The 141,180-nt window shown below is 42.4% G+C and overlaps 11 protein-coding genes across 13 annotated transcripts in view; 5 read left to right on the top strand and 6 right to left on the bottom strand.

Moving 5' to 3' along the window:
* arsg (arylsulfatase G) overlaps positions 1–1,398 on the top strand; it is a 7,276-nt gene extending 5,878 nt beyond the window's left edge. The window contains exons 8-10 of the mRNA XM_070926640.1: positions 79–199; positions 293–383; positions 1,118–1,398. Of these exons, the coding sequence (XP_070782741.1) occupies positions 79–199; positions 293–383; positions 1,118–1,398 (493 nt within the window). The remainder of the gene's footprint in view (positions 1–78; positions 200–292; positions 384–1,117) is intronic.
* Positions 1,399–1,776: 378 nt separating this feature from the next.
* LOC139302977 (WD repeat domain phosphoinositide-interacting protein 1-like) lies at positions 1,777–9,603 on the bottom strand. Of its 3 annotated transcripts, none has more exons than XM_070926641.1 (13): positions 9,281–9,603; positions 7,961–8,043; positions 7,220–7,389; positions 7,010–7,106; positions 6,285–6,382; positions 6,062–6,154; positions 5,908–5,978; positions 5,307–5,414; positions 4,748–4,912; positions 4,543–4,650; positions 3,806–3,945; positions 2,395–3,198; positions 1,777–2,351 (listed from the first exon to the last, which is right to left on the bottom strand). In XM_070926641.1, the coding sequence occupies exons 1-12, from the start codon at positions 9,355–9,357 to the stop codon at positions 3,077–3,079; spliced, it is 1,332 nt and encodes a 443-aa protein (XP_070782742.1). In that variant the 5' UTR covers positions 9,358–9,603; the 3' UTR covers positions 1,777–2,351; positions 2,395–3,076. The 3 variants fall into 3 exon arrangements, with proteins under 3 accessions (XP_070782742.1, XP_070782745.1, XP_070782743.1); XM_070926644.1 differs by having other exon boundaries at positions 7,220–7,386; XM_070926642.1 differs by having other exon boundaries at positions 1,777–3,198.
* A 1,214-nt stretch (positions 9,604–10,817) lies between these two features.
* On the top strand, positions 10,818–18,928 carry LOC139303197 (cAMP-dependent protein kinase type I-alpha regulatory subunit-like). The gene is made up of 11 exons (XM_070926932.1): positions 10,818–10,939; positions 12,580–12,795; positions 13,745–13,915; positions 14,005–14,096; positions 14,197–14,258; positions 14,344–14,390; positions 14,529–14,687; positions 14,832–14,892; positions 15,121–15,242; positions 15,892–15,973; positions 16,320–18,928. Exons 2-11 carry the CDS (start codon positions 12,622–12,624, stop codon positions 16,490–16,492), a joined length of 1,143 nt encoding a protein of 380 aa, XP_070783033.1. The 5' UTR covers positions 10,818–10,939; positions 12,580–12,621; the 3' UTR covers positions 16,493–18,928.
* Positions 18,929–19,843: 915 nt separating this feature from the next.
* Positions 19,844–31,102, bottom strand: fam20a (FAM20A golgi associated secretory pathway pseudokinase). The gene is made up of 11 exons (XM_070926677.1): positions 30,735–31,102; positions 28,870–29,063; positions 28,367–28,417; positions 26,889–26,967; positions 26,482–26,574; positions 22,879–22,994; positions 22,123–22,303; positions 21,359–21,468; positions 21,191–21,272; positions 21,036–21,095; positions 19,844–20,931 (listed from the first exon to the last, which is right to left on the bottom strand). Exons 1-11 carry the CDS (start codon positions 31,100–31,102, stop codon positions 20,661–20,663), a joined length of 1,605 nt encoding a protein of 534 aa, XP_070782778.1. The 3' UTR covers positions 19,844–20,660.
* Positions 31,103–34,019: 2,917 nt separating this feature from the next.
* Positions 34,020–48,028, bottom strand: LOC139303818 (cilia- and flagella-associated protein 337). Its single transcript, XM_070927670.1, has 19 exons — positions 47,958–48,028; positions 46,446–46,692; positions 46,199–46,345; positions 45,693–45,815; positions 45,408–45,579; positions 45,238–45,284; positions 45,000–45,137; positions 44,700–44,888; positions 43,701–43,892; positions 43,163–43,627; positions 42,879–43,028; positions 40,564–40,748; positions 40,212–40,351; positions 39,361–39,520; positions 39,074–39,301; positions 36,859–36,992; positions 36,167–36,219; positions 35,899–36,019; positions 34,020–34,082 (listed from the first exon to the last, which is right to left on the bottom strand). Exons 1-18 carry the CDS (start codon positions 48,026–48,028, stop codon positions 35,936–35,938), a joined length of 2,925 nt encoding a protein of 974 aa, XP_070783771.1. The 3' UTR covers positions 34,020–34,082; positions 35,899–35,935.
* Positions 48,029–50,223: 2,195 nt separating this feature from the next.
* LOC139303258 (myoferlin-like) lies at positions 50,224–74,449 on the top strand. The gene is made up of 53 exons (XM_070927007.1): positions 50,224–50,373; positions 51,259–51,314; positions 51,729–51,820; positions 57,079–57,187; positions 57,294–57,387; positions 57,481–57,638; positions 58,231–58,359; positions 58,510–58,572; positions 58,662–58,712; positions 58,815–58,845; positions 59,010–59,125; positions 59,262–59,388; positions 59,593–59,696; positions 59,783–59,851; positions 59,960–60,003; positions 60,571–60,653; positions 60,845–60,883; positions 61,215–61,339; positions 61,433–61,546; positions 61,833–62,010; positions 62,107–62,231; positions 62,434–62,543; positions 62,791–62,983; positions 63,121–63,276; positions 63,452–63,583; positions 63,683–63,846; positions 64,294–64,408; positions 64,705–64,807; positions 65,086–65,228; positions 65,448–65,618; positions 65,922–66,015; positions 66,128–66,205; positions 66,362–66,543; positions 66,795–66,953; positions 67,344–67,445; positions 67,536–67,697; positions 67,787–67,952; positions 68,042–68,118; positions 69,742–69,840; positions 69,933–70,061; positions 70,238–70,393; positions 70,497–70,588; positions 70,687–70,857; positions 70,976–71,124; positions 71,617–71,756; positions 71,855–71,943; positions 72,029–72,124; positions 72,270–72,411; positions 72,549–72,648; positions 72,759–72,952; positions 73,087–73,196; positions 73,352–73,499; positions 73,721–74,449. The coding sequence occupies exons 1-53, from the start codon at positions 50,286–50,288 to the stop codon at positions 73,757–73,759; spliced, it is 6,156 nt and encodes a 2,051-aa protein (XP_070783108.1). The 5' UTR covers positions 50,224–50,285; the 3' UTR covers positions 73,760–74,449.
* Positions 74,272–78,068, bottom strand: aarsd1 (alanyl-tRNA synthetase domain containing 1). Its single transcript, XM_070927008.1, has 12 exons — positions 77,918–78,068; positions 77,263–77,391; positions 76,963–77,122; positions 76,812–76,869; positions 76,562–76,718; positions 76,274–76,390; positions 76,006–76,136; positions 75,852–75,918; positions 75,545–75,636; positions 75,319–75,373; positions 75,144–75,238; positions 74,272–75,047 (listed from the first exon to the last, which is right to left on the bottom strand). The coding sequence occupies exons 1-12, from the start codon at positions 78,050–78,052 to the stop codon at positions 74,909–74,911; spliced, it is 1,335 nt and encodes a 444-aa protein (XP_070783109.1). The 5' UTR covers positions 78,053–78,068; the 3' UTR covers positions 74,272–74,908.
* Positions 78,069–78,638: 570 nt separating this feature from the next.
* ptges3l (prostaglandin E synthase 3 like) lies at positions 78,639–80,581 on the bottom strand. Its single transcript, XM_070927010.1, has 7 exons — positions 80,458–80,581; positions 80,196–80,309; positions 79,907–79,973; positions 79,679–79,777; positions 79,402–79,491; positions 79,184–79,246; positions 78,639–78,810 (listed from the first exon to the last, which is right to left on the bottom strand). Exons 1-7 carry the CDS (start codon positions 80,490–80,492, stop codon positions 78,802–78,804), a joined length of 477 nt encoding a protein of 158 aa, XP_070783111.1. The 5' UTR covers positions 80,493–80,581; the 3' UTR covers positions 78,639–78,801.
* Positions 80,582–81,266: 685 nt separating this feature from the next.
* On the top strand, positions 81,267–87,740 carry kat7b (K(lysine) acetyltransferase 7b). Its single transcript, XM_070926895.1, has 15 exons — positions 81,267–81,289; positions 81,386–81,443; positions 82,457–82,607; positions 82,706–82,954; positions 83,045–83,127; positions 83,482–83,565; positions 83,744–83,842; positions 83,994–84,104; positions 84,403–84,594; positions 84,857–84,946; positions 85,089–85,229; positions 85,352–85,445; positions 86,015–86,161; positions 86,268–86,374; positions 86,732–87,740. The coding sequence occupies exons 1-15, from the start codon at positions 81,267–81,269 to the stop codon at positions 86,831–86,833; spliced, it is 1,731 nt and encodes a 576-aa protein (XP_070782996.1). The 3' UTR covers positions 86,834–87,740.
* LOC139303650 (uncharacterized) lies at positions 87,409–88,530 on the bottom strand. The gene is made up of 5 exons (XM_070927489.1): positions 88,417–88,530; positions 88,151–88,247; positions 87,798–87,851; positions 87,575–87,643; positions 87,409–87,443 (listed from the first exon to the last, which is right to left on the bottom strand). Exons 1-5 carry the CDS (start codon positions 88,528–88,530, stop codon positions 87,409–87,411), a joined length of 369 nt encoding a protein of 122 aa, XP_070783590.1.
* Positions 88,531–139,646: 51,116 nt separating this feature from the next.
* dlx4b (distal-less homeobox 4b) overlaps positions 139,647–141,180 on the top strand; it is a 3,776-nt gene continuing 2,242 nt past the window's right edge. Inside the window, exons 1-2 of the mRNA XM_070926796.1 lie at positions 139,647–140,160; positions 141,089–141,180. The exon at positions 141,089–141,180 is cut by the window's right edge and continues 102 nt beyond it. Of these exons, the coding sequence (XP_070782897.1) occupies positions 139,839–140,160; positions 141,089–141,180 (414 nt within the window). The 5' untranslated portion in view covers positions 139,647–139,838. The remainder of the gene's footprint in view (positions 140,161–141,088) is intronic.

Genomic DNA, 141,180 nt, shown 5'->3' with positions numbered 1-141,180 from the left:
CCATGAAATTTGATACAGACATTCAAGCCCTTCTCAGGAGTAACAGTCCTCTCCTCTGCTCTTTATGCTCTTTTGCAGTGGTATGGACATCTTCTCAACCCTTCTGTCCCTGGCAGGTGTAAGTGCCCCTTCGGACAGACGTTATGATGGCATTGACGCCACAAATATCCTCCTGCATGGTGAACAGACTGGTCATGAGGTACTAGTTTATGTTGTCAATCTTGTCCTGCATTGTCAGTGGGAGTGGTGCATTAGGGTCTTGTTGCAGACATCAGTTCTTCTCCTCTTGTAGTTTCTCTTCCACCCTAACAGCGGTGCAGCAGGGAGGTTTGGTGACCTGCAGACAGTTCGAACAGGGAAACACAAAGCCTTCTACATCACAGGTACAGGTCAAATACAGGTCACATGTGTCCACAGTGCAAATAACAGTCACACTGCATACACAGATATAATGTTATTACTGTAATTCCAAGTATTTGTTTGCAAAATGACAAAACTTTCTTCTCTAACAGTGATGATGTGTTTATTAATGTCTGCAGTGCTGCTTGTTAGGCCCTGCCACCATGGTGGATGGTATGCACGACATTATGTCAACATGGTGGTACCAGTCTAGTGACATGTCTATTTGTCTGTTCAGACGTATTTCCTGAGCATAACTCAAAAGGCTACGTGAAAGCAGCTTCATTCTCATAGTGAAACATCATGTTACATATATTATTAAAGTATTAAATGAAGTAAGTACATTTGAAAGTAGTATAAACTCAGTAGTGCTTTAGGATATTAACTTCCTGTTATAGTTTATCACAAAATGACACATTCCAAACCTTAATATTAGGTATAGCTATTGGTACTGTAATTTTGCCCTTTTTTCACACAAATTTCATATTTATTTAAACTTTTTTTTTTTGCAAAACCCAACACATATCTTCATAATCCATAGGTAACCACCATCATTTAGTACACAAAGGATAACAATTCACAGAAAAAGGAAATATACATATACTATAATATTACGTTTTTGAGCTGTATGTAATTTTGTCATGAAAAATAAAGTTTAACCAGTTTTGTGTAGGCAAGGTAAAAATGTGAAGAAATACGTATATCTGTTTCTTTGCAGGTGCAGCTGAGGCATGTGATGGTGCAACAGGGAGCCAGCAGCTCCATGACCCGCCGCTGATATTTGATCTGGAGCGTGACAAGGCTGAGGAAACACCCATGGAGGTCGATACACCTGAATACCAGGCGTTAGCGGAGAGGATCGCCCGCAGGAGGGAGGAGTTATTATGGGACATTGCCACCGACAAGTCGGTGTCCACGGCGGACTACAGCACAGACGAATCAGCAGCGCCCTGCTGTGACCCGAAACATGCTGTTTGCCGCTGCCACCAGCTGGGCTGAGGATGGGAAGTCACACACACACACACACACTCACACAACAGGCTGAAAGAGAAGCAAACAGATGTGGAGACAAATATCTGTTTTCGATGTGCTTGGCTGTTTGTTTGTAGAATGAGTTGTTTGGGAAGTTCAATGTCCAGATGGGAGTGTGCAAACAAGCAGAGAGAGCAAAGAGATGCAAGCAGCTGGACTTTGGCCTGTTGGTCTTGTGAGGTCAATAATTTAGGAAACATAAGATCAGAAGACAGAAGACAGTAAAGACATAGCTACAACTTGTGCCGGGTGATTCAACATATGAAAGTTGTTTGTTGAACAATTGAAGTTTCAGGGAACAAACCTCTAAAATGTGCAATTATTAAATCACAACTACACCATGCAGAGGTTGAATCACTTCTCAGCTTTAATGAGTTTCTGGTGTAAATGTCCAGTATCGAACAGCTCAATGCAGCGTTAAGGGTGTCCTAACAGCGCCACCTTTTGGCAAATCAAATGGTATTACCATGTTACTTATTACAACAGTACTATATATAAATGTTATATATACATTATACACAGTAAAAATCCTCAATATATATTTACGCATGGCAAGTCTATGCGTTGATGTGTAATACTTAAAACATTTTGCAAAAGAATATTTAATACAACAAAGTAAAAATGACTATGACTTACATGTTAACAGACCATATTCAGCGTCATGTAGTAAATAAAAAGGTCTTCGGGATATCACTGAAATTCAAGGACCTGTAACTTTGCCACGTTCAGCTCACCATCAAGCGTCTCACACGTAGCTGTTGACTGCTCCTCCCACGGAGCTTCCAGATATATTATCAGGTTACATTTGTGACTGTGCAGGTTTTTAGTCTCATCTATCGCTGCCATAATTAGTATGACAGCTGCATCTGCAAGTCATAGAATACTTTCCTGCATGTATCATGATTTAAATAGTGTCACACCTTCTTGACTGAACTACTGCTCCTCTTTTCTGAGGTGTAACACGTTTAATGCCCATTGATAAGCTCCCAAATTCCTGAGGCCCGATTGACAAACATTTTAAGAGATTTGACAAATGTTATCATATTATTGTCTTATTGCACTTGGCTTTAGAAGCTGCTAAAATTACCTTTCAGGTGGCTTCTTAGCATCTCTCTTATTTCTGTCATTCGTGAATCTGGCCCCTGGTTACTCTACAACGGCTGTAGGCCAGGCCCGCCTGTTGTCTCCTCTTGATACCTTGATAATGTTGTGCAACAATAATGTCACTGTGTTGTCAGGGTTTCTTGCTGTGCACAGTCATTATTTAAAAAAAAAGAAAATGGTTTAACACTGTTGTTAATGGCGTAATATGGGAGTTAACAGTGGGACTCTGAGAGAAGAGCTTAAGATGTTCTGAATGTGTTTTTTTTAATGATGAGTGAACCTTCCACTCTTTTTTAGTGTTTTTTTTGTTCCTTACAAAAAGAGAGAGGAAGAGGAAAAAGAGAGGGAAGCAGGATACAGAAACACCAGGAAGTAACATTCTGGCAAGATTTGACCCTAGGCCAGCAGGGGTACATTTGGAAGGGTGGGGGTGCCACAATGTCTCAACACAGGAATATTTTTATCCACCTTCCCTGCTTGAAACAAGCGAGTCTGATTGTTATGCAGGGATTTGATGTTTTTTAGGGGGGGGGGGGGTTGGTCAGTTACTCTGGTTGCCCACTGGAGGAAACTCATTCTCGTCATCCAGACAGACGGGGCTCTCAGCAAACTCATGCTCTGGGATGACCTCACCTTTCTGGGCTCCACCATCCTCAGAGTAACCTGGGAAGAGACGGGAAGAGGAAAAGGTTTTTGTAGCCCCTTACTGTTGATAGCGCTCCTCATCTGCGTCCACTGGGACTCCTTTATCCTTTACACTACTATAACATGTTCTGAAAATGTACTACCACTTGTATAAGTGGTTTTAATTTGTGAGATAACCAAACGTTATTGCTATTCAGACACAGCAATTATATGGTAAAACATGCTTTTTAAAAGTAACACAAGTACATTTTCCATGCATTGAAACTTATTTACATTACATCTGCCAGATATGAGCCATTTGAGTTTTTGATGAAACCATTTCAAACTAATTGTAAGAAAAAACGTAATATACATGTGTTTAGGATTTTAGTTTTTACATATTTCTGCATATGAAGTGTTTTAACTTTAAGCAAAAGAGCTCCATGTTTAAAACAGGTTTCAGGAGTTGCATAACAACAAAGGAGGCCATAATTAGAGACACACACACACACACACACACATAGTATAAAAGCTAGAATAGTGTAGTGCACAGTAGGGTTTGAGGAGTAAGTGCTCGTAACTGCTAAGTATCCAGTTAAGAAGGCCAGTGTTGAACCTTGGAAAGTTTCAGTTTATGATACTGTACCCATGAGAGTGGTGGAGGAGGGCGGGGTTGAAGAGAGAGCCACAGTGGCAGCGTATGATTGGCTGGCTGGTTGGGGAGAGACATCCTCTGGTTTCTCGTCTTCCTTCTCTTCCACCTGCTCCTCGCATGAGTCAAACAGCCTGCACGAAAAGAGCAGACAAAGCCTTAACAACAACACAACACCCAATGTTAAACCAACATTTTAAAGCTGTAGTCTGCAAGATTGTGACAAAATGGATTACCACTGAGAACTGTCTCATTCTCACTAATTAAGACAGATTTACCTTGTTGTCGTAAATTACATTCTGGTGTTGCATGTTGCCAAAGAATTGAACATTTTAAAAATAATTACATTTAAAATTACCATAAAAATGACATAGAAAACTTTGAACAATGTGTATACAATGAAGTTTGTTGAAGCTGAATGAGAATCAGTCCTCATTTCTAGTAAAATACTTCAGATTTCTGTATAACAAGGACATTTCGCCAAGTAGGTAAACACTTCAGGTACCTTAATTTTCATTTGTTAAAGCTTAAAGATGTAGCTCAATGATTTTGTTGTAGTTCCAATATTACTTCCAAATCCTAAAATCTCTTCCCAGCCCACTGTAAATGTGTTTTAAACTCAAACATTTGGATTTGGAGGCACCTAACTAAACCACTGTACCTTTTAAGTAATGGCATATTGTTTACATCCAGACATTCATGCATGATGCAGCCCATGATGACACACACACCTGTGTTTTTGGACCAGGACGCACTCGCCTCCATCCTGCGGATCCACATTATAAATGTAGAGAAACCCGTCTGAGGACGCCACCAGCAGGCGAGGGAGCTTCTGAATCCTGACAAACAAAACACACACACACAAGATGTGAATGAACTGCCGCATTAAATACACCTCTTGGAAATAACATTTCTACTCTTGCCACTCTGTCTTACGTAGCCAGGGCGCAGATGTTCTTCAGGCCGAACATGTTGAGTCGTACGGTGGCAAAGGCTCTGTCCTGGTGCATCATGTCGGACACCTGGGTGGGCAAGTAGGTGCTGGCTGCTGTGAACATCTTGCCCACATATGCTGACCATGTAGGAGACACCTCCTCTTGACTGGACGGAAACAACACCGGTCATGGTTCAATGTGCATTTTAACACTGCTAAATCATAACATGAGACATTTGAATTCTTTCAGTAAAATTGAATTTTACATTGGAAACCACTTGCTTGAAATGTATAGGAACATGATTGGATTGCTTTACATCACAAATACAGCAGAGGGTGCTGATCATTCCATGAAAACAGCACTGAGGTTCAGAAAAGGACAATAGGGAAATCCCTTCTAATACAGAGAAACGTTGTAAGTCGCTTTGGACAAAACCATCTGGCAAATGAATGTAATGTGATGTAATGTTAATCCTCAAAAGGAAAACAGAAAATAACGGTTTATTTTGATCTGGATGAAAGTACCAACAATACTACTGGTGAGGGATGCAGTGTGTTTACCTGGGGCTGTGCTGCTCCAGTTTAAAGATGTGGACTGTCTCAGTGTTGCTAGAGGCGCATAGGAACTGGGCGTCCGCACTGAAGGACAATGAACTGATGCTAACATATCTGAAACACACAGAGAACAGATGGAAAAGGACAAAACAGTCATTTGTATTAAAAAAACAAACAAACGAGCGTTTTACTCCAACACAATTGATGTTTTAGAAATAATTAGGCCAAATGTAGACTTTAGTCCATGTTTTATGATTAAACCTGGGTGTTAAAAAGTTGTGTGTGAAAACTCCAGTGTGAGTCGAATGTTTCCATTATTCAACTACTCACGTTGCTGTCCTAATCACTGATACTCGGTCATTGACACTGGAGGCTGCACAGTGCATCCACAACCGACTACCATTGGCTACTGAGCAGCTGGAGTAAAGTGTCTAAACACTAACTGTTGAGTAATAGGAGGGTCATTTGAACCGCTGACCTTCCCGTCACAAGCTCTTTTTGTTTAATCTCTTGCATACAACCACCATGAATCATCTTGTCCACCGTCTGTCCACAGCTTGCTTGTTTATACTTTCTGATTGAACTACATGAAAATACGAGTACTAACCTTTTCATCCCTCGGCGGAACTCAAACAGTCTCTGTCCTTCAGGAACGCTGAACACTCTGATAACGGTTCCCTGTAGAGGAGAAAGTGGTCAGACAGAGGCTGGTGGATGATAAAACAGAAGGGGGGATAACGAGGAGTTATCAGAGTCCTCACCTTCTCTGAAGCGCTGGCCAGTTTGGTGCCAGAGGCATTAAAGGTGAGGGCTGCCAGGGGACTGTCATGGGCTTGGATCAGCGTCAGAGTGCTCTAAAGGGGCAAACAAGTGCTTTCTAATGACATCAGCACAGACACCGGGCTGCTTGTCCTCAAGGGGGTTTTCAAGACACAAGAAACAATTTTGCCTTTGTTGCTATGTTAGAGTTTAATGCAGCCTCACCAGGTTGTTGGCATCATAGACAGTGATCTCTCCGATGGTGGCGCTGCCAGGATACGCCAGGTAGGAGTTACTGTGGTTGACAGAGAGAGCGCAAAGACCTACAAGGGAGTACAGAGGATCCTTTAAGCAGTTTCCTGTCTTTTTTTTCTTCAAAACACATTCAAAGCAATCTTGCCAGTTGCTTTACACTGGAGCTACATATGTATTATCTGTCTGGGTCTATTACTTGTCCAGTCCAGTCCTGCTGTATGGGTGGCTGTGTCACAAGACTACATTGGTACTGTGCACCCTGGCAAGTAGCTTTAAAGCAACACTGTATGTTCTGAAAGAAGAAATAACACATTCTTCATCTTTCAAATGGAAACTTGAATTCATAAGAAATCAAATGCACTCTTCCTCAATTCCGAACAACTGTAGTTTTGCTGCTACAGCCTTTCTGGGTCTGTTATATTTCTGGTGGCTAATGTTAGCAAACTTTAGATACATATTTTTCTACAACAGAGTTACTTTACTGGGTGAATTTGCTGACTGTATGACTCTTTGCTTGCGCTACTGTTTCACTATGTGTGATAGCATTTACCAGTATCCTGTAAATATTACTCTGATTGGCCTCCATTCAGCAAAAGTTACACAGTAGCGCTTTAAAGTAAAGTAATTATGATATTATCGTCTATAAGAATCAATGTACACACTGTTTATAAGGTAGATATAGATGTCTGTATAACCTGAGAGGTTGGTGGGTGTGTTGAGCAAGGTCTTGAGTAGTTTCATGTCCTTGATATTGTGGATGTAGATCGACTCCTCCAGGCACACCACCAGTCGCTGGGGTAACAGTGACACAGCAAGTGACCATAACAAAATATAAATGATAGCACAAACCAGAAGCAATGACTTTGAGGATTACAGCCACGGAAAGATCCATTCCCTGTTCTTACCTGTCTGTTGAGCCTGACGGAGAGGATGTTGTTGGAGTAGCTGTAGTTACAAATCTCTGTGCCTTTCTTGAAGTGGTAGACATTCATTCGCCGCGGCATGGACAGACTGACCACCACCACCAGACTGCTGGAGAACAGTCGCTCCACTATATACACATCTGGACACTCTACTGGGAAAAAAGAGAGGAAGACCTTGGATACGGATTGCATGCTTTCACTCAGAAAAGCAAATGGAGGCTTCAGTGTAAGCTCACATCACCGGTGCATGTACAGTATATTCATGAGGGCAAATACAGCATCTTCTTCTGTTGTCAATTAGAAATGACAATAACTTTACTGCTAACAGAGAAACTATCAAAGAGAACATTATTGAGCTCAAACTGACACTAAACTTTCTCTTTCGTTGTTGCTATTGAGGATTAGAAAATGTAGTGTTCCTTTTGTATGCAGCAGAGCAAACATGTTGCAGCCCGTCTGAGCTTAGTGTTATGACCAAGGTGAACCTGACCACAGCTCAAATAACACTGTGTAGACTTCTATCATTCTGCTCTTTCTGTATGTCACCTTAGGGAGGGGATGCTGGTCCCAGTGTACTTACTGTATGCAAATAAGCCCACAAACATGTATGTTCTGCATTGTAGATGTGGCCGTGCAGGAGAGCTGCCATGTGACATTATATACTTTCTGTAACTTGAACTCTTCAAGACTACAGCAGAGAGTAAAGTAGGGTATCCCTCTTACCTCCCTCATGGATGCAGTCCAGTTTGTCCACAGCAGTGACTGAGAAGAGCCGGTAGCCAGTCTTAGTGCCCACTGACAGAGAGCTACATGAACAACATAAACACAGACTGTCTCAACAGCCACATCCACCATTGCTGAGGTTAAAAATACCTCAATAACACTGTAATTACAGTTTTCAGTTAGAGTGATTTAAAAAATGATCCTGAAACAGTCACATAGATAACACCCACAATTACAACAAGTCAACTATTGTCGCAGTAAAATAATCCCAGAAACCCTTTTTTTTTGTTTGTTATTACTACAGATTAGTGAATGGATTTGGTTAAAAGGAATAGCTTGCTATTGAAAAGCATAAGATTATCCATGGGTGAAACAGGGTGAAATCTGCGTACTACTGATAACTGAATCATCATTGGCCAATGTATGGCTGTAACTGACAGGAGGCTGTCATCTGAGCAGGTGCTTGGTGGCCACATATGACATGATTTCTTCCAGACTATCTTGTTTAGACACAACCATCACGCAGCTTCCATTAAAATCTGTTAATTGCCCCCAAAGAAAGCTTGCCTTATCTAATCATGGCTGAAGTTTGAAAAGAACACGATGACAAAGAGATAAGGAGGCCCGGTTGACTGTTTGGCCACCTGGTTAGTTTTACAATCAGAGGCGTATGAGGTGTTTGTGTACGGGGACAACACCTGTAACTGAAGAAGTCAGTGAGTTCTGCTGGATTTGTCTGTTATAGTTTACCCTCTAATAATCCCAAAGCATGGGACAGTGGACACCTACAGCACAGGTGTGAGAGGTCAAAATGATTAGGGAGTCAAAAAAAATGGCACAGGAGGTTCTGCTTGTAAAGCTGCTATCAAAATAATACTACTTTAACCTCAGAAAATACCACATTTTCTCATGCTGTTAAATGTTACATTATTAACATGTAATATTGTGTGTTGCATACTTACAACTTGCATAAGACACTGTAGAATAGGCCTGTTTTCAATCAGTTGTATTAAGCTATGTCTTAACAGCCAGAAGTTTGGTTACTAACTGTTTAGTTTAATGTGCAACAGGCCTTGAAGATTAACACAGTGGCCTACTTCACTTTCAGCTGCTAGGGACTAATCTAGAAGTTTTAGTGAGGCACACAGAAGCTTGTAGTTTAATTTTGGACGCGCACACACAGCTGCCTGGTTGTTGCCGCTATTACTAAGTGACAGAAAACAAACCGGAGTATGTAAATGCGACTGAAAACAATTATGCAACAGTCAGGTGCATCAAGGAGATTGAGTTCATGCTGGGCCCAGCCCGCGGGTCGCTTACGTGGTGTCCTGGTTAAACGAGGCACAGATGAAGCCTCGGTGCGCTACGGGGCCGTCCGGTACCTCCTGAGACTCCATCCGATCCGCCAAATTCCCTCTTCTCTCGCCGGCCGAGGTCGGAGGCCTTGGGCTCGGGTCGATCCCCGCCGGAACCCGCTTCCCCTCCTTCGCTCCCCGACTCCAAGCGCCACGCTCACACTCTTCAGGGAGAGGAATGTCCGGGCAGACTGGCTCAGATGGTACACATCACACACCGAGTGAGCTACACCCGAATGTGAGCAGGACAAAAGATCAAAGATGACACTTCCTCAATGAGCCCTTTCACTTTAGCCTGTCGTCGCTGTTGTTATTATGTTATTAACTTCCAATATCCACACAGCAAAACAAAAACAGCTGATGGGTGGATGCGTCACTCTGAGGTGCATCACGATTGGCTGTCGGAAACATGTCAAACCCTCCGCTTCGGCGTTTCTATTGGCCGAGCTGTTTAATGCCTCCGATTGATTTGATACCGTAGTTGTCAATCAAATAATAGCCGCCTATTTAGGTGAAAAACGGTTGATTGGCCAATTACACTTTCTGTCTTGTCACGAGGAATTGTTTTGATGATTTCATTGGATAAAAGACGTATCAAGCTTTTTTTTTACTGCCAGTCCGTGCAGCGACACATCTACGACCGTGGAAGAGATGTTATTTTGATATTATTTGACAATATTTTTAGATAAGAATATTATTATTTTTTTGTTTTTTTAGCTTATGTTTTTTAAATGTTGTTCAGGCAGTGTTGCTTGGATTATCCAAATGCAGACTGTGAAACATTTTCCCTAAAATGTACTACTACAAACAATAAACATTCTTGGGACAACTTGTGTGTATGTCTTTCAGTTATGTTACATTAAGGCATCAGTAATACTATTATATGTAATCATATGTATCTCACAGGGGCCATATTCATATATCTCTATTTTTTATTGGCTATATTTTACTGATAATACTTTGATGTAAAACGTTTTGAATGTCGGATTAGGAGTATGCAGTCGTATTTTTATATTGTGATAATACTTTTACTCAAGTAAAGGACCTAAATACATACACTTACATCATTTATATAAGTAAATGTTTACCGTTTTGTTCCTCACATTAATTAATGATATTGTGATCACTTTAACACATTATTTAAATGCACTATTTTATAATAAATTGATTTATCTGTGGAGCCCAGTTCTGACTTTTCTGTTCCCTCCGAAAATACCCTCATGCTGGAAATCGAAAGAGGTCCATGCACACTGCAGTGAACCAGGATTTTTCACGCATCACTAAATAAAGACACGCAGAGAAAACCCAGAGAGATTCCAGTTATCAGGGTAATTTCAATGAGATATCAATCGATTTTTTTTTCATTTCTAAACTATTTCCTTGACGTCACGGTTTCCGTGCGGTCTCCTTTAAGGTTGCCAGGGGTTACTGGCTCACATGTCAGAACGAGGAGAATTGACGTCAGTGACGGCTGTTGATTGGTTCTCAGCCGTATCCGGTGGGGCAGCGGTCCAGGGCTCGGGAAAAAAATCGAAGCGAGGAGGATCTGGTAACGGTACGCTTTGAGAAATATCACCCATCCCGAGTCGCTATCGAAGGGCTCGGCAGGAATTTACAGTTTCTTGTGAGTATCTGCGTTTTTTCAGTTCACAGATCATATGACCTCTGGACAGGTGAAATTTGTTTCCTCCGTCTCTCGTTTGTTTATGATAGAACTCAAGATGGCGTCATTGGAGGAGAGCTTTGCCTTTGCACGGAGCTAGCCAGCTAGGCATCAAACTAGACACACTCTCGAACATAACATAGGCCAAAGACAGTCAGGCAAAGGTATAACACATTTATTATTAACTTGTATTTGGTGGTTACTGGTTATTATAATTCAGGGTATGTAGTATTTCAACATTAGCCTGCTTGCTGTAAGTTACTCGGCTGCAGCCGTCAGCCTCCTCATGAAGCCTTCCTGACCTAGATGGTGTTACAGACAGGGTATTTGCTTCACACTGTCTCTAAAGGCGGTAGCATTTACTCAATTTGTAGACCATTAGATGCGTTATTATCATGTATCCTCCAGCATACCCCGTTGTCACTTGTTCAGCAAGGTCATTTGTGCATCGCAGTGTTTTCTCTAATTTAATTGACAGCCCGCTTCTTAGTAGACAGCAGAGGTGCTGCTGCAGCTCAGTAACTGAATTAGAGAATTAACATGTTATTTGTATACTTTCACTAGCTCAGGTATTTCAAACTAAATAGGACTTACTAATAATATAAGACGTAAGAGCCTTGTTGTTTGGTCTTGTCTGTAGTCTTAGCTCTTAATTTATACCACCTGGTCCGAAAACAGTATCATTTATCACTTAGTTATTCCTGTGGCTGGTTTAGATTAAAGCAAGCCTGCCAAGTTTCCACCATGACTGTAGTTAGTTGCATAAAGGCTGTGCCAGCCTCATCTTTGATAACATGGCTAGTAATCTCACGTGGCCTTGTCAGATTAGAAATGATCTGAATCCTATTATACTGATGCACATGCATGATACACTTGCAGGGACAGGATGGATCGGCCTGCCTGCTCCACAGGACTTGTTCGCTCATTTACTTTTCTAAAACGCACATGTTGGTTACAGCAGGGCTTTAGAGGCCTTCCTGTTTTAGACTACACAGCGAGATCAAGCTCAGAGCTATCTGAAGAAGCTTATATCACAGAGGCTGATCACATGATCTGGGATCTGTCAGGCTATTTTGCTCAGCAGCAGTATTGTGACCTGAAATGTTGAAACCCCAAAGCAAGTACACTTGCTTTTATGGTTTGGTCTGTTTCACAGTGGATTGATTCACTGGCCTTCATCTCACCATTAGTCTAAAAGTAGGCCTTGTGTGTGACACTGTCTCTCTCTGATAAAGGGCTTCATTCAGGCTGGTGAAAAAGTTAAATTGTTTTGAGTAAATAACCCAGGACAGACCGTGTGCCTGCCCTGGTTTGTTGTCTGTCGTCAGATATGTGTGATCACATCATATGACCAGTTTTAACTCCTGACACTTAGAAGCACTCAGGCTCCATAGTGCAAAAACAACACCCCATCTCTCTCAGTGCCTTCTCACTCTGGTTCTATTTTTCTCACATTCTCACGTTTTCTGTCTGTCCATTTCTCATCACGACACACAGACACTCCTGTGCTGCTCTCTGGTCAACCAGTAAATCCATGTTATACAGTGATGATCTGAAATCATGCCCCCTTTCCCCCCCTGTTAACTGTCCATTCTCTCCAGTACAAAGGTTAGAGGTCACAAAGCAGGGTTGCGGTTGTCGTCATGGCATCTGGAAGTACGAGCAGCGAGGAGGAGCGGAGCCTGAGGGAGTGTGAGCAGTACGTGCAAAAACACAACATTCAACAGCTGCTGAAGGACTGCATTGTCCAGCTGTGCACCTCCAGGCCAGACAGGCCCATGGCCTTCCTCAGGGAGTACTTCGAGAGGCTGGAGAAGGTTTGTGTGTGTGTGCTTTTTGGTTGTCCTTATTGGTCAGTGGACAGCAAGAAAATCATTACACAGTGAAAGCTGAGCATTATATACTCTTACAATACACCAGGCTGTTACTGTCTCATAAGCCAGCTAATATTTGCCATCATAAGCCGTATTTATTTACACCTGGTAAGGCTATATTTCCTTTTTATCTCTCAGGCAAAAAAAAACACATAGATGAAGCAATTTTCAGTCCTTTAGCCAGAAGCATTTTGTGTTTCTATGATGTTATCAATAAGTTTACTAATTATGTTTTGGATTAAAGCTGCTATAACCTTTTAACTTTAATTCTTTTCATCATTGTGTTGGAGAAGTTTGGCTAAGAAACACACAGCAATAGTTAGACATTGTTTGTAACATTAAAAGCAAGCTAATTAGCTTTCTAACAAGCATGCTGACAGTTTTATTACCTTCTCTTTTCAGTTGTTTCTGTGTTTTGTTTCGCTCACTCCGCAACTGTGCATAGTGGACAAAACAGTACGTGCAGGATATGTGTGTACAGTGTACACATGCTTTGGAAAAGATTTTGGACTTCTATAGCGTATATGTATAGTTGGGAATCAGGCTTGTGTAAGCCATGTTTAAAACTGGATGCTACATTTGCTATAAACATAAGTAAAAAAACTAGTTAAGCAAAGTTAGTGAAGCTTGATTCAAACGACTCATTGGAACAACCTGCCAGGCAGTCAAACGGCTGCAAAAACATTTCTTTAGTTGCTTTTATTTTATCACTTGATTGAATGTAGTTTTCATTGGAAGCCTTTATCTGTTGGTTTGCTTTTATTGTAGGTTGTGTTTTTATATGTCTGTAGATGTTGTGAAGAACTTTGTGTAGCACTTTTGTGCACAAAAAGTGCTTCATAAACAACCTAACCCGGTCGGTTGACTCCATTCCCCCCTCCCTCCCTTCCAGGAGGAGGCCAAGCAGATTCAGAACCAGCAGAAGGCCAGCAGTTCCCGTTCAGACTCGCGTGACGAGGAGGTGTCCCCACCCATGAACCCTGTGGTAAAGGGTCGCCGGCGGAGAGGAGCCTTTAGCGCAGAAGTCTACACAGAGGAGGATGCAGCCTCATATGTCAGAAAGGTAGACAAGCCTACAAGAGTGTTGCAACACTACAATCTGATACTATCAGACGTCTTAACACGTATCATGTCTGTGTGTTGTTTTCTAAGGTCATTCCAAAAGACTACAAGACGATGGCAGCCTTGGCCAAAGCTATTGAAAAGAATGTGCTCTTCTCACACCTGGATGACAATGAGAGGAGGTACGCGTCTTTAAACAGTGTTTGTTTTTCAAAAAAATTAAGTTTTGATAATTGTGTAACTGTGTTCAGCTGATCACCTCACAAATCTCTTCCTTTGCAGTGACATATTTGATGCAATGTTTCCTGTCACCTACATCGCAGGGGAAACAGTTATTCTGCAGGGTAGGCTTACATCTTTTCAACTAACTTTTATCCAAATCGTAGCATGTCTTTGTGCGATGCTAACGGTGTTGTCGTATGCACCCAGGTGACGAAGGTGACAATTTCTATGTTATCGACCAAGGGGAGATGGATGTGAGTATCTGATCCTCGTCATGGAGTTTTAGAAAGTTAAACTACTAACAAAAATATCATAACATCTTTCCTTATACAGAATATTTTTTTTGGTCTCTGCAATTGAACACCTTGGTTTCTACTCTGCTAATCTGACAGGTGTATGTGAACATTGAATGGGTGACCAGCATCGGGGAAGGAGGCAGCTTCGGAGAGCTGGCCCTGATATACGGCACCCCAAGGGCGGCCACAGTTAGAGCCAAGACCAATGTGAAGCTGTGGGGCATCGACAGAGACAGCTACAGGAGAATACTCATGGTGAGGAGACGCATTATAGCACCTGTGGGCCTGTAATGCAAAGAAAGACCACTGTTTCTAAAGCATAGCTGTGAAATGTTTGTCTTTTTTTTTTTTTTTTTTTTTTTTACACAATTACACTAATATAAATATTTTTCTCTTTAGGGAAGCACTTTGAGAAAGAGGAAGATGTACGAGGAATTCCTCAGGAAAGTGTCCATTTTAGGTGGGTTCATGTTTTTAAATCAGCCTCATCCCAAACCTTAAAAATAGAAGAAGAGAAGCACGTTACTTGTATTTGGTGCTGAGATTAAAAATAACCTGAAAGAGGATATAAAAATAACTCGCCTAAAAACAAAGCCAATAACAGGTTCAACCTTTCAAATTAGATTTTTTTCAGGGTTGTCTCGTTATTTCCGCTGAATCCTCTCATCTGTGTCCCCCCCCCCCCCAGAGTCTCTTGACAAATGGGAGCGTCTGACAGTCGCTGATGCCTTGGAGCCTGTCCAGTTTGAGGACGGACAGAAGATCGTAGTGCAGGGAGAGCCTGGAGATGAGTTCTTCATCATCTTAGAGGTACACACTAACCTTCTCTCACATACACACATGCCTTCATACACGCTAGTTTTGAACTTTGAAATGTCACAGAAAATACTGGAAGATGTCGTAATAAGTTACTTGTTTCAGTTTTTCATGTTGTGGTCCATCGTTGCTGGTTGTATTCCGAATGTTGGCCATAGGAGGTGTTGGATCCACTTGTGACTTAATTCTGTTTCATATTTTCTGCTGTTGGACTCCAGTGGATCTTTTAAACTATTACAACCAATTTGTTATCCACACATACACGCCCTCTTGTGGTGATGTGCAAATCTTGCCTCACCCTAAACATGTATTTAATCCAGAGCTGAAACGATTAATCAGCAGAACATTTATTAGCAACTATTTCGATCATCAAAATAGTGAAATTGTTTTTATGGTTTTATGGTTTCTCAGATGTGATCATCTAGGTCTGAGGCAGTTGGTAAGACAAATGAAACAATTTGAAGAAGTCACACTTTAACTTTGATTATGATGGACATTTAAAAAAAAAAAATCTGGCATTTTATAGACAAAAGAATTCATAAATGAATCAAGACAGTAATCTGCAGATTATTTGCAGTCCTAATATGCAAATGCAGATGATGACTAAAGTCGAGAGATGTGTGTACTTGTGTGTGTGTTCCAGGGCTCTGCAGCTGTGTTGCAGCGTCGCTCAGAGAACGAGGAGTTTGTGGAAGTGGGGAGGTTAGGACCATCTGACTACTTTGGTAAGAACTCACTTATTATCACAGCAGTCTTTTTATTTCATTTAATTAATTATTATTATTTTGTGGCGCTGAAACATGCACTGACCACATGACGAAAAGGGGATTTTTATAACAATGACCCGAGTATACTGTGTTTATGCTCGACTGCAAAAAGTGATTACGTCGAGTTTGTGAAAGACTTCCTTTTTCAACGAATTGTGCTCAGAATAACTTCAGATTTGCGATAACAAGTTGCTCTGCATGTATTCTGTTTCCATATTATTGAAGTTATTTATGTTTTTTGAGGTTTTAAACTGTGTGTGTGTGTGTGTGTGTGTGTGTGTGTGTGTGTGTGTATGTTCTCCAGGTGAGATTGCTCTGCTGATGAACCGTCCCCGCGCTGCCACTGTGGTTGCCCGCGGCCCTCTGAAGTGCGTCAAGCTGGACCGGCCTCGCTTTGAGCGCGTCCTGGGTCCCTGTTCAGACATTCTCAAACGCAACATCCAACAGTACAACAGCTTCGTCTCGCTGTCTGTCTGAAGGGGGGCGTCTCTCCCCACCCTCCCTCTCCCTCCACCCTTTCCCTCTTTTTTTTTTTTTTTCTCCTCCTTTTAGACCCAGGGTCCACCAATGCAATTTGCTTTTTTGTCACTTTCTTCTTCTTCCGTTTGCTTTTCTCCCGTTTCTGTTTTACACACAGAGAGATCATTTTGTTGTTACCACCCGGTCACGCAGAGGTGACTTTCAGCCATTCACCAGCGCTTGTACCAGCTGCTGTACGCTACCTTGTAGGCACAGTTACATCACATTACCTATGTTATATATGTATTTGCTGGTTACGCTTTCTTTTTTTAGACTTAAACACAAAGCAGGATTGTAAGGAGATCTGAAAGACATGAGGGTCTCAGACTGATGAGACAGGACAATCAACCTTTACATGGCGCTTTTGGTGAATTTGTTACAGACTTATGTTGTAGATTGAAGTGAAGAGAGGACTGCTTCTTCCCCCGTTAAAGAGTTTCCTTTTCGACATCAGTTAGCCTGATTAGATATACATCGTAGAGCAGAACATAGAAGCTGTAGGAGGCAGGAAGAATATGATTGCATCAAACTTTTTTAGGTTTCAGCTATGATGGTTGTGCTCCATTTGTTGTTTTTGGTTATCTTCGACTGGTATGATGAGACGACGGCGAGTCTGTTTTGCTTCGTTCGAGAGAGCTTGTACAACTTAAGGTTTTTATTTTATTGTGCAGCTACCAGGCTAGTGCCAAATGTTTAATTATTGTCACAACGCAAAGATGCATAGCCGTGGAAATGCAGTACGCGTTCTGTTCCCTGATTATTTGGAGCTCCAAACAGGAAGTAGTTGTTACCCTTATTGTCCTCTTAATCGGTAGAACGACCATACAAGAACTGCCTTGACTACTCTGAGGGGAAAAAAAACAAAAAAAAAAACAAAGGAAAAAAATAAAAAACAAGAGTATTAAGTGTATTTCAGTATTCAATTTTTTTAGTATATACCAAATAACTTGGTCACTCTTCTGCTATGGTTTGTAATCAAAATGTTATCATAGTATAGTTAAAATGATCATAGTTATATTATTATCATTGACGAAATGATAAACTTATGGTTTGGAGTGATGGTGATCTTAAAAAAAAATATGTTTAACTGTCTTTTGTAAACACTTATTTTTCCATAAATTCTATTTTAGGTGTCCGGTGCCACAAAGTAAATAAATGCTTCTTCTTGTCAACTGACAAAAACAGTATGTAATTGTATTGTGTAAAACGTCATGGGTTAATCCTTTTTAAAAATAGATCAAATGGGTAATTACAGGTTTATTGAAGTGAAGTCTTGAAAAAAAAACAACAAAAAAAACAAGATGGTTCATGGAATTCAGGACATCTGAAGTATTTATGTATCAAAGCATCGCAGGTGAGCTGACAGGCAGCGTGAGCAGATATTTATTTAAAACTAGTGTCATTGCTTATTGCCTATTGAAAAGGTGGCCGTCTTTTCATCAGAGTAGCTTGTGATCTGTTCTCTATGCTTACTTGGCATGATGTTTTAGGCATCCAGTGATCCGGTGTGAATGGAAGCGTGTATTAAAAAGCGTGCCCCTGCGGCTGCGTGCAGCTAGCAGGAACTTTTTGTCAAATATTTTGGTTTGTTACTCCCTAGCTTAACTGCTACATGACTATTTAGATGGCATAAAATGTTACGTATGTTTTTTTTTTTTTTTTTTAAAGATCTTTACCAAATCACACAATGTTGACTTCTGGATTATAGGCTCAACTCTTCATTCCTGCCTCACTGTCTGTTACCAGAAATGACATAGAACCAGTCGTGTGTCTGTTTCTTTTGTGTCTCGTTCAGAGTGCGTGCTCGGAATCGAGACGTATGTTTGTACGTCCAAAAAGATTTGATTTTTGGTGCCGATTGCAGGGTAGTCAGGTTAGCGAGAAGAGTTTTTGTTAATGGACATGTGTATTTTTTTCTTTACTGTTTGAATTGATCATCTTCATCTGTTTCCCCCCTAACCCTGAGGTTATCCTCGTGGATTTGGTTACATGTGGATTTGTGTCCATTGGCAACACATCCTGTTTATCCTGATCCACAGGAAATGACTCCCGTTAGGGGCGAGGGTTTGACTCGCCTTCGTCGAAAAATATTGTTTTCATGTAAATAGCAGCATCATTGGTTTTAGTCCAAAATGTTTTTAACCACACTGCAATCGTCCCGGTTTGCCTTAGCTTACCTAACCTGGGCTTACAGTAGTAGTCAGTCACTCCTGCTAGCCCGACCTTCAGTGAGTTTGTTAGGCCTGCAGCGCCGAGAGCTGCAGGCGACCAGAGGACCATTCTTTTTCTATTCTACCCTGTATTCAGTTTGACCTCCTGTATGTGCAAAGATGTTTATCCTTTTGGTATAGATTGTTCCAGATGGCAGTTTAAGCAATAAAAAAGTAAAAATGATTCAGCTTCGTCTCAGGTTTCGTCCTTTGTGTTGCAAATTTGACTGTGTTACTGTTCTTGTCATGGTGGTTCAGGCTCCAAGTTAAGTCCCTCCCTCCTTTTCCTGTAGCTGGGCTTTTGATTTAACTAGTTCACATGATGTGGAATGTATATGAAGACAGTCTCACTAACATTGGCTACAGAAAGTGGCTCTGAAAACAGATGTAGCACGACATCTGTCCACCAGGGGGAGACATGTCGCTGCTCTGAGTGCAGAAAAGCCTTATGATAATTTGTATTCAGTCCTGCACCAAGACTTATATAAATGGTCTATTATATTTTAATCTGTGAATGTTAACCTTTTCTCATTCCTCTTTTGTGAGCTCTCATTGTTTTTAAACATGCTTTGTTTGATCAATAATACACTATATCAAATGTTTTCCCTTCTTAAGAGGATTTTTATGACTTCAGACAACTTAGGTCATTTTTCCATGCAGTGATATTTTCAAATAATGAGCAAAAACTTAATTATTAACAATTGTACTTGGCTCTGGGAAGTACACCAATATTTGCTGCTTTAAAGTTGTTGCTATTAGTTATTTGGAGTTGGGAAAAGTTCAGTCTGTTCCTTCATTTCCTCATCTGTCATTTTTGACCATGGTTTCAAATGTTTATTCCTGTTGCTGGGTTTTAATGAAGATACACTGTATAAATACTGTGGTATGAAGGTATTTACCTGCAGCAGAGAGCACATTTTATGATGTTTCTGCTTATCAGCCTCCCTGCCTGATGTCTGACTTTATTTGGCATGACTCGCAAATCTCTTAAAAATAGTTGTGGTTATTCATCTGACTTTACATCACACGGAGACCTGGAACATAAACAGGTTTGTCGGACAAGAACAAAGAAAATAACAAAGACCAAAGCTCAGACATGTTCACAGAGGAAAACACATTCGCAGATTTATAGAAGAAAGAAGAAAAGTTGGCTTTTTTAAAAGAATTATTACAGTGGTATGATATAACACGTTTCTCAGTTACTTCAGGTCAGCTGTTGCTCTGTCTCAGCCTGTTTTAGTTGACAGTGCCGTCGTAAAGCTGTTTAAACACTCTGATGAGACAGAAGAATTACAAGTCTGGAAAACGGGTGGAGTAAACTAAATGGCTGTTTAATAGGTAGCACTTTTCTCTCTCTCTCACACACACATACACACACACACACACACTTATGTTACTTGCAGGTGATAAATCATCTTCAAAGCTTGCACCATGCCCTCACATAAAATAACTTTATTTTATAATTATAACATCACATGGACACAAAAATCTTTCTATAATCACAATATTCATCACCAGCATTAATTTGACTGATCCAGTGCATCACAGCTTTGTTTTTACTCTCCCAGCTAATTTTCCAGGTGAAATTGTTCCTTTAAAAGGACTTAATTTAGATGTGTTAACCCCCCTGAGGGTGTAAGTGCACATGAAAAGTGAGAGCCCTGTCATAAAACGCACCCTTAGGGGGAATTTATGACCTAGAGAGAAACAAAAGGTAATAAAAAGGTATAGCTCCCTCTGTGAAAGGAATTTGAGGCCTGCAGATTTCTTCTGTCTCTGACAAGCCCCTTTCACAGCGTCTTCCATTTATGGCTTGTTCCTTAAATCGAAACCATCTGAGCCTTGTTTGCTCAAGAGGTGTCCAAAGTCCAAAGAGCAGCTACGAGGAGGAGGAGCGATGACCCTTTCGTCCTCTGTTACGTGACCTTTTTGGTGTTTGTGGCAGTCTGAGGTCTCGCTGAGGATTTGACAAAGTCCTTGGTGATAACCTCGTCCTCACCCAGCCGCCGGACACAGCGCTGGACCACTCGGAGGACCTTCTGTAACCTGCGGTCCAGCGCTAAGAGGTGGGGGGCCGTCAGGATCGGCTGTAAAGGGTCTCCCTCCAGGGACTCCCTCATCACATCGCTGAGCCTGAACTCCGGTCGGGCCAGGAGCTGGAGCCGCAGCAGTGTGGAGCGCTTTATCCTGAGGAACGGGAGAAGAGAAATTCATTTTCCTCCCAAAACCTCTTCGCTTCTTTAAAAAGATCTCCATTATAAACCCACAAACAAATGTGGAGACAAGCTTACATGCAGCACTGAGATAGTGGAGCCAGGATAGACATCTCATCTTGAGAGTGCTTCCCAAACCTGAGCACAAGACGTGATAAGGAAATGACACCACAAAGCATCATTTCACAATAATACTAATTATAATTATGTTCTGTGACGTTCTGTCGTCTCACCCTCTGGCGTTGTCCAAGTGAAGAAGGAATCCTTCGTCCCCAAATTTGGTAAAAATCTCATAGTGGTGCCTGTCCATGTTGCCTGTAAGGTTACAGAAATGTATTGAAAAATTGTAGACAGTAAGTGCTTACAGTATGTGAATAGTAGTAGAAAGTCGAATAAAATACTTGTGAGGAAGTCGAAGATGGACATGTCTATGATGTTGAGGAGCCGGTTGCCGGAGTTATAGGGATACAGCTGCTTTATGGTGTCACAGAAGAAGGGATTCACTTCCCACCTTTAAAAACAGACATGAACGACATAATTCAAAAGTTCTGATCCAGGAGCTGTTGACTGCATTTGGATATTATTTTTGACCAGACACAATTGGAGAAAACTGTCTAAAATGAGCCCTTACGACCTCTTTGTTTTAAGATAAGTATATCACTGCCATGTTGATTTTTAGAGACATTATCACAATGATGTAACCCGGCATCATTGAGTATATGGGCAGCCTCTCTAAGCCTCTATACTGCATTTTATATTGTGTGTCACTGGGGTGGATTTCATGAAAAAACCCGCTCAGCAGATTTATGGCACAAAACAGGAAGTCTGGTGCAAACTGACTTCGTAGTTTACAAAAATAGTGGGTGGTGTAGCAAAGAAAGAAAGGGTAGAATTAAAAAAAGCACACCTCTTTTATCCTCAGTTGAAAAGCCTTTGACCAAAGAGATAAACATCCAATTTGATTCAGCATCAATAGGATTTATGGGAAATCTAGTCTTTTATTTTGAAAACACTAGAATTTACAATCTGACTGGAGGCCACCAACAATCTCAACTGCAGTTGGATTATAGTCAGTAAAAGATACGACGGCAAGTGTCACTGTATTATAGTGCAACTCAAGACAACAGTTTATCAAGTACTGAGTGCACAGAGGCTGAGGTCTTACTCTTCTCGTCCTGTGAAGGTGTAGGAGCGTATCCAGGGGTTAGGGATGGAGATGCGGGGGGCGATGCTGAGGCCGGGCAGGTAGGCAGACAGGGACCCCTCCAGCAGGTCGGGGTCGCCGCACACCGCGTACTCCGTCTTGCACACGTACAGGCACTTGGCGAAAAAACATGTGTTGTTCGCTGTGGGGAAGCAGAGCAAAATGATGGAATACAAAATGAGTTTCCTGCTCACATACGATTACATGCTTTTTTGATCAGCTCTGCACCCTCTCCCCCCGACTGTGTGCTGTGTCACCAGCCAGAAAAACAAACCAGAAGCAAAATAACTCACAGACAGGCTCGGGTTTATACTGATGTGTGTTATTTGCAAAGATATGGGGACATACTGTAGATATCAAAGTGTTACTAAAAGTCTGATATTGGCACGATATAGAATAAACATGTCACCTTGCTGCTGAACACTGTTTCACCCTTATCAGGAATAAAAACAGTTTGGCATAAAAGTTTAAAATGGAACCAAAAAGAAATTGAAAAGGGGCACTTCATGTTAGAGCACAGACTTTTTAAAGATTATTTCTGGGCATTTTGCCTTTAATTGATAGAGAGAGACAGGAAGGGTATGAGATAAAGAGGGGATGATGTGCAGCAAAGGGCCCAGGACGGCACCCTCTTCTCATGTAAATCAAAAGTTAATTAGCGTGTTTCAACCAAAATGTCAAACTATTCCTTAAAAAGAGGCCCTGCTGGTTCTTTACCTGGTGAGGTAAAGAAGACGGCTCGTAGGTCTTCGTTGTGGGTGACTTGGAGGACTTCTCCTGTGACGTTCACCAGCCTGCCAGCCACCGGCGGGACCCTCCGGAAGTCCAGGATCCTAACAAATAGGTTGATGAGATTCAGAAGAAAACCTCAATAGAAACAAGTCGTCTCAGTTTCTTGTGCAAGAAAGAGTTCACACAGTTCATGCATATATAATTTTATTGTAAATGTAATGTGAGCCCTCTGAAGATGATGGTATTTTTTTTAACTCACTCTCCTTACCCCATTTCACAGATGCCCACAGTTCATTTTTACTGATTCTTATCAATGAATATACCCTTTTGACAGTCTCCACGCTGTATAATGTAGCTGGCTGCGTTCATCTACACTATCAAGAGATTACACCTCCCCGGAGGGTCATATTTCAGTCATGTCCCACAAACGTTAATCAAATAACAAACTGCGTGAAGCTGAATCGTCGGCATTCCCCAACTGCTGATTACCAGCGATAATGATAAGGGCTCCTGGCAGCCAACGCAGACACAACAGAGAGAGATAACAGATTAAAAACACCCCCTCATAAATTAAAAAAAGGAGAGTGCAGAGAAATGATCTGTCTGAGTTTGGTGACACTGTTAAAGATTCTTACATGTTAAAGACTAATAGATGTTTAAAGTACGAGCACATGTACAGTATAATAATGCCTCTGCAGAATTGCAGTGATTGTCTGAGTTGTCGGTGTGGCACTCCTGTTGTTTCTGTGTTGTGAGGCGAAGTGATGACTAATCATTGTGTGTGGCTTCTTAATGATACCGTCTAGCTCAGATGACTGTGTTTGAGACTGAATAACCTCAGCTAATGTGCAATTACACAAAGAGTGTGTGTGTGTGTGTGTGTGTGTGTGTGTGTGTGTGTGTGTGTGTGTGTGTGCGTGCGTGCGTGCGTGCGTGTTCTCGTGTTTGTCTATAGTCCGTGGTTTATGCTGATCAGCTCGTTTGGAAATCCTGGGCTGGGCAAACATGTTGCAATCTTTGTGTAGGCTGGGTGGTTTATTTGTTGGCACCAGGAGACGTAGTTTTAATTTACAGTGGGGCAAAAAAGTATTTAGTCAGCCACCAATTGTGCAAGTTCTCCCACTTGAGAGAGGCCTGTAATTTTCATCATAGGTACACTTCAACTATGAGAGACAGAATGGGGGGAAAGAATCCAGGAAATCACATTGTAGGACTTTTAATGAATTAATTGGTAAATTCCTCGGTAAAATAAGTATTTGGTCACCTACAAACAAGCAAGATTTCTGGCTCTCACAGACCTGTAACTTCTTCTTTAAGAGGCTCCTCTGTCCTCCACTCGTTACCTGTATTAATGGCACCTGTTTGAACTCTTTATCAGTATAAAAGACACCTGTCCACAACCTCAAACAGTCAGACTCCAAACTCCACTATGGCCAAGACCAAAGAGCTGTCAAAGGACACCAGAAACAAAATTGTAGACGTGCACCAGGCTGGGATGACTGAATCTGCAATAGGTAAGCAGCTTGGTGTGAAGAAATCAACTATGGGAGCAATTATTAGAAAATGGAAGACATGCAAGACCACTGATAATCTCCCTCGATCTGAGGCTCCACGCAAGATCTCACCCCGTGGGGTCAAAATGATCACGAGAACGGTGAGCAAAAATCCCAGAACCACACGGGGGGACCTAGTGAATGACCTGCAGAGAGCTGGGACCAAAGTAACAAAGGCTGCCATCAGTAACACACTACGCCGCCAGGGACTCAAATCCTGCAGTGCCAGACGTGTCCCCCTGCTTACGCCAGTACATGTCCAGGCCCGTCTGAAGTTTGCTAGACAGCATTTGGATGATCCAGAAGAGGATTGGGAGAATGTCATATGGTCAGATGAAACCAAAATAGAACTTTTTGGTAAAAACTCAACTTGTCGTGTTTGGAGGAGAAAGAATGCTGAGTTGCATCCAAAGAACACCATACCTACTGTGAAGCATGGGGGTGGAAACATCATGCTTTGGGGCTGTTTTTCTGCAAAGGGACCAGGACGACTGATCCGTGTAAAGGAAAGAATGAATGGGGCCATGTATCGTGAGATTTTGAGTGAAAACCTCCTTCCATCAGCAAGGGCATTGAAGATGAAACGTGGCTGGGTCTTTCAGCATGACAATGATGCCAAACACACCGCCCGGGCAACGAAGGAGTGGCTTCGTAAGAAGCATTTCAAGGTCCTGGAGTGGCCTAGCCAGTCTCCAGATCTCAACCCCATAGAAAATCTTTGGAGGGAGTTGAAAGTCCGTGTTGCCCAGCGACAGCCCCAAAACATCACTGCTCTAGAGGGGATCTGCATGGAGGAATGGGCCAAAATACCAGCAACAGTGTGTGAAAACCTTGTGAAGACTTACAGAAAACGTTTGACCTCTGTCATTGCCAACAAAGGGTATATAACAAAGTATTGAGATGAACTTTTGTTATTGACCAAATACTTATTTTCCACCATAATTTGCAAATAAATTCTTTAAAAATCAGACAATGTGATTTTCTGGATTTTTTTTTCTCATTTTGTCTCTCATAGTTGAGGTATACCTATGATGAAAATTGGAGACCTCATCTTTTAAGTGGGAGAACTTGCACAATTGGTGGCTGACTAAATACTTTTTTGCCCCACTGTATATCTATTTGTTGGAGACCATTTAGGATTCTTTTTAGACGACTGCATTTTGTTTCTGTTCATCAGTGGTATGCTACTACAGGAATGTTGCCTCTCCTTCTTACAATCTAATTTCATCATAGCTCCTCTACGACATAATAAATTAGAATGCATTTGATAATTGCACTGATTTTTTTCCCCGTATAAATGTCAACAAGACTAAACATGAGTGATAGCTTCCTTCTCTGCTACCGTCAGCCTGCTAACATGTTCACAATAACAATGCTAACATGGTGATGCAAAGCAGGTATAATGTTTACCCTGTTCACCATCATAGTATAATTTAGAGTGTTAGTATGTGCTAATATCTGCTAATTAGCGTCATCAGTCTATCCAATAGTTGTTGAGATACTTCACTCAAAACTGCAAATGTTAGCCTCATGGTGGCCCTAGAGGAAAAGTCAGGGGATCACCAAAGTCAGCAGGATTCATCCTCTGGGGACCATGGATATCCGCACAAAATGTCATGGCGATCTATTCAGTAATTGTTGAGCTATTTCATCCTGGACCAAAGTGGAGGATCGACAGACCGGCAATGCCATTCCTAGAGTCCTGCTGCTAGCTCTACAGCATGTTACACTGCTGTTCACAATCATTAAACAGCATTGGAAACCATTACTACCTCATTTTTACTTGCTTTTTTTAGTTTCATATTTGCATCACGGATTGTGCCCAAAGAAAAACTTCTGTAGCACTTCAGCATGCACCAGAACCATAACTGGGAGCAATAAAATGACAGATGTGCAACAAAAAACAAAATTACCCCCTAGCACCACCGCCTCATAAATAAAAGAGTGTAAATATGGAGTGTAACCGAGATGATACTAAAACAGGAAAAACAAATTAAGTGATAATGAGCATTGTGAGTGGAGAGGAGGGCTGCACCTGTCCAGGTGAAACGCAGCAATCTCTGCATTGTGTCTCTGGAAATCAACAAAGTAGAAGAAGTCTTCCGGAGTCTCCTCGTCCCTCTGCTGCCTGACACACACACACACACACACACACACACACACACACACACACACACACACACACAGTGATCAAGCTGTCACTTACAGTAGTCTATAGTATATAATCAACACAGCAAATACTATCATTTTAAACACAATGTAAAATGTGACATTTAACACCGAATTTATGTTGAAAATGGATTACAGAAGCACATTTTCTCTGTATTGGTGGGATAGAAACCTTAAGTGCTATGCATCGCCTAATGGGTACTGGCATAAAATCCATTGATGGTGTTTGATATAGACCTGGGAATCATCATTAAACATGGATTCAGTCCTCACCTCATCGGTTTGAACATGGCTTTAGCGCAGTTCTGCAACTTCAGAGCCAGTTTCAGGTGATGTCCACTGGGCTTCACAACTGGAGCGGAGAGACCGAAGGGGAACACACAGACACAAGATGGTCAGTGATGTCAGGTACACACTAGTGGGGATCAACCAACTTCCTATCGCACATTTCTTTTACATCATATAGAAACTGACTCACCCTGTATCAACTTCTAGCTTGACAACACTGAACATCAGTTAGCTGAGTCAATGTTTGGTTTTCAGATTAATGCTCCTGAGGCCAGCTCAAACTGGAATATTTTCGAGATCTTCCTGTTTTGTAAGTAATTGGGGGTTTGGTCACACAGCTTGCACTCTGTTCTCTCAGCGACTTGTGTTCCTCTCTCTCTGTCTGGCTGCATATTATGTCACAGCAGTAGGCCAGACTAACCACACACGCCTTCCCCCTGCTGCGCTCTGTGAAACTCCAGGATATTAATAGTTAACAATCATATAAAGGCTTACAATCACTAGTTTTTCTGGAAATGAATGAAAAGAGGCCCAAAGTGGCATAAACAGCCTTTGTGGCCGACGAACACTGTCACTCTTCGGTTACTGAAATAATGAGAAAGTTCTCTGAGGTTAAATTTAAACTGGCGGGACGGATTGTTTTGTTGCATTTCTTCTTGGCAGTGATTGATGTTTGCGTGGTCAGCCACTTCTCTGTGCTGGTGAGGCACAGACAGGACAAAAAGTGTGAGAAGGTGGTAAAATACAAAGTATAAAACCTTCCTTTTATTAAGACTGAAAATACTGAAAAATAGAACTCTTCTTACCATCCTAATTGGCTTTAAAGTTCATATTTCTGCAGCTTTCTACAGCATTGGTATCCATTCTATGAAAGCCTTATTACTTATACTCAGCTTGCTGCATCATTACTCCATCCACCAGAAACCTGCTAGTTTCTTGCTACAATAACATCTATTAAAGTCACTTTTTATTCAATTATCCATCAATACATTAGCAGCTTTGGCTTGCGTGCTGCTCAGAGGAACAGTAGGAGATGGCAGCGTAGGTGGGGGCTGGTGTGTAGGTTGATGCCTGGAAACATTGGCTTCCCTCAGAGCATGCAGACATCAAACATTTAATTAAGAGCTCTGCTCTTTGAACACGAACGAAGTGTTTTTTTTGCCCCAGAGCGAGCGTCTTACACAGACAGACAAATCTGAATTTTGGTGCCAAACGAAAACACAATCCTCACTATCACAAAGGCAGCAGTGTGTTTGTCTGTGACGGTACCGCCAAGCACAGCAGAAAAGAGAGGAAACCAAAAAAAGAGGGAAACAAAGCGACGAGTCAGAGATCGAACAATCACTCTGTTACACGCTGTACACAAAATATAGAGCTACACAACATGAGATATGAGATAAAGAAACATCTAAACCCAAACAGATATAGCAGCCTCATGTAATTCAGTGGTGAGTTGACCATACCTTGGGTACAATCACATGCTCCTTTTAGGGCCTTCTCATCTTGAGTGTAATCTGTAAGAGATAAAGGTTTGTTAGCTCATAACATTGATCACATTAAAAGTGCTACATGTGGTATTTTGACATCAATAATTCATCACCACAAGGACCTGTACACAAGGCCAGAACATTAGTATCTCCAACAGCCTTTACAATCCAGCACTTTGTCCACTAACTCGAAAAGAAAAAGAAAAAAAGAAAAGAAAACATGTTGCTGTATGGCACAAAACAGGAAGAGGGCGCAGTTCTAGTGCAAACTGACCTTTAGAGTTTCTCATAATTTCAGAAGGTGAAAAGTTAGAGGAAAAAAACTAAAGGATATTCATATATCTTAATTTTGACTCGAGGTTCTGTGATACAAATAGTGACCAAGAGGCTACCATTTGGTTTTACTCCAAATTCCATGAAGCGATTACATTGAATTTTACACTGACATACAGATGTTTTAAATCCCATCCATCCATCACCTGCGCTGACGACCGCCATGCTCTGCATCTCCTTGAGGAGTTGTGGGATAGCGGGGTCATCCCGGGAGTACAGAGCGTAGCGGCTTATTCCCAAGTGGAACTTCAGCCAGGTGGCGTCCGGGTCAAAGGTCACGTCACGCTCGGTCACAGTTATGTTGGACACAGCCGCTGCCTCACTGTAGAGTTTCATATGCCTGAGGAGTGAGGAGCTGAATGAATACATGTGATGCTACAACTTTAACAAAAAACTGTTCAAAACGTGCAAAGTGCTATCACACATTTTTTCCTGCTGTAGAGAGGTTGTGAATGCCGTGTTACGTAAACAATAATGAGGTAGCCGACGGAAAGAGTCCAGGGCTCTTGCTGTGCTCTTGCTAAACCTGGATTGCCAAGCTTTAAAAAAAACATCCACCACTTGGGAATTATTACAGGCAGGCAAATTAGAATCACTTCTTACAACATTTTGTGTGGGCAGTATTTTATTTTGGAAAGACCACTGATTTGGAGTGGCACTTGGTGCCAGAAAACCGTGGCAAAGTGCATTCAACTGGTTTTCTACGCAGCAGGTGTTACAAGAATGTGTTTAGACTGAAAGAGGATATGAGGAACTGCATGGGGATAGAGACATTTATTGAATTCACTATACACAGTCTGTTTTATAACTTTATTTGCCCATTTCCCCCTGTAGCTCAATTTTTCATCCACATATAGCATTTTATTTGACATCTTATGGGCTCTCTATTGTTTTTAAAAGCATTTGTGACACAATTTCGACTTTCCACAGCCGCCTCTCCTCTCTGCTATACTTAAGACCAAAACAAATAAGTCTGTGGTTAGAGGGGCACCACATCGCCTGAGCCGAGTGGGACGGTCATCTCCCAACCCAAACACACTCCATCACAGGCTGGATAAAGCGCCGAGATAACAGAGTTTGTTCGTTGGCCATCAGGGGTAATCAGGACACTGGACAAGTGCAGACCACAGACAGTGTTGAGTCACACAGGAGATGGCAAAGAGGAAACGGAGAATGTTTCAGTGGTGCAACGTTTGCCAGGAAGGTCGCACACAAATTCACAGGTTGACCAGGAAATTAACTTTCAGCCTGCATATAAAACCGGTTGTTATTTGAGCAGCCCCTGTCAGAAAGCTCTCCTGGGTGCGTTGAGATGCTGTTGCAAGATTTTGCAAGTCTTAAACAAGTTGGGCTATCCATTTGTTTTTGTTTTGTTTTGGGTTTTTTTTTTTTTTTTACAAAGCAGCACAGAGGAGATCCATTGCTCATATTTCTTCTTATTTTCCACCGTAAGAGCCCAAAATCTGTATCTCTCAGAGGGAGTGCACTGTGTCGGGATAGACAGACAGCCTCACGAGCCAAGACAGCCACGGCTCCCACAGATTAAGATGGGCTTTAGCAGCTTTAAATCCCTGTTTACCTTAAAGAGAGCGTTCCAGACAAGAACGCTCAGAGTGACATGTTTGCGAGGGCTTCCTGCCTACCAGCCCACTTGACTTTTATGACGCACAGAATTGTCTACACATCCTGACGTCTGTCTGTGGGCGTACATCTGTTATCATGAGCAAAAGGCACGACTGTGTTTATGTGTGTGGATGTGTGTTTGTGTGCGTCTGCTGCGGTGGGTTTGGCCGTAATGTCAGTGAACCCTGCCCCTCGACCACAGTCAAGCCCCAACACGTGCTTTCACAGTGAGATCTTCTCCTCTTCTTTCACAACAAAGTTGAGTAACACTTGCAAAACTCACATTGAGTTACTTGTCAGCCATTGCAAAATCAACTGCACTGTGGACAAAATAAGCAACGTCTGAATGTGAGTTTTAAAATCTTCAAAAATGACACCAGAGACTGACCTTTCCCAGCGTGACACCTTCCTCCTGTAGTACTCCATCAACTGCTCCGCCTGCAGCAGCCTCTCCTCCGCTTCCAGCACCGGAGTCTGGATGTTGTACAGAGGGTGAGCAAACAGCCTCCCCAGCTTTGAGCCCCCACCAGTGGGCTCAGATGTGGTGCCATCCAGGAATGGCACAGAAGTCCAGTTGGAGAGCTGGGGGGTGGCGAGACCCCCGTGCCTGGGCAGGCTGATGTTGTTGGGACCACATGTGCAAAAGTGTCCCGACCCTCGCCCAGTGCTCCACAGCTTTGGCAAGAGGATGAAGTAGAGGTCAGCGGAGAAGACGGCTGTGAGGATCGCGGCCAAGAAGAGACGGTCTCTCCTCATCGTTGAAACAGAGAGAGGATAATGTGGGAGCTGAAGTCCTGGCTATGTGCTGCTCCAGAGAGTGTGAGGCATCACTTGTCGGCTGCCTCCAGTCTCTCACACAGTCAGCCAAGGCAGAGGGGAGAGATAAGCAGTCAGAGGTTGGTCCAAGTCTCTCTCTTTCTTTCTATGTGTGTGTTTCAGTCTGTTCCTTCCAAGCTCACTTCTCCTCCTCCTCCTCCTCCTCCTCCTCCTCCTCCTCCCTTGGCAGCGACTGAAGAGAGAGCCGAGCTGAGAGCGAGCATGTGTTTGCAACAGTCACCGGCAGTTTGGCTGCTTCCAGGGACCTGCTGCTCTGAGGACGAGAGACAGCGAGAGTGTGTTTGTGTGTGAGAGAGAAAGAGAAAGAGAGAGAGAGAGCAGAGAGGGAGTGTGTGTGTCTGTGTGTACAACGTGGGTGTGTGTGAGCAGGTATGTACACAAACATTAAATGACAGGTTAGCAGATTGAGAGTGAGTGCAATGAGGGTGTAAAAAACACACACGCCCACTCTCTCACAGATTGGCAGGAAGATTTTGGCTGCGAGTGTAGACCTACAGGTGTGTGTGTGACTTGCCTTGACATCCATTTTTTCCAAGGAGGTGTGGTGACACCGTTCCCTTCCCTCTGTCATCTTCTAGTCTCCTCCTCATTAAGTAAAGTCCACTTTCACTCCTCCTTCATCTCATCAAATCTCCTCCTCCTCCCTTCATGTCACCCCTGCTTTAAACGTTCATCCTGCTCCCCTGTCATCTTCTCTACCTCTCTCCTCCCTTCTCTTTTCCTTTCACCTCTCTTTCTCTCTTTCTTTTTTTTCCCCCCGTCACAGACCTCCAGTCTGCTTCGCTCCAGGCAAAAATTCCCAGCTGCACTTTCCTTCCTGCTGCAGTTCCCACACATGAATCCCTCACTTTCTCCCTGTCACGCTGATCCACAGAGAGAGACGCAAGTTCTGAGGAGGCAGCGCTGGAAAAAATACCAGTTCTTGCACAACTTCAAATGAGGAAACACTCAGGGGGAATGAAATGACACCTCCCCTCGTTCACAGGCCACCTTTTCTTTACTCTCTTCCTCTCTGGTTCCTGTGAAAACATACAGTGAATAAATTACGATCGCAGCTTGTTGCCTGTTTGGGCTCTAAAAGCCCTAAGCGGCTTTATACTGAAGCAATGAAGCTCTCGCAGGGCATTTCCCAGCCTGCATCTGCGCTGTTGTTACCGTGGTATTTTGGAACATCTGTCGTCTGCTTGGGTGTGTGTGTGTTGATGTGTTTGTGTGTGTGTGGAAGTCTGGCAAAATTACGCATCAATGTCTGGGAGTTGTCCTCCAGGGTGTTTTACCCTCTCTGAAGAGAAAACAGGCTGAGAGAAGTCTTTGCTGATGTTGGAAATTATTGAAAGGAAGCTTTAACCTGCCATTTAGCCAGATTGTAGAAGAGCTTCTGTTTTACACCCTCACACACACACACAAGCTAAGTAGGTGACTGCCTCCTATAGGGGTTTTTTTTTTTCCGAAGACCACAGCTCCAAAAACAAAAAGAGGCGCTTTTGTTCTTTTGACCCAACTGTATGATATAAAAAATATCAAGTGGAAGCCACATTTTTCACAACTGAATGAGCTTTCCATTTTAAGTTTCTGTCTGTTGTACGTGGTCTCTTGAAACTGTATTTTCAAACAGACTTTTAAGGCAGAAAATCCCACAGCTAAAGATCCCACTGTAGACCACCAGGGACAACAAACTGAGAAATGTATGAAGATATAATTTATTTTTTATTCCACTGCACACACACAAAAAAGGTAAAGATATGTGCTTTTGGTTGAAATTTGAAATATCAAACCATCTGTGCTCATCAGTAGACAGAAGACATTTCTGACAACACAATACATTTAGCAGAATTCAGTAATGCGGTGTGGTCGTACAGATGCCTGAGGGGGCAAAAGTGCAGTCGAGATGACTTGCCCTGTTTGTCCCAGCTGTGTCTGTTTGTATTTATCCCTGAGACACAAACTCCAGAGAGCTCTCTGGGTTTGCTTCCTCCCCCGCTAAAACATCCAGACCGGTGCTTAAAATAACCCGGTTTTTAGGGATGAGCGGGCAAGCACATGCAAAGAAGTGCAAAATCGAATATGGAAAGAAAACAAGCACAAATAGGGGATTGAGTCTTGCATCACCGATTTGTGCAATTCAGCAGACTCATGATGATAAGTACAGGGTGGGTGGTGTTGAGATAAATGGGTGAGATGGCTCAGATGTCTGTCTGTCTGGATGTTTGTATGAATGACCCAGAAGTCTCAAATATCCGGAAATTTCACACTGATAAAAGAACTACAACAATCAGGGTGTTGTGAAGCAGCTGTTTCCCAACTACAAGGAGAGCTAAAAATGAAGCAGTTGTTCACTATTTTTGGGAAATACCCTCAGCTTAGCTCAGTTTAGCGTTAAGACTGGAAACAGGGGGCTAGCGTGGCACTCAGATTTTGTGTACATGCATGTGAGTGGTTTCAATCTTCTCATCTAACTCTCTCAGCTTATTTCCCAAAATGTCAGAAGTATTCCTTTAAAGAAGAGATGAGTATGAGATGGAGCAAACATCAGGAAATGTGAACAGAGTTTGGAATGAATGAAAAAGAATGAGAAAAAAGCTAAATGCAAGAGAAAAAGAAGGTGGTTTTCCAGTGCAGTGTATATCACAGGCTGTTTTGAAATGGAAATATTGCCAGCACAGTGTTCATATGACATATTTAAACAGACATATTCAGTTTACAGTTTCAAGACGACTTCATAAAATAAGAGGAAGGCAGAAAAAGAGCATTCATGTCTGCACCTTCGTCTATATGTGACTGGACAGGTAGGAAGCTCACTTTTCCTTCCAGATGCTGTGAGATGAGCCTTTTGCTGCCAGTGAAAAACTCTGATACCACGCCCAGGGGATTGTGGGTAAATCCTCAGCGGAGGCTTCTCCTGGAAAAGGAATATGAGTAAAAAATGAGGAAAATGAAGAACAGACTTTTCAGCTTCAGGTTCAGGAAACAATTTTCATAAATATGGAGCAGGAGTTTACAGAGCAGCACCATCAAGGCATTTCTGACATTCTTCCCTCAACGAACATCTAAAGCAGTGAGATGAATCGATGGAAGTCTTTTTAACTTCCTGTCTGACCTCTCAGCGGTCAGTCCACGTGAATTGGCAGCTACGGGAAAAAGCCTCCTCCATATCTAGGCCACAAATGCACACTGTGGCAGCAAAACACACAATATAAAGGGATGAGAGACGGAGACAGAGAGAGGATGAAGAAGCTCAGCAGAGGGAGAGATCAAGAGAAAGATTTAGAGCAGTTAAGACAAAGGAAGAAAAGGGGGAGCTGGGAAAGACATGCATGCAAACACTCAAATGAAAGAAATCAGGTTTTTCCCATCAGATGTATCTAAAATAGAATAGCACTATTCCTCTCTCCCTTTTTTTTTTATCCCTCTTTCATTATCCCTTCCCCTCAATCACGTCTTCAGGCTGACCGTGGAGCGCTACAGCCACAGTGGCGGGACCAAAGGAGGTGGAACTGCGCCCTCACATTCCTCCAGAATTGATCGAGCCTTTTATAGTTGCGTGTGCTGACCAGGACTTTTATGCTGGTCAATAGTGGATGTCAACAAACCCAGACTACCACTGACAACAACAAACACTACCACTATAGAGTATTTACATAAAATGGCACTGTTCACAACTAAGTAGAGCACACTAGCTGATGAAGTTTATTGATCATTCAGGGGGAAATCAGTCATTGCAGCAGCAGAGACCAGAGCATTTTGAAAATTAAAGTGAGATTGTGTAACTTTTGCTGGACAGCAGCCACTTCACGTCACAAGTCCCAATAACAGGGTAATGGTATGCTAAAATGGAAATGCTAAAATGTAGCTTTATAGTTGCACAAGTAGCAAAAAGTCATAATATCAGCAAACTGATTTGTTAATATCAGTTACAACAATATCTATGTAAAATTAGCTAACATTAGCCACCACAAGCTACTGGTCAGTTACACGCTGTTGCTTTGAACATCCCTCATGCTGGTAGAAAATGTTATTTTACATAGGCAAGCTACTTGTGACAGGTTCAGTTTTAAATTTGATAGTCAATTTCCACAATTTTTGCATTAGCATAAAGACTGGAAAACGTATAGCCTGGCTCGGTCCAAAAAACAACAAAAGTCACCTGCCAGCACCTGTGGAGTCTTCGCTGTTTGCACAGTGATGACAAGACGGGAGGAAGTCACTGCGTCTTGCCATAAAAATATAGTAGTCTGGCACATAACCACCTGTAAAACCGCAAATTGTCATTTTTACATATTTTTGTACAGATTAAGTGTTTATTAGTGAGCTTTAGAGGTTCTAGTAGGTGGATGTTGTTAGCTTTGGACAGAGCCAGGCTAGCTGTTTCCTCCTGTTTCCAGTCTTTGTGCTAAGCTAAGCTAATTGGCTACTGACTGTAGCTTCATATTTACCACAGACATGAGAGTGGCATCAATCTCCTCATCTAACTGTTGGCAAGAAAGCAAATAAGCAATTTTCCAAAATTATTTATTTAGGTTTGATTAGTTAATTTGCACAATCTTTGGTAGTCTTTTTGAACAATAGAGAAGTACAATGAAAAATGATGAAATAGTTAGTTAAATCATTTGTTTTTGCAGTCACTGGGGAACAACAGAACATAAAGATTAGGTATTAATCAAGCCAGTAGGAGGAGGAGAGAAAGGAAAGGATCCAGTAATCAGTATCAAATTCACCTGCAGGACCAGAGTGCGATGGGGCGAAAACAGCCAATCAACAGCTGTGGCGGATGTCACCAAACAGACGTCTCCTCTCGTGACACGAAGCTACCGTCTGGCAAAAGTCCTCACACAGATACTGAAACAATGATGGTTGGATGTGCGTGCAGGGAGGGAGGGAGGGAAGGAAGACGATAGAGATGAGAATGACAAGTGCGTGTGTGAGTGGTTTAACCGTCCACAGTGTTTACACTCATCAGCTGCTGATTGTGTGTTTGCAGGTTACCATGGGTTGCTGAGGTCGCTCGTGGTCATTCTCTGCTGGGCTTGTGGATGAAGCTAAAGAGGATGACAGGAGACGGCGTTAGTTAATGTGTGTCCACGCATGTGTGTGTGTGTGTGTACATAACTGTGTCTGTCTGGGCGTGGTTGCTGAGAAAGCACATCTAATCGCTTGTTTTGGCAAGATCTGAGTAATGGGCAGACAGTGAAAGGAAAGTGTAGGAAATGTCTTGCAAATACACACACACAAACCTTGAGCATTTGTGCACTTAATTTGTTTTGTTTTTTTAATCTGGCTTGCGTCTCTGGAGCAGAACATTGCCCAAATGTTCCCGAGCCGAGCTCCAGACTTCAGAGAAGGAGAATGTGAAGAATGCTCCGACTCTTCTCTTCATAACGTGGTGAAATTGGACATGATTTAATCAGAGTATCAGGTTTAATTAGATTGGAAGGCCATCCTGACCTGGACGTCCAACCCCTTTTCATGAATATCTGCAGCAGCAGCAACACACACACCCACACACGCACATGTGTAGAAGGACTCTGACGAAAGTGGTAATTACTGGATGGGACATTCCCAGTGCACAGCCAAATGTGACTGGAGATGGGCTGGGTCAGGGAGAGGCCATGTGTGTGTGTGTGTGTGTGTGTGTGTGTGTGTGTACCTCAAAACACCTGTTTGCACTAAATGATTACCTTTAGAACATTCCTCCTGTGAAGTTTGACCCCTGTTGGTGGGGTCAGGTACTTGACTTCTGATCTTGCTGATCCCCGTTTCATCACTTTCAGTCCTCTCCTCCGTGTCTTCTGTCAGTTCCTTTTGTATCTTCCTGTGGATGTCAGAACCAAAAGATATCACTCTCTGCTGAAGGGCATTCACTTGTGCAAACACAAAGCTGTTTACTTTAGATTAGACAGGTTTCCCAATTTTGTTTCATGTCACTGAACCAGACAGGACTCAGATCAGTGATCTCTGCTGGATGGTATTTTGTCAGAGTCCGATATCTGTGTGAGTGTTTGTTGTTAGATTTAATTTAAACCAGAACTGTAGCTGTTCTCCATTTCTGTGGTGTAGTTGGCCTGCACTTGAGTACTCTGTGTGCTCCTTCTGTGTGTGTGTGTGTGTGTGTGTGTGTGTGTGTGTGTGTGTGTGTGTGTGTGTGTGTGAGTGTGCATTTTAGGACTGCTTTATTGGGTAAATTAAAACTGACTGATTAAAACGTCAATATGCAAGAGCTCAACTTCATGAATGTACAAGCTAATAAGAGCCCACAGAGCAATTTTACACTGATTAACTGTTAGAGACCACAGGGTGTTTGAAGGTGAATGTTTGTTGACAACATCTTTGAGAAGTTTACACTTGTTTATGCATTATTAAAACATGTGACAGTATACAGTATTTACTGCTTGGTTAAAAACTGGGCAATCCAAAGCTAAAACAAACCCTTCTAGTGGCTCTGCGAGGCTGTACGTAGGCACAGTGCTTTGAGATTACTGCTAATGTCAGCATGCTAACATGCTCACAATGACAATGCTGACATGCTGTTAAGTTAAGTAGGTATAAGGTTCACAATGTTCACCATCTTAGTTTAGCGTGTTAGCATGCAAGTATTGGGCTGGTTAACACTACACACAAAGTACAGCTGAGGCTGATGGGAATGTCATTAGTTCTGACCTGATGATGGCGCTAGATGAAAAGTTAAGGGATCAACAAACCTATTATAATTTATTCTGAGGGGGGCATGAATGTCAATACCAAATGTCATGCTCATCCATCCAATAGTTGTTGAGATATTTGATTCTAGACTGATGCGATGGGCCACCCGTCCGACATTGCCATCCGTAGAGCCACACCGCTAGCATGGCTAAAATAATCTGAATCACACAACACTTTTGTGAGAGCTACAGCAGAGACATTGAAATGTTGTCTTATGCTCTGCGGAAGACACAGAGGCAGTGACAGACAAAGAGTAAGAAGAGTAGGGCAAATACATTGAAGCAAACAATATAGTACTAACTTTTCTCTCTCTCACTCCCTTCCTTAAATGCACACGTGCACTAAATCACCATAACCAATCATTTAAATTTCAGTACAATCCTCCATGTGGTACCTCTTCATTTAGAGACCACAGGAAGCCATTCAGCAGCATGTCTTAACAAGAGTTAAGCCATGAGTTTAAACTACGTAATGCTTTTGCTCCTCAGTGAGCTTCATATATGCAGACGTCTATTTATGGATCTATTTGCTGACTCTGTCTCTCACTTTTTTGTTCCCTCCTTTATGGTCCATGTTACCCAACATGTGACAGAAATGCAGTCAAAGGCCTGGGCCAAGCCAGAGTTTGTGACCTTTAACCAAACTGAAGTTTCTATTAAAGACTCTAACGTCTGAGGAAACAACGAGGGAAGTTTCTTTTGGAGGAAGCTCTCAACCATGACGAATTCCTCTGCACAACATTCTCTATAGATAGATTTGGGACAAACCACTTAGGGGCTCACTGTTGACAACATGACTTGTTTGGACGTGTCCTGTATGCTCTACTCTGTGTTGGCAGAGTTGAATGATAGAATCCCAAAATTTGGACTGTATAGTCCTATATGTTTCACAGGCAGCATGTGTGCAGTCATTTTTAGTATTCATGGCCTCCAATGCACCAATCATGGAAGAGTTAGCACACCACTGAGCGACACAGAGAGACGATCTCTTAAGTCTCAGTGGATTCAGCAAATTTGTCAACTAAGAAAATACTAGGAACATTTTTTGTTCAGATTTTGGCATTTTTTGTTTCCCTACTCATGTCATTGTATTTAAATATAATTTAGTTAATTCCAAGCTCCCTCTAACACTGTTTTTTAAGTTTCCTATTATTTGAGATGTACAAGTGTTCAGTTACGGGCTCATGAACCTCACCTCTGGTAAGTAGCTGGCTCAGTGATATTCCACATCACTTCCTGCCCGAAAGAACCCACATGATCTCCGTCCCTCGTCCACAGTCCAGTAGAGCCGTCAGCTGACGCTGTGAGGATGAGCAATCTCTCAGCCTCCTCGAGGACCTCCACACTCACTATTGCTCTCTTATGAGCCTTCCAGCACCGCAGCAGAGGAGGCCGCTCACAAACCGACTGTGTAGAAAGAGAAAACATCAGGTACATGGGGATGTGCATTCACACCAGCTCACACACACAAAGACATACGCACAGCTTCTCACCTCTTGTTGGATGTCCAGTGCAAAGTGACAAATGTCATAGATCTGAAGCCAGCCCGTCGTGTCTCCAGAGACCAGGATGGTGTTTTTAGGCTGATCTGAGCTCAGGCTCAGCACACGCTCACCTGGCTGCTCTGGCGCATAGAACTGACCTGGAATGAGGAGGAAAAAAACTGAATTATACTCTTGCAGTTTTCCAAACAAAAAGAAACCAAATAAAATCTAGATTTTCATTTTAACAATAGTTTCCTGCAGGTTTGGGTTCCTGAAGGTTTACAGGGAGAACAACTGTTTCACTCAGTTGCATGCAAGCAAATCTATTTGTAGTCAGATTTTGTTCCAATTTCAAGAATACGGTCTTGACTTAAATGACAAATGTGCTTCTGAGACAAATTGCTACCCTTTAATGTTTTCTGTTATGTCACACTCAAATTCCTCTCTGCTAGAAAAATGCATAGACACAGAGACCTACATACACACACACACAAATACATACTGTCATACACCCATGCGTGCTCGCACACATATGCAGCGGTCACAGTGCACGAATCCCACACCACTAAACACAGATGGGATCTGGAAAGAGACATAGTTGTGGGCTGCCAGGAATGGTAGAGGCGGGAGGCCAAGTCGACAGTTCAGCCTAACTGTCACAGCTCTGGCTGTTTGTAAATCCATCTTAAAACATCATCATTAAAACTGACAGCTGCTTGTCAACTGCTCGTGCAGTTTAATGCTTCCATCTCCCTCATAGTGTGAGAGTTCTGTTTTAAATTCATGTCGCATCCACTTCTTCTGAATGATACTCTCTGCATCCATCCGACCTCTCTCAGTCCCACTCACCATAAGTGTGTGTCTGTCCAGTGAGGCTCCAAAAGCAGAGACAGCCAGCCTGCGATGAGACCAGGACACCTCTGTTTCTCAACTTTCTGTTGGCGGCCCGTTGCTGCAGGAACAAGAGGCTGTCCACAGGGGGCACCGCTCTACGTGTACACAAGCAATAACAATAAATGCGACCCACTGAGCTATGCAGTACTCTGGACAGGAATCAGTTCAGTGGTGTCTATGACATCACAAGTGAGGAGGCAATCTCTGTCTTACTCCAAAACATATTATCATAACAGCAGTGCTTAACCTTTGGAGATTTTAAAATATTAGCAAGACAACACACACACACACTGCTGCGGTTTCTCACCCCGTCTGTGTTGGTCTTTGTAGGTGGAGTACTGGTCCTTGTGTCTCCAGCCTCCAAATAACGACCTCTCCATCATGGCTCGCTGTGGCAACAACCCCCAGAGCAGAGCACTGACACACAGCCAGGATGTCTGATTTGTGGACACCGCTGGACTTCCAGGACATGTCGGCTCTTACATACAAATCCTACATGTACATTATATAAACAGATGTAAATATTATTGTGATATTGATTATAAAACTTAAGGACACATTTGTATGCAGTATTCAGATTGAAAATCACAACTTTTAGCGATTTTGTGCTAAATGTTTTCCAGAAAACATACCATGCTGTCTTCGGGCTCCACTGTGTGCTTGAGCTTGTTGGTTGAAATTGTGAAACTCTTTGCACATCTCTTCCCACGTCACAGTGTGACAGTTTACAAATGGTCTGAAATCACATGTAATCGTTTGTGTTGCCTTGTGGAAAGCAGCTCTATTTCCTTCTCTGGTTTACTGATTCTGTTTACACCTCTGGGCTACAGTGTTTTGGTCAGCTCTTTAAAATGGATTAGCTGGAAGCTCAGCATGGTGGACGTCAGAGAAATACTGGTGCAGATGTCTTTGATCTCATCAGGTGCATGTATAAATGTCATTTACGACATTCGCTGATATTATTTACTCCTAAAATACAGCCCTTACATTTGTTTTTGCCTTACAATGTTTTCTCAAAAGCCTGACTCTGCTGACACAGTGGCCTTTACAATGAGAAACATTATGAGGGGGGAAAAACAGGATTGAGAATTTGCTGGAGAAGCATGAATACTGAATGTTAGTACTGTAGTTTTCAAGGGATGAATCTGACCGCAGAGCAGCTGGTAGTTAAAGGTTGAGAGGTAAAATGTAACACAAGAATTTGAGGTGTGAAAATATGCACGTCTACACACCCAGACTTTTGTCTCATGTTGCAGTTCATACTGGTATTTATACTGGCACTGGCTATACTTCAACTTCAGCGTGCATGAATGTGTAGGTGGATGTGGTGAAGATTTTTTAAACTAGCAATAAAAAGACATAAGATTGATTTAAAGATATCAGACTTAACTACGTATTTATTGGATTTAATCAGAATAGTCTTGTGCCACTATTGCAGGAAACATTTTCTGAGACTAAAAGTCTTTTTAAGCTCAAAGTGTTGTCAGCATCTTAAGAAAAACGCAGTTTTAAGCCCATACCAGATTAGTCACTATGGTGACAGCTGTTTGTGTGGAACTTATCATCCAGCATTCAACATCTGGGGAAGAACTTGTGGACGAGCAAAAGTGCGAAGGCTAACATTTCTTGGCTTTTGTCATTTGTGAATGTGTGTGCTGCACTTCTCAAAACCACCTGTCACTCCAAAGCTTTTGTAATGTATTTAATGCTGTGATTTTCTGTTTCAGTAACTGCAGTTTCTTGTCCAACAAGTAATGATCTCTGTTGATGCTCAAGTAAATTACACAGCTTTTCCAAACAAATTGGCTATTGGCTAAGACCTACCAGACATGCACAATAAAATGTAAGAATTTCCTGCATTTTTGTTTCATTTTGTTTGTGTTGTTTTCAATGCGAAAATCACACTGAATGTTCTTGACACAACATATGTAATACACACATGTAATATGTATTTATTTTTTTACGTAGGTGCCCCTTGGACGTTTTGACCACTAGCAGCACTATGGAGCAATGTTTTTAAGAGTGGGTCCCCATGATACACAGTCCAGCTGATGGTTTCATGCTATTCCACTGAAAAAACACTGGAAGAAAACTGCTAGCAAGCAATATATATAAACAATGCAAGTTTCAAATTCTTCAAATGAGCTTTGAAAATGTTTTTAAAGGAAGAAAATGCATCCAAATTGTTTATTCTGTGTTAAGGATGGACATAATGCATTTTGGTGTGAAACAGTGAATGCAAACATAATTTTGTTTGTTTACCAAAAAAAAACTTCCCAGGGCACCTTTAATGTTGTGCCTCTTGTCTTTCAATTCAAAATGAGGTGATAGAAGATCTAGAATACCAGGTTACATTATTCTTTTGTTATTAGTTATAATCAGAAAGTTAAAGAGTATATAATACCCCCTGAAAATCTTGTTTTTGCTGACCACCAGGGGTTTCATTTCTCACGTTGTTGCAGTGATGAACAGGTGTACTCTAGGACCCTGTTACATCACTGTGGTTTCAGGTGCAACAGAGCACATTTGTGACCACATCCAAACGCTGCTTTTCAGCCTGGTGTTAAATTATTCTACGTGAAGCTGCTGCAGATTATCAATTTCAAGCACCTTTAATTTTACCTTGGCAGCCGCAATGTTGTACTGAGCCATCCGCTGGCTCCACCCAACGGCCAGCAGCTGGTTGTCATGGAGACAGGTCAACCCCGTGACTTCAGAGTTGGTGACAGGCTCCAGCTTGTGCAAGTTGAGGCCGTTTAGCAGGTTCCACACCTGCTCAACGAGAGGGTCTTCTCATCAGTAAGTTCTTTTTAACTATCTCACACGTGAAATCAATGCGTACACCGATTGTATCAAATCCACAGTATTTTTGTTCACACTGACAGTCAGAAGATGTGGTGCTAAACCTTAATTGTGCCACTGCGAGCCCCAGTGATCAGTCTTCTGTGGGAGGAGTCTAGTGCCATGCAGGTGAGTTCATCTTCTCCATGAGCGTTTAGGATCTGAAGCCGCCTCCTCCCCGTCTCTACGTCCCACAGAGACACAGATGAGTCGGTGTGTCCGGTCACCACCTGTCTCAGAGAGGAGTTGTACAGAGCACAGGAGAGGGTAGGACCACTTTCAGTTTTTGGTTCCCTTCCTTCATCTGCCAACCATCCGCCCCCTCCTCTTCTCGTTTCAGCCAGACTGAGCAGTGCCAGGTAATCTTTGCATCCCACCACTAGATGAGACTGCTCAGGTAGAAGAGGAGGGCTCAGCAACAGGAAGGGGAAGCTGCCTTGTTCTGGGATTCGACCTGGTTGCTGGCAGGGGAACTGCAGGCCGACGGTTTTCAGACAGTGATGGCTGGAAATGTCCCAAACCCTCAGCTCCTGACAAAGGAACAAACATCACTTCATTAACTAGGCCAGTTTTCTGTTTTAAGCTTCATCTTTAATGACTCACAGCATCTCTGGAGTAGCTGAAGATCTGCCCAGCAGGTTGGTAGATCGCAACATCCAATACAGTGGTGCGGTGGCCCAGCAGGGTAGCTACAGGACGTGTGGTCACAAATCGAGTCCACAGTCTGACGGCTCGGTCACAACCTCCTGTGACCATCAACTGCAGAGACGCGTTGTAGTCAAAACATTTAGCTCCCTGAAATGAGACAAAGAGATCACAGAATGTGTTGCTTAGTGCAGATGGAAATGTACATGAACTGGTTTTTAATGGCTCTGTGCTTTGAAAAACAAAACAGGCCCACTTCTAATAATACAAGTCAGGTTAGCTGGTCCCAGTAGTTTGCACTGGAGAGGTTTTAAGGGTGGCTTCATTGTTAAAATTGTCCAGACAGTTAATTGGAGTACAAAAAAAAAGCCCATGAGAATGAATAACAGGAAGCATCACCACCCAGTTTAATAACATTTAGTGCACCAGCATTACTTCTTTTCTCCACAGTTGGTGGCACCGTCTGCCTCTGCATGCTGGGCGGGAGTCAACTTTAGAAACAGTAACTTGACTCACCACTCATATTTGGTCTTCTAGATAAAACTGGCGAGGGATAATTCACTGAATGAGTTATGTCATATAGTATTTGCCACGTAAAGACATTCACAATTTTTTCTACATCTACAGATTTGAATGGAGTGAATGTTGATTTTTTTTCAATCTTGACCCACCCAGTTAGGTCAGAGTCACCCAGATCTGAGTACTGTGACCTGACACGTGTCAATCTGACCTCGACAAAAATCATTACACTCCCTTCTCCCTCTTATGTTTTATTTTCTCATACTAGAAATATACTTCTGATGCATAAAAACATACTTTATATTAATGAGTATATACCTCAATAATATGCTGTTGTGCTTTGAGGCCACAATTATATTAAGTAACGAGGATACATAACACATAATAACCTCCTATTCAACATAAGATCAGGTAAACCCATAAAGTGAAGTCAGTTACCTGCTTAAATTTCCAAATATAAGGCTCCTGCTTCAGTGTCACATTCATAAAGACCACAGAGGTGGTGTCACTTTCTGATGACGTCATGATGACGTTGGTGCTGGGCTCAAACATCACTCTGTTGATTGGCTCCTTATGGACGTCGGGGACGTGACGGTAGGAAACCATGTTGCTGTGTTCACAGAGGTCCTGTTGTCACGATGGATAACAATAAATAAATGTTACTACTGGGGCCTGCATGACATGTTTATCTGCAAGAAACAGAGACTGGGCTCAACAAATTTTGCAGACCAAGCTCACCGGGAAAAAGATCCTCTGTGGGCCGTTCTCTTTCTTGGACAGATTCTTGAAAAGACCTTTAGATGGGTTCAGGAACCGCATGAGGTGGACTCCTCCTCTTTCATCCCCCAGTAGCAGCAGAGAGGGTAGCTCTGGACACTTGGAGGGAGAAGCCACATAGATTAAAGGGATGAATTTATTGCTTTCAGAGTGAATTTGTCCACCTGAAAAGAACATCTCAAAGGAACAGTGGTCCTACCTGAGCATCATGCCAGTAACAAAGAGCAGTTGGAACACTACGAAACCCTTGGGGTAAGGATGAGACAAAGCGTTAACATTTGAAAATTTCAATTTTTGAACAGTGACTGTTTTTTATTAGTGACCAGCTCAGTTTAATACAATTTAGTACATGTTAGCAATCAAGTATACCAAACAGGTGGACATCCTCAAATACACTGGCCGTGGAGACGTTGACAAAGTGCAAGTCCCTGCAGTCGGTTGCTATGGCAACCTTGTGGACGTTGCCCATGTAGACGGCATCAGTGGTCCAGCCTCTGAATCTCCTCGTGTTGGCCACTTCCTCTGTTGGGTCTCCAGCAAGCTGGATTAAACAGGATTAAATATAACAAATGTGTGTGTGTGTGTGTGTGTGTGTGTGTGTGTGTGTTTTGTACTTCCATGTGAATGTAAAAGTAGTGCCATGATGTCACTCACCCCTAGACTTTTGAGGATGTGTAGGCTGCTGTTCCAGACAGTGATCTGACCCCCTTTGCTGACACTAATATAACGGAGTGGAGGAGGATGGGAAACAGCAACCACACGCACTGTTGGCTCCCGCTGCAGAGGAATGAGTACAAGTATGATTAATAAAAAATGTTATTGCTACTACTACGTTTAGAAATAAATATACAGAGAGAGTATAGAAAAGAAAGATTCAAACACAGATGCTGCAGGCCTTCATTAGCACCTTTAACCAGGGACCAAGTATAAGAAGACATGAGTGAATTTCATACAAATAGAAGAGACACTTTGAGATTTAGCTACTACATGTTAGCTACTTTCTATCTGCAGATCCTCGGCTGGTAGTGGGTGCAACCTACATCTACTCAAAACTACAGTGGGATCTATACTCGTCTGCGCCCCCATCAGGCCTTTCAGTGCATTTGTTGTGAACATTGAAGCATCCTACAAAGACCAGATTTAGACCGGTGGGTTTCTACCTTGTTGTGGGAGCAGTGTCTGATCTGTGGCTGGGAGTCCAGGAGAGCTGCTATGGGGATGGAGGCGCGCTCTCTCTCAGTGTACTCCAAAAGCAGGTAGGAACACAACTGCTGCCACTTCACCTGCCCGGTACAGCTGATATCTACCTGGATATGGAACAGTTAAAAGACTCTCAGTGGGCCCACATCATTATCTGGAAGCAGTCCTTTTTCATCAGTACAAAGTCATCTCTTTATTTCTCCTTACCTCACTGAAGAATCTCTCAACCCATGTATCCTCGATATCGGGACCAATCACAGACCTCAGAACCTCCCGAAACTCTTCGAACTTCATACCTAGCTCTTCATGTGCTCCTCTGCTCCTTCCACTCCTTATGTTCGGCCTGTTTTCACGTGTCTGTGCTCCAGCTTTTGGACAGGTAAATGCATTTCTCAGGAGCTGCAGGTGCTCGGGGCTCAGTTTCTCTGCAGGGCTGACTCCACTGGCTGGATCACTGCATTTAAATGTTTATATTAATTTGTGGGGAAATAGACAGTTTTTCCTCTTACCCATCAAGTGAACACCAGTTAAGGATTGCATAGCTGAGGAGTCTACTGGATTCTTCCTGTCTTTTCACAGTTTTAGGATTTGGTGCTACTTCTGAAATGTTTTGTGAGTATAGGAGTCACAAGATTAGAAACAAAAAGAGTACAGTTGGATCAAAACATGCAGGACATGAACATTGAGGAATAAGTAAAGACTGTGTGAACTGAAACCAAATGAAGCCAAAGATTGATCATTAATCCCATCCTGCCCCTGACGTCTGGTCAATGAGGCTCACTGCAGCATGAAGGCAGCGCTCCCAAGTGGCAGCACTGGGACAACACACTGCTGATCCAAAGAGAAAGTTTAAAATCACATTATGAAGTCTTATAAGATGCATATTCATCTGCAACATACACTGAGTTACAGGAGTATATGTAAACTAAACGATGGGTCTTAATGTTGCGAATGGGGAATAAGTTGAGGAGAATTAAGCTTTGGGGGATGTGTTAAAAAGATCAAAGTGTCCCTCACCACCAGCAGCTCCTGTGTGGCCCTGTTGCTCAGGGAGACTACAAGCTGGAACAATAAGCCACATGTCTCAGCATTGTGAGCTCATTTCCAGGACTCTCTTGTCCATCATGACATGCATGAGTGGTCCTTTACATCATACACATCTCACAATCAACCAGTGCTGAGAGAACCGTAAAATAATTAAGTAATAAAAGTGCATTGAAAAAGGAGAGTAAAAGGCTGTTGTATCTGAAAGAGCTGGTGCCGCTCAGTATCTGAGTGGAGACAACATGTGAAACTGAACCAGAGGGGTGCAAACGTACAACTTCATAGAAGACATAACTTATTTTTTATGTTACGGAAGGATGGATGGACGCAAGATGGATGAGGGTTGGAAGGATGAAGGTTGAGACCAGCATATATATGTTTTATTTGACAGGAGGAGATTTGAGGTGGTAAAATGTAAGAAGCCATGGACTGGTGTCTAGTGGTAATGGTGAACTTCATGCTTTGTCCATGAATGTATTAAACTATGCAATCTACTATCACATACAGCAATTGTATCATATTACGACGGGATATTATGAGTTACAGCCTACATATCACATGCAAAATTGACAAACAGGCTTTTTTTTTTGCAGTAACAGGTCACACACACACAGTGAATTAACTGTGATCAGTTATCAAGATCAGATAAATAAGAACAAGCTAAAGAAAACTCACCAAAACCTGCTGTGTGGCACTTCTTTCTCATACAGCACCCATGGCTTTCTGTTGTTTCTGAAGGTATCCATATTGATAACATGGGCCTCACTGTGTAAAGTCGTCTTTAAAGTCTTCCAAACACCAGATACTGTTCCATCCTTTTTTGTTGAATTTTTAATCCAGCTAGGTCAGTGTTTCAAGTTCTTTAGATCCTGATCCTGGTGACAAACAAAGATGCAGCAACCACAAGTTCCCCTCAAAAGCTCTGAGGCCAATCTGAGATCCTCACTGTACTCTGAGTCTCAAACACGCTGGGGCCTTTGTTTCCCTCCCTCCCTCTGTCTTTTCAGCCGAACCTGATTTGCTCAAACAGACAGGGAAGGAATGTCCAGGTCCACGGATCAATAAGCCCTCCGTCACAAGTGTTTGACCACCTCGAGAGGGGGAGAGTCAACACACCACTGATGAGAAGACCGCGGAGAGATGAGAGTTTCCAAAATAACTGCAAGTCAGCTGGGGGTAACAGGGCCACAAACCCCACAGACAAGCCCTCAGTGGATTAATCATTTAAGGAGGTTAAGTTAGTCAGGACCCAGGAGAGTTAAGATTGGTTTGCACAAGGACAGTTCAGCAGTTCTAACACAATGACGACCGTGCAGAAATCCTTAATATTACATTTGAAATGAATCTATGTTCAGTTCAAATATATTCTAATGTGAATAAGAGTTAAAGCAACAAGCGGTGACTTCTATAACTCATGCAGTTTAATTATTGCCAGGCAACACACTTCAATGAGCATGAGCTATCCAGAGTGACCTCTCGCTAGGTTTAATGAAGGTACCCAAGTCCCAGTGGAGTCTGGTCTGCTGGGCATATTCCTTGCACCTGGTCTAATATTAGACCTATACACACCAGTAGCTTATACTGTAACTGGCTCAAATATAACTCATCTGCTACATGATGCAATGACCAGTAATGGACAACAAAAATACTGGCCCACGATAATGCACCTTTGTCACAGAATATTTTGGCTTGTTATGGCAAGAAAAGCACAGGTTGAACTACTAACATTAACAATGGCTCTGTTCCATTCCATGACACCTGTCAACATTTCTGCTGCAAAAAGGTCTACTCTGCTGCAGAAGCCAAAACTGTTCAGTTAAATCATCAGTCAAGTTGTGCATTGTTATTTCAGTGAAGATTTCCTCCTTGTGTTGTGTCATGCAGCTCTTTTAAAGCAGTGGGTCTTTGAACGTAACTACAGACATCTCAGACTGGTAACAAAGACAGTCAGTCACCCGCACAAGGAGGTTCTTGACGGCCTGGCTTAGATTTAGACTTAGACTTAGACTTTTAGTAATCCCACAGCGGGGAAATTTACACGTCACAGCAGCAAAGACAGAAAGGTGCAGAAACACACAGCAGACAAGCACTGTGTCAATAAGAATTAGAAGTATTATTTTTTTTAAAAGAAAAAACAATATACAAATAATAAATACAGATATAAAAAATATGGGGGACAAAAATAAATATATACATGGAAAAATATAAAGTATGTACAAAGGCTTGGCTTGAGGATCATCAGTGATATAAGCTCATATTCCAGGAGACATTCATATACATTGTGTGGGCGGGTCTATCTTTGCTTTTGGTTGAAATGTGTCCCTGCACATGCAATGCTATTGGAGTAGCAATGACCTGCCTGTTAGGCTGGGATGGCCCCTCGACCGGCTTCAGTTTTACATGTTATTACTCGGTACAGCCACGAGGTGGAGCCACAGCTAAACTAGTTGATCAGCGCCCCAACATGCAGACGTAGAAAGTCTTTTTCTTTTGTCAGACGACATTCATTTGCACTCACTAAACAGTGTGTGAACAGTGTAGTAATATATTTATTCTGGATGAATTTAATGAATCACGGCTGCCATTATTATCCTACTGGAAAGGCTCAGGCTGCATTGTCTACGGATCCACTGTAATGTTTCGATACTCGTATACATCATTTGTTCACTTCAAAATACGCATCTCTCTACTGAGCTTTTCTTCCCTTCTGTCAGTGCTGCAGTTTGCGTTCACCCATCTCCACTGCGCTCTCACACGGTGGCAGCAGCAGCAGCAGCTCACAAGCCTCCACTCAGAATAATTACACACCCGTGACCCGCCCTCATTTCCCCCCAGTCTCTCCAGCGGTGCTTGGAAATATACTTCCTCAGCCCTCCCCTGTGAGGCTTCAGTGATGGGGCGGTGAGGATGCCAAAGCACGGCTGTCCTGTGTAGACTTTTGTTTCCCATTTCTTTCCTCAACTTCACTGATTCAGTCTCTTTGATTTGAACCTGTTTGTTGCCATGTTGCGGGTTGTAGTGGAGTCAGCCAAAGGTCTGCCTAAAAAGAAAGTTGGAAGTCCTGATCCAGTCACCTCTGTGATTTTTAAGGGTAAGTCTCATTTTAAAAGTCGTATGAAGTTTTTTATAGGCTGCAGGGGGAAAAAACTTGTAGCCTAATATTTGGTCTTAAAGAAGTGAAGGAAGTGTGTCTTTGGGGCTAAATGGCGAGTTTACAGTCTCTCAATTGATTATACTTTTATCGAGTATGACGTCACTCTATGGACTTAATAGTTTGCTATATATTTATATGGTAGCTCATGCAACAAATAAACTATACAGCAGTGCTGTTCTGGAAGGCCAACATTTTTTATTTTAATTGTGTCGTCCCTCCACATGCAAAAACTTCATAATCATAAGTTGTGTTGCACCGTCGAAGACTTTCTCAACATGTCACAGCATTCCCAAATAGCAAGGGAAGCTGGGCAGGGACTGTGCTTGGACCTGTAGGATACAGTATGTGCACATGAGCTCAGACACACACAAAAAAGAAGGCTGCATGAAAGGGAAAAGACAAGGTAGAAAGCGTAGGGAAATAAGCCTTCAGCTACTGTATTAAGATTATATTGGACATAGTTCTGTATCAGGCACAGAGTGGTATTTCCTCCTGAAGAGGAAAATATCCTGGCAATCAGCCTAGTTGCTCTCAGCTGTTTTCTTTGTACCTTGTGTCATCATCATCGCCTACAGGTGTGGCAGCTTCTCTCTCTTTTTTTTTCCTTCTCCTCCTTCCCTGTAAAGGCAGAAACGGCAGCCCACTGACACCAACATCACTGTTGTCACTGTCCGTGTCCTAACCGTGTGAAATCATGCACCATACAGTATTATCTTTGCAGAGAATAAGCCGATGATTCATTTTTAAATGAGTCAAATGGCAAAGAGAAACGGCAAACAATTTTCAATGAATATTCACGCAAACAATTAATGGCACTTTCAGATGAAAAGAAGAAAACAAAATCGATTGACAGTGAGGTGAATCCTGTGTGGAATGAGGTAAATCTCCATTACACACACACACACACGCACGCACACGCACACACACACACACACGGTCAACCATGCAGCTATCTCCGCTTCACTCTTTTACTGTGACTTCTAACCGAAGATGGTTTAGATCAGCTGCTAAGGAAAGCAGGAATAATTGATTCATTACAAGATATCCCCACTTTACATACACTACTAGACATCACATGATAAATATATACTGAGACATCACATGATTGTCACAGTATGTACTGGCCATGTCAATAGGTTCTGTGACTGATGTAGATGAGTCTAGATGTGACTGTTTTGACTTGAGTGGTAAATCATTATTTATCCATGTCACATTCAATTAAAGGCTCTGCTCTCTGTACCTCTCCATATCTCATGGACTGTGTGTGTGTGTCCCTCATCTTGTTTTTGCAGGTGCTTGAGTTTGATCTGAAGGGCACTGCGCTGGACTCGAGCTCCTACATAGACGTCATTGTGAAAGACTATGAAACTATTGGGAAAGATAAGTAAGTGCAATGCAGCGGCTGAGCTCCCTGCTAGCTTTGGCTTCATACTTTGTGCAACAGACGGATCGCGGTGACGAAAGAGAAGCCATGTGCCTCACCTTATTAAATCACAGTGCAAACTTCTTCTTGTCTGAACGGAGACTTTCTAGGAAATAAGTCTGTTTATTCAGACAGCAGGTTAGCTAACAGTGGCTGAGGTGTGTGGGCGTCCCTTTGTCTTATTCAGTTGTATGGATGTCAGTTTTTTTAAAGTGAAGTTATCCAGGTACAACACAGGCAGTCCAACAGGAGCTGTCATTAAGTCAGTCTCAATCTGAAGAGCTTCTGAAGTACCATGGCTGCAAAATAGTTATTTGTACAAGCCAAAAGTCACCACCCACTGGTTAGGTTATCATTATCAACACTGACACAGTAATATACAAGGAAAGGATGTTAGATATTTTCACCCAGTGCTTGAGTTATGTAGCTGGCTGTGCCTACCCCCTCACACCCTGCTCACCATGCTGAGACTCGTTGGGCTGTGTGGGATGACTGATCCTGATTGGGCAACAATGGATGGATGAATCGCTGTTTGTCTTCTCTCTCTCTCGCTCTCTCTCTCTGGCATTTGTGTGGCACTTTGTCACAGAGGGTAGAGAAAAAAATCAAGCCGTTACTAGCCAAACTAGATTGTAGAGGTGCTGTCATGCAAAATGTGTCTAAGTTGTTCCGAAAAAACTCAAGGTTGCTACTTCCAAATAAAGCCAGCTTCACATATGGGACCAATTTAGACCAACCACAAAGAATGTTTCCTCGACATCACTAATTACTGCGATCAAAGTCTTGTCTATGGTAAGAAAACAAAGCACATGAAAGTGTATCTGCTGTACAATTTAACAAACACACCATATATGGTACATGTGTTCCCCGTTCATATACTTTATCTAGTAAAAGTTTCCCCACTGCACGGGGCAGTCATAACCGAGGGAGGAGCTTTTCAGATGTGTGTTTCCAGCACGAGTCCATGTTAAATTGAGTAAAGTTTTCCACTGGGCTGGCCCGTCTGACACACTCCCTAAAGATCTACACAGTGTGAACAGAAAAGGACTTTTCCAGCTGCTGTTATGGGTAATCCCTGTCGTCGTGGCAACAAAAGACGAAGAGCAACCGGTGTCTTCTCAACTAATTCTATTTTAGAAAGGAATCAGAAGATTGTGGGACAAAGTTTCCCTGTGTAAATAGCAGCACAGTCTTCATCATAGGATTTGAGAATCAACTTCTGCCTATAGCCAGTTACATGAGCTAAATCAGCGACATTATCTTGCTTTTTACTTTATTTGAAGAAGTAAGGCCATTTTACGTATAGTACGTGTTCTGTTTATTTTAGACGGGTCAGAATAAGACTACAGTCATGCTAGCAGCTCTGTGAGGATGTACTTAACGCAGCAGTGCTAACATGCTGAGGTTCAGCAGGTAATTGTAGTGTGTTAGCATGCTAACATTTGTTATTGTAGCACTAAAAACTACATCTACAGCCGAAGTAGATGGGAATGTCATTAGTTTTAGTCATAAACCAAAGTATTGCTCAATTTGAATGTTGACCCGATGATGGCGCTAGATTAAAAGTCGGGGAATCACCGTAGTCGGTTGGAGTCATCCTCTCGAGACCCTGAATGTCTGTACGAGGTTTCATGCCAAGTCATCCAATAGTTGTTGAGATATTTCAGCCTGAATCAAAGTGGTGGGCCGATCGGCTGACCGACATTTCCATCCCTGAAGCCACGCCGGCAGCAGAGCTAATGATTAATACAGTCAAAAGAATCTAGACGGGCAATTTAGCAAAACAAGTTAAAGGTTAAAAATGAACTGAACTGGTATCTCCTGCTTTGCACCTGCTTTCCATGCCACTTTTACAGAGCTTTTTTTATCTGACTCATTTTCACATGAAAATAAAGACTGGCCTCTACAACAGGACTGGAGACTCTAAGAAGGCATTGCATAGTTTTTTGATAACACTAACATGAAATGGACACAATATTATCATCACCATTAAATATTAACTTCTTCTGCACAAATACATTTGGAATGGTAAAATGTGGGGGTGGTGAAAACCAGGGTGAAACTCTTCATAGGATATGGCTGGAAAAATATAGTTTCATTTCCCGTCTTATGAAACACAGAGTCAGACAGCAGTGGGTTTGTCCAAATAGTTCACCTACCTTGTTTATGGAAAATATTCCGGCCTTACACTGCTGAAAACTCTGATTAACATGAGGCAACAGAAATAATCAGGGAACTGTGATGGCTGATTTTCACACCCCAGTCACAGATCTGAGATGAGCTGTATCATCACACTCACCCCTCCTAACAGATCTGTGAAAGAGAATTAATCAAGACACGGGGAGGGTGTTGGTGTTAACTCTTTGAACTGAAGCCCAGCCAAGGACACTCAGAGCTGCTTGTGTTTACAGTCACTCTCTCGCTCTCTTACGGACACAGTAAGCGATCGATAGAAAAGTGAGAACTTCATATCACGTGGAAAGGCCAAAAAGTTAAACTTGTTTGTGTATGACTACAAGTCTGGTGGCAGGAAGCACTGCTGTCTGTTGTTCCACTGGCTCATGAAGGCTTTAACATCCTGACAAAGGAAAATACTGTATCTACATCCAATAATAACTCCATACACATAATGTCACCCTGTCTGTGAGTGATTGTTTGGACGTGGGGATTTAATCAGCTGAGTTGTGATGTGACTCACCAGGGCTCGACACTGGTCACAAAGCCTGTTTTGGTCGTTCCACTGTGTGTTTACATGAACAACAATGAGAGTTCCATATTCTGTTCACAGTACATACAGTACCGGGCTGTAATAACTGTCCCATAACTTTTGGAAGTTGCTCAGGATAGTGTCACTTCTAGTCAGGGTTTACTACCATACAATCATACTGTATGACTTAATCTCTTTCATATTTGAATGCTCTTATCAGAATGCAGTCAAGCTGAATACGGAAAATTATCTGAGAATCCAGGGACAGCCCCACGTCTGAATCAGGTCGTCTAAACACAACCTTTATGAATAGCAGGAGAGAGGATGAGTCATATCCTACCTGAAGCCACTCTTTGCTCAAGTCCAAATCCGGTTAACATTATTGCTGAGTAGCCATTGGAAAGCTACGCATAAGCACTGTTGGTCACCCAGTCAGATTTGAGGCTACATACCAGCTTTATAGAGTCACAGACTCCCTGGAGAATCCCTGTCAGCCTCCTTCCTGATGGAGAGCACTGGGCGCTGCCAAAACAATGGCTCTCCATCCTTTCTCCTCCCAACAAAACTCTCTCCAGCTGTTTGTGTAGTGACCTTGTGTAGTGTTGGTAACCTGATATGCTGCTGTTAAAATAAAGAAATCCGGTCTGAGTAATTGTCTATAGTACATTGAATTATTTATTTCACTTTGCTCTATGTCAGATGCTTTGCTCAGTATTAAGACAAGATCATACAAATCTTATGATCTAATGCTAATGCTTTGAGTTTTACTTAATAAAAGTTCATGTTTAAAGAAATGCTTTCCTGATAGAATACTAGTTTAAATGACTTAATGTCACATGGTTGTGTTTTCCCTGCAATTCCATTCAGGTTAAATAAAGGTTGTTAGCTGCAGTGGTGTCATTGGATCTAGGGTCCGCAGTGAGTAACTGAGTTTCTGTCTCGGGGAAATTCCTCTGGTGAGGAATGCTGCCAAAACAATATTACTCAGTCCTCCCAAAGCTTACAAGATGTATTGCGTTAGATTCCACACTGTGTTACTTTGGACACAATACAGTGAACAGTATTTTATCCAGCTGAACATCCACTGAGTTTCCAGTTTATTAGGTACACCTAACTAAAACTAATGCAGTCTAATAGAGCTGTCCTGCAATAAATCCAACCTGTATGGAGGTTACAAAGTTTTTTTTTAGAGAGGCGTTGATTCAACTGTATGATCATTTTGGGGGCTGCAGTTTGTATTGCTGTTGAACTGCATTGCATTATACAGAGAGGCATTTCTGTTATGTAGCTTGGCCTCATTGATATAAATGGTTTGGACAAAATGACCAGAAATGGTTCAGTGGCAACATTTGAGAGGTGATAAACCATTTTGTTCTTCTCAGAGCTAACCGTATGCTGTTGCTTTCATATTCACTCATAACTGCCTGAGCATAAACAAGCCGCACAATAAGCGGAGTAGTTTTTGGCTGCATACCAAGGCAGACACAACGATCAATGACAAACAATAACAAACTGCTTCAGAGCAAGTTTCCAACTAATACCGAATGGAAAGACATGCTGAAGATACAATTGTACTTGTACATCAAACAAGTCCAGTATTAATGTTAGTGAGATCTCACACAGACAGACACGTTCCCACATTTAGTTTCTTCTAATTTTGTCCCTGAAATATCTGAACATCTTATCAGAGGAATGTGACTGTTACATTTCAAGCTATAATAGCAGCTCTAGTTCAACTTTATCTGCATCCTCACAGCCTTTTCTTGACAACAGTTTAATTCATTGGAACGTTTTTTTTCTGCTTAATCATTAAAATGTTAATGATTACTTTATGTCTGAGGAAATGTTATTAACATTCCATAAGATAAATGTTTGACTCATTCACAGAGGCAAATGACTTCCTGGGAAAAACTGCTATAATTTACTCAGTGGATGGTACGGATGGTCGGAATAATGTTTTTGTTTGCAGGAAGTTCCTGTGATTTTCAGCCAAGGCAGATGAGATGTCATCATGAACTTTTCAGGTTTACCGTATTGTTAGTTGACCACGGGAAAAATAGTAAGTGGCCTAGTTTGAATGGAAAGAAAAGGAAGAATTAGTTCTTTTCAGTTGTCTTTGCTGGAAATCTAAGATGATCTAAACACGCCGTGAATCACTGGCTGGTAGCTTCTGTGCGGACTGTATGCTGGCTCATGGGGTGCGTTTGTTTGTCTGAGCAGGCAGGGTTTGTTAGCTCTGGGTGGCGACCTTCTATATGTGACTTTTGTGAATGTGACTTAACTGAGCACACATACAGCATTTTATTTCTGTGTGGTTTGTAACTTGATTGCTGGTGTGTTGGCTGACTAGAAAGGCGACTTGAGTTTTGCCCCATCCAATCAGGAAATGAGTGCAGAATTGTCACCAATCAAATTGTCCTTAGTCCCAAAATACGGCTATAAGATTACAGTATCTGACAGTGGACATAAATCTGTGTTTAATGTTCCTCTGCTGTGTTTTTTTCCCAAACAGATTCCTTGGGTCAACCAAAATCTCTTTGAGAGACCTTTCCTCAGGTCAAGTGAGATCACTACCATCCAGAAATGTTCCTTTGGTCAATGAAAGTGGACAGAGTATTGGAGTAAGTGTCCTCCTTTGTGAATTAAAAATATATAAGCAACAGGAAGACTGTCGTCCTTTTTAAAGAAATTAATGAAATAATAGACTTGCCAACCATTTCCTTCCAGGCTACAATCAACCTTGTGATTGGCTACGATCCTCCAGCCAATGCTGCACCAAACCCCAATGACCCTCAAGCAGGAGATGCCACAGTGGATGCTGGTATGTTTATAGAACTCTTAATGATGCACTTAAGGCTGATCAGAGGCATGTCATGTGTTTGATCTCTGATCATCTTGTTTTTCTGCTGATTAGGCGGTGGTGGTGAGGAGGGTGATGAGACTCTACCAGATGGGGGCCAAAGTGGCTCTGCAGGCGTCCCCTCGTCTCCTCGTCAGTCTGGTAAACTCCGCCAGAAGGTGGCCAGGGCACAGAATCGCCACCGACTGGTCAATAAACCCCAAGACTTCCAGGTCAGTTTGATTGTGTTTTTGCTAAAGCTAAACAGCTACTGCACAGTTCTACAATTTTAATATGCATTCAGCTCCAAACCAAGCGCTTATAACCACTATGAAGAGGATTTGTTATGTGATTAAATTATTTTTTAAATTATTCTGATGGCATACATTGTTGTTTATGAAAAAACTATGCATGGATGGAGGGATTAGCCGCATGCATTGCTGTCTGCACAGTTATTCAGCTACTTATCTAATAGCAAGTAGATGAATAACCCAACAATGGATGTCTGTGGTTGAGGATAAAACGATCATAATAAAGCATGATTTCCATTCCTTTCATTGGAAAAGAACTATATACTGCAGGCTGCCTTTGATAGGCTACTTTCATTCTTTGTAATCCTCTGCTATGTTTGAAATGGTCTGTTTGAAAAGCCAGCAATAAGAAAACAATGGAAACAACAAGGATAAGGAACTATTACTTCGAAATTTAAATTGTAGGTCACAGCAGTTATTTCTAGTTAGGTTAGGTTTAGTCAGGTTATTTATCTGTAAGTCTATAGTGTATCTAAATAAACTGAGGTGCTCTTGGCATTGTCGTGTTTCTCAGATTCGTGTCCGGATCATTGAGGCCCGTCAGTTGTCTGGCAACAACGTCAAACCAGTGGTGAAGGTTAATGTGTGTGGACAGACCCACAGGACAAGAATCAAGAGGGGAAACAACCCCTTCTTTGATGAGGTACTCTCACTTAACTCCTTCACAGCGAGACGACATTGATTTGAAATGAAATAAAAAAATGAGTTCCTTTTGACTCTATCGATCGCACTTAAAAGAATTAGTAGCTCATGTTTTTCTATCGTCATTAAAACTATTTTTGCAATTTCGCAGATGTTCTTCTACAATGTCCACATGCTCCCATCGGATCTGTTTGATAAGCACATCAGCTTCCGGGTCAGTACACATATGTCGATTTTCACGTCCTGTCCTCTGTCAATATGTATAAATATATAAACTGTGAATCGTTGCGCTCTCCTCTGCAGATTTATAACTCCTATTCACTGAGGGCTGACAGTCTCATGGGAGAATTCAAGGTACCTGGTTTCATTTCTCTTCACATAATTGTTCAAATGTAAAAGAGTGCGGTTAATGTCTTAAAGTGAGTCTGGCTGACCTGGTTTTGTCCTCTCATGCAGCTGGACGTTGGTTATGTTTATGATGAACCAGGTAAGCTTGTCACCAAATTTTGTGTGTCATTTACATTTGCTCAGAGGATGTTTGTGTTGTGGACGTCAGAATGTGACGTAGTTGATTTTTTTGTTAGTGTGTATAACTCTTGAACTCTGTGTGTCCTTTATGTGGTGTATTTATATGTGTGTGTCCTTTTGCAGCCCACTGTGTCATGAGGAAGTGGCTCCTCCTGAATGATCCAGATGACTCCAGCTCTGGGGCTAAAGGCTACCTCAAAGTCAGCCTCTTCGTAGTGGGAACTGGAGATGAGCCTCCGGTACGGCGAACAGACTACAGCTCTCAGATCACTTTCACTGGCGCTGGTTGCTTCCTCTTTCCTCATGTAAATATGGTGGCTATGCCCCTCGCTCTCTCTCTCATGGACTCTTCTCTGTTCTTTCCGTCTACTGCAGGTGGAGAAGAGGGAGTCAAATGACGATCAGGATGACATCGAGAGTAATCTGCTGCTGCCAGCTGGTGTGACTCTGCGATGGGCCACCCTGTCGCTGAAGGTGTTCAGAGCTGAAGACGTTCCCCAGAGTAAGACAAGCTGCTGTAGTTATTTTAAATGGTCATGTAAACCACACAGCACATAAAAAAATACTGACATACACAAAAAACTGTAAGTTTAGCTTGTTGAAACTTAATTATTTCCCATTTTATGGCTGAACACTGATTAAAAAAAACCCATAAAGATATATAGAAAAGATTATGATTCATTCTTCCAATGTTTTCTCCTGTCAGTGGATGACGCATTCGTCCAGACCATGAAAGAACTTTTTGGAGGAGATGAAAACAAGAAGAACCTGGTGGATCCCTTCTTAGAGGCTCGCTTCGCTGGCAGAAAGGTTCCTAATCAATTGTTAAGCATGCTGGATATAACATTGTTGTGTAACAGAAGAAAAGCAGATGTGTGGTTTTTCTCTCTCTCCAGCTGTGTACTCAGATTATGGAGAAAAATGCAAACCCGGAGTGGAACCAAGTGCTGAACCTCCAAGTAAAGGTAAGAGGTCTTAAGGATGGAAAGCTGTATTCTGACCTGGCACAAAAGTAAGAAAGTAATAGACATCATGACTGATTTTTTTTCACCTGTTTCTTGTGTTTTCTGTAGTTCCCCTCTATGTGTGAACGTGTCAAACTGACCGTCTTTGACTGGTAAGTCAAACCAGATTGCACTTTATATTTATGAGATTTTAGCCTGTGTGAGTTATTTGGTATTGAGAAAGTGTGCCACAATATTTCTGTGTGGTCAGCTGTGCTGTGTGTGTGTTTCCATGCCCCATCACCAACCACATGAGAATAATGTAGCAGCCTTTGTGACGCTGTGCAGGCCCCTCCCTTCCCCTCAGTAACTTGCTCTGGGATCCTGTTGGCACCGTCTCTCAGCTAATTTCCAGTTTCATTGTGTATTTCTGAGCAAACGCACAATCCGATAACTCCGGTCCAGGAAGGCTGAAGGGAAATAAGTGCAAGAGGAAATGTTATAAAAACTGCGTGTACCTCAGAGGGTGTTGAAAACATTCTCGGACCCGAGAGCCAATAGATGCATTGTAGAGAGACATTGTTTTTCTATTCCACGTACTTCCTTCATAGAGGTAGTGAAAAAGCAGAGCATAACAAGATCCCTATTGTGAAATTTGCATGTCATTTAACAGTTAATCATGTAAGTCAGTACTTTGTGTGCATGCCGTGTGAGTCTGAAGGTGTCGTGCGTGATTGCAGGGATCGTTTGACAGGAAATGATGCTATTGGCACCACATACCTGAACCTGGCCAAGATAGCTTCCTCTGGTGGAGAGATAGAAGGTATTTCTTTTGGATTTTTTTTTTAAATAAAGAATTATATTTTAGTCTATCTTTTGTAAAAACCGCAGTTCAGTAGTTCATAGCCTTTGCATTTCACCTAGATATAAGATATTTGTTGTGTTACAGTTGAAAACCATTGTAACCCTGTTTGTATTAACATCTAAATGGTAATTAAATTGTCCTTTTTCTAGAGGAACATGCAGGATATGGGGAAATACCGTCATTCGAAGGTTCAACTGCGCCCTTTGTTGCTCTGTGTTGCATGAGATGTAACGCCTCAAGCATGTTGTGCACGCTAATTTGCTCAATAAGTCTTATTCTGTGTGTGCACATTGCTAATAAATGTTTTGACATTAGCATTAGGATTTAATTGTTTAACCGTTTTGTCGCCGTAGTGCCTGCCACTTGCTTAACCAGCATTCACTGTCTCCACTGCAATCAGTCCGTCACCACCGCCTCAAATACAGCAACACTGACTGTACTAACATTAAAGCTTGGCTTAGCTTAGCTTAGCTTGAGTCTAATCATAAAGAGGTTAAGTCTATTTCCATCTATCCACAGCTAACACAGGCTCGTCTGAGGTGGGTTTCCTGCCTGTCTTTGGGCCCTGCTATGTCAACCTGTATGGCAGCCCCAGAGAGTTCTCCGGCCTGCCAGACCCCTATGAGGATCTCAATTATGGCAAGGTAGTAGTGCAGATTTATTAAGATATTTCTCTTCACTTCTATCCCTGTCTTACATCCCCCTTTAATTGGTTTATCAACATGTTGTGTCTGCAGGGAGAAGGAGTGGCGTACAGGGGCAGGATCCTGGTCGAGCTCTCCACTAAGCTCGAGGGGAAAGCAGACAAAACAGTCGACAGTATCCACAGCGATGACATCCTGGTGGTGCAGGTATTGTGACTGTTAATCCTGGTAATACCTGATGTGTGTGGTTCAGTTTGAATGAATTGTGGTTTCACCTGTCCGACATTCGGGACGTGGTGAGACGAGAACTCAGTTAGGGAAGTGTGTGGCTGGTAATGAATATGGTCAGCTCTCTTTTTCAGCAAAGACCTTGTTTATGTTCCTTAAAAAGTCTGTGCGTGGAGTGATTCTACATTTATTATTATACATTAGTTGGTTCAAATATTTTCTACTTCTCTTTCCCGCTCCCTCTTCCGTTTTCTTCCCTCATCAGAAATACCAGAGGAGGAGGAAGTACTGTCTGTGTGCAGTCTTCCACAGCGCCTCCATGATACAGGAACCAGGAGAGCCAATCCAGTTTGAGGTCAGCATCGGTAACTATGGCAACAAATTGGACACCACCTGCAAACCACTGGCCTCCACCACTCAGTATAGCTGCGCTGTATTTGATGGTGAGTGAGGGAGCTGCTATCTGATGTGCAGTAAAGACACTTTTAAAACCTGCTTTCTTGTCAAGGAGATTCTTAATTTGTGTGTAATCTTTCTAGGCAACCACTACTATTACCTGCCCTGGGCTGACACTAAGCCAGTGGTTGTGGTTCTCTCATTCTGGGAGGACATCAGCCACCGCCTGGACTCTGTCAACATCGTTCTCTACATTACTCACCACCTGGTAATACCGCATTATCCTCTGTAATCCTCAAAAACTTAGATTGTAATTAAATCAATGAATCTGAGGCAGTGATTTATTGCCTGTAGATTTGCAGCCATTACCGCATTGTACTAATGTTTGGTACGTGTTGCTGCATCTGCCAGTGTGAGAGGCAGTAGAGGTTTTGGATCTAATCCTTGCCCCTATTTTGTTGTTGTTGCAGCAATCCAACCTGGAGGCATTTAAAACTGCCATCTTGGCAAAAGTCTCTGACAACCAACTGGTAGAGGTGTGGCTGAAGTTGCTCACTCAGCTGATTGAAGACCTGGAAAGGTAAATAGAGGATATGGTGTTGCTGAGAAATACAGCAAGCTCATGTCTGTTGTCTGTGCATCTTTTTAATGGAATAAAAAGATCAGAGGAACCCAAGAGAGTCGGACCAAAAGGACGATCCACAAAAATGTAGTAGTAAACCCATGAGGATTTAATTATTAACATTTATTTAGTATAATCTCTTATTTTTTTATTGTTGATTGTTTTTACTGTAAAGAATTGGCGTTTGGTCTCTGCTCTCCTCCAGTTTCCCAACACCTGAGCTGGAGGGCCGCTCCAACCTGACGTCTCTGGACATCCAAATCAAGAAGCTGCGAGACAGCACTCTGACCGCCATCAAGGACGGAGCCAGACGCATGAGAGAGGAGGCCAGAGAGATCCGTGACACTCTGTCCGACATAGAGTCCTGGGTGGACAAACTTAAACTGCTGGCTGAGGAGGTACAAACACAGCAAGCGTTTGAGCATTTGAAAATCAGATATCTGTCTTGGACTTGCTTTGATTTGGTACCTCAGTGCCTTATATTGATTATTTTGCCTATCCTTAATTCTGAATGTGTTCACATTACTGTGTCCAGCCCCAGAACAGCATGCCTGATGTGATCATCTGGATGTTACGGGGTGAGAAGAGGGTGGCCTACAGTCGCATCCCTGCTCACCAGATCCTCTTCTCCACATACAGTGAGCAGGCCTGTGGTCAACACTGTGGCAAGACACAGACGGTCTTTTTACAGGTACACATCTGCAGTCAATAAAAAAACAATGAATTAAGGAAGGAGGTTTGAAAATTTGACATAGTTATTAATTGCATTAGCATCTGGCTTCAGTGAGCTAAAAGGTGCTGCACTGGAATTCATTTCTCTGAAGTCATAATGTTCATGTGATTATTTTTTTTTTGGTTCCCCTCAGTACCCCATGGACAAGAACAAGGGCTTGAAGGTGCCGGTTCAGATTAGAGTCAACATGTGGCTGGGTCTGTCTGCACATGAGAAGAAGTTCAACTCCTACTCAGAGGGAACCTTCAGCGTGTTTGCTGAGATGGTATATCGCTCCCAAATATAATGGTCATAGCATATCTCTCACAATGAAGCAATAAGCAGTCAGCATCTAAAACTGAACATGTCCTCCTTTGCATTACAGTACGAGAACCAGGCCCAGGTGTTTGGGAAGTGGGGGACCACAGGACTGGTGGGACGCCACAAATACTCAGACGTAACAGGCAAGCTGAAGCTGAAACAAGAGTACTTCATGCCCCCAAGAGGGTGGGAGTGGGAAGATGACTGGTTCATTGACCCAGAGAAAGCGTGAGTATAATTGTACATGACCATTTGGCATCTTTAGAATGAGTGGAGAAGCATAACAAATGCAGATTCCTTCATTTAAGGCATGAGAGGACAATATCATGATGTTGGTTTTGAATGGTTACAACATATGAAAAGTTTGAAATTGTCTGTGTGGAACATCAAGAGAAACACACACTTTGACAGCTTGATTTGTATACAACTTTGGGTTCCTCCCACCAGTAAACACAGTCACTGTCAAAACAAGCAAACCCTTTCTTCTCTCTCATGTCACCTTACAAAATTTGCGGCATGCATTGGTGTGCCAAGATGTTTTTTGTTTTTTGTTTTTTTTTAATACTACCACTGGAGGGTGCCAGGTTTCACACACATGGCTTAAAGTAGCATGTGTAAAATGTGTGTCATATTTTCACACACAGGTGATACATGTGTTTTGACTCTGTGTTTCAGTCTGTTAACAGAGGCAGACGCAGGACACACTGAATTCATGGACGAGGTGTTCCAAAACGAGACTCGCTTCCCCGGTGGAGAGTGGAAGGCTGCCTCTGAGCCCTTCACCGATGTGGTGAGCACCAGCACCGCTGATATGCAAATAATGTGCAGGGTGGCTATAAACAAGAAAAAAGTCCTTGTTTCTGTGACACACAACACAATAACATGCATCAATATCACCCAGACCCACACACTGTCTCTTAGTTACCTAGTGACTTTGGTGGCAGTTGTTGTTCAGCATCTTTCCTCCAGATGCCTGTGATGGAAGAGTAATCTATACCCTATTCTAATATATGAGTAGGCCAAAACACATGAAGAAAATCAACAAATTTAACTTGTGCAGCTAACTGAGGTTTGTATGTTGCACAGAATGGAGAGAAGAGCCGTAACCCCGGAGAGTTTGATTGTCCTCCAGGTTGGATGTGGAAGGACGAGTGGACGGTGGATGACAACAGAGCTGTGGATGATCAAGGTAAACCAGCTCAGATCTATAGAGTAGTCTTTTTCAAGCTGTTTGTAGCCATAAGTAGTTATTCAAAAACACAGCATGTGACTGAAATGACTAAATTGTGTTGGAAATCTTACTTACAGGGGTCTGACTCACCCTAGCCTCCTAACTAGGTCATAATGGTAATAATAATAATAATGAATTCAACTCACATGGTGGAATGTAAACCATATGTTCTTGTATCCAAGCTATAACGGAACAAAGGCAAATTGTTTGCGTGCATGTGTGTGTGCACTCTACAGGCTGGGAGTATGGAGTCACCATTCCCCCAGATGACAAGCCTCGGTCCTGGGTCCCCGCGGAGAAGGTGTACCACATCCACCGCAGGAGAAGGCTGGTTCGACCTCGCAAGAGAGCTGCACCCGCTGCAGGAGCAGCTGTGGAGGTCAGCATAGGACAATAGGGCAGCACTACTGTATATGCCACAGCATCATTTGTATTTTGATGCCATATACATATTTTTAATATAGGACGCTTGTTTTGTTCTGATTATGTTACAAAGATTGATAGAGATTGATATTCAGGTGTCTCTGGATAAGTATTTCACAGTATATAATCATCCATTACTAATGATTTTATCACTGATTTCCATATTTGCTCACAGAAGCGGAACCAAGGCGACCCTGAGGGCTGGGAATTCTCTTCCCTAATTGGCTGGAAGTTCCACAGGAAGGAGCGTTCATCGGACACGTTTCGTCGAAGGCGCTGGAGGCGGAAAATGGCACCAGAGGACCGGCTCGGAGCATCCGCCATCTTCCAACTGGAGGGGGCGTTGGTGAGTAAAGAGAGGAAAATAAATGTTTTGTTCTGATTTGAAGCGTTTGTTTGGGTCAAGATCTGGTTTCATAAAGATAGTTTGACTGTGGCTTCAATAGCCAGAATGCCACAATTAAAAATAATTAGGCGGGGAGGGGCTGGCATAAAAGCATGAACCGGATCTGAGCTCACTGAGTCACTGAATATTTTCAAATATTTACTTAAGTATTAAACACGTCAACAGTGCCATGGCGTGTTTTTATTTGGCAGTGTGTGTGACGCACAAACAGGTAAAAGATGTCTGCTGTGATCTCCTCTGCAGGGTGTTGATACTGAGGAGAAAGAGAGAGGCTCCAAGGCCGATGCCACCAAGCTGTTTGGGGCCAACACGCCCACCGTGTCCTGCTCCTTTGACAGTGAGTGATGCATATAGTGACGCACATGAATGATCATGCTCATACAAACAAATATACATAAATATATATACACAAATACATGCTACTAAACAATGATTGTTCCTCTCCACAGGGTCACACATGTACCATCTCCGTGTCTACGTCTATCAGGCACGGAACTTGGCATCTATGGACAAAGATAGTTTTTCTGGTGAGATTCTACTTAATTAAATGATTAGTTTCTAATATCAAATGGAATCAAGTCTTACATGTAAAATTAAATGAGTCTCAGCACCACACTTTCATAGCTGTTAGTGATGGATGTGAAAACATGCCCATTAAACCACCTATTTCTTTTCCCTCACAGATCCGTATGCGCACATCTCCTTCCTACATGTTAGCAAGACAACAGAGAAGCTGCCAGCAACGCTGAACCCAACCTGGGACCAAACTCTGATTTTCAATGATGTGGAGATTTATGGAGACCCCCAGACCGTTGCTCACCGGCCCCCCAATGTTGTACTGGAGTTCTACGACCATGACCAAGTGGTAGGTTGTGGCAGATATACATAGAGAACACAAAGTGACTTATGTATTTCACTTGGAAACTTGAGACCCTCTACTGGAGATTCAAGTTTGACTTTCATAGTATGAACTGTCTTCAAAAAAACACTTAATGTCTTTCTTTACGTTGTTTTCTTCTTCCTACAGTATTATCTACCTTTCCTCTACACTCCTGAAGTTGAAACTGTAATGTTTTACAAATCCTCTCTAACCGTGACATGTTATCTTCTGCCCAGGGGAAGGATGAGCTGCTGGGCCGCAGTGTTTGCATGCCACTGGTGAAGTTGAAGCCAGGCATGGATGAGACACCCAAACTGCTCTGGCACCCCATCACCCAGAAAGGTCACAAGGCGGGGGAGGCACTGGTGGCTGCTGAACTCATCCTTAAAGACAAGGTCTGACCTGAAAGTAATGGAGAGTATGCTGCTTTACTGTATTTAAAATGAAAACTATGTTCTCTAGACCTGTAGGAGTGTGACTTCTTAAAGTAACAACCTCTATCATAGGCAGACTGACGTGGATACATAGTGAGAAGTAAATGGTTCACTTTGTTTTTACCTTTTTAGTTTGTTTGTAGTATAAATTATTTTCATATATTTTAATGTGTCTCATGATCCCCTCACATCATAAATCAGTACTTAGGTAAGTGGTGACTTTGAGGGGTTGAGAGGTGTAACGTCATCTTCACACACTCAGTTTGTCCTCCAGTGTGACTAAATGTAAAGTTACTGGTAAAAGCATAAAGGTAAGAAACAATCCATACTGTCCTGTCTCTGTCTTTGTAGTCGGGTGAGTCTGATCTTCCCCTGATACCCCCAAAGAGAGCAGAGAACCTCTACATGGTTCCTCAGGGCATCCGGCCTGTGGTGCAGCTCACCGCTGTGGAGGTAACAAACAACCTTAGATGATGTCCCTCTCAACTGATGTACATAGTGTCTCTAAATCCTTCCTCTGTGTGTTTGTATCTCTGTATCCAGATTCTAGCATGGGGCCTGAGGAACATGAAGCCGTTCCAGCTGGCCTCCGTGTCTTCACCCAGCCTGGTGGTGGAGTGTGGGGGTCAGAGGGTGGAGTCAGCCGTCATCAAGAACATGAAGAAGAGCCCGAACTTCCCCAGCTCTGTCCTCTTCATCAAAGTGGTAATGGCAGGGGTTGCACAAGCTAGGGGGTGTGTGTGAAGAAACAAGAGTCTTATAGCTTTTATTCAAGACATCTTCCCTCCATCCAGCTCCTTCCAAAGGATGAGATGTACACGCCTCCCATTGTGCTGAAGGTGATTGACCACCGTCCATTTGGCAGGAAGCCTGTGGTGGGTCAGTGCACCATCACTACTCTGGAGGACTTCAGATGTGACCCATATGTCATCACTGCAGAGGGAGCCATGTCCTCCAAAAGTAAGGAGGCAAAAGTGAGACTATTATGATAGAATCAACACAGAGAGACAGTAAGCCTGGTTCTAATGTTGTCCTCTCACTATTTACAGTGGCTCTGATGATGGCCTCCCCTTCCAAACATGTCTCTATTAACATGGAAGAAACAAGACCACTGCTAGAAGTTCAGGTAAACTCTACCGCCGTACCACAACATGACATTTCGCTCATGTTGTTATTCTTATTTCTAAAACGCACAATAAGTCGCCTCTTGTCACTAAGAAGTGCAGAATTTGACTCTCTAGTCAAATTTGACAAACTTTATTACTCTGGCCTACAGTTCATGTACAGCATGTCAGCTGCTGTCAACAAAATGGCTTCCCCTACCTCCTACTTTGTATGTATGGTTACTTATTATAGCTTTCTGATTCGCAAAGGCTGGGCACCAATGACACTGGATGGCTGAGATCACTTAATCCACACGGCAAGCTCGACGAAGGCCTCATAATGATGTCACAATGCCATTAATCTATGTGGGAATTGTCACAATAACTGCTAATTGGCACTAATTTAATGAGCACATTTAATTCTTTTTTTCACAGCAGGGGCGTAACATGTAAATGGGCCCTGGAGCAAATTAAGCCAGGCATCCCATTCACATGGAAGTTGATTTTGCTATCGAACCATCACTGCCATGTTGTTGCTGAAGTACAGTTTTAAATAATCAACTTAAAGCAAAAGTCAGACATTTTGGGAAATGTGCTTGTTTAATTTCCCGCCAACAGTTAGATGAGAAGATTAATACCACTCTGTCCATACACTAAATACAAAGCTACCTCCTGCAGCCGTTTAGCTTAGCATAAAGCTAAGGAAAGGAAAAATGGGGGAAACAGCTAACCTGTCTCTGTCCAAAGGTAACAAAATCCACCCACCAGCATCTTTTAGAGCTCACTAATTCACTCAATAATCGTTTGTAAAGTCCGTGCAAAAACCCAAGTGTAAAAACATCACGTTGAAGTGGTGTAGGGGGTTATTTGCTGGACTATTCCTTGGCCAGGCACACAGTCACTTCCTGAAACTTCATGCTGATGACTGAGGCTCCAGGAAGTGACTGCGCCCGGCCAAGGAATAGTCCGGCATGTACCTCGTTGTACCATTTTTGTACACCTTAAACAAAAAGATGTAATGTGTTACTTAGTCTTTATGCAGAGCTAACCAGCAACCAAATAAGCGCATTTCCCAAAATGTCAAATTCCTAAATTAAACAAAGATTGAAAACATTTTTTTGGCCAGGAATTAAACTCAAGTCGATGTTGCCATGTTGCAAGTGCAGAGAGTGTTGGTGTTAGCAGGCCCCCTAAAGACACGGGGCCTTAATGTAGCTGCACATTCTGCACCGCCCTTTGTTACGCCCTTGTCTTCCGATTTGCTGTCAATCTAGGATCTTCTTATCAACCTTTCCTTAACCATCATTCACTGTTTCACTTTCTTGTCAATATTTGTTGCCTATTCTATGTATTGTATGTGTTTTTGTATTTATGTTGCTGTTGTATGTGTTTTTGTATACATGTTACTGTTGTATGTGTTTTTGTAACTATGTTACTGTTGTATGTGTTTTTGTAACTATATTGCTGTTGTATGTGTATGTACTTGTGACTTCTTTTCTGTTTTTGTGTCACATCGCATCTTCTTTCTCCAAAGCATGTAGAGAAGGTGAGAGTAAACCAGAGAATATGACTGAGATTTCAGATTCTTATACCAAATGTAGAGAACCATGTATGTGAGGATTAAAATTGTGCCATTCCACCTTCAGGAAAAAGAGACAGTAGACTGGTGGAGTAAATTCTACGCTTCAACTGGAGACCAGGAAAAATGCGGCCCTTACCTCAAAAAAGGATACGACACCCTCAAAGTAAGTTGCCTTTATTTCTTTAATTCACTTGTGTGTTGTTGAAGCTCCTCTCCTGAGCTGCAGATGACTTGAATGTGACTTTGTATTCTCAGGTGTATGACTGCCAACTGGAGGATGTCCCAGACTTCAAAGGGCTGACTGACTTCTGCAACACCTTCAAACTGCAGCGAGGCAAGAATGAAAATGGGGACGAAGACCCCACTGTGGTCGGAGAGTTGAAGGTAGATACAAATTGTATTATTACTATTGTGTTGATTAATTTACTACTGGAGGGACTTCAGAATAGAAAGTAAAGCTGTAAAATGAGCTGAATCTCAGCTCAGGACCAAGCCCAGTTCTTAAGATTTATTAAAGAGAAAAAGTAAAACCTGATTTGTGTGTGTTCTTGTCCCTGCAGGGTTCATTCAAGGTGTACCCCCTGCCAGACGACCCGAGTGTTGCTCCTCCTCCCCGTCAGTTCAGAGAGCTGCCAGAAAGTGGACCTCAGGAGTGTCTGGTCAGGATCTATGTGGTCCGGGCCATAGACCTGCAGCCCAAAGACAACAATGGCAGAGTGAGAATGAGTCTGTTTTACCAGCAATAAAAGCAGCAGATTTAGACACATGTTGCTTCAGTGGGCACCTTCTGCTTGAACTTGTGTTCTCTCTCCTGCTCAGTGTGACCCATACATAAAGATATCACTGGGGAGGAATACGACTGATGACAGAGACCATTACTTACCCAACACCACCAGCCCTGTGTTTGGAAGGTAAGCGCTGTGAATGGACACATTTAAGCAATGGAGAATAAAATATAGACCATATTATCCAGTGCACCTTCTCAAACACTTCCCTTTGTTTTGTTTAGGATGTTTGAGATGACATGTTTCCTGCCCCAGGACAAGGACCTGAAAATCTCCGTCTATGACCATGATCTCCTGAGCCGTGATGAGAAGGTCGGCGAGACAGTGATCGACCTGGAGAACCGCTTCCTGTCTCGATATAACTCCTACTGTGGCCTGCCACAAACCTACTGCATGTAGGGCAACCTGGGCAATCTTAGGGCAGAGGGGGAAATGCATTACAATGATGGAAATAATATTCATTAAAAAAAATATGATTAATCTCTCTCCGATCTCTCTCTCTTGCCGTCTTAGTTCTGGTGTCAACCAGTGGCGGGATCAGCTGAAGCCGTCTCAGATTCTGGAGAACCTGGCTCGTCTAAAAGGCCTGTCCAAACCCAGGAGCGAAGACAACGGCACCTCAGTCACCTTCAATGGCCAAGACTACACGCTGGCTCAGTTTGGTAATGTCAATGATTCAAAATGTAATAGTGTAAATGAGTTTGAATTTGATTGGACTGTTGGTTAGTGAGAGTGAGGTACACTCCAAATGTCATGGCAATACATAGATGTGAATAGGTGTGAAAATATTTCACTGAAAACATAAAAATGTTCACCTCATGGTAGTGCTAAAGGAAAAATCAAGGGATCACCAAGGTCGTTTGGATCCATCTTCCGGGGACCATGAATGTCTGGTCCAGACTGAAATGTAGCACCATTGAATATTGTACAAAGTGACCGACCGACAGACCGACATTGTCATCCCTAGAGCCATGCCGAAGGCGTTGCTTAAATTAATATCAAAACGTCACAGCACTGGCATCACGTGCAACAAGGCATTAAAAACACACGATTGCACTTTAATGCTGTTGTTTGACTACTTGACATCATTTTTTCACATGTAATTTGACTGGTATAATAAGTCTAATTAAGGTGCAAAATGTTTTCCCATCCAGAGAACAACAAGGAAATTCATCAGCACTTGGGTCCGGCCCGAGAACGACTCTTTCTGCACGTGCTCAGAAAACAGAGACTTGTCCCTGAACATGTGGAGACCAGGACCCTTTACAGCACCTTCCAGCCCAATCTCTCTCAGGTCAGACGTCACCGCTCACACATACTGTATCCACATACATGTCCACATCCACCCAGACGCAGCTATTTTTCTAAATCCTTCATTTTGTGTTAATTTAGGGAAGCCTTCAGATGTGGGTGGACGTTTTCCCCAAAAGCATCGGCCTCCCTGGACCTCCCTTTGATATCACACCACGCAAGCCTAAGAAGTGAGTGCTGCGCAGCTCTTCAGCTCTTCATCACGGGTCACATCAGATGCCGCTGAGTTAACGCTCACTGTGTTTGAATGTTCAGGTATTTCCTGCGCGCTGTCATCTGGAACACCACAGATGTGACTTTAGATGAGACCAGCATCACAGGAGAACACATGAGCGACATCTACGTCAAAGGGTCTGGCTGATGAATCAAATTATCTTTAGCATATACTGTTTGACTTCGTTGCTGCATTCATGCCTCTATTTTGTTAGCCAAACTGTATAGTAGAAGGTTACTGTGGAACCTATTTCTCACATCTGTCCATTATTCCCTTTGCCAGCTGGATGCCAGGCATGGAGGAGGACAAGCAGAAGACTGACGTCCACTACAGGTCTCTGGACGGAGATGGCAACTTTAACTGGAGGTTCGTCTTTGACTTCGACTACCTGCCGGCTGAACAACTCTGCCTCGTGTCCAAGAAGGTGAGGCTTTGTCTGGACTATCAACCAACTGGCTTGAAAATCAAATAAGGACCATGTTGTTACTGTACAGATGATAAGGCCTGCATTGTTGGAATAGCTGATCTAAAACATGTTTTCACATGTTCTTTATTCAACAGGAGCGCTTTTGGAGTCTCGACAAAACAGAGTTCAGGATTCCCCCCAAGCTGATTGTTCAGATATGGGATAATGACAAATTCTCATTGGATGATTACCTTGGTAAGACACTGCATTTAAAGTTAAAACAAGAAGAAAGAAGAGTGTTTGATTTAACTACAGACCACCATTATAAAAACTGACTGTTGGCGTATGATACTCTGTGATCACAGGCACACTGGAGCTGGATTTGCGTAACATGGTTGCTCCTGCGAAGACCCCAGAGAAGTGTTCTCTGAAAATGATGGATGTTGTGGAAATGGGAGTCCCACTCAAGACAGAGAATGCCAAGTCTCTGTTTGCTCAACAGTCAGTCAGGGGCTGGTGGCCCTGCTCCATTGAACAGGATGGAAAGAGCGCCCTGGGCGTAAGTATGAATAGAAAGTTATCTGCAGAGGCCTGGTGAACAGATCTCTGCTACATTTGAATATTCTGAAATCGTCAGAGGTCCACATTGTTATTCTGTTGTTGTGTCTCGCTCATTATGTCTTGTGTTTACAGGGCAAAGTGGAGATGACACTGGAGATAGTAAGTGAAGCAGATGTAGATGAGAGACCTGCAGGAAAAGGCAGGGACGAACCCAACATGAACCCAAAGCTGGACCCTCCCAAGTAAGAACCCTCAGTGAAAAGACTGTGAAGTATTTTACATCCTGCAGACTTAATTTCTAAAAACGTATGCCATTAATTCTTCTTAACTGCTAGTTGGAATAAGGAAAAGCTTTGCAGGTAACACAAACAAATCTTTCATTCTCCATAACCATCAGACGCCCAGAAACATCCTTCTTCTGGTTCACCAACCCATGTAAGACCATGAAGTTCATTGTGTGGAGAAGGTTCAGGTGCCTCTTCATCGGACTCATCATCCTCACCATAGTGCTTCTCTTCGTCGCCATCCTGCTGTACTCTTTACCGGTAAGGACAGACAAGAAGGACCATCTGAGGATATTCGTCATATATTCGGAAATCATTTGGTCCAGCTAGTATAACCTAAAGTGCATGCAGTGGTTTTAATAGACACAAATGTTGACTGTTATTCGCTCTCAGTCCGCAGGTGATGATGTCAGATTGTGTGCTTTATGTGCTGAGTCCAGACTAGACAGAAGCAGTGATTTGTTCTCTTTTGCCTTTTCCAGAACTACATCTCAATGAAGATAGTGAGACCACTGAGCTAACTCTACAATGGAGGAGAGAAATGTCTTCTGGATCACACTAACTGGGCACAACTACTACCAAACCATCTCATTCCATCTTTTTTTTTTACTGCCTATAGTATTTTATAAAGGTCTGGGAAGGGGTGCTTGCACATTTGCACTATATCGTCATATTTTACATGAACACTTTGGCTATACTGCTAAACTGTGACAGTCTTGTGAGCAATACATTTCTGATTTGTTTCCAAACCACTGCTTCTACCACTATCACACACAGACACACACACACTGAGTGATGAGAAAATAAAACCCCCTGTACATTTTAATGCAATCCCAACAGTCCTGTATTCAAGTCTTACACTTATTTTTTTGTTGGTGATAATGTGTGCAAGAGTTGATTCAGCTCTTTGGGGATTTTTGAGGCTATTTAGTGTTTTTATGTTTTATTGGATAGCATATTAATGTGAGGTGTTTCTAATATTTTGGCAAACTGTACGGAAATTAGGTGATAAACAACAATTAATAACGAGAAGTTTCACCAAGGTAGTATTTATTACAGGGATGTTAAGTTGGATTGCATTACAATGTACATGGGTTACAATATACAGTCCTGCCAATAACAACTTAAGTCTTGTCAGTGTGTCTGTCTTTTGTATATTGCATTTTCACATATCTTTTAAATGAAATATATTAAAACATATTTCAACAGGCGTTTGTGTCCCTTTTAATCAGTAGGGAAAAATGTTTAATATGTCTAAAACAGCAGTGAACATATAACATATACAGCAGGACCCTACAAGGGTGATTTTCTTCATGAATTCATTGTCTGTCTAAATTGCAGATTGAGGTGCCCTTGAGCCCTCTTGTAAATATAAAACATAATGTCACTGTAAAAAAGAGACTTAATGGAAATCTGATAACAGAAAATAACGTTTAACAGATGAGGTTTTAAATGAATAAAAACAGTACGTGACATTTAACATTCAGATATGTATAGTGCGTGTTGTACATAAGTTTTCACATAAATGATCAACTTCTTGGTATGTGTGCTTTAATACATCATTTAGTGTTTACCACAAAATATGAATAGCTGAGACAGTCAGGTGATCTGTCCCTATTGGCTTATGAGTGTATATAAAAATATTTATTTGTATTGAAATATTGCTGGGTTCATTCTTCCTCTGGGGTGTGATGTTTGCAGTGCTGCTGCAAGAAAGCCTCCACCTCCCCTCTCCTTGCCAGGCTGTTGGCTTTGCCTTGGAAACGTCCGTTTTTTCCTGCCCCCTTCCCTTGGAGAATCTCTAACACCCTGGAGAACACAGAGGAGCATACATACATACATTACCAACCTACATGAACATTTTTAAAAGCAGAGGCTAAATAAATAAGTGGTGGTGTGTCTTACCGCGGTCCCATCTCAGCCACTGGTCCACTGGGTCCTGCCAGTACAAACAAACCAGGTCCCTTCTCCTCTCCAACAGTCAGGAAAACCAAAGTTTCCTAAGAGCAGACAAAACAAAGCTTAAGAAAAATATTTAACTGCTGATACCAAGAACGACGAAGTCAGGTTAACATCTTACCTCAGTGTTTATTTCATTGGCAATGATATTCATGAACTCGTTGTCACCCTCTTTTCTGTTGAAAGACAAAGACCATTTCCTTTCTGAAATACTCATGTTGATACTTGACCAGCTCTCTCTTGTGATGTCTGGGTGATTGCTGTGTTTTTTTTTAAGATGTTTAACATCAGGGCAATGTATAATGTACCCACAAACAAGCTCTTCTACGTGAAGAAGAGTCTCTTACTTGTGCAAGCTGAAGAAGTTGCCTCTCTGGGGGTCGTTCTTAAAGTTCTGAGCGATGAGGACAGCCATGTCTCGTAGCAGGCTGAGGTTAGTCTGCCCAAGACATTTTTTAGGATGGTTAGGGAGTCTATCTGCAATGTGTTATGTTGCAGCGCTAGTCAAAATCGAAGAGATTTTCATCTAAATAGGGCTCTCTGTAGTTAATGACGTCTTCTGGGAAGCAGCAGGAATTGCTTATCTACAGTTCTCGAACACAAAGCAGCTCGGAAAGTGAGTGAGCATCTAGACAAGAAATTAAATGTTCTTACCTTCTGTAGCAGCTTAACAGACTTCTGCAACTTGTCAACTGCCTCAACGTGCTCATCAGGTCCAGTTCTGTTGAACAATGACAAAGATTTGTTAACTTCAGTCTTTGTGAATGAGTTAAACTCACATCTATAGTAATTAACACTTTGCTCATACTTCAGGAGAGACACCAGTGATCGCTCTGTGCTGTAGCTTTTCTCAGCATACTTCAATACCCTGTTTCCTGCCAGGAAGATCAGATTGGTTTTGTTTTTCTTTCCTTTCTCAGTTCCCAGCAGCTTTATCACCTAAAATCAGATAGAGAGAAATGAAACACACATTGACTAATTTATTAGAATCACTTGAGGTACACCTAATCCTACAAACATGACATGTAAATATGTGTTAAGTGATTGTGTGTCTGCATGAGCGTGTGAAGTTGAACCTGTAAGTGGCTGAGGTTAGACACGTGGGTACCACAGCACGTGCTGGCATCGATGCCCTCGATATCAATGATCCGAATGGGCCCTGCATGATCCTCTGGCAGCCCTCGACTTCTCACCTGGTTCACACAAACACAACTCATTTAACATACTATACATGTAAAATCTCTTTCTTTCTTAGTCATGATGCAGTACACACAGGCAATATCTAAAACATTGAGTTTTGAGTCAATGATCGCACAGTGAGGACTGTATTATGGCACCAGTAAGTACAATATCAGTACAAGCACCTTTTCCACAGCAGGATCATCTATAGAGAGAAGTTGAACGGTGACAGGGACATGTTCTCTGATCTTTTCGTTTATGGCTTCCTCCAGCGCCTGGAGCTGGGCAGGCTTCACAGAGGGAGTGTCCAGTTCAATGGTGCTTCTCTGACGCCCCAGTTCCCTGAAAAAAAAAAAAAAACAATAAACAGAGGAGAGGTAAACCCACAGGTTTTCTATGGTTACAGGGAAAAGAATCTGTGTAGTGGTGATGTACCAGGATGTGGTCTTGTGTCCGAAAAAAGTATCTGCCAAAGCTGTGATCAAGTGTTGACCTAAGAGTCAGGAAGAAAACAAGCGAGTGTGTCACAGTCACGCATTCATAAACTAACATGTACAACAGACCCTGACCTTCTTCATTTACTCACCTGAGTGTTGCTGCATGTGGTCAAACCTCCTCTCCCAGTCCACCTTCACTTGCACCTCCTGACCCTCCTCCAGAGGTGAGCCCACAAAGTGTATGGCTTCAGGCCCCTGCCTTGTCACCCTCAAAACTGGGACATCTCCAATCAGCCCATGGTCATCTGGCTGAAGGAGCACAACATGAGACATACTGAATAATGACAGTAATATCATATAGTATGGCCTTTGGTGACTTATTGTTACTGATACAAACAATTCCTTGCAGTGATCAATAGAGAGAGTATGATTTTGAAAGACCAGCTTACTTGGCCGCCTCCTTCAGGAAACAGGATGGTGTCTTGAAGCTTGACATTGAAGCCCTTCAGAGTTTCTTTCTTTCCACTGACTTCTTGTTTGAGCTCAGCTGGGCAGCAGGATACCACAGAGGTAACAAACTGAAAGGAAAAGCATGAGATGCAAACTGATACCGTTCAGGAAGGGCGAGACAGACACGCAGCTGCAAGTGGGTGTGGGATTTCAGTTTTATAAACATAAACTTGTAAGCATTTATATGGCGGCATGTATCTTTATGCGTTTGCACAAAAAGAATAAAAGCAGCGTAAAAGCAGCTGCGTGCCTTTAAACCGCGATATACTGTGTACAGTTTAAAGTAAATATATAATAATAATAGTATTACTTTATTTCCAGTACGTTAATGACATTTGAACATCCTACATTTACTCTACTCCTACACATACTCTGCAACTGCGTTGTCACAACATTATACAACTCAACATACATCAAATGTACATTTGAAAAAATAAAGAGTAGCGTTAGGTAGTTACAGTGCGCGACTAGCTTGCTTCCTCTGTAGTTAGCAACCATGCTAATCACTTCAGCAGAAAATAAACATTACATTTCCGGTTGTCTGGTGTTTTCGCATGCTATTAAACAGTTCAGTGCTGATAAACTGTCTCATACCTCTTTCATGTAGCAGTCTCGTTGACACTGAAAAGCCATTCTGGAGTGTCTTTTTGAGGAAAAACTCCACCTGAAACACGAGTTAAAAAATTGAAAGTAACGGAGTCTGACAGCTCCGGGTACGGCTAGCAACATAGTCCAAACTACGTTTCACCGACTTTGGTTGGCTTCGACTTGTTTCTTCCTCGGGTGTCTTCTTCTTCTTGTGTTTGTTGGCATCCAGCTTGCTGGTGCATTGCCGCCCCTTCTGCTCCGGTGTGTAGATCAGAGAATAGATAACCTAATTCCAAACTAAAATAAAAAAACTTTCCCACAAACCCACACACACATCCTAACCTACATTTTATCCTTTCGACTTGTTGCTATTTCAATGACATGTCTTTTAAAACGTGATAGAAAAACACTCAAAAGGAAAATGTCAGGGATAGACAACTTTCAACTTTAACTTTTTTGTCTCTAAAAATAAATTTGTTTTGCAGGCAAAACATAAAACACACAGACTTGATCATAGGAATGGGTACCTAACACATAATAAAATGCATATGATATAAGTATGTAAAACATGTGATCGAACCTTGTTGCATATGCTCACACAAACTAGAGATACAACATACAAATCATAATGACTTTCAAACCGTGCTTGATAAAACTTGTTTTTATTCAAATTGACAATGATGTGTCAGTGTACAGTGGGCAATAATAAGTCAATAAATAGTCCCATAGAAAATATCACAACATATCACAATATATGTAAAAACAGTATTTTGGACAATAAGACATGAAATCATCTGCAGACATTACAAGCTTCAGCAAACATAGCATTGTCCTCAGCGTCCTGAGCAATAAAGTTATAGTAGCCTCCTACACAGGAGAGAGGGTGAGTCTCAGTCCGACTGTAGGGGGAGAATGAAGACATGGTCAATATCAACATTTTAAATGATCAATAAAATAATGAGGTTTTTATTTTTCCAGTGTATAGAGTCATACGTCACAGCATGCCACGCAATATTATCAGAAGGTGAGCTTAATGTCTGTAAATTAGAATGAATACACACTGTATTATAGGGGTATGGAGTTTGAAGCCATGATCATTCAAAAGGCTGTAAAAGCAGTTGGTTTACGTGATTACTATGTTACCCATTATTCTATAGCCAATAATCAATTTATTTTGTTGTTGAAGGACGGTAAAACATGGGTGATTTAACAGAAAAGGGAAATAATTCATATTACATTTTAAAAGTAACCTCCCAAACACTCTGTACTTACATCACTAAGATCACCCATATCTGGTGCTCCTCCTTTGTTTTTGTTAGACATTTCTTGGATCATCTGAAAAAAGAAAGCAGTGTTTATACACACTCACCTGAATCCAAACCCTCAGATAAACCACTGGAATATTGCAAAGTGCATGCACACTTTCCTAAACTCTTGAACATTATCAGAATTTAGTTGACCTTATTACTGGACACGTTGCATGTACTCACATCCGCATATTTATCAAACTCTTCCTTTCCCTCGTCTTCTTCATGCTCCCAGTCCCTCCAGTTATCAAAGTCGACAGAAATCCAGCTGGGCTGCAAAAAGAGTTTGTTAATGTCATAAAATTCACATGAAAACTTGAAACATTTCAAACAATTTCTAGATCTAAATGTGGGGCAATGCGACACATTTAGATACACTGATGATGTAGAAAACCTTGTGACTGATCAATTTCAACACACACACATACATACACACACACACACACACACACATACTTACCTTGGCTTCATCCTTCTGGAGACGAGGCCATGCAAAATCAGGCTTCATCTTCCGTAGCAAGACATTGATGGTGCGGTCATAGACTCTTTCTCTGGAGTCCTTTTAAAGTGTTAAAAGGATAAAAACACACTTATATTCAACATCACACTGACAGTATATTTCATCATACAACATATAAAATTAGTTATATTCCATTGGTCTCATCATGCCTGAAAAGCGGATGCTTACATTGATTTGAACTTTGTCGTAGAAGTGCAGCACATTGTAGACCACATCATCTGTGTTGTTTTTGCAGCTGTTGTAAAGACAGGACAGGGCTGTCAAGGGAACAATTTGGTGCAAGCACACAATTTGCAACATTTTATATTATAGACAACAGGCCACATTATCATTTCACTCCCTAAAAATAATGGTAAATAAAAGTTTTTCAATAAACCCTGTTGCATTTAAGACAGAGATAGAAGGCAAGAAAGAGAATTCACTAACAGAGAAACAAAATGCCACATGTTAAACTCACCATAAAATCATTTTGTTTGGCTGGATATCAACCCGGACATCTTTAGGTCTCTGAACCTGAAAGTTGATGGTGACGTATTTCTTTCTGTCAAACCACAGCGCATGTGCTGGTTGGCTGTTAAGACACAGAGAAACTATTATACTTATGAGCAAAATACATGATCATTTGTATTAGTCATTTTTCATAATCAAAAGGATTGGTAAAAAAACACGTGTTGGTCACGATTAGTAATGTTACTCAAAGAGAGACTGACAACACTTACCTCTCCTCTGGTCTGACAATTTTGGGCTTGTTCATTCTAATTCTGGCGCAAAACCCCCCCAAAAAACAGAAACTACTTTCTTATTCCTTTGACTACCAGAGGGTAAAACGCATGTGGCTTGCTAGTTCAGGCTGTGTGCTCTAATGCAGTGGCCAGGCCCTGAAGGCTATATATAGAGCAGTTGGTATCAGCTGCTGGGAGACTTGCCTGCCACAGATCCTTCCCCTGCCCGTTATAGTCTGTCAGTGGAACTCTCTAGAAAACAGATGCATCTTCTGGGTTCTCCAATACTTCATCCACCCCCGACTGGGGGCTGAGAGGGTGAAGGTGGGGGCAGGGAGACACAAAACAGAGAAGTACATGTACATCTGAAAATGTAGAAACAGCATTCGGAACCATGGAAGTCAGTAAACATGTAAATGTAAATTCTACTCAGACTATTTGTGTTGTTCTTTTCAGATTTTGTGTCTTTGTAAACTACATTAAGTGATGAGAAAACTAACTCACCACTGTAGAGGAGGCTGAACTACATTTTTATTCTACATATTTTCATCAAGGGAAGTGGAGGAACTTTTAGATCAGTCTGGAATTAAGGGTGACATTGGAGACAAAAATTTGTGTGAGTGCAGTTAATATATTGTAAAGGTGCTGCAAAATGTAGTAAACTTACTAGTGGAGAAGTTACAGTTAAACTACCCAATCAACAGGGTTATGGTATGCGGCACAGAGTCGCCCCCTGCTGGTCTGGCGGCTCACACGCCATAGATTTCTCACCGGAAATGCAATTCTCTGCTCTGTCTGTGCGTTGAATGTGGCGCGAGAGACCCAGGCAACGCTGTGTACATATAAACTTCTGCCTGTAAAAAAATCAATAAATAGTTTTCTTTCGGCTTTTTTATCTAAAGTTTAGGGTTCTTTTGCTCTGTGTGACCACAAACCCGCAGGGAGTACCGCTGATCAAGGTGAAAATGCCGCGTAGACGACAGGTAAGAACAAACCTAGGTCGCACAAGAGGGTAACGTTAGCTAAGTTAGCACCGATGCGTTCCACTCTCCGGATAAGCAGAATGTCCCACCATATTCCATTCAATAATCCGACAATTTAGCATGTGAAAACATGGAATTAGTTGTGCATACGTTCAGTCCAACATGCAGCGTTTACTATTCCATTGGGTTTCAACTGTATTAACGTCAGTTGTCATGTTTTGCTCTTATCAACATCTTCAGATAATGTTAAAATAAGTTAACTGTACCTCGGTGGGCGGTAACGAGGAGCTAAGCCAAATCGAACATTTTACCTTGGGTTTTATTGGAATGAAACGGTGCTTTGTGGGTCATATGTTTGCCGAATTTACCATAAGACCACAATAGCTGGTATTATGTGAATTATATGGTAATGTGTACTGGAAGTGAAGCTCACCAAGAACACCACATCTTAAACTGCGATATTTGTTAATGTAGTTTGGTGCCATGGTCTGTTAGCCGTATGAGAAAACGGGGGCAGCTTAGCTAATGTGACATGCTAAGCTAACAATAATAATAGGATGCTGAAGTGCTAACCGGGCTAGCTACTTTGTCGTGTAGCCACTAATATGGCTAGCAAATGTAACATTGTTTGACTAGTTGTTCTTTTAAAAGTATCAAATGCTAACTCTGATAAAATATAACAATTAGCCGCAAACGTTAGTCACAGCTGTTTGCATACTACAAACCCAGCTAACCGTGAGCTATCAGCTGTCTGTGGCCTTTCTCTCACAGAGTCAGCAGCGGCCAAACCCGCAAACAGCTCTTGTTACACAAGCATCTCGTTGTCCCGGATTTTGGGATGCTGGTTTTATGAATGCAAAATCAACAGCTATTAGCAAGCTAACCTCATTGATTGTGCTTTGTAAGACAGACTCTTATGGTTGTCAGGTCTAATTGACATAACTGACACTTGCCATGGCACTTCAGCCACGATTTGTACAAATCTGTCTCACATACGTTTTTTCCCCTGATAGAGACATATGGCCGGGAGTGGTTCAGATGGAACTGAAGACTCTGATTCCTCCGCTGAAAGAGAACAGACCAATAGCTCAGAAAGTGATGGGAACATGCACAAGAGACAGCGCCTCACCAGAGCCTCTACTCGCCTTAGCCAAAGCTCTCAGGGTTGGCCAACATATCCTGTAAATGACATATAAAGCTTTTGCAGTGTTCTTCATTTCAGCTGTTTAATCAAAGTGGTGGTTTCACTCCTGTTGCTTTAGATACTCCAGATTTGAAGCGAGCTGCGGACCATGATGAATCTCCACCATTAACGCCCACAGGAAATGCGCCCTCTTCTGAATCTGAGCTGGACATCTCTAGCCCCAATGCCTCCCATGATGAGAGCCAGGCCAAAGACCAAGCCAGCAGAGACTCGGATAAGGACCTCTCCCATCGACCCAAGCGCCGCCGCTGTCACGAGACTTACAACTTCAACATGAAATGTCCTACGCCGGGATGCAATTCACTTGGTAAAATCCCTACCCTTTTTGTATTGAGTGACATCCTGTACTATGATAATATCATTAAAATAAATGACCTAATTTTCTCAATTTGCCCAGGTCACCTCACAGGAAAACATGAACGTCATTTTGCTGTATCAGGTTGCCCTCTTTACCACAACCTTTCTGCTGATGAATGTAAGGTGGGTATCTTAAAAAACTCTTTATCTTTTAGTTGGTGGTCTGATTATATATTTCAGTTGCTTGTCTACTGGCTGTGGTGAGGCTAGCCAACACTGTTAATCTCATTGTCTTGATATTATATGGCAGCGTTAGTTGTATTTTTGTTAGCTTTGTTGTGCTCTCCTCAACACGTTTGTCCTTCTGCATATTTTCATTCATTCAGTTTAATTAATGGTTATTTAATATCATGGTCAGACACATCAGTGTAGAACTGTGTTTTTTTTAATTTAACCTTTAGCAAGGGTGGGAGCATTGAGCTGTTTTTTTTTTTTTTTAAATGCACATTACAATCCTTCCATCACTCCTCATTTTAGGTTAAAGCCATCAGCCGTGAGAAACAGGAGGAGGAGGTGAAGGGCCAGGAGGAAAGCAACTCACGCCATGCAACTCGTCACCAGGTAGTCTCTTCTTGCAATGACTGGCATCACATTAATTAGGTTTACTTTCTAACAGGAAGCATATGAATGTTGTGTAGGACCCTGCAATCAATCTGTGTGCAGACAATATACGTCAAATTACAGTTATAGTTGTTATTGTGCAGGTCTGATATTAACATGAAAGTCAATGTATTTCCAGACGCCAACATCGAAACAGAGCAGATACAAAGAGCAGGTGGCTGAGATGAGGAAGGGGCGAAACTCGAGCCTTCAGAAGGAGCAGAAAGAAAAGCACATGGTATGCCACTGGCACTCCAGCATGCAGTTATTCACTTGCTGCTGTGCACTTTGACTCTCACTCTATGTGTCACTATTGCAACTGGCACACATATTTGTATATTGGATGGTATATTGTCTTATCTCTGTTCCTCTTTCTGTGTGTTCCACAGGAGCATCGGCAGACACACGCCAACACCAGGGAGCCTCTGTTGGAGAACATCACCAGTGATTATGACCTGGAGCTCTTCAGGAAAGCCCAGGCCCGTGCATCTGAAGATCTGGTAATGGCCTGTTTCATATCGCCAACAGTGTCACTCTTGCATAAACATTTTATATACTAAAATAAGTGTTTTGGTTTGTTTGTTTGTTTTTTTTGTTTGTTTTTTAGAAAGCTGAACTTAAGTAGAAGTAATGCCTGAAGAAATCGTCCTATTTCCGCATTCATGTACTCGCTTATCAGAGTAGCCAATTGTTACCCAGTTTCCGTATGTTAGCGTTTTGCTGGATGACTTCATCACACAGGTTGATGCATTGACCAGCAGTAACACCATGTATTCCTTGTTGTCTTCCCTCCTGCAGGAGAAGCTGCGTATCCAGGGTCAGATCACTGAAGGCAGTAACATGATCAAGACCATCCTGTTTGGCCGCTACGAGCTGGACACCTGGTACCACTCACCCTATCCCGAGGAGTACGCACGTCTGGGTCGCCTCTACGTCTGCGAATTCTGCCTCAAGTACATGAAGAGCCAGACCATTCTCAGGCGACACATGGTGAGAGTCAGAGACTGAAATCTCAAAGTCTCAGCAAAAATATTGCGTGTATAAATTGAGTCCTCCAATTGAATTTTACTAGATTTCTTTTTATTCTCTTCCCCAGACATTTCCATCTAGAGTTTTGGCAAATATCTGTTATTCATACTACATATCATGCCTTTTAACTCTGCATTATGGCTTTCACGTATAACATATGTGGTCATACTCACTGAGTTCTTTGGAAATGACACTGATGTGTGTTTTTATTGTGTCTTTTCAGGCCAAGTGTGTGTGGAAGCATCCTCCAGGAGACGAGGTGTACAGAAAGGGGGCTATATCAGTGTTTGAAGTTGACGGCAAAAAGAATAAGGTAGGGGAACTTTAAATTTCTGCTTCTGGTTTATCGATTTTGGGAGATCTGTAAAGCAAGCATCACAGGCGGTGACATCGTACTTCTAAGACAAACAATTAAGCAACTATAATAAAGGGAGGAAATGCCATTTTATCCCCAGATCTACTGCCAGAACCTGTGTTTACTCGCCAAGCTCTTCTTGGACCACAAAACGCTTTACTACGACGTGGAGCCTTTTCTCTTCTACGTCATGACTGAGGCCGACAACACCGGCTGCCATTTAGTGGGATACTTTTCCAAGGTAAATGGAAAAACAAGATGATTTATTATATATGTATGTATATACAGTATATAAGAATTATATATTGTGTAAGTTATATGTTTGTATACTAGAATGTTTTTCTATTTTTTAATCACTTCAAGGAGAAGAATTCTTTCCTCAACTACAATGTTTCCTGTATCCTGACGATGCCACAGTACATGAGGCAGGGCTTTGGCAAGATGCTCATTGACTTCAGTATGTATACGTTCACTGATCTTTCTCTCGACTGTCCTAATAGTAGGATTAATCAGTAAAGCTGAATATTCAGCGTAAAATGTGTTGTTTCCATGTTTAAAATATGTAACCACTGAAAAACAAAAATCTCAAAACAAAGGATCGCGGCATCTATTCTTTAATTAATGTGATTGAAAATGATTGTGGCACTCTGGTCAGTGAACACTAGCTAAATGATCCTTGAAGTGAAGCTGTCGTATTGTCATGTAAGTCATGTAAGAACTGAACTGCAGTATATTTCTAATATAAGCTTCAATTAAGTAATATTTATCCAGAACTTTTGCATTAGATAGTATGAGACTGTACAGTTGTTTGTGACTTCATGATTACCTTCTGTACATCCACTTGTATTAGCTAGCAGTAGGTAAAGCACATTATGCAGCCACTGCCAGATTTGCCATCTCAGATTTATTCTTGATTAAATTGTCTGTTTTAATTTGAAGCACATATTTAAATATTATGGTGTGTTTGCACAGTATAGAGTGTTCTTTTGAACTGCTCCTGCTGACGGTCCTCTGTGCTTTGTTCAGGCTACCTGCTGTCCAAAGTGGAGGAGAAGGTGGGCTCACCGGAGAGGCCTCTGTCAGACCTGGGCCTCATCAGTTACCGTAGCTACTGGAAGGAAGTGTTACTCAGATACATGTGTAATTTCCAGGGCAAGGAGATCTCCATCAAAGGTGAGTGGGCTGCCCACGCGTTGTGGGAAAGTTTATTAACACATGAAAAGTACACACATGCATTTACAAAACGTATTTACTGTTGTAATATTTGCTTGATGCGCAGAGATCAGTCAGGAAACTGCTGTGAATCCGGTGGACATTGTGAGCACCCTGCAGTCTCTCCAGATGCTGAAGTATTGGAAGGGAAAGCACTTGGTGTTGAAGCGACAGGTAAGTTGCCGGTCCACTGGCCTGTGTACTCATAGTTTTATTGCAACATCATTTTCATATTAAGAAATGATGTTGCAGAATTCCCATATCTAAATGAAACGTTAAATCTTGAATACTTGAACATTTTCTTCTGGTCAAACAAATCATTTAACTAGGATGTATGTTTATATAGTAACCTTTTCTCATGTTTTGTATATTTCAGTGCATATTGGACCTTTTATTTCAAGATACTGCTGTGATAATTATCACATTTTTCATATACCCCAGTCCTAATGCATTTTTTTCCTGTTTAAAAAATGATTCAGTTAAATGTAACTGTATTTGACAGCCCAGTTTGTTACCTTCTCTTTTTCCCAGGACCTGATTGATGAGTGGAAAGCGAAGGAGATCAAGCGAGGCAATAGCAACAAAACCATCGACCCGAGCTCACTAAAATGGACCCCTCCCAAAGGGACATAAGCACTAAGATCCTCAGGCTACTGAATGAACTCACCTCCAGCCTCACCAGCCACAAGTAGCCTAGACCTACGAACTGTCAATAAAGACCAGTGTTCTTTCTTTCCATCATGTTTTTACCCTGCGCTGTGTCACAGAACTTTTTTTACTTTTATATTTTACTTTCATTTATATTTTAAGCACCATACGTTCCAAGTCCGATGATTCTTGACTTAAACATTGTCAGACAATTAACAATAGAGAATCTGTTCGTCCTCTTTGTTTTTAAAACTGCCTACTTCTACTAAGCTTTGAATGTTCAATGATAAATGGTCCATTGTGGTGGATAACATGAATGTTTTGCTTTGCAAAAAAATTACATCTCTACATTTGGCAGGCTGTTATTTTTATTTCATTCAAGAAATGTGCATTTTGAAGATGGTAGCTGTTTTTGTTTGAGAGTAATACAATAATTGTTAGCATGAATTGAACCAGTAAGCCGAGTGTATTTTGAGGAGTATGATGTATGGTAACGTCTTCTTTGGTTGGTGTAAAATTGTATAGATCATAGTAATATGTACTTCTTTTTCCTAGCTCCATCAATACAGGATTCGGATCCATTCCTCTGATGAACCTGCCAAATAGTGGAATAATGAATTCAGATATTTTTGATTTGCTGAGAATATAAAAAGTGACGACAATACCACTGTAAGAATGCACATAGAAATAAAACAACCTCAGGTTTTTATACTGATACAATCGTACCTTGCTCGTGTGGTTTCTCCGAAACATCGATCGCAGTGGTTGCAGATGGAATTATTCTGGTTAAAGCTTCTGTAACGAACATAAAACCTTTTAATGTCTTTGCTTTGTACTTTTAATCATAGTTGTTAAATGTGTATTAGCAATTTGATATTTTTTAATATCAATAAAGCTGCTTTGATATTTTGAAATGAGTTAGATTTTGTTTCTTGGTATTTGTGCTTACCACCACTGGAGACGCTTCTTCCCATCAGGCCCACAAACACTTCACCTTTATTTCCTACAAATATGAGAAAGATGATCTAATTATTTAGATTGAAAACTGCTAATTACAATATACAGTACTACAGTTTGAAAGCAACATCGAGCTACTTACGTCTATTTACTTTAAAAGGTTTGATTGTACCTGTGAGGGGGGAAAAAAAAGTGTATTTATAGTCAATGTACCAGCCTTAACATATTATTTACCACAGACATATACAGTATAATGAAGCCTAGAAAAAGAATACATTTAAAAACAAAGAAAACAATTGTTGCATGTTGTGTTTTTTTCAATGCAGAGATGAGGTTAGAGGCCACCTGAGCGTTTCCCCATGAGTCCATAGAAGCGAAGGGCTTTAGTCCTCTTCATCAGACTGGCCAGCGGGTGGGTCAGACCTGCCTCCAGGGACTCATCCTGACAGAAAAACCCATAAACCCATTTAAACATTTTTTGGTTCTATAAATATTTATTATCACTCAAGCAGAACTTTGAGAACATTTCTGCAATAAAAACAAATGTCATATTTAGCCAAAGTTGTATTCTCTCTCATTTCTGATAAGAACATTAAATTACTGATGCTCACCTGCCAGTCTTTAGATAACCCTCTCTCTTCCTCCACAGCAGAAGACAGTGCCTGATAGGTTTGCACCAAAGCACAAAAAGTCACAACAGCGAGCTGGATCTTCCAGTTATCCATTTCTTGGTCACAGGGAGATTTAGTTCTATATCTTTTCAATCAAAGACGTATTTATTTTTTTAGCTGAATAAAGCTCAAAATACATCAGAAGAAGATACTGTGCAGATGTGATTCAGTGTTAGTTTGTCTGCCCCAATTGTACCCAGGGTGCATTTATACCTCTATACCCCATGCTGTTAGACCCCTCCCCTCCAAACACGATTACGCAAGCATTTACTTCAGTGCATCTGAAAACTTCCAGATTTGCTCGATCACAATATGAAGTCTCTTTTCACCGCAGCTATTAACTATTTTGCAGCTATTACACATTAAATATCTGATTAATCACAGAGGACACTGTTTTAAATTGAACATACTGTACTTCTTCAGCTGTTCTATAGTTTGAACTCGGGTGTCATGCAAAAATACAAGCAGTGTTAAAGAAAAACCCACGTTTAAATAATGTTAAAGCTTAAAGATTTACATTTGAGATGGGCACCTTTCATCTCCATTTTTTATAGACATCTGGATTGCTATTGGTCTAAAAATATCCTCCTCTTGCTCATTTGTGACCTTGTGATGTGCACATGCTTCTTTGATATCACCGGGGAGGAGGGCGGGACATGCAGGCGCATCGGGGCTTTGAGTGATACTTTGCAAATATAACCATCTGCCTCTCAAGATAGTGCTTTATAGGTTGGCCAAGTGACTTGTTGAATTACTGCTGGTTCTGGATTTATTACACGGAGCAACTCAGATGTGATCTCTAGGGTCAAACGAGCTGGACCGGTGTGTATACATTTAACACTGATGGTCAGAAGTCAAGCAGAAGATGAAAAGAGGGCTCAATATTTATAAACGCCTGCAAATACACAGTTGACACTTCAAGTGCAATGAGATTTGTATGAAATGTGTTGAACACCACAACCTGAAATATACTCAAATAGTCAATATTTGTAACATTTGTATTACACGATATGCCAGTGGGGTCATTCATTTTCCATCTCCTGAGATAATTACACTGTTATTAAACCTTTCCATGATCTTTACTTACTTAGCCATTTAAATGCTCTGTTTTAATGAAAGGTGAGCTCTTTTTCCAACACTCTGGCCATAGACATTTCTGGAGAGGCAATTACTTGACAATCTGTTGTGCTGTAAGGACGCCCACTTGAAACAAAGCTGACACACATCAAATGCTTTGATCCACGCACAGGTGCTTCTAAAAGCAAGACAAGCCCGGGACAATTAGGCCTGAAAGGCAATTACACCTGAACAGTCCTCGTGTGCACATAGTCTAACCCACAGCTAATGTGGAGTGCCGAATCAAAAGGAATCAGAGGCACAACATCTGCATATGAAATGGTTCAGTCACAAAGAGCTCCTGTAATGACAGAACACTGCATCTCCATGTGACGCAGGGAGGCGGTTTGGAAGGTCCATTTCAGGATTTGCACTGCTCGCTGCTGGTGACTCACTGCCGGTGTTGAGTCTTATGTCAACCTCTGATCCATTTCAGCTTCAAATATGTGACTCTTCTGGTGTTTTTCTCTTAAATTATAAATCTCATGTGACATTTCAGGTGATACACAACAAGATGCGATCATGGGAACTGTAATTGTAAGAACTGCAATCTGATAAAGTTTAACAATCTCTTCATGCATCTTTGGAGCAGCCATGGTTGAAGGGGTCGACTGTGCTTCATTTTTATTCAGAGTGACTCGTCCATATAGACAACATCATGTGTTACTATGATGTGCTGTTACTGGTTTTTATTGAGGCTTTGAAATAAACAGTCGGTCTCATATCCCCTGCTGTCATACAGGTCTTCATTTAGCCAGTAACAGGTTATGAGTTGGTATGATTTTGAGATGTTGAATGGTCCTGCTCATCAAGCCGAGGTATTAAAGGCGCACTTCACACATGAAGTTCTCTTTGCTTGTCATGAGGAGTAATACTCAGCCTGTGAAATTGTTTTTACAATTCTTTTTTGGAAATGAGGGTAGTGAGATGTCAGAATAACTGCTTTCATATGGCGTTTAGTGAATGCCGCCGTAATGTCAATTTACTAGTCTCGCTGAGCTGTTACACTAATTAGTCTTAGATTGAACTAAATCATTTTCTTTTATTCCTCACCTATGAAAAGCATATACAGATAAATGACACAAGGTGGCACTACCTGACACAGCCAGTTGAGGACACCTCATTGTCAGAGCTGAGGGCCATAATCTCCTGTTGACAGATGCAGTGTTATCAGATGAGTCAAGTCCCACAGATGCTCCACTGTGGTGAGTTTAGGGCCGATATCATCACCTCTTAGCCTGACAGAGCGGCTTTAAGGTCGACTGTTAGACCTGCTATCTCCGCACAATCTGTATCCATCTTAACACTGACAAATGCAATTCATTCATGGGTCTAAGTGGGCTTTACTGGAGCTGGTCAGTCAAATAAAGAAAGGAGACAAAGGGTAGCTACTATGCTATGTAAATAAAGTATATATATAATGATAATGTAATACTTTAATACTTATAATACTCTTTGAATTATAATTTGTTTTTGAAATGACATCTACTCTACTGAAAAGTCCATTCACAGTGTATGTGCAGTGGACCTCTCAGGTTTCCACAACGCACTTGTATAAGTTGTGTTGTGGACCATTAATATCTTCCAGCCCTTTGTGATGTTGACATCTTAAACTCAGAGTTAAGGTGAGCTCAGAGAAACTTTCCCCCTTCTGCAGATGAAGGTGAAAGCAGCCTTCTAGTGTCAAACATAATTCTGCACAGCGAGGGTCAAACAATAAGGAAAACAGGTTAGTTTCCTTGCGACCTTGACATTGCAAGTTGACTAAAATAGTCACAAGGAGTTGGGTTTTAGCTCAACATTTGCTGAAATGTACTAAAACTATAAATTACCGTAAGGATTTTTATGTGTGTGATTGTAGGTTTATCTGCTGTAGCCTTGTTAAATGTTGTGTGACAGGATACACTTCATCCAGCAGGTGGCAGTGTGGTCAAACAGATGAAATCAAAGCAGTGCTCCTGCCTCAATGACCAAATGTTGCCTCCACCTCATTGGAGATACTTTAAGAAGACTTTAAAGTCCTCATGATGAATTTATGTCTTGTTTTGTCTGACGTATCCAAAAAATGAAAGAATGTGGAAGTGCTTGCCTTGGTCAGGGGCAATGCGACACATATTATGATTTGCCTTTGATTTTTATGGTTCATTTGTATTCTATTTGGGAGTTTTTAAACTGAAACATTCCAGCATACAATATTTGTTTTACCACCACAAAGAAATGTGGATACTTGCTGTTTCACACACAGCGAACTGGTGAAGTTCTCACTGTATTCAATTGTCAACAGATGAAAGTCTTGTTGCTATGATTAATGCTAGTTTCACATTAATCAGGAAAAAACTTATGTAATGACATCTGCTCAGACCACAATGTACATAACCTAAAGTTTCAGAATTGGCATCACAGGGAAATAATGCTACTCTGTGAATTAATTTTGATCTATAAACAAAACTGAAAAATGTACATTTCTTTATGAGATATAACACAATCATATATCAATTGTACTGTCTTTCCGTATCACCTCCAGTGAGGTGACGGAAATCATTTTCATGTTAAAGTATCAAACACCAGAATAGAGCAGACATTATAAAGCCTCCATCTATACAATGGTAGGCGGTACAACCTAGTTGACATGTAACTATAAATTATCATAGGAGTTTTCTCTGTTGCAGTCAGCCTGGATGCCTCCTAACTCTCTTGTTCCCCGAGTTGTTTTTCCCGTTTGGTGCCCTGTGGCACTTTAGTGTGGTTTCTCTGTAGAGGCGTACATTTGGCTCTTCAAGGCTCTCTGAAAATGAAATACCACTGTCTGCTGTTGCATGCTCAGACTGGGGGCTTCAGGCTGGTACTGTGGTGATTTTGACTTTATGTGTCTAACAGAGTGAGACAGGCTGGGGTCACGGGATTGGCTCTGCCAGTCATGGACCAAAACCAGCACGGGATGTGTATTTTGGTGCAGTTCGTGTGTTTGTATCTCCACAGCAATGCTGTATCAAGTCCAGCGTGAGCACACTGTAAAGAGCGGCTGTCATCGCTATCAGATAATAAAGGCATGCCCAGACATTGGCAGGTTGTGTGCACGTCTTATCAACAGTGGTCACGCTTTCTTGGAGGTGATGTCAGGTGGCGGAGGTTCACTGGATCTTCCTCAAACACAAAGGGCAGCAGACAGATCTGCCTTGAGAGGCCTGTGTTAGAAGCAGCTGATTCTTGGCTTTGATGTTATTCAAAACTGACTGTGAGTCAGCGTTACCTCATGACTGTGAGGAGATGTTCAGTAAAAAATTTCCTCCAGTGGAGTTACTGTTCTGGCAACATTCTTAATGTGAATTATTTCCTTGGTGATTGGCTGGAAACTGTCATGACCTTTTACAGCTCGATATTGTGCCGTCACAAACTTACATTACAGGTTATGTTAGCTCATCATTTTATCCCCGCTGGGTGTTTATGTGATTAGCTGTGGTATTTTTTTGCTGGCAAGAAACTTGCGTTGCATTAGCTGACCTTTAGATATTACGGTCAGGTTGTCGCTTGTTTTCAAATTAGTTTGCATTATTGTGCTAAGCTAAGTTAGCTGGCTGCTGGCTGTAGCTTTGTATTTAGCGTACAGACACGAGAGTGGCATCAACTGTCTCTGTCTCTATCTAAATCTCAGCAAAAAAGCAAATTAAGCATTTCCCAAAATGTCAAACCTTTCCTTTAAGTTTTAGTCCCTATCTGTTAAGTGGGTCATCAAAGTGTTGGATCCCTCGGTCTCAGTATGACTGCATGTTGTCTTTTCCCAGGCCTCGTTACACTGCTCATCTGTTGGTTCTCAGGTCAGAACCCACGGGTCCCCAGAGGCCCACAATTGGCCCTGCTGGTGATGTTCTTGTTTGCTGGGCTCTTGTGGCTTCGTCGACACTCTCAGCCTATGGCAAGGCCTCGTTCGGTCAGATGTGCTTACTTTGTCGAGGAGCCAATCACCAATTCATTCTCAAAGCCTCAAGAGGTTCAAAAGCCAAGTGCATAATTGCTCCTTAAATCAATCTGCAAATTTCGTGGTATCCGAGCTGCAAACAGTTGGCCTGGGATCGTTTATTCACAAGGAACGGCTGTCCATGGTATGTATTTAGAGTCACAGAAAATACTACAGTGTCCTGGAGAAAATTACATTTGAATGATAGAAGATACGTTCAATTATGGGCTTGTGGTTTACATACATTTTACATTAAGCCCAGTACAATTCATCCCATTTGTTCAGCCTTTATGGGTATCATTGTGTTTTTGTGGTTCTGATGGTGGGACAGCCCACACAGCTAGAGCTGTGTCCCGGCTCTGCATCCGAGAGGTTTCCCTCCCATAGTTTGAGAAATATTCCCTCAATCCCTCTTCATTAACTTCAGTCAGCTGCTGCTGTGTGCGAGACAGAGAGACATGAGAGGCAGACAGTGCGGTTGCAGCAGTGTCACTTTAAAAAATAGACAGGACCCATCTCCACCTTAATAACAGCTCCTCTCCACACACACTTTGATGCCCAGGGCTTTACGAGTCCTGCACACCGTCCTGCTCTCTGCCTCTCTCTGTGTCTCTCTTTTGAGCTTTCTGTCTCTATATCTCCTTCTTCCTCCTTCCCTCCCTCCTTCTGTCTTGCTCTCTCTGTCTCTTCCCTCCTCCTCCTCCTCCTCTCCCTGCTGTATTTGCAGGCAGCTTTAGTGCCAGACACCCTGAGGCAGCGGTAGCGCCAGCGAGTCTTCCCACCTCTGTTTTTGTGGTGGGAGATGACATGTCGAAGCTTTGAAGGGCAGGGGAAGGGAGGGAGAGGGGGAGGGAACGGGAAGGGAGGGAGGGAGCACATCACTCGGCGTGGAGGAAAAGCAAGGGACCCAGAGAGAATGTCATGTGGCCTGCAGTCCGCCCAGATATTCTCTCTCTCTCTTTCTTTCTCGGGCTGTCTATGTGGGCAGGCAGGAATGGCGACAGGAAGCAACCCCCCCCCCCCCCCCCCCCCCCCCCCTTCCTCCCTTCATCCTCTCCTACCCTCCTTCAGCTCTTCACTCACTCAGTCACTCACTCCTCATGTCCTCCCCGCTCCACCACCCCCCATTTCCCTCTTCCCCATCCCACCTTCCACCCCTCTGCTCATGCTTCTTCTCTCCCTTCTCTGGGCCCAGTTTCTGTTGTGTGAATTTGATTTCAGATCCTCAGGCATAACTCATCCTCCCATCTGAGAAAGGAAAGCAGCAGTACTTTTCCAAAAATGTAGGTTCCACATATATACTTACAGTTCTTATATTTTACATACAATGTCAGGCCCATGCCACTAAAAGAACTTGTAAATGTCTCTCACAAACACTCAACAAAGAACTGGAAATAGAGATATACAGCCTCATAAACTACGTGGAAACATGGACTGGTCTCTCAGGTATTAAACTGTTTATCTTTCCACTGGAGGAGTGGAGGGTTTGTGTACTAATTTGTGTATCAGAGCAGTGGGATTAGCACTGAGGCAGACAGGATGGGGCCACACACACAAATGATCAAACATCCTCTCAGATATGCTCTGTTGAATGTATGGGGTATAGTCTTGGCTTTGGTTGGCTCACAGAAAAAACACACCGTGATTTCTCCCAGTCAAGCAAATAAAATGATGAAAGGAAAATAGAAGCCTCCACTGGGGTATAAAAAAAAGTTTCTACTGACTTTGATATGGGCTTCTGATGGTACTTCAACCATACCTGCTTGTTCTTATGTGGCTGCCTCCTCATCTGTGTACTTTCAAAGCAATCACACATAAGTTACACACTGTAAAGCATCCTCTAAAACAGAGACAGGGACTTTTAGGTGGCTATTTTTCAAAGCAGAGACATAAGATATACCATTCAGTAAGAGAGACCAAGCCACTTTTTATGCTATCCTAAATTAGGGAGTCTTACTCTTCTACTTTCAGATCAACAAAGACAACACAGGATCAGTCGCAGGCAAATAGCTTGAAGATAAAAACAAAAGAGTAAGTTGCCTTTTCTGGCTCAGGTGAGCTCACTGGGAGCCGTGTCTATGTGTGTTTGTGCTCAAACCAGTGTGCATTTGTGTTTGTGTCACCGTATGACATACTATTTGTGTCTGCATGTGTTTGTATGGATTGTATCACTGCAGGCCAGTTTGATATTTCAAGTCATTACCAGCGTCAGAAAGGGAAGAGATTACAGGTTATTGCAGCAATAACACACACTATTAGCAAGACAAGGTGTTATTATGCCTCTGGTGTCAGGTGAGATGTCAGAGCAACTAGTCTGTGTCATGCTTACAACTGCTGGATCAGCAGGCTTACACAGTAACAAGTGAGTAATACAAACACATTAACAAAGAGGCAACTATGTAAATCTTTTCTGGATGGAAAGTCATGGATTCTCTGCTTTTGTATTTTGAAAATCCAAGACTTCACCGAAAAGGTTCTTGATTTTAAAAATAAATTTATTCTGTACAAAAATACATTGAATTTGATATGATGTGACATTTTCAAACATCTGGTTGTGTAACTTGTCATCACATTGCAACATGTAATCCCGCTATTGTTTGGACAGAGTCACAAACTACTGTTACAGTGCAGTTTTTTTCTTTCACTTTCAGATTTGAAATTTTCTCTGAGAACTCTTCCCTTTACAGTAAGTGTGTTAAAAGCATTAAGAAAATGCACACGGCCGCAAATGTGAATGAGCACATAAATTTCGCCTGCCTCTTTTTTTCCCTCCGTCTTTCTTGTTGCGTCTAAATTTTCCATGCCTGGCCTCCCTACTGCTGAGAGTGCTGTTCCTCGAAGCCGCAGTGTATTTTGAAGCAAGGTCGGGAGAGAGCCAGAGGCTCCAAAATCAGGCACAAGACTCCCAGTGTTCCACTGTTCGGCTTGCTCTTGGCACCGGCTCCTGACCAGAGAGGTCTAGCAAGCCGCAGCCACTGTGTGTGTGTATGTGTGTGTTTGTGTGTGAACATATATAGGCCCCCCAACCCCCCATCCCTCCAAACTTCTAAGCCTATATAGAAATAGCTTCGGTTGACTCATTTATGGGCTCTCCCACATAGAAACAGTACCTAGGTGTGAGTCAGAGAGGCTCGAGCACAGTTTCTGTTGGAAGAATTTTCGGTTTTTGTTTTAACCCCCAATCCTTACCCCTCTTATATACACACAATAGTAAAGTATACATGAAACTGAAGTGGAGGAGGGCCCAGATGTACTGGAGTTGGACAAATCTGAACACACAAGCAATTCAGGGGAGATCCTCTAAATTGGTTCCATACCTTGGCTGACAGCAGTGAGGTCATCCCCCATAGAAAAAGAGTATAAGCTGGTGATTCTGACAATGATCAAATTTCATACTTTCCCTGCTGCTGTCATTATAGACCATCATACAAAATGTCAAGTCCTTACAGGAGGATAGTCTGTCTTCAACCATAACCTGTTCCGAAAGATAGACCAACAGAATTTTCTTTAAAAAAAGTAAAAGAAACAAAAAGGGGGGATGGGGTGGACCACACATCAAAACCTCACACTCGATTAACACATATGGATCTGACATTAATCCTGAAGGTTCCTTTAAGTATGTCAATGGAAAGCCATCCATCTGTCTTCGTCCTCAGACAGAATATCCACCCGGGGTCTGGAAGTCTAGGACGCAACACGCAAAACCACAGCGAATATAAATAAATGGCTGTATTTCTCTCCCTGCTTTTGTCTGGTCAGGACACTCCGTGGAGAGCCTGCCAAGTTGAGCATCTACATTTGGGTTTGGCTGTTCCCCTCTCCCGACAGCTCAGTCCGGGCCAAACCACAGGAAAAGGAAGCGAAAGGTCCTCTGTGAAGGGCTCATAAAATATTGTCCCGGGTAAAAATGGCCGATGTGAATGGCAGCATTCAGTTCATCCACTACAAACAAAAGGCCTTTGAAGGAGAAACATGGGGTAGTCCCAGTTGTTTTTTTGTGTTTTACTGTTTCTCATAGTTCACTTGAGTTTCTAGTAAGTGCTTTGTGTTTTCTGGCAGAGATAATGTGCATGATATGGTGTAATGACCTCGGAGAACAGCACTTTTACTGTTTATAGGCGCAGCGTAGTTACGGCTTCAAATTACCTGGAAACATCATCTAATATAAATGTCGTCAGAGCTATCACTGCGTGTACAGCATATTTATATAAAATCCTGCACATTCAGTTCAGGTTTTAATGTACATGATAAATGGTTGTCTGTAAATTTGTTTGTATCTTTTCTCAACCAAAGACTTTAGTTATCAACTACCACAGTTTAATTTCATTTTCAACAAGATACGAGCTATCCAGCTGCTGGCTGTAACTTTATATTTACTCTCAGCAAGAAAGTGAATAAGCGTATTTCCCAAAATGTCGAACTATTACTTTAACATTACTGCAACAGTTGCGAACTAATTTGTTACGCTTGGAACTCTATTTCAGCACCACACTAAGTAGCATTATAAACCAACGGCACAGTCAGAATCTCTTGAATAAAATCAACACATTTTGATACTGAAGCCACTTCAGTTTTTAAGTGTCAGTAATCCGAACCGTAAAAACAGTTCCACGTCTGCAAATGGCTGAGCTACAACTTAACCAATGTACAGTATACCTGCAGTGTAAATGCCTGGCCGTGAAATTGAACTGATATGTGGTGGCGGTAAGGACCTCTTCCATTTCAATGTTTTTCCATCTCTCGTCCGTGGAGTTTTACCCTCCCAACAAACACACATATAAATTACAAACCAATGTCACAAATACTTAAAGTCAAGCCGAAAAGCAAACTAATCGCCTCCTACACACACAGATACAAACCAAACACACAAACACGCACCACACACATCCTCCCGTCTTCCCACCCACTGTCTCTCTCCTTGACCGTGTCTGTGACAGAATATACAGTTTGTGTTCATAGATGTGTGTAGTGCCTTTATCTCTCTGTAAGCATGAGAACACATTAGGTGTGTGTTTCCATGCACATGCACCTACACACTCATGTCGTACACATATGGACGCAGAGGTGCACTAATGCATGGCTAAATGCGCCGGTACATGCGGTATATGCGCACATGAGGTGTATGTGTGAGGGCCCAGTGTGCCAATGTGATGTGTGTGTGTGGAGGGCCATCTGGTCACCCCTGCCATGCCGTGGTCCCTGTGAAGTGCTGTCAGCGTGGCCGTTGTGGTCTCCCGTGGCGACTGAAGGCTTGCTGCACAGCACTTCCAGCCCAGGCAGCTGACCTCAGAAAAGGAAATTTGGGTCGCTCAAATGGAGGGGTTGCTCCCGAGCTATTTACAGAGTCCTCTACCGGTCCAGCGCCACCCACGATATTCCATATGAGAACCAGTGTGTGTGTGGTGCCTGTGGTGCGGTGTGTGTGAGTGTTGGGGGTGGGGGGTAAGTTTGTGTGTGCCCGTGTGCGTGTGTATTTGAATGCAAGTGCTTTTATGAGGAAATGCAAGCTTTATATTTATGTCTGCAGGCCTGTGTGGTGTGTCCTGGCATACAAACGCATGTGCACTTAGTGCTTTAAAAAATCCATTATATCCTATTATCAGAAACTATCCACTCTCCACTTTTATTATAACCTGCAGCAACGATTAGCATACAAGAGTAAACAATGCACATTGTTTATGTACACTGGCTCACTTGTCAAATGCCATAGATATGAAACACCTCTCGTTCACCTACCGCTGCACAATAAGAACATAAAACTGCAGACGCATATTCAATGAATCACAAATCATAAATCACTGTCAGACTTATGGATATTTAGATATGAAGAGTGCAAACCGGAGCCGAGATCGAGTCGATCCTTTTATAACCTTGCCTGTATAAACATCTGGGGCGTCATGGTTGCTGATCATGGAAATACGATGAGGATATGGAGAAGAGCGGAGCCTCAGATTAATGAGAAACCTGCCTGTAGGAAACTTTGGTTCAAGTGAGATCATGGGCATTTCTCTTTTGATGCCCATCAGTTGGGTTTAGTGGTTTTCTGGCTGAGCTCTGTAGACGGGGGGAATAATGCTGAAACAGGACTGCGGATCCATTCGCCAAGACGCCGAGGATCTGTTGTATATTCACAGTATTTCGGTGATGAACCTCATCACGCCTACTGAATACAAACATGACTCAGTATATTGAGAACTGGGAAAATCAGTTGACCAGATGAACATGTTTAGAGACATATCACAAGCTGCAGTAAGGTACATTTTCATGTACAGGAGCTCAAATGAGTACCGTGCCTACGTGCTCATGATGTATATAAGAGAGGTAAGCAAGTAAACAATCTCTTAAACGCCTACAGGCTGAGGACGGCCCACCGCCACCCAAGGGGAGACCTCCAGCATTTCTCAAAGTCTCCCTATGTTGTGAATATTAGGTTAAGGTTATTTTAGGCCGACCCGCTCCAGAAGCAAATTACAGTGCAAGAAAGGGGGTGAAAAACCAAGTGGGCTGTCCACCATGTAATTTTCCTGTTTCTCTTTCAAAGGATGAGGTATTCCTCGAGGAAGCCCTGTTAAATTTACAAGCCATGACCCCACATCAGCAGGAAGGAGGCTCCTCTGACAGGGAAGACGAAGCACGGATGGAGCTTTGTGACTTTATATCTTGCACTTGATGGAGCTATGTCGCCGCTTTTCAAAGGCTTGTGTGCAGTAAGCAGAAGTTGTTAAGAGGTTGGCTCAGCATTCAAAAGAAGCTAAAGCGATAAATCATTCACCTTGTGCACTTCTGTCTCCATTTAGCATTAACGCACATGCATACCAAACTTGGCTGGCATGAGATTCCCGAGATACCCTCTGGCTGCTCTAAAGAAACCTCACCCCGAATAAAGGTCTTTCCTGCCTGAACAAGAGAGCAGCCTTTAGAAGAATGAAGATGATCACTGCTTACTCCTAAAGTGTACCTCCAGACGTCTCAACCATAATTATGCCAGTCTGGGAGAATTACAGGTACCCTGGCATTACGTCTAATGCACACTAAGAAACACACACACACACACTTACCTCTTCTTTATCAAAGGGCACTATACTCTTGTTTTCTCATGCTTCAGGTTCGTAAACTCTTCAGAAAACCATTTAGCTTTGCGACTTTGATATTTGCCAAGAGCGCCTTATTGGCTATAATTACATGTTAAGTATCTCAGGCTAAATTGCAACCAAGGAATTCATGACACTTGAAAGCAAATGATTGAGAGTGTTGACACATAATGCTGTTAATACACATATATACATCATCGATACCTACTCTTCCAGAGCCTTCCAGAGCATCCTCATCTACAAGCTGCGGTGCGAGGCTGTATATTCTTCCTCTGAGTTTCCAAGGGGCCCCTGCAGTAGTGTGGGGAGGGGGAAGGGATGTGAGCTGCAGTGCGGCTTGCTGGTTAATTATGGGTCGCGAGCTGCAGCTCGGCTGGCCTGGGCGGGTGTTGGAGCCAGTGGGTCTGGCACAGGGAGGTCTGGCCACAGACCCCGGCGGTGACGGCATGAAGTCTGGGACGAGTCAGAACACCAGCCCGGGGTTTGGAGCATTCCTCGCATTCCCTCCTCCCATGGCTGCCTGCCCGTGTGTGTATGTGTGGATGTGTATGAGACAGAGAGCAAGGGAAGGAAATGTGTGAAGGATGCAATGTGTTGGCATGTTCATAAGGACATGAATGTGTACATCCTGGCTGTATGGATAGTGCATCCAGGCAGCATCAACGCAGAACCCAACAGGAGGTATCATGATATCTGAGCTGAGAGTGAGAAGGACAGCTAAGTCCTTGATGAAACTGCTGTCCCTGAATGGCACACTTATATAAGTAACTCTTAAATGATTTTGACATCCATAACCCATCTAATATCTTGCACGCTTGTTTATAGCAGAGCAGGGCTCAGTTTCCTGAAGGCAGAAGCCAGAAAAGTTGTAAAAGTGTGAAATGTGTGATTTCCTCCCATTATACAATGTAAAAAAGAGAAGCACCCTTGTGCTTTGAAACTCATCTTCATATAGTTTCACACTCACACCCTGTTTTAGCTTCTTCTCTATGGTTTACTTTAACATGACATGACAGATTAGCAGCAGGACAACACATACCGGGTATAAGTATGAATGTGAATAAAAATTCACTTATGCAAGAGTTTCAGTCATATTACTCTTTTGCAACGATATTTCAAATTGACTTATCATGAGACATGCTGTTTGCGACATAGCTGCTTAACAGTAACCAGTAACACTGAATTTTAGGGTTTTACAATTTCTAGCAATTGTGATTGAAAGTTTCCTGAAAACAACTATGTAGGTTAGTACTACTTTCAGGCAAAATTGGAAGGAGAATCATTTTAGGCTCAATAACATTTTGAAAACCATATCCTCCATATACAGCTTGTTGAATGATTTGCTTACCTGTAGACAAATTTCACATTTTCACATGTTCAACTGACCCGCTAAATAATTTTTTAAATTATTGCCAATGTATTTGTTTCCACTTTCCTTATAATTACCACTTAAACACCAAATAGTTCTTTCCAGGAAACTTCTCAGAAATCCTTAGGAAATGATGTACCTGTAAAATAAAGCGCTCCCTGCTGTCTGATCTCAATATGAACTGTACTGTTTGTGTTTTCAGAGAGGTAAGTAAGGCCTAATACATTGCTAACTCATGTCTGTAACTAATGTGAGTGAATGGCCCACCTCTTGTGAGCCCTTATGTGACAAAACAAGTATTTTATTAATACGAGTCTGGGTCCCAGTTATTGAGAAGAGGCCTTACATCATTCTGAGTGGAAGTTAAGTGATGAGTTTTAGTCTCATGCCCGGTCAGAGGCTAGTCAGCAGGTGTTTAAAGCTTTTTTTAAAGCATTTTTGTGTGTGTTCAGAGGAGACAAGGCCCGCTGTAGACACAGACAGGTGAGTGGGCCGCAAAGACAAGGAGGAAGTCTCCGCACACTGAAAACATAGATCAAAGCCGGCTGCACGTCAACAGGCTGCCGTGTGTACATAGCTCAGGCAATTCTTTACATTTAAGCCTTTTTTTTTTAACCCAGCCACACCAGCTCACCTGTGTGTTGTAATAAAGGTGCCATGTAAAACATGGTACAGTGTCAGTGTCAACATATTGACTTGTAGTAACCTTTCTCATTCAGGAAGTTTCACAACTTTAAAACTGAAGGTATTATTTTTAGCTCTCTTGATGCTTTAAAAAAAAAAGGGACTCCTCAAATTTGTCTTCATGTATCAAACTCAAATCTACGCAGCTTCACCCAAAGGTAAAGACTTAGTTTGCTCAAAAATAGCTCCAAAGTGGGGGAGAGGGCCACCAAAAAAGCCCTATTTCTCTCTCCCCACACAACCTTTATTTTGACAAGGCTGGGAGAATAGGGTATTTATATATGGGGCTGTGTGCTGTGGTTTCTCCACAATTACAGAGTGGCAGTGCTTAGACTGGGAGGCGTGCTGGAGGTTTATGGAGGGGGACATGAGGGGACCAGCCCTCCTGAGCCTCTTACAATCTGACGTATAGACTCAAATACCTCACATTCACACCTAAATACAGTCAATACAAGCACAACATGAGACTTGCAGACAAACAAACAAACTGCACAGTCAACAACGTTATTGTGAAAGTGTGTTTCATTGCATTCAAAAGTATGAACAAAATTCTTCCAGGTTGAGCCAAACCTCCGTAGCCCCAAACCTTTACATTGCAATGAGGCTCGATTTCAGTGTTTAGAAGGTGGTCAGTAATGTTTTGAGTGGTTCTGGCGTGGGCTGGGGCCTCTCTTTGTAGATCTACTGTATTATGGTTGCGATATAAACATGGATTTTCTACCAAACGTCTTGCACAACCGCTGCAAGCCACGTAGAGGAGAACAGTGGGAGTTTGTGTTTGTTTCGTGGATGCTGTGTTGAATCTGGCATCGGCCTCTGCAGGGGTGAGCAGAGGGGGGGAAGCGGGGGAGCAGGGGTTTTGCGGTTCTGCCGGGGAGCCTGGAAGTCAGTCAGGGCGGTGGCTGAACCACCTTCCCTCCACAAGCCGACATCCACCCCACTCCCCAAACACACACACACACACACACACGTACATGTGAACACAGATTTTCACAGAAGCACATATAAGTACATATACACGCAAAGTCACTGGCTCCATCTCCTCTTTTCGTAGCTTCTCAGCACAGTGCATTGAGGAAGATGGCGTGCCAGGCCGGCAACAGGAAATACAAGACAGCCTTGTTTACAAGGAGAGCACGTGACGCGGCGACTACACACACCAGAAAGACTGGAGCCACAAGAGAGTGGAATTAATTAAACACCTCTTTAACAGTCTGCAGCAAAGTAAATAGGTAGTTCTTTTGATGAGGATATAGACTTTTTATTTTCTTCCCCCCCCCCCCCCCCCCCCTCACCACTGAACTTTATATTGCTTCAGACTTGCTCATGCCTGTCTGTATGTCAGGCCAGGCTTTGAAATGTAATACATCTCCAGGGGTGTGAACGCTCTCAGCAACAGGCAGAGAGCTTGTTGTGTCTCTGTGCTAGAATGACAGATACCTGCAAGTGGAAAACAAACAAGCGGAGCTGGTGCTGATAGATACCTACGGTACTCTCAATGTACTGACATACATTTCGTAGCTTGGCACAGCGGGCACTGTATGTGTCAGCTATGTGCTATGTGGTGATAGCAGTTTTGTCCTGTCGGTTGTTTTAATAATGCCGACCTGATCATCTGAATCTCCTTCTTGTTTCCAGGCTTGTTCTTGTTTCCTCCTACGCCTGGATTTAGTCACCATGGCGGCAAAACAAATACTTGCATCAAATGCAGCATTTCAGTCACAAAACCTGCATTTTCTTCCCACATTAAAGGATATCATGGTTTCTGAGCGGAGACGACAGCACATTAAGGTGTGTTGAATGCATTGTGGGCTTGTTTGCATTTGTGGTTGGTAGTCTTAGGTGTGTATTGTTGTATTGTTGTGATGTACACAATGTGGTTTCAGGCATAGCTGAGAATAAATGGGAGAATTATGTGATGTCACAGGTACGGTGAAATGTTAAGATGCCACTGGCAGAGCCTGTGAATGACTTTCTGTAACATGAGCTGACTGTAACCGTACCCACACGTCTGGCTAACTGTTTTCAAGGAAATATGATTGTTGGATCAGTTTTTGATCTCTCTTTCCTTGCAAGTGTTTAACTTTGTTTCAATGTCATTGTTCAACCATTACAGTCGATTACTCAAACTACAATACAGATGAACATTATCTATATACGTGCATTTTAAATATAGCATACCACTGTATAAAATACTCCATTACAAATAAAGTACATATTGCACTATTACTACTGATGCATTCACATGTAAGCAGCATTTCAGTGTTGTAGGGGTTTGAGGCAGTGGTCATTTTAACAACTTTATGTGTTCTGGGGTAGTTTAATCCATAGCAATGCATCATGTTTTATAGGATCAAAATCGTAATCTGCAAAGTAAAGTATAGTATTTCACATTTAACATTTTTTTCTCTGAAATATATTGGAGTACAATTATAAAAAGCAGTATAAAATGGAAATATGTCCAAAATGTACATAAAGGTACCTCAAAATTATACTTTTATGACATATTTCCAGTAGTGAGCACAGTACTTCTGGTTTTAGTAACTTTTTACCACTGATCGCTAACATTTAGCAATATTTTACAACTCATATCAGCAGCTACTGATGTTCGACATGTTACCACCTCACAGGTTTGTAAACCGAGACGTATTTGGAGCATTTTTTATTTTCCCTGGTTCTTCCTCTTCTCTCTGCACTCAGTGGCAGATCAAATAGGAGCTGCTCCCGTCACCTGTCAGAGGAATGTGCCAGCACTCCCATCCATCAGCAGCTCGACTAGAACAGGCATAGCTGTGGCTCCCTGTAGGCCCCAAAGAGCCCCCGGGGCCAGCAGCACCTTACCTGGTGAATTGGCTGGGGGTGCATGTGTGCGTATGTGTGTGTGTGTGGTGTGCAAGAGCAGATCAACACGCAGGTTTGCACTCACGCATGTTTACGAGGCATCGACGCAGCCAGTGGTTCCATCACGTGACCCAACATGTCCTGCCCTGCTCAGCGGCCTATGTGATGTCTGCGGTTTAGACAGGGCGTTCCAGCGTGTTCACCACCAACCTGGGAGAAAGAGGGGGATTTGGCATGTGTCAACAGGCATACCTGTAACCTGGGAGATGTGCCCTGCAGGCACCTAGTGATTTTCTCATGATTGTGATGGCCAGACGCAGACGACAGGGCTTGCAAAAGTAGACTCCTCAGCAGGACTGAGGTGGCTTAGCGTGGCGTCAGACACACACACCACCACATTCCTTCAGGATGCTCTTTATGCAAAGGGAGGGGTGTTACACTAAGCAAGTGTGTGTGTGCATGTGTGCCTATGTGCCTGTTTGTGTGAGTCTGTCACAATTACTGTTTGTGTTTGTGGCCACTGAGGGCCAGTGTCATGATAGCGCTCAGGGAACAGAACTCAGGTCCAACCCTGAGAACCTGAGGAACCTGAGTAGACGTTAGGGGACTAACAGAGTCTAAGGGGCTTAGGCCTGGCCCGACACAAACACTTACCTACTGTGTCTGCTGTCTCTGTCACTGTGTACTGGAAAACAAGAGCTTTGGTGGAGACACTGGATCCGAGGGGTACCCCTGGGCTGCTACCCATGCCTTGAGCCTTTTGTTACATATCTCATGTTTGTTTTCAGTTTAGGTCATGTTGAAACGATACTGTATCACTCACAATATTCCTCTTGTATTTTTTCTCTCCCACGTCATTCTCCAGTCTTCTTCTCTGAAGTGGTTCCCAAACCCGAGCAGCAACAAGGTGGCCCTGAATGTGAGGTAAAGGTGTGTGAGGTGTATTAATCTCTTTCTGTCAGTTTGAGAACAAAAGACGGGCCTCCTGGTAAAAGACAAGCCTCGCGTGTGAGAATACAGGGGGTCTTTAAGTGATGGCTGGCGCTGCGTGACAAACAAAAGCAAATGATTGCCATCAGCTGTCATGAGGCACAAGATGAAACGCTTACTGAAGACAGAAGAGAGTCACTCCTCCTGTTGCATTTCTAGTGCCGCCACACCTAAAGACTCTCTGCTCTCTCTGCTTTCTGTTTGATCTCAGTTGTCACTATTGCCTTTGAGCTATAGCAACAGAGAGGCGCTAGCACATTTTTCTTTGTATATCATGGGGTGCCTGTGCATGTGAGGACGTGTGTACATATTTGTGTGTGTTATATCCGGTCATTTAGCATATAAAACAGCCTCACGTATTCACATGCCCATTTGCCACAAGATAGCAGCCATTATGCTGTAAATGGCCCACTTTCTCCTGTCATTAATTTACATTTGCAGTCTTTGCATATTGGCTAACTGAGGCAAGCTGATATGATAATTAAGATAAGCTACTTGTAGACCCTGAGGTGAGTCTTCCTGGTTGAGTTGTGTAATAGTAATGGCAGGGTTCCTTCCACGACCAGGGATAGTGGAGCAGGGGAATCTCTAATTGCACCAATTATCAAGGGAAGCCTACATTCCAGCAGGTGGTAGAGTGAGTAGAGTGTTATGACATTAGCGGTGCCATTAGCTGCTGATTAGATTACGACACTACAAATAACCAGAGCTCAATTTCACCCCTGTCCTTTGCATGAGTAAAAAGAGAGTGGAATGACATTTTTAACTGTTTATTTTCAGATTAAAACGGTAGCTATTTTAATAGACAAGATAGATCACAACCTTGGACAAACAAAGATTAAGTCTCATTGAACGTTCAATAAGGCGACATTGTTTTGGGTGTGGTGATTTGTTTGTTCACCTTTCAACGACAGCGTCCTCGCCACTTGCAGAGAACAGGGTGGCACGTTGGACCGACACCAACACATTGACACAATGTAATCAAATATTCACCTCAGATCAACCCAACTTAGAATTCACGGACTGCTCAAGGCAAGGTTCCAATTAGTTTCTTCTTTGTTGGACTGCCAGCTTGTAACTCCAGATAGACTCAACTGGTTTTTTACCTTTCAGAAGTAAAGCAAATCAATCAAACATGTGATTTGTGCAATGATCATAGTAATGTAGAGATTATTTCCATAGGTTTTTCTACACATGTACATAAAGAAACACACTCACTGTGTACACCTCCAAGGCCAAGGTGGTGCCAGAGCAAGCGTCAAGGCTAATGTCGTGGCTGAGCCTCAGCCATCTCGTGTCAAGAGGTTCGGATTAGTCACACTCTGAGGTGTACCCTGTGCATTATTTATCTGCAGGCTTGTCACTTCCAGCCCCCCACCACCCCCGCTGTCCCTGCCAGCTAGGGTTTATGCCTCTGGTGTGGCTGCCAGGAGAATGAAGCGCACATTAATTAAGGAAATGGAGACAAAGTGTGGCCGGACCGCACTGACACCTATTTAATGCCGCTGCCCTGCTCTCCTTCTGCCCATCAGTTTCAAATCATCATAGCTAATGAGCAACACGTGAAGCTAGTTGATCAGCAGTCAGTCAGATAGAGTTGGAGCGCATGTAAAACCGGATATTTGTCACTGTCACTGTGAGAGAGCAGTGACAGGCATTAGTGGAGGCAGCGGGGAGACACACTCTCTTGTGTTCAAGAAGTTACAAAGTAGTGTTAGGCCAGAGGTCTTAGAGGAACTAATGGACAGAGGTGAAGGGGTTTCAAAGTTGTCGTGAATTATTAAATAAGATCGGTTTCCTGTTGCTCTTGTATACGTACAAATGCTTGGGCACATGGGAGCAGGACCCTGGTTCCTCTTGCACAGTGGAAAGAAAGCTAACACCTGTAATCCCAACAAGGTGTAGAAGAGCGGAGGATCAGACTGCTGAGACCCGAGTGTTGTTCTGGGATGTTTGTACCCACACGTGCAAAGACGTGTGTATGTGGGCCTGTAGTTGGATAGGCGTAAGGCGTAAGGACTCATTAGCATAAATTAAAAATAAAATAAAATTATGTGTACTATTATAATTCACAAAGTGTTTGTTTTTATTGTTTATAGGATCCCCGTTAGCTCATGGGGTGGGGTGGGGGGGGGGGGGGGGGGCGGGGACTAAACACAAGGAAAATAAAATGCGGCAAAAATAAAAAATGGTAAAACAAATCAGTACAAAGATTACAAAGTTAGATATTTACATTAGACCATATTTCCTAAAATATATTTCACCTGCAATTCTAAGCTCTTTGTTTGTAATATAAAGTGAATGTGGTTTTCTTTGCAAACTGAAGAAGCTCTTTACAGAACAATGTTAGGTTTGGCCCTTGTTAGCATTTTTTTATTTTTATTTTTATTTATTTTTTTATTCTTATTCTTATTTTAGCCTTTATATTCTACTTATTTGTTATCAAAACAATAGCACCTTCAGACCACAGCAAATTCCTTGTAATGTATGTTACTTGGCAATAAACAGTTTCTGATTCTGATTCTGATTCTGATTTGTAGAGTAAAATGCTGCTGCTCTTGACTGGTTTATTTAAACTGAGGTTAAAATAAATATTTAAACCTGCAATAACTGATTTCTTTTGGTTACTTGAGGACACTGGAAACAAGCTGTAAACACAATACTGACATATTATGAATCTGAAGTTGATATGGTGAACAAAAATATGCTATTTATAGCAGATACGGAGCAAGATTAGCATTCATTTGGGGTTATGTTTCTGGTGACTTGACTAATGTAAGTCCAATACTCCCTTGCCTTTCAGCTCTGTTTTGCACTAATATGAGGCTCTAGAGCAGCTAAATGCTCCAATATGTTCAGCTAGGTGCGACCTGTCTTCCATTTGGAGTTTTTTTGGTGATAACATGCTGCTGCGGCTGAAAACGGTAACAGTACCGTAAAACAAACAAAAACACTATGAAGCTCTGTAGGAAGCTGCAATTCTCAGTGGGTTCATCACTATGAGTGATTCACATTACACATCGTCATTTGATCCATTGTTACTATAAAAATATTGATTATACATGTAGCAGCTTTAATTCATGACAGGCTAACTGCATAGTTGGGAATGCATTTCACTGTTTATGTAATATATATGATATACTGTTAAGTGCTTTATTTAATAATCAAACAATGTTACTGTGTTTGTGCATCGGCATGTTTACACAAGCGTGTGATTTCAACACGTGAACTTCTCAGCTGAAGTGGGAAAAACAGCAGCTTTACTGCCGTCCACTTTGAATTATTCAGCCACCTTTACCTACAGTATCTCAGATCTCCAGGAGGTGTGATGGGCCCCCTCAGCTCTTGTTTCCTCCCCACCACTAATCACATCTACACCTTGAGGCCCGCCTGTCTTCTCAGGAGAACCACTAATGAAGTGCTGTCTATTAGGATAATAGCAGAAGACGATGAACTAAAAGTTCTTTGGGGACAGAAACACTTAGTTAATGCCTCGCAAATGACTCTAACCTAGTTTACTTGTCTGTCCAAAGGTGAAGACAGCCATTGACGCAACTTCTATTATTATCTTCCTGTTTCAGTAACCTTATGTCTGTACATTTTGGTGCAATGATTACCTTTAATCAAGGCCATTGTGATTTAATGATTGACTGCATAATCTTTGCATAATCACGCCTGAGGTTTGACATACTTAGCTGCAATACTTAAAGACACAAATACAAACTTGCTGTCTCACTTGCCATTTGTCTGATGTCGGTGCCTGTAATGGTATACTTTGTTACAGATTGCAGTTGGCACAGAGACAACCCTCCCTCTGTGTTTAATAATCAATTTAAAAGCTATGCAGGGAGAAGAGACAGCTCTACCTCTACCATGATGACCAGAGAAGAAAATCAGAGCAGCGTCAATAGAGAACGCACACTCGTAAATCACATTTCCAGACATTCAGAGGTGTCCACTGCAGATTTTTCTGACTATGTCAAGCGCTTGTCTTTGGTAGCTCATGGTGTAAGGAGGGGGGGGGGGGGGCATACTCCCTCCAGGGTGCAATGGAAAATCCCATCCCATCCTGTCCTATGTATTTCCCTGGCAGTGAGGTCATGTTGTCTACCTAACCGCAGGCCTCGGGACTGAAGCCTGACGACTGACTGAGTGATGCTATTTCACTGGGTGAGGTCACTGGGTGGCAGTGTTGAGCCAGAAAGCTGGAGGAGGGAAGAGATGAGAGGCTTCATGCACAGGCGGTACAGTATGTCCACTACAGGCTGGGTTAACATGTAAAACATAAACAAAACCAACAAGCAGAATATGAAAAGCTATAGAGTACGTTAACTGCAGATTTCAGTTCTGATTATTCCCTGACTATCACCAGCCTGTCAGTTTCAGGTGTAAAAGCAGTCAGTATACAGGGCTCCCCACACACCCCAACTTCTTCAGACTGAGTGACCCCCTTGTTCCCTCGGGGCCTTGCGAGTGACTGAAGGCATTGTGCGTTGTTGCTGAATCGGAGGGACTTACCTGTCACCAGCTATAGCCCAGAGGACAAGCCCCTGTCTCTACTTTGTTATAGCAGTGACAGGGGGACAAGGGGATACTTCCAAGGGAACCTTGTTTGACTGATCAGATGATGATGAAGTGACCTGGTCTGGATTCACAAGTGTCGATGGCGGCTGTCAGCGCCGGTTTGATGGGTGGCTGTCCCTGAAGTTAGAAATCAGAGACAGAGAAAACCCTTTATGTTTTGTTTGTTCATATTATTTTAATGGTTTTAGAAAGTGTTCTGTTTATTAGGGATACACCATCAATTGCTTGTGTGTGAATGTGTAGTGTGTTGTTTTTAAAAAATGCTCAAAAAGCACATCCCATACGTCCACATCTTCACTGGTCTGAAGTCTTGACCCTTTGCACACTTTCTGTAAACCTCTCTGTCTCAGTCGTTCTGGAGTGGAGACATGCCCTGCTCTCCTTAATGGCCCTTTGTTCAACCTGCAGGCTTACAGGTCAGGGGTCAACTGCACCTGAGGCCGATTCCCACAAACAAAAGCTCTGTGTTTACTGGCACCAGGTCACCACTTCCCTGTCTCCTGTGAGGGGCGGGGGGGGGGGGGGGGGGCACAGAAACACACAGGACAACATGATAGAGTGGCTACAGCAAGATAGTATGAAAGAACCCCCAAAGAACAGATTATTTTCATGGTCTTTGTGTCCATATGCCTATGCATTAATATCATGATATTCCTTATAAATAAATTATAAATAAATCCTTTATTCTTGGGTTTTATAAACAAGCACTTGAAGTAATTATAGTAGTTTGGTTCTCTGGGATATTAAAAAATGGATGCAAAGTTAGTTTAAGGGATGAAGAACACCAAGAACAAGCAAAAAAATGAGCTTAAGATGGTTCCATGTTAGCAAATTTCAGCCTGAGCTCCCAGGGAATTTGGTATTTTTTTGTATGAAAATAAATGCCCACTTTTTCATCTGATATACACAAAAAAAGCAGACTGTGTGGGCTCAACCAGGGTGGTATGTTGCAGTAAAGAAAGTGAAACCAGGTCCAAACCCCACCAAAACCTCACCATAACCTCAACCACCAAAACCAAACCAAATTTAATCTAACTTCAACCCCAGAGATCTAAATCAAAACTGAAGGGGGGTGGGGGGGGGGGGGGTATTTTCTAATTTGAAAGATAAAAACTTGTATTAATGTTCCCACAATTTCCAAAGGAAACATGTTACACTGAGCACAAACACATCTGAGAAATGATCCCAACCAATCTCATTAACATCTGTGTAAAACGATATGTACGTATCAATACTTCCAACACAAATACCATGTAATGCTCTCTAACTCTGAGCATGGAAATCAAGTAGGAAGCAAAGCCTCAACAATTCCCAGCACTTCCTGCATCAGAGACGGCCCTTCCCAGCTCCTCTGGCACCTAGTCAAGGACAGCAGATGGGAATCTTTAAGCTGCCACACATCCGCCCACGGACGGGAGCATAAGGGGGCTGCACTGACCAGATTGAACCCTGAGATAGAATAAAAGAAACTGTTGGGTGCTGTGTGGGGACTGGGTGGTGGTGGTTGGGCTCGGGGTGGGGTCATTGGCAGAGGGGGGTGATCCTACCTGTCAGGGCATGAGTACAACAGGTGAACCCCCTGTCCCCAAGGCCCTGTGCACTTGCGCACACACAGGCCAGCCCCCTCCACCTGTCACTCTGAGACTGGACTGGGAACCAGCAGGGTGCCTCCCTCCATCCACCACACCCTCTTTCACCCCCTCCATGTCTGTTACACCCCCTCTCTTTCCATCCCATCCCATTAGCTTAAGGCTACCTGTACTGTACCTCTTTCTTTGCCACCCTATTAACTTCTCTGCATTAAGCTGTCACCTGTTTTAAGTTGTTTTCAATGTAGTTGTGTAAATATATATTGTTTTATATTGTTAGAGCTGTTCGCTTTGCCAGTTTTTATCACCAGCTAACACCACTTGAAATTCAGTACGTTTTGCATTCTGCTTCTGCAACAACAGCAGTGGTTTGTTAGGAGCGAATAGAAGAACTGCATAGTTAGCGTGAGCAGCGACATCTGCCACCTTTGAACAGACAAATAAAAGACACACAAGCAGCATTAACAAAAAAATAAAAAGAAAGACACACAACAGTTCTGCCCACACTCTTTGATTAACAAGTGATCTCAGGGGAACAGCAGCACAGAAACACCACAACTACTTAGCACCAAAGATGGGACTAAAATGTGGCATTCATTAATTACTGAAGACTTTTTTTTGCCATAATAGTCAAAGCAAAGGCTTGTGTGCCTCTGACAACATGTGATCACAACAAAGCTCTGAACGCTAACAGCTTGTCTCTAGGGATGGCAGTCGGTTGATCGGTCCACCACTTTGGACTAAACTGAAAATCTCAACAACTATTGGGTGGATTGACTTGACATCTTGTACAGACATTCATGTTAAATTAGTTTTGATCTGAAAACTACAACTAATACCTGCTTCATTTAACAGTTATTCACTCTATTGCTTTTAACCATAGTGACAACAGCACAAATACTTTATTAGAAAGTCAGGCTGGTTTAAGTTTCCCGCCCAGCTTTGTTAGATTCAAGGAAATTGAATAGGCGACTCCCTCCCTCCCTTTAACTAGAAGTCTTCCTGGTACCTTCCAGCAGGACACTTAACCCCCAGCTGCTTCAGTGAGGCTGCTATGACTGTGGTTATACAGGGCAGCCTCTAGGTGTGAATTTGTGTAACCGTGTTAATGTGCAGCAACTAGGAAAGAGCAAGCATGCTCGGTTAAGTTTCACTAAATAAATACTGGTTGAAATAATAAATAACATTTTGGAAGAGAGATGACAAGCAGTGAGTCACCGTGCATAGCATGGTCTGACTCACCTCAGCTGCACCAAGTAGCAGACGGCTGCTGAGACCTGTTGTGATGAGTAGAGAGACAGACTGTTAGCTGCATGCAAAGTCCTCAACATTTAAAACTTAACTTGCAAAATACAACAGCAGAATTTAAACTGGGTTTCTTATCCCGTAAATCTAGGAAGAATACTGTTTTTACCCTTATTTGACATGGTGGCTCAAAATCTTTGTGGGAACTATGGCGTTACCGCATGTTAACATTATGATAATGCCTGTGTACTGTGCAGCTACCTGAGGGGCTTGCTGTTTTACATGGCCTTTTAAAAGTTGCTGTGGGATTAAAAGAGGTTAGATGCACACAACACGCTGCTATTTCCCTCAGGCAAGAGAGGAACCTTTCCACTCTCTACTCGCTCTCCACACTAGTCACGCAAGCCCCGTCAGAGATAGGTGCATACGCACACACACACACACACACAGTCACAGGAAAACACACAGACAAAAAACAACCTCACACTTAAACAAAGTGAGTCAGAGGAGCAACTCAGGACGGTAGAGTCACATGTTTCGTAAGGCTGTGTTTGTGGTTTATGTGGTTAGTTAAAATTCTTGCATCCTTTGCGGCCCTGATTTTTTGTATTTACAAGCTGTTGTCTCTGTTGTTTTAAGCTCAGACAGCCAGTGAGAACTTTGTGGCACTAATAGGGAAATTTGTATTTGCATTACAGAGTTAAAGAGATACTGCACACTTAAACATGTTTTTTTGAGCTGTAAACTAAATTATATGACTGTACTGTGATGAAACACATCAATGCTGGTGTTAATATTGACATTTCTTACCAAATTTCTTACTAAAAATCAGCATTTCATGGGTTGAAATCTACTGTTTCAAATCAACCCTGAACCTTGCAAGGCCAATACTGACATAGAGTCGACCGGTTGGGACAAATCTATGTCATGAAATCTATATAAAAAATCAGTGTCAGTCAGTCTCCCCGTGTCCCATGACCCACACACTACGTAGTCACGAGGCCCCACCTCCTACAGTTGTTGTTCCCTCACTCCTCTGCTGCATTTTTAAAATACGCTGGGAGAGAGGGCTCGAGCAGAGTTTGAGGATGTAGTTATGGTGGTCAATTGATACTGGAAATACACAAAAGCAAAACAACAGCCAAGTAACAATGACCCTTCACTACTGTGATTCTACTTTGGTTATTTAATGCGTGTGTGTGTGAGCGTTCTGCATAGTTTCGTGTGTGAGAGGCAGTAAGCACGAGAGAGGAGGGCCTATTCAAGCAGGATGCATGCTTTAGAACAGGCTGCAGGGCATCGCTGAATGACTGATAGGAGAGACCTTTAAAACAAAGATCCTGACATACACACACATGTACATGAACACACACACACACACACACACACACACACACACACACACACTCACACCAACAAGCACAGAGACTCCTATACACACACAATCCAAAATTAATAGAAGCAAAATCTCCACAAATCCTTCCCCGCCTGTCTCCTCATGTTGTGATGTCAATTTCTCTTTCAAAGCGGTTCATGACACACACAATCTACTGCAGCAACATGCTATTCAAGCCGATCACTCAGAGACAAAAGCTTTCTTGCTTTGTCTTTTATCGAAGCATCCACCCACTGGCACACAGCAACTAACCAAGTGGCAACTGCCACAGCAGGCGATGGGTGCTTTTCAAGCTGTCATGGACTTTTGTCCGTGCGTGTGCACAGTATATGTGTGTATTTTATGCATGCGCAGTGCTAGCCAGACATGGGGTAGGGGTTTGGGTGGAGGTCAGGCACTGTCTTATTTAAGTCCGAATGTCCTTGGTTGCAGATCTTAATGTCAGTTGCCAGGTGTGGGGTTTAGACCCTCGGAATTCCAGAGCAGTATAAATGCTCTCAGATGCTTGGGGGTTAAAATGTGCCGGGGTTAGGTGCGCTTCATGGGGTCCTGCAGCCAGGGTGATGTGCATCTGCAAAATGCAGGGAGAAAGAGACAGCGAGATGGAAAGCAAAAGCCCGACAACCAGTCTGTACGTGAGAGAACTTCTGAGACTCTCCTCATGTGATCAGTGGCATTGAGGGTTGGAGACTTTTGTAACTCTGGCAGGGATTTTGAATTATAATGGCCACAAACTGTCACCGCCACTCAAACCACATGGTGTGGTAGATGCACATTAGGGCCTCATAAGTCTCGAGCATGGCAGCTTTACTGTAACTCTCCGTGCCTGCTGTTCCTGGAAGTCCCACACAATGTGTCCAATGTAATTCCATGTCAAAGGACAATTAGGCAGTTCAGAGCTTTAATATGTTTATTCACAGTGGTCAGAGCATTCATTGCATGATAATTCAAAAGCACCAGAGAGAGCATGATTTCACTCACTTAGTCCTCTGTTTGGAAAATCCAAAATGGCTGCCCATCCTCTTCCTCTCCCAGTGTCACCGGCCACCCGGCACTCTGCAACGCAGAGCTGCTTAGTTCATATATAGTGTGCAGGAAGTGATTAACAGTAAAAGATCAAAGGCGGTGGACAGGATAAACATTCTTCCCCGGGACCCTACTCCTCCGGGGTATACAGCACCACTTCCTCTTTTTACAGACTGACTGCTGCCTCCACCGCCACAGCACAGCGCACACATTGTCACCACATGAGGCACTGACACACAATTCAGACTGTGTGTGCGTGTGTGTGTGTGTTTGTGTGTGTGTGTGTGTGTGTGACAGACAGAGATAGAGAGATAGAGAGGGAGAAGGGGGGTGGGGGGGTGATGTGTTTATGTGTTGTGGGGGTGCGTGTATGACTCTTGAGAGCTGAGGCAACCTCCAAGCTGCATTTAGAGTTTGACGATTATTATGTTGTTCAGACGCACCAATCAGTTGAGAGGCTCAGCCGATGCTAATTTCCCACACGATGCTCTCACTGGTGCACAGCTGTTGCGCTAAAGGACCACCACTGGGAGTTGATTATGTGACCCGACCAGCTGCAGGTGTACCAGAGGAGAGTAAAGGCAGGAAGAGGAGGAAACCCCCTCTGATGTCAGCACCTATGTAATGCAAATTTGAACCGAAGCTGTTTCTATACAGAGCATTTTCTCTGCATGTGTGGGTTGAGGAAGGGCCAGAGGGGTTGAAGTGTGTGTGTGTGTGCATGTGGATGTTTGTGTCTGTGCCAAAAAAAAAACAAAGGAAAACATAATCCCCATTAAATACCAGACACCTCATACAAAATTTGAATATTAACTTGTGAAACATTGCATAACAGTGACCTTCAACCTGAATACCTGCATGAATCATCCTATTCTTAACCTCATATTAAAATGACTTCGATACCTTGGGTGCTACCACTCAGGCGTTGCACAAAACACACAACATAATATGACTGCTGCTCTTATGAATCCAGTTAACCTTTTGATGTTAAATCTGTGTTTACATCAATATCAAGGCATTCCTTGTTGAATCTGGGACTATCTTTGCCCTCCGCCTCCAACTTGAGGTGAAACATAACCTCCTTTTGGGCTCAATGGATGGCAGATCACAGGCCCACAGGATCTAAAAGACACAATTATCCTCAATTGAAGGCTGACAGGAAGAACAAACGCTTCATAAGTGGTGCAGGGGTCTTTCTTCTCCTGGGGGTGGGGGATTAATCCACTGACAGGGGGCCGGAGGAATGACCAGGTCACCCCATAGCCAGGTGAAGGACTCCACAACCTGTTCTCTGAATAACAGGACGATGGCTGAGCTATCATAGGTCTGTGCATGTATATATGGAAAGACATACCATTACGTGAGGTCCAGCTTGTCCCACAGTGTGGCCCAGAACCAGAGAGTAAAAATACAGCATTTGACCTTGTTGTTCCTTTGAAGCTCTGGTCTCAGGGACAATGTCTTTGTGTTGGGTTCGATGATGGCTCCAGCAAGCCTTTGCTGTGGTAGGCACCGAGCGCCGAGTCCAAATGTGGGTTTAAAAATAGCGAGGCCTCTGGATGTGTGGCTTGCTCTTGCTGTTTCTCTTGGCAGATTGAGGTCAGAACATATTGCCTATAATCCGCTTCATATGCAAAGCTACATAATATGATTCCATGTCGTTACTGCCTGCCAGTTATTCTCACAGTCAATCAAATCTGGGAACACGTTGATGATGGAGCGATATTGACATAAGGAAATAAATTGTTACACTGTTGTGTGCTGTTCCTGACGTAACAAACAAGACATTTTCCTCCATGTCTCTGCCAGAGTTTAGCCTTTCATTCACATATTGGTTACAAATGAGCCTCATTTGGAATGATAACCAGAGAAATGCACATATGGCTTCTAGTGAAAGACCCACATTTGGCCTCTCTGTCTGCCATTAAAAAACATTTAATCTGATAGAATCATTTGTCTTTGTGTCTGAGGCCAGGCAAATCCAAGGGCAGCTTCCAGCATCTAATTGGTCGAGAGGATCATTGACATCACGAGAGGTGAAAGGTCAATCTGGGACAACCTTGCAGGTTCTTTGGTGCCAAGTTTTGTTTGAGAGTTGCCAGGTGTGAAAAGCTTTTCTTGTTGTTCTTGGGCTGATGTGAACATCTGTGCCGGACTTCTAGCCAGTGCAGAGAAACAGATCCATGCTGAAGCTCAAACACATGGTAATTTAGAGAAAACACACTTATGGGTGGGGTGGGGAAATGGGAATTAAACATCTCTGTGCTATGCATCAAGGATTTTGCAGCATACTATCTGAAACATAGCTGACATGATCTGATCTTCCTTCATGGAGAGCAATCAAAGTGTTTCAAGAAAACTTTTTTGAAGCAAATTGTTGAGCCACATAAGAGTTTGACTCCTTGATTGGGTTGCACCAACAATGCTTAAAGCTATTACTACGTTTGGGTATGTCAGTCCTTCCTAAGTTCTTAGCAACAACTAGATAATTTCTAACTAGAAATGTACTAAATTAGGTTGCACCATTAAAACTTAGAGAGGAACTCTGAACTCTGATAAATGGCCTCAAATGATCTTCAGTCAGCGTCGGTTGGGGCTGAAGACTATAAGTTAAAAATCTATTGGTGTGGAGTTAGAAAGAAGTGAGCTTACCAGACCTCTGTAGCTTGCTCCTCATCTCTGCTTGAGGATAGCGTTGATGGTCGAATTGCATTCTGGGTAATGTAGGTGCCATATTTTGACAAGGAAGAAGAATACGTGGATGAAAATCTCTGGTTGTGTTGCATCAATTTTGATTCGATTTTAGAAACATTTGATTAGATTAGAAAAAAACTGTCTCGTGAGTGAGAAAGTGTTATAGAAGAGCAATGCTAAATCAGTGAAGTACACTTTTAAAGAGGAATTCCACACTAAATTATCTTTTTGCGCTGTACTCTGTCAGTCTTAGTTAGTTAAGTCTAAAAGTGAGTCTAAATATTCAGTAAGAACTAATCTCTGTGTAAGAACTAGTTTGCATGGAGCTAACCCATTTTGATTTTGTGATGCATAAATCTCTCACTTAGTAAACACTTGTGTTATAACTAGGCTAAATTTGAACTTATGAACAGCTGGTGCAAGTGTTGAATCTTGGGTCCACAACACAGCAAGCCTTTAGACTCCTCTTAAGATATAAATAGACAGTATTTACTCACACATCTAGTTTACCCTACAATGGGCTACCTCTGCGCCTGACCCCTAACATAAACACAACATGGCTCCTTTCCCCAGTGGCCCAGGGGGGTGCAGGTGGTCCACATGGACACATCTATATGGGCTTTGACCCGGGTTCAGAGGTCAGACCCCTCAAATGATGGCCTTCCTTGCCGCCCATAATTGCCCTGTTTATTTTTAGTCCACACTGGGCCGTGTTGAGCTATTAAAAGAAACATGAACATGAGGCCGTCTGCTAATTACTGCTGGACCAGCAGACCCTCACTTTCCCTGATTGCTACCATATGCTAGCCCACTCAGAGAGGAGAGTCTCATCTGTCACCTTCACTGTCTCTCAGTGGTTTTGCTGTTTATGTAACGCTGCATCATGGCACTTTGCTGCAAGTGTGTGTTAATAGAAATGTCTACTGTTATGGTTCAAAAGTGTGAAAGTTAAATTTTCTTCTAAACAAGATAATTAGGTTTAATATGGGCATGAAAGCCAATATCTGCAGGATGGAAGTGAGTGTCGGTGCTATGATTTCTATCTCTGCCCTTCAGTTCACGTCACACTGTTCTGAAATTCCCCAACGTCACAGCGAAGGTGCTGACAAGAAGACTGTCATTTTACAGGATACACGAGAAGACAACAGATGAAGCAGATAGTGATCACAGAGCCATTGCTGGCAAGTATCAGTAAATCTGGTTCGAGCATTTAAGGAAGCAGTAAGTAATTGGGTCGATTTAGACCTATTTGTGGTCAGAGCGAGGTTGAAATAAAGCAGCAGAGGCGGCCATCTTGCTGGTGTTGTGAAGTTTATAAAGGTTTGATTGCAGTAGGAAGCTGGTTGTGTGGATTAGCAGATGGGCCTGGACAAAGAGAGTACACGCTTCTGTTTAGTCTTAGAGACTGTTAGAGGCACTGCAGACATTTGATATGACAATTAGAGATCTGTTAGTGAGTTGGTCCCAAACTGAAATGAGTAGAAAACAGTTAGATATTATATCAAATAAAACCTCAATATCTGAACTGGGATTTTTTTTAACGTTTTGATTAAAACTGATATGAAATGGGCTACAGCTGCTAATTTGAATTACTGTAGAGATATTCGATGTTGAATTGGCGTACACTTACAGGTCCCTTAACTTTGTAGAATGCCTGGTCTACAACTAACCAGCCTCTTTCAACCTCTTTCATTTCAACATTTTCTGATTTGTAGCCACTTGTTTCATGCTGCTCTCTTGTCCCTCAATGCCTGCTTATGTTGCTGGCAACACGTGTGTCAGCGGTGAAGCTAGAGCTGTCATGAAGGTGTCTGGATAATGTCAGACAGCACAGGCCCACCCGCCTCGCTCTGCCCTGATGGATTGGGTTTCCGCCGCACCTAGATGCACACAAACCTGCAACTTCCTGCAGAAATGAATCATTGAGTGGGGAGAAAATAGATATCCACAGGAGAGCAATGCATTATACTACTTAGACCTGTTAGGTAGCCATGATTTGATGTTGTGTTTCCTGAGCAAATAAATGACTCTGGAAATGTCAAAGCAAACCCAAAGACAGACCTGTTCATGGTCAATATCCAAAAAAGAAAAGCCATAACATGAGGATGATTACTGCTGGGCCTTAAGTTTAAGAAATATTGATTCTGACTGGCAATTCATTTACATGATGAGGCTTACACTGTGAAAATGCTAATTTGTTCAGCCAGTATATATAGTATATATTTTTTTTGCATGCAAAAAAACTATATTTGGTAAATGTTGTTCTGAATCTGAATCTGATACCAGTCTGCTTTGTTGGTCCTGAAATCTAAATCTTTGACATACTTGGATTGACACTGTTATTTGATACATGATTTGATTCATTAGACACATTGTAGATAAACATGCACTAATGTGAGTAACACTAACATATTCAGTCAATAAGAGACAGCAAGATAATGTGTTAGTTGCCGTGTAAGTTGGCTGTCTTTGGAGCTTGAGGCTAGTTATCACCCTTTTACACCTCTGTTGATCCCCAGGCACTGCCACCACCCAGCTGCCAGTCAGCTCAACAGAAACAAGACCTTCTCCTTGGATAAGACTGTTCCTTTTTTTATTTGTCCATGTAAATATTATTTGACTTGAAAGTGTACATTCAGATCAAGCAGATTCTAATTGGATATAATAGGACATGAGGAAAATGTGATATAAAGAAATTAAAGAGCAAAGATTTGATAACCTGGAGACTGATGATCATGTTTGTGGCAGCATCTGGCAACACTTTGTAATAATGGCTGCTAACCCGGGTTATCAGGACTGCACGACGTGGATTACTCTTTTATCTTTGCGCTGGAATCTCAAACTGAAAGCTTAATTGTGGAAAACTTTTTGTGGAGTTTTTTTCTTTTTGTTTAGGTCTGCTGAGCTAACACCCAGCTGTTGCAGAGATGTTTATATGTGGAGCGTGTCTGGAGCTTTTCTTGCCACTATTGCTGTTGTTTGTCTTTTCATCCCTGTGTAACAAAGTGTGACTTTATTTGGTTGAGGTCATTCTTAAACGTGCCGTGTAGATATACAGTAGACTTCAGTACACCCCTTTTTTGCTGTTTATGTAAAGATTTTGTTTTGGCATGCGTCACTCCTTTGGACATAAATGTGTTAATTCTTACACTATGTTGATTGTTGTTGTTGTTTATTTGATCGTATAGACTTTTAGCAATTTAATGTCAAACAGAACAAAAGCATAATTTTAAACTTATAAAAGTATATCTAAAAGTTTGTACTTTGGTACAGCGGTGCTACGAGGTAAATGCTAATGTCACCATGCTAACATGCAATGACATCTCTAACATGCCGATATTTAGCAGATTTAATTCTTACCATGTCCACCATCTTAGTTTAGTATGCTAACATTACATTAACACTAAACACAAAGTACAACTGAGGCTGATGGGAATGTCATTAGTTTTGCAAGTATTTGCTCGTAAAGTAGCAGACAAACCTCCAAACATTCTTAGGGGGGCATTACTATCTGTACCAAACTTCATGGCAATCCATCCAACAATAACCAAAAATGTTCATCTCATGGTGCCGCTAGAGGAAAAGTCAGAGGATTGTGAAGGTCAGTGGGATTCATCCTCTGGTGACCATGAGCAAACTTCCATGGCAATCCATCCAATAGTTATTTAGATATTTCAGTCTGGATCAAAGTGGTGGACCGATTGACCAACACTGCCATCTCTCGAGCCACATTGCTCGGGTGGTTAAAAACATATAAGGTTCATACATAAAATAGCGCAATCCAAAAAAGATCTGTATGTTATTTTTGTCTGTGAACAACATACAGACTCTAATGGCTTTGGTTACGCTGTCATGTTCCCTGTGCAACCAGGGGGGGCCATGTGATGTCAGCAGCTGCTGGGCCACTGTTACCACCCAGACAGCTGTTGTAGAGCAGCAGGCCACCTGATGAGCTCCTCAGCATGACGAACACACCTGATGGTGCCCCCTGTGCTTCTGTTCTCTCGGGAGCCTTGCAGACGGCTGGAACCTCGGCTTTGGGCAACGCTCCAACAACAACACGGAAGTCAACGGAAACCAAGTTTGAAAGCAAAGCTCATAAAATCACCAATCACACTTTTATGTTTGCTAACAGTCTGCTGCCACTGAGGAGAAGCCCCTTTAATGAGGCTGCACTCAGTTATTCATAATGGACGGCTCAGTAATAGAAAACCGCTGTGTTGCAGTTGCATTGGTTTCACATTTTTGAATAATAGCCAAACCAGTGAGGCAGAAAGAGCGTACAAGGTTGTTGCAATACAGCATGAAATTCAAGACCTGAGTGTTCCAAACCCAGTATCTGGTCTCTCTCCAAAATACTGGAATCCTCTCCAACTGGGATCAACAACTAGCTTCATGAGACACTCCCAGTTCCTCTACCACCTCCTAATCTTCCTGAGAAACCAAGGTGGGACTCCTGGGTGAAAAGGTCACTGTCCCCCAGCATTCCTGGCCTGGCAGGGGGGCAAGGGTTGGGTTGAAATGGAGGGGCAGGGTGAGGTAAGCGGGGGCATTGTATGTCCAGGGGAGGTAACTTAGTCGGGTTTGGCCCTTTGGCTTTTGTTGATGTTTTTTGTTGTCATTGTTGGCCAGACCTAATACAGCATTCCTCCTGGCTCTGCAATGAGTGTGTGCTGGAGAAAGGTAGCAGTAAGGGGGAAAGACGACAAAACAGACAGGTTTTTAAATCTTTTGGGAAACAATAGAAGGTGGCCCCCCTGAAGCCATTTGGGGTCCTCATGGCCTTCAGGGCCTTGAGCAGAAAACTGCATGACAATGACAGTAAACAGGCAGAGAAAACATGAGCGACTATAGATTGTTTTAAAGCAAAATATGAGATCCCAGATCAATTATTTCACTGTGTTACCTGTACCTAATTACCTGTAATACTTCAGGAAACCTTGCACAGCTCATTTTTTTTTACGATAGACAGTTCAGTGGAGGTCAAAACTCCAGCCACACTTGTAGTATATAGAACAACTTTATTGCCAGACCAATGCGTTTTGGCTTGTGAAGGCCAATAAAGTTGTTCTACGTATTACAAGTGCTGGAGGTTTGACCTCTTCAGACTTTTTCCCTTCTTGCTGTTGCGTGAAAGTCCTCATAATTCATTTGTAAGCTTATCTTAAATGCACAATTCCCATATTTCAGACTGTTTACCTGCTCAATTTAAAGGCTCGGTTTGTCAGAATGCTTTAAAATCCTCCCTTCAAATGATCTGAATCAAAACAGAAATTCATTAGATTGCCTGAAGTGACTTAGCCAGAGCTAATGGGGTCAAGCTTTGGTCAATTGAAGCTTCACCGACCTCCTCGTCTTTCTATTTTTCAGCTCTTGACACAGTCTCCCAAGGCAGATCTACTCAGACAGCTTTCCCATCGTTACAGGCCTGCCTCACTCCTCCCGGGCTGCTTTTAAAACAGATTACAGGCAAATGGGTTGTTTTACCCCGAAGCCTCCTGTCACTGAAATATGGATGTGTTTGAAGCGCCGGTCCCTACACAGCTAACGAAGAGGTAACATGTTTGGGTATGAGCAGGATCAGTCACTCTGCTGGTGTTATCACTACCAGTTCGTCATGTCTGCAAAAGCTCGGCTAAATTCCTCAGCCCAAGATTGCTATCCTCAGGTCATTGCTTGCTCCTCAGTTCCTCTCACTGCTTTTTAGAAATGCTCTCAGTGTAAGAGTGGCAACAAATCTCATGGTGGATCCACGGTTTTTAGATGGTTTTGTTATGAATTAGGTAAGGTCTCGAAAAAGAGAAACAGTGCAGTTACTTAGTTGCCCACCCACCACAAGGCATGTTTGTCGACACATGCAGATTTTAAGAAGTAGCTTTGTCTGTTATCTGAAGTTCCACATTGAGAGAACGAGACTTTCCTTTCTGCCTCATTCGAACACGGGAACTGCCAGAGCTCAGTCCATCAGATAACCGTTTTAGTTTTTCTGGGTAAGGCACATAAGAGGAACATTTTCCTCGGTGCATTTCTACGCAGTCGCCAGTCAGAGGTTTTTCAAGGCTGGCCCATGGGGAGCAGATTATGACTAATGAGGTCCAAGTTAACGTGACCAGAGGAGGCAGCTGGCGAGAAACAGGCCCCAGTTTAAATCTTTATCATGAGATCTCTCCATGGGCCAGACTGAGGGAGCAACCCACAGGAAGTACATCACTGCCGACGCCGGTCACGTCCGCCACAAGTGAGCTACAGTGACATATAAGGAAATCTTGGAGACGCAGACTGGTTTATTTAAAAATATATTTTCAGTACTTAAATCCTTTTATTGCGCTTGTGTGTGCACTGTAAATCATTGTTATTCCTCTCAGTGTGCTTACAACTATAAGATGTGATACATGTGATTAAGGCAGATGGTAGTTGGTGGTTTCATTTACATCAACTGATGAGGTTACATACAGTGTATGCAGAACACCTGTTCCCTGGTCCCCTGTGTCCCCAGTTTTGTTTTTGTGCTCATGTTTTTACAAGAGTGTACATTATTCACAAGGGATGATTAATAAGTGATGATGTTATATATGCAAAAACATATTCACTTTTATGATCAGCAATAGATGTATAACGTGAATGTCAAAGAATCTACATTGAGTTTTGAATTAAAAACTCTCCATGTATTTCCTGCTATGTAATGTATGGAGAAGCTGATTGTCGTTCCAGTTTTTCCAGTGTTACGTCTGGTCCCATGTGAGGAGTTTCGTTTTCCCCTCCTGCTGCTTTATTGAAACCCCTGTTGTCATAGCTGACAAACAGAAATAAGTAATCAGTAATTGTTTTGTGGTTCTGGGGCCCCAGAATCAATTATTATGCCTCCCCAGCAATACTTTCCTTGGTTGATTTAAACACAAGCTCCCACTAGGCATGTCATCAGGGCTAATTGAGACCTGGGGAGCTCCACTGCAAGACGATGTTGGTTTTCAAATGTGTATTTTGCAGCAATGAATGTTTTATCAATGAAGAACATTAATGTAGGCATTACTAAGGCTGTGATCATACAGGACACCAATCTAAACACCTAAACGTTTTAATGCAACATTGTTATAATAAGACAATTTTTTGACTTTGTGCACAATTAATCCGAAACTCCCAACTAAACGTTTATGTGGTTCCCTCCTTGTGGCACAGGATAGTCGTTCGCAGTGCCAAGGTGAGAGCAGCAGGTGTGGGAATAATCTGGGACCTATCCAGTTAGCCAAGGCCCCTATTCACACTCCGCCCTAAGCTGCCATCCATTGTGTCCCAGTGGCTGAAGAGGAGCAGAGGAACAGGACAATTATAACATTATGGCTGGGTGGCTGAGCAGCAGTCCCAGCTGGTGAGAAACAGAAGGGAGGAATGGGCAACCAGAGAGCGACAGTTCCCACCGGAAAGCAATCCACCACATAGAGAGACTATGTTCTGTCTTCATCGGGTGGGTGGGGGGGGTCCTTGAGGTGTCTCTGATGCTGGACCGCTCCGCTGGGAGGAGGGGTGTAACGATTTGATACAACAGTGATTAGATTGGATTCCAGTTCACTCAGCAAAGATTTATTGTATTAGAAAATCTTACATTCTGCCCATGATTTCATGCAGTTGAGTTCATTTTTTTTTCTGTAAATGTAAATTGTGGAGCTAAATATCAGGTGTACTGTAAATACATAACACACTTACTTTATAAAATTACCATTGTAGGATATATCCATCTCCCTGACTCTATGATCTGAGAGCAATATTCTCAGGGTGCTTGTATTTTTCTCAGTAACATTCATTTTTTATGGAATTTATCTTCTAACTCAATCAAACATTTACTGGCTGGCAAGCTAGTAGTAGCACTATGGAAAATACCTTGCAGTAGCAAGCTAGTTGATTCTCCTGACATGTGAGCCAATCAGAGCTTGTGAAATGTATGGCAAAGGTACATTTAGCTGATTTGACTTCTGTCAACTGAAAGAAACAAGTGAGAGACATGACAACTCAAACCAGGATTAAGGGTGGATTGGCCTACCTATTAGGCCTATAAAAGAGGTCAACTATACTCAATCCAACAACTAAACAAGGTGTTAACTGAACAAACAAGGGAACATATATAGTGGCTTGGCCAAACCAAATAACACACAAGGGGTAAACAAGATGGATACCAACACCTTGACCACGCCTTTTGCTCCACCAGGAAGGGACCTCCCCCAACAACAAGGTAACTCAAAGACAAAGAAACAAATTATTAATATAACAGATTACAGCTCAAACAAACTGTGATGTTAATCCTTTAAATGTCGTTGACTGCAAATGAAATTAACCTGTGTAGGTAGCAAAACTAATGAGGCGAGAGAGTGTGGACTGGGATCATATTACCATGTGTGGCTGTAGCCATCACACTGTCATTGATGACGCATCTAGGAGAAAGTGACAACTCATATACATGTCTGTGCAGGTGGGCACACCACAGCCAAGAATCACCAGCAATGGTTGACAAACAATAGTCTGAGTATACAGCCATGCTGGTGGCTCCGTCAGGCCGTACTTATGCACAGCAGTGCTTTGAGCTGAATGCTAAAGTCAGCATGCTAATAATCTCTTATTCCTCAAAGTTATTTATATGTAATGGGTGTTCCTCCAAAGACCAGTTTTCGGAGGGTATCTGGGTACCTTCCAATTGTGTAAATTTTTCCATATATAGTTTAAGATTTACTGTTATATATTTTAATTTCAGATATGACATCTGCTCCTCCACCATCTAAGCAGCATTCCTGTTTAGTTCCACTCCATCCAGGTGTTTGTGTCTCTCGCGTCATTGCCTCATCCTCTAAACCCGACCACTTTGACATCAAAGCGTTGTGTGTTGTTCCCTCTCCACGCCGAGGAGAATGTCATGGGAGAATGACCCCGCGAGAGGCTGGTCCAGCCCCAGGACGACGTGGAGCCACCTGAGAGGAGCGGTCAGTGCATTCCTCTGTCTCTGCACTGTAAAGGCTGAGTGGCCTGTCGCTTGGACACAAAGCCATTACATGTCTGAGAGGGAAATCGTTTCACAGTCATGTCTGAGATATAGACTGCGGCCGGGTGTGTTACACTGAAGTTGGCAGGTGGTAGCATGTCATATGACCAAAATTGTTGTCTTACTCCCAAGAAACCAAATATTAGTTTAGACAATTTGGGAAATCTTCTCATCTAACTTTTGTCAAGAAAGCGTCTTTCCCAAAATGTCGTAACATCCTTGGTGAGACTGCTGTAGCCGTTCATTGAATTTGAATTGACTCGGCTACGGTAGCTAACTGATTCCTCTTTTGTCTATTCAAACCATTACAACAGTCCTCTTTTGCTGTTTCCAGAAACATCACATCACCACATCACTTCCTATGGGTTTTATCAGTAAATAGACAGACCCAACTCTTGGTCTTTGGGACAGCAAAAGCTTTAATCAAATGGGCTTTGGTGATGAAATGTGAATTTACTTTTATAGATAGATAATTCAATGAATATTAGCCAAATTGAAGTGTATATGGCAAAGCATTTCTTGATAAAGGTTATTAACACATTCTTAATGTCGATTGCAATAACAAACCCGCCACCTAAATGTATATGTCAGGACAGTCACTCCAAGTCCTTTTTTTAAGGGTCAGTGTGTCTGCCCTCTGCTCTGTCCAGTTGCATACCTGAACTGACGCTGTAAGTAATAAAGTAGGACCTCCTTTGATCTGATGTCCCCACCCGGAGGCTTCTCCCTCCGAGCAGACAATACTCTAATTCATTACTGGACCTGCCTCTTCAAAGCTCAGCCACTCTGCACTGGGAAACTCTAAACTTAGGCCCCAGACAGGCTCTTTTAAACACCCACTCACCCCCTGGGCACTGAGGTGTTGGCTGGATGAGTCCACATAAGTCACGGTGGCCTGCACATATCCCCCTCTTTAGCCCCGCAGCACCACACCTATCCCCCTCAGGTGACAGGTGGATTATTGGGTATTGGTATTTCTGCATTCTCCTGCCCCGTTATAAGCACGCCCATTGACCGTGGGAAAACGTCACTAAGATCATGCAGAGATTTTAATGCAACTTTCGATCAGATTGTTACAGTGAAGTGACTTTTGTGTTTCTGTAAGGAGTCAATGTCAAATTACGACTGTGACCCAGTTTGATCAGAGGTCACATGTATGAGATAACTTGCAGATGAAAATCAAAGTAAATTCATAGCATCCCTTGTCCTTTTATCATGTGTATCCAAAGCATCACTTTACACTGGGATGTGTTTGTTGTTGCAGTGTAATCCCTTGTTATGACCTCAAATGGGCTGAATGGCTGGCTGGGCACTCAGGAGACCATTGAGCCACTTGACTGAAGCACAAGTAGTTTGACATGTTTAGGAAACGTGATCTGTTATAAAGTGTTTGTGTTTGTTGCTGATCCCTAACAAAATTCATTCTGTCAGTATTGTTATAGCGATTCAGAGTGTGGTTGTTATTGTGAAGCCCTTTGAGACTATAAGGCCTTCACAAATAAGCACTGCTTCGCTTGACTTAACGTGTTTTCATTTGTAAAGTATTTTAGTTGTATTCAAATTACAGGGATACATTTGCAGTAAAGTGCTGCACACCGTTATTGAAGTCACCGTATAAACGGCGATATGCTCTTACATAACTTGATATGCTGAAGAGCTGTTCACCCCTTGGGTGGTAAGAAGCAGAAAGTGTCAGACAAACCTGCACATCTCAGCATCTCATTTTTCTTCCTCTCTCTGACCCTGTTTACCCACTACTTGCCAAGTCTGATGTCAGCCCGCTTCACACAGGGTCCCTGGGCGAGTGTACAGTTTCTGTTTTGACACCCGTTCCTAATTACACATGTAAATGATTGATCACCTGGACTTGGCAGGCGCAGCAGAGATGGAAGTCCTTGTTACATGATGACTCTGCGATTATGTCCAAGTTCAGGACAGTTTCTGCTGCCGGGAACAGAGGAAACTTATACCTGCAGTGGCCCGAGAGCTGGGAGATTAAGTTCTGAGCCCCTGCCATTTGGACCAAAGACTCTCCCTATTAGTGGTCCTTGAGGAGCAAGTTGCACAGGTGCGGCTAGATATCTATGGCTCTTTGTTTGGTCTAATCCCACACAACTTAAACCAAAGCTCACTGCCCGCACCTTTAAACTGACTCTGTGACACCTGAGGGGCCTGGCCGCTGAAAGCAGAACTCAGCTACTTTTGTGAAATGTGATTTGGCTAATTGATTTTGGAGTGGCCAGTCTAGAGTGCCTGGGGGGGGTAAAGCACAGGGATGGACTGTGATGGAAGCTGAGGGTGCTTCCTTTATACACAGCAATACAGGTGGTGAAATGAACCTGCTGCTGCCAGAGCTCAATACAAAATACAGACATCTTAGCTCAAATCGTTAAGAAAATAAACAGTGAACTGAAGCCAGAAACCGTGTAATGCTTTTACAGATGGGGTGAGAACCTCTCTTTCCCTGTTCTGCCCGGCAACAGCTGTTGGTTCATCCGTGCTTTGACTCAGGTATGGAGCCAATCTGAGGGCCAGAAGGGTTTTAACCCCAATCTTCTCTCCTCTCGTCTCACAGCCTGGCACACATGGGCTGTGCAGCTGCACTTCCCATTGATCTACCGGACTGCCTGGATGGCTGGCTGGAGGGAGATAGATTGGAGGGGAAATGGCTTAATTGTCCTCACTCTCACTGCTGGAATGCAAATAGCCCTCCACCACTGGCCTCCTCTGTGAGGAGAGCCCCACGTTGAGAAACCAAGGTCCTCTTTATTGTGGTGAGGGAAAAAAAAAAAATGTATGCATGTACGTATCTAATGAAACACATGGAATCACCTTGACACTGTTTTCTATCCTTTAGATTTTTATCCTTCGGACAAGTCATTTTCACTTCTGAAAATTTGATACCTGTTTACCTGTTTTTGTTTTTGTCCGATAAAGAAAAATGGCAGCCTCACGGGGCGCCCATACCATTCGTCAGCCAGAGGTCAAACAGATAGACGGGTGAAGGGTCATGACTCATGTAGAAAAGGCGGGAGATGAAAGAGTTAAACACTGAGGCATATGTATCCTGTCTGACTTTGATCTCTGCCTCAGGTAGCTCTTTCATAGCCATCAATCTTGGCCAGGAGCTGATGGGAGGCTACTCCCTCTGAGAACGGGCCTGCTCAGACTGAGGCTGTCTCCTTGCCTTGACAGAGCGCTGGCATGGCATGTCAGACATCCACATAATGCAGCAAGCCCACAACAACTCCTCAAAGGTGTTTTTTAATGTTCCACTTGGTCTGATTTCCTTCTTGCGTTGATCAGTTCTGTTTCACTTTGTTTTTTTAATTAAGAAACTGGGGATGTAGGGCAAGAACACGGGCTGGCAGGGAGGCAGAGAAGGGGGGGTGGGGGGGCGTGTTTTGGTGAGGTTCAAAGATGATATGAGCAAGTCTCTGAGGCTTTGATGTTTCTTGGCAGGCTTTAGACAGCAACTGACAATCTGATGATCTGGGAACAACACAGGCCTTTTTTAAATCCCCGGCCTGTCCTGGTCCAAGTCGTCTGGCCCTGCAGTGACAAACGCTTTAATATGACAAGGTTAAACACCTGAAGCACTGCAGCAAAATGGTCACGACGAAGCCGGGGTCAGGGGAGCAAACTTAAAACGCTAGGCAGCTTAGTGGTTTACTATGACTGTTCACTTATTCATGCTTGTTTTACACAGCAGGTCTCGTCTTTGCCCATAAATTTAATCTCGAGGAAGAGAATGTTGTTTTGAATAGTAATTAAAGCTGCTATAATCAATATTTTTATATAAACAATGTGTGACATGACAACTTGTATGTGAAAGGTGTCCCTATAGAGAATTATCTCCTGACTGCAGTTCCCTTCAGCTCTGTGGAGCTTTATTGCCTCTTTTAATTAATTGTTTTGGTTTTCTGGCCCGCAACTTAACTGTTTTGGTTCAGTCTCACCACTCTTATCTGCATGATTTCTAAACACAACAGGCAGCTGTTAGCAGTGAACAAACACTGTGTGCTACCTGCCTCGAGCCAAACAGCAGAGACAAAGTTAGCGACTAGCTGGTGAACATAGTAGAGCATTTAGATATTTCTCTGAGGAGTTGGTAGAGACCAAAAACTGAGCTAAAAGAGAATGAATGGACACAAACTTGACTCTCAATGAACGCTAATGCTGCAAATAGCCAACTGTGTTCGCTAACAACTTTGACATATCAACTTAAAGGTGACAATATGTCAGTGTTGTGTTCAAACCTTGTTTCTACTGCCCCCAAGTGGCCAATAAAATCTGTTGCCGCAGGTTTAAGTATTTTCTTAAATGTGTCCTTATTTTAAAAATACTGATGATTATTCTTTGAATCAGTTCCAACTTCTTAAATTTGTTCTAAAATTCTTTCTCAACTTCAAGACCTTTTAATTTATTTTGAAATTATTATAAATAAAAAAGAGAAGCTACGCAAACTTTTATTAAGAATTTTAGTTAAGTACCTTATATTTAAAGATTAAATTATCATTACATTTGCTTTGTAACTGTCTTTTGGGAGAATAATGAAAGAGGCTGGGTAATTAGCCAGTCACTGTCAACTTTCTGTCCTCCCCACCACATCAGGATATCTTGTGAAAGAGTGAAAAATCGCAGAAAAAAATTAGATCGCTTTTATTTCTTTTAAAGTGTTCGAACTTTAAAATTTAAATTTTGATAATTTTCTACCTCCACCTACCTACCTCTACCTCCAGAAAACTTTTTTTAAACATTTGCATTTACAGTGCACTGACTGAGGTATTCTCCCCCCATGCTGCATGATGTAAGAAAAAAACAAATGATACATACAATAGACACATATCTTAATATCAGTTTGCCAAGTTTTTCTCCGAGAGACGCTGTCATTTGATAGGCAGCGTGGTACAGGCTGGGTGCTGCGGGGCCATTGTGCCCTATTGTAGGTCACAATGGAACTTAACACTTGACAGAGCCGGGGCTTGTTGTCAGGAGCTGAACTTGATCCCGTCAAGTTGTTCCCATTGAAGAGCTATAAAGAAAGGGCTTTGACCTCACGGCTGTGCAAGCTCTCTATCAGGTCAAATATTAATTCTCCATTCATGTATAATAAGAGAGCTGCTGTAGGTGCCTGTGCTTTGCTGGAAACCTGTTTAGACACGTATAGGTCACATGTTTCTTTTGTGTGCCCACTGTCACTTAACCTGGCTCCCCTGCCCAAGTGACCCGTCCTGCTGCCCAGACAGATGTCCCACCCCCCGAGGCTTGTCATCCCCCATCACCTCTGGCATCCCAAACTGACGCTTACCTCACACACTGTTGCCCTGCAGACCACAAAAGGGGGGTTCACGTTACCCAGAGGGGGCAGGTAACCTCAGATGGATAATCCTTGGACCTGGTAAACCGGTCTTTAACAGGACCTACTGTTTTAACCTGGCAACCCTGAGTCATTGTGTGTTGATTGGGTGTGCATGTGTGACCCCCCTGAGCAAATCATTGTCTGGTATGTTCAGTATTTGCACCTCCGTCTGTCAGCTCATCTGCTCTCAAGAGGGAAGAAAAACAAGAAATTAGGCTACAGAGGTTAAGAAATTATTTTTTTATCCAAACATCTGCAGCTTGTTAAGCATATAGTCCTTTCTACTGGCTTTATGGGCATGGTGAATCTTTTTAGTGTTTATAGAGGAGATTTATGGCCTGAAAACATTGCCTGTGCAGTTTTCATACTTTTATTTTCTTCACAAATGGCCTCAGTAGATTCCCTTTGAAATACTGCTGGGATGTAACGTCGGATGCCTCCTCAGATGTCTCCTCAGATGCTTGTAAACAGACAGTTAACAAACCCAGCAGCCCTGGAGGCTCACGATGCCACTCCCCCAGCTGTTTTGACCTCAGCTGAACTCGTATGCCATCTCAGCCACCAGGCCTGGCAGGATTCTCACGCAGAGACAACTGTCTCTCTCTCTCTCTGGGCCACTCCTCGCGCCGCTACCACCCTCTGATCCATGCCAGCTTCCAAGCTTTTGTTTTAATACCCGCCTCCCCTGGTACTGGGGTGCAAGATTTACAGTGGAAAAATATAGTGTATTTTTTTTCCCCCCCATGTTGAGCTGGTGAGTCTGGAATGTGTGTTTGGGCAAGATTTTGCAAGGAGTGTGAAAAAACAACAGAGCTGTAAACACCAAGGGTAGACCCAGACTGGCTTCTTTGTTCCAGATGTGGAGCAGGCACACACTATTAGTGCTGCTCCAGCCAAGCACTGGGCTGCAACCCAATACACTGCCACTACTGTCCCACTGCCTGTCCATCAGCTGGGCTCTGCTGCATCTGTATAGACAGTTCAGGCGGTATTATGAATGAGAGCAAACTGTACGTGTGTTAGTGTGTGTGCGTGCGCCAGAATTGGTACCAAATGCGCATTTGAGCCGCAACCAGACGACTGAGGATAGAAAAAAAAAAAAATCACCAATGTATAATTTTGACATATGACCGCAGTTCTCTACAAATGAAGCCGTTTAAATCAGATGCCCCGCGTGACACCGAGCTCAGGTTGCAGCAGAGTGGCTTATGTGCGTATTACGGTTAAAGGATTCCAGACGGGTGTTTTTTTTTTTCTTCCCCCGAGTTGCCAAGGCCTCTATATTCAACCAATCAATTAAAAGTTTAAGGCTAACAGTCAGCGGCAGCGGGCGATGTTGCTGTCATCCGCTGTCTGCTAACAATTATGCCAATGATGAATTCAGAGCTCGAGCCAAAAGACCAGACACACTCCGGCATTTCCCACGCGATAGTGTTCACTTCGAGTCACTTCAGTTTCAGGAGGCCATTGTTAGTGTATTTTTATTTATCGATTTGATTATTGATCTATTCTCTTGGCGTCTGCGGGCGCTCGATCTAATCTTCTCTTCTTTGTCTGACTGATGAAGCCCATTTAATTTCTGACTCTCAGTTTGTAATTGGCCAATAAAAACGGCGCCTTGAAGATATTCCAAAACAATCCAGGTAACCGGTGAGCATGTGGGGCATGAAAGGCCATGCACGAGGAGACATTTTTTTTATTTATTTATTATCGAAATAAATATTTCAAACAGAATTAATAAACAAGGATAAATGACAAATCACTTTTTGCCGTGGTATAGTGTAAAATCCTTATTTGGAGACATATAGCTGCAGAGACAAATGCAATTTTTTTCTTTTCATAATTTAAATAAATTGTGCACAATTGGTGCACAATTTATTGGTTTAGCTTTTAGATCCAAATTAATGGAAATTAATCATGGACATACCAATGAATTGTATTAATTGAACCGTGGATTCTTTTATTTATTACAAATCATAATATAGGTCCAAAAAATATATAAATCTTGAAAAATAATTAACGGGCCAAGCTAATTGCAAACATTAAACTTTTTTATTAAAACCATAATATATTCACAAGCAAACAGCACTTGAGTACTAACACTTTAATTACAGTCTAATATTTATAGACAAAAATGGAAAATGTGCACAATCCATACTGCAAATACATTCATTTTAATAATAAAAAACTAATTGACACCCTTTTGGAAACTGGGAAGTCTTATTTATATTTCAATCTTAATCAAATACATTATACTTGATTATTGCCTTGCAAATTTGACACGTCCTCACCACAAATCCATCACAATGATGGCAACATGATACAAACTACTCACCTTAAAGCTGTCAGTCCACATCAGCAGCATGCAATTAAAGTTAGTGTTTATTTCAAAGGCAAAATTTCACACACAAAAAAAACAGTCAATCCAATTTATTGGCGCCTGTGTCATGTAGTAGAAATTAGAGGTCAAATAGAGATTACATTACATAAATTACCCAAAGTAAATTACCCATTGAGAAAGAATTCAATAAACAGGTGTGCTTCTTTTTTAATCAGCTGAGCCGGCTGTAAACATTTCATCTGTTTGTGCCAAGAACTGCATGAGTGATGTTGATCATGTAATACTGCTGAACTCTCTGGGCCCTCAGAGGCTGCCAGCACAGGCACAACACACACACACACACATATATCAGCAGAAACGTGGTTGCACTTGAGGAATGAGACGCCGGCCGTGCAAATATTAGTGTTCTTGTGTGATGGCGCCTGGAGGAGAGATTAGGCCAGTTCATCCTCTGCTCCCTTCTCTTTCCTGAGGCAGAAAACAGTCACAGAAAAAGGTAAATCCTATTGTTTGCAATTGGCTTTGTTGTAGAAGGAGAAGGATTGGAAAACAGCTGCCTTGGACAGTGGTAGTGACAGACACCTGCTTCAAGTGAATCAGTTACATATTTTCATATAAAAGCAAAGAAAGGAAGCACTTGGGCAGAATATTCATATCCAAATGTGTAAAAATATACATACATCTGTGAAACTGTGATGAATATATCTGGTTTTTATCTGGTTAGAAATGAGCAAAACTGGGTTCTTTTTTTTAGGTATTCTCATGTTTCTCACGGCCTGTGCACACTTTGATTCTGTGCTGTGGGATAATCGTGTCAAACCACACCTCAGCTTCAGACCCATCGCAGTGTGCTGCTGAAATTGGGACATGTGGGTCTTTATCCTTGTCTATTATGTGGTGAGCTGAGCCTGTGATAATAAATCCTGGCATCCTGTCGGGGTCGTGGACCGTCAGTCTTGAGTTCTGTAGGCCTCCGCTCGGGCCCCAGCAACAGAGGGCTACTTGTAAAACATGATGTGCCAGTGGGGAAGATCACAGCAGCGGCAGTTGCCTGGGAATGTGCTCTTGGTTTGTACACAAAGAATGCTGTCACTCTACATCGGAGTTGCGTGATGGACAAACTTGACTGGTGTGTGTGTGTGTGTGTGTGTGTGTGTGTGTGTGTGTGTGAGAGAACACACACCTATGTCAGACACACCTCTGCAAACGTATGCCAGTGTGCACTGTGCAGCAGAGTAGACGCCAGTGAGTCTGGGCTGCATTCAGGAGTGTGACTGTTTTGAACATCATCCCTTTGCGTGTATTCAGCCACTGCGAGGACTCATCCCTGCCCTATGACTGCAGGGCTCGCCTTTGTACTACACCCCTAATACAGACATAATTACAAGCCTTAAAGAGCCTCCTCACCTCTCTCTGCCTCATACACCTCTTGTGCCCACACCTTGGATTTGGTTTTGACAGATATTCACAACCAGGACTCAATCCTCTGCATTTAGCTGCTGAAGTGCCTCACAAGAGAGCTGCACATGCACTACATGCCCATAGGCCTCGGTGTCTTCAAAGCCTTGCATGTTGTGATTATCTTCATTTGACCTTCCTGATCCCATTCATCCGTCAAAAAGTGTGACTTTCCTGTGAGTTATACGGTTTCCCTGCTGATAACATGGGCTCTAAATGCAACACCTGCTCCTATAGCAGCAAAAATCTCTGTCACTGCCAACTGCAAATACCATATTGCTACGATAATCCCAGCACCAATAATGCTGCAGTAAATTCCTAATAGACATAGCCACAGAATTGCATTCTCTCGTGATATAATTTCCCAGTGAGGATTTACAGCTGCGCTGCCTGATGTGTGAAGTCAGAAACTCGCACCCACAATATGAAACTGGCCTCACAGCAGCCATTTTTTTTTATTGTGACTGAAATTTTACTATGATAATAATTTGTGGCTTTGTTCTGGCTGGCTGCTTGGCTGAGGCCTGTGGGGAATCGGGAAGCAGTCCAGCCCCCAGCAGGCCCTTTAGTGCTGCTGGGTTCCCAGTAGTTGCAGGCAGGGTAGGACATGACCAAAATGACGGGGTTGGACAGCAGCTCAGCACCACGCTCAACCCACCAAACACTCTGTTTATAATTTGACTGCAGCTTACATGTGATTCAGCAGAGACGAGAGGTGAGATCCGTATCAAACTGTGCTGTAACACGCTAGGCTTCATTAAAAAAAAAAATGGCTTTGGTGGCAGGACATCCACCCTTCTCTCCTCCTCCCACTGTGCTCGTCTCCACCTGTGGATTCACTCTGCTTGAGACTGAGTCAACAGAGGCTGAGTTATGGAGACAGGGGGCTCTCTCTTTGAGCCTGTGGTCACCGTTTTCTCCCCACTCCCACACTGTATCCACATGCATACCTTGTGAGTTTTGCTGACTCTGCAGTCTGCACCACAACCCGCCCTCTTTAGGCAGGTTTGTGTTTGCCTTGTTTTATAACCCCCCCCCCATCACCTCCCCCAACATCCTTTTGGAGGGAGAACTTCTTCTTTCTGTTTCCTTCTCCATAAAATATTAAAATATTCATCTTCATTTGGTTTTTAAAGTAATGTGTGTATAAAAACACTGTCCTATTCTTCTTCTTCTTCTTCTTCTTCTTCTTCTTCTTATTATTATTATTATTATTATTATTATTATCATTATCATTAAAGCATTTATCCTAGTATTTCACTTTACTTTTTGAAATGTGTGTCATTGAATATCTATATATCCTGACGCACTGGTGCTAATTTGTCATTAGTTACTGTACATCAGTTATCCCCTAATTTGGCTATTTTGTGTTGAAACTGTGTTGAATGAGCAGTGAAATGTGTAGCTGTCCTTCCTAAAACAAGCCTGAGTCAGCGTGTCTTGTAAAGGCTCATGTAATGTGTGTGTGTGCGCACACAAGTGTAAACAACGCTGTGTCCCTGCGATAATAGAATAAATAGATTTGATTCGTGTTTTTTCTGCAAGAACTTCCCATAAAACGTGGAGGCTTGCTGTTAAATTAAAGGTGCAAAATTCTAAATATCAGAAAATGTTTTTTTCCCGGTCATCCCGAAGACCACCGAGTCACCGAGTCACCGAGTCAGAAACTCTCAGCAGTGCACTCCTTCATCAGCCGGTGCCGCAGCGGAAAGAAATGAACCTGTTCGTCATCTATTCGATTAAATGAACACAGGGTTTCTAATAAACTTGATTACATAATTCAAACTATTATTAGAATAGCGGAAATTTAAACTCTATTTTTGGCCAGAATTAAGCGCATGATACAAGCGCATTTTATAAACGAAACAATGTCAAATCTGATTTTATTTGACTTATTAACACCAGATAAGATTGAGCTAATAGGTCGAGCTTTTATTTAGGCTGTATATGCGCCTGCAGTCCTTTACACCTTATCCATAAAAGAGCTTTACGCATATGCTTGGCTAATTATCGAACCTTTCCTCTTGAAACTCAATTAAATTGTCACAGTAAAATAACATTTTTTTTACTTCGATGAGTAAACGAGATCTATTTAGCCAAATTGAATCTGTTGAATATGTTTAACGCATTTTTCTGGTGTGAATGACTTCATGGTATATATAATATAATGTACAACATTTCTACATATGACCAGATGATAGATTATTTCATAACCTATGGAAGGAGGTCCCTGCTGGCTGCAGAGCTGCATCCTGTATCTATGTTAATGAAGTTAATGGTGGAGCTCCAGTGACAGCTGGCTGCTGAAGACCAATCAGAGAGCTCGCAGATGGAAGGCAGTGTGTCTGAGGCTCTGCAGGCAGGAGGTGTTTGAAGAACCATGTCAGCTCCTCCAATGATGTAAAGAAGGATCCCTTTTCGCATTTTAGTCGATGTTTTTGAACATGCAAACTGTAACTTGCCACAGCGGAAAACTGTTTTTCACGAGCCATGCATCGGACATAAGTGTGGATTTGTTCCCGGTTCTCCTCGCTGCCCGGCAGACCTCATGAAACCCTCTTCAGAGCGACGGGTTTATGGACTCGCGTATTAGCTAATGATGTCTATGGGTTTCATGCCTGACAGTCTGAACGCCTCAGATCCCTCCAAATCGGCCATTCTAGACTTCGGCCACGGACACCCGGCACACCAGCAGCACTCCTCGGGACTCTCTCACATTTACCCCGTCCACGGCTTCCACGCTGCGGGGCATTCCCAGCACGAAAGTCCTTTTCCTGGCAGCGCGTCCTATGGCCGCTCTTTGGGCTACGCCTACCCCGGCGCGGTGAACGCTCATCCCCCGTCCGCTTACATGTCCTACCAGCACAGCAATCACAGCAACAGCAGCAGTCTGGCCCACAGCAGATTAGAGCAGACAGGTATGTGAGAAAGTCAAATCGAGCCGGACTCAATTGTTGTATCACTATAAAAAAAAAAGAAAAAAAGAGATCTGCCATGATGCTTTAGCGCAATTACGCACGTGGGCGCGCAATTTCCCTGACATGTTCCTGGTGAGAAAAAATAGTCCACTTGAAGATTTAGTGAGTTGAAAATAAGTCATATTTTTCGTCATTAATACGGTCTCATTATGAAAGTTAAATTAAGGCACGGACGCCAGCAGGAATATTCTAACTCGGTCACTAATGTCCAAACAAGGCCCAGCGTTCAGCCACCGCCTCTCTGGGATGCTCCCGCTTTACCACTCATGTTATATAATGAAGGCAGATGGTGCCATTAATTTTATTGACCATAATTTTCTGTGGGTAAGCCCAATTATGGCCCATGTAGCCTGGGCCTACCTCAGGAACTCGTTTTTGCCCTCATAGTTAGTGCACATTTAACAAAAAAAAAAAAAAAAAACGATTCCAGAAAATAGCCTAGTCCTTTCATCTCAGTGGACGTGTGGGAGTGCTCCTATTTCCCACTTTCAAAATGATTCTTCTTGCATTCTTTTGTTGTTAAAGTGTGAAGGTACCAATGCCACGTGAATCCCTCACTAAGACAATAAGCTTAAACTAGAGAAGACTTCATTTAATCAAACTATAATCAGACAGTTTATGGCCGCTGGGTTTGATGACGCTAACATTGTTTGGTTTTCAGCCCCTGAGACCTTTGTGCTTATAGCACGCAGTGCAGTATCTGGCTCTATATTTCCTGTTTGTACTTGTCGTTGTTTGAGATGGTAGATTTGTTTATTTATGAGGTCAGGAAAAGGCTGAACGTCTGTTCAAACGTGACATCTGACCTACAGCGTTAAGAGAAATCAAAACTCTAATTGTTTCGTCTCATTTTTTGTTTTCTCTCAAGATCGCGAGAAGTCCACGGTGATTGAGAACAGGGACATTCGTCTAAATGGCAAGGGGAAGAAAATCCGGAAGCCTCGGACCATCTACTCCAGT

This window comes from Enoplosus armatus, chromosome 20, assembly GCF_043641665.1.
Source record: "Enoplosus armatus isolate fEnoArm2 chromosome 20, fEnoArm2.hap1, whole genome shotgun sequence".
NCBI lineage: Eukaryota > Metazoa > Chordata > Actinopteri > Centrarchiformes > Enoplosidae > Enoplosus > Enoplosus armatus.
Note: the sequence above shows the minus strand (reverse complement) of the source record. Positions and strands in the feature narration are given on the sequence as shown.

Coding starts and splice junctions, on each gene's coding strand:
- kat7b (XM_070926895.1), top strand. CDS start 81,267: ATGTGGCGCGAGAGACCCAGGCA. Junction 82,608..82,705: donor CCTTAGCCAAAGCTCTCAGG/GTTGGCCAACAT, acceptor CTGTTGCTTTAG/ATACTCCAGATTTGAAGCGA. Junction 83,566..83,743: donor GCCATGCAACTCGTCACCAG/GTAGTCTCTTCT, acceptor ATGTATTTCCAG/ACGCCAACATCGAAACAGAG.
- fam20a (XM_070926677.1), bottom strand. CDS start 31,102: ATGAGGAGAGACCGTCTCTTCTTGGCCGCGATCCTCACAGCCGTCTTC. Junction 22,995..26,481: donor GCTGCGTTTCACCTGGACAG/GTGCAGCCCTCC, acceptor CCTATTTGTTAG/GATCCTGGACTTCCGGAGGG. Junction 21,096..21,190: donor CACTTGGACAACGCCAGAGG/GTGAGACGACAG, acceptor TCTTGTGCTCAG/GTTTGGGAAGCACTCTCAAG.
- LOC139303197 (XM_070926932.1), top strand. CDS start 12,622: ATGGCATCTGGAAGTACGAGCAGCGAGGAGGAGCGGAGCCTGAGGGAG. Junction 14,391..14,528: donor TCGACCAAGGGGAGATGGAT/GTGAGTATCTGA, acceptor CTAATCTGACAG/GTGTATGTGAACATTGAATG. Junction 14,893..15,120: donor CAGGAAAGTGTCCATTTTAG/GTGGGTTCATGT, acceptor CCCCCCCCCCAG/AGTCTCTTGACAAATGGGAG.
- LOC139303650 (XM_070927489.1), bottom strand. CDS start 88,530: ATGGATAACTGGAAGATCCAGCTCGCTGTTGTGACTTTTTGTGCTTTG. Junction 88,248..88,416: donor GGTTATCTAAAGACTGGCAG/GTGAGCATCAGT, acceptor TTTTTCTGTCAG/GATGAGTCCCTGGAGGCAGG. Junction 87,444..87,574: donor GGAGAAACCACACGAGCAAG/GTACGATTGTAT, acceptor ACTATTTGGCAG/GTTCATCAGAGGAATGGATC.
- LOC139303258 (XM_070927007.1), top strand. CDS start 50,286: ATGTTGCGGGTTGTAGTGGAGTCAGCCAAAGGTCTGCCTAAAAAGAAA. Junction 62,544..62,790: donor CTGATTGAAGACCTGGAAAG/GTAAATAGAGGA, acceptor GCTCTCCTCCAG/TTTCCCAACACCTGAGCTGG. Junction 62,984..63,120: donor TTAAACTGCTGGCTGAGGAG/GTACAAACACAG, acceptor TACTGTGTCCAG/CCCCAGAACAGCATGCCTGA.
- LOC139303818 (XM_070927670.1), bottom strand. CDS start 48,028: ATGGATACCTTCAGAAACAACAGAAAGCCATGGGTGCTGTATGAGAAA. Junction 43,628..43,700: donor TCAGCTACTCCAGAGATGCT/GTGAGTCATTAA, acceptor TTCCTTTGTCAG/GAGCTGAGGGTTTGGGACAT. Junction 36,020..36,166: donor AGCGACCTCAGCAACCCATG/GTAACCTGCAAA, acceptor TCATTGTTTCAG/TATCTGTGTGAGGACTTTTG.
- aarsd1 (XM_070927008.1), bottom strand. CDS start 78,052: ATGTTGCTAGCCGTACCCGGAGCTGTCAGACTCCGTTACTTTCAATTT. Junction 77,392..77,917: donor GAGACTGCTACATGAAAGAG/GTATGAGACAGT, acceptor TTTTCCTTTCAG/TTTGTTACCTCTGTGGTATC. Junction 75,048..75,143: donor GTGGCTGAGATGGGACCGCG/GTAAGACACACC, acceptor TGTGTTCTCCAG/GGTGTTAGAGATTCTCCAAG.
- ptges3l (XM_070927010.1), bottom strand. CDS start 80,492: ATGAACAAGCCCAAAATTGTCAGACCAGAGGAGAG. Junction 79,492..79,678: donor TCCAGAAGGATGAAGCCAAG/GTAAGTATGTGT, acceptor CTCTTTTTGCAG/CCCAGCTGGATTTCTGTCGA. Junction 79,247..79,401: donor AGTTTGATAAATATGCGGAT/GTGAGTACATGC, acceptor TTCTTTTTTCAG/ATGATCCAAGAAATGTCTAA.
- LOC139302977 (XM_070926642.1), bottom strand. CDS start 9,357: ATGGAGTCTCAGGAGGTACCGGACGGCCCCGTAGCGCACCGAGGCTTC. Junction 7,390..7,960: donor GGACTGCATCCATGAGGGAG/GTAAGAGGGATA, acceptor CTTTTTTCCCAG/TAGAGTGTCCAGATGTGTAT. Junction 3,199..3,805: donor CTCCTCCACCACTCTCATGG/GTACAGTATCAT, acceptor GTCTCTTCCCAG/GTTACTCTGAGGATGGTGGA.